Source organism: Bos indicus x Bos taurus, chromosome 6, assembly GCF_003369695.1.
Source record: "Bos indicus x Bos taurus breed Angus x Brahman F1 hybrid chromosome 6, Bos_hybrid_MaternalHap_v2.0, whole genome shotgun sequence".
NCBI lineage: Eukaryota > Metazoa > Chordata > Mammalia > Artiodactyla > Bovidae > Bos > Bos indicus x Bos taurus.
In genome coordinates, this window is record NC_040081.1 from 82,105,721 (window position 1) to 82,249,899 (window position 144,179).

The 144,179-nt window shown below is 37.3% G+C and overlaps 1 pseudogene; it reads left to right on the forward strand.

Moving 5' to 3' along the window:
• Nucleotides 1-110,265: 110,265 nt before the first annotated feature.
• LOC113894632 lies at nucleotides 110,266-114,442 on the forward strand (annotated as a pseudogene).
• The last annotated feature ends 29,737 nt before the right edge of the window (nucleotides 114,443-144,179 follow it).

Consider the following 144,179-nt stretch of genomic DNA (forward strand, 5'->3'; position numbering starts at 1 on the left):
AAGGCTTCTTTTGTCCACATCTTTGCCAGTCAACATTTGTTATTTGTGTTCTTTTTGATAATAGCATTCAGACAAGTGAGATGTGATATCTCACTGTGGTTTTGATTTTCATTTTCCTGATGATTAGATTCATGTGCCTGTTTGTCATTTGTCTTTGGAGAAATATATATTCAGCTCTTCTGTTCATTTTTTGATGGGTTGTTTAGCTATTGATATTGAGTTGTATGAGATGTTTATATATACTGGCTATTAATCTCTTACAGATCATATCATTTGAAAATATTTTCTCCCATTCAGTAGGTTAATTTTTGTTTTATTAATGGATTTATTTGCTGTAAAATCTTTGAAATTTAATCATATCCCCTTTGTTTACTTTTTTCCCCTTTATTTTAGGAGTTGGATCCAAAAATATATATTGCTGCAATTTATCTCAAAGACTGTTATGCCTATATTTTCCCCTAGGAGTTTTATAGTATCCAGTCTTACATTTAAGTATTTAATCCACTTTGAGTTTATTTTGTACAAAGTTTTAGAGAATTTCTAATTTCATTCTTTTACATAGAGCTGTCCAGTTTTCCTACCATCACTTATTGAAGAGACTGTCTTTTCTCCATTGTATATTCTTACCTCTTTTGTTATAGATTAATTGACCATAAATGCATGAGTTTAATTCTGGGTTCTCTATCCTATTCCACTGACTTATGTTCCACTGATCTGTTTTTGTGCCAGTACTGTACATGTTTTGATTACTGTAGCTTTGTAGTATAGTCTGAAGGGAGGATGGTTTACCCAGTTTTGTTTTTCTTTCTCAAGACAGTTTTTGCTATTTGTGATATTCTGCTTCCATACAAATTTAAGAAATTTTTGTTCCAGTTCTATGAAAAATGCCATTGGTAATTTGATAGAGATTGCATTGACTCTGTAGACTACCTTGGGTAGTATAATAAAAGAATTTTAACAATATTGATTCTTTCAATAAGGTATCAATACTATTTTCAATAAATAATACTGAAAAGTTGGCTGTGTATACTTCTAAAAGGGATCTAAATCTTAATACCATACATAAAAGTGAACATGAAAACTCTTATATACATAAAAATAGGTGCTTAAACTATATAAAAATTCTAGAAGAAATCATTCAAAAGTTTGTATTACTTTGGGTTAGGTAAACAGTTCTTAGGTCATGAAAAATGTGAATTAAAATAACCAATAATGATAATTTGGACTCTACCAAAACTGTAAACTCTTTCCTTCAAAAATACTCTTAAAATGAAAATTCAAGACACAAAAAATTGTTCATACAGGATATATTAAGAATTATATAAGTCAAAAATAAAGATACACTCAATACAATTTAAATATATGCAAAAGACTTAGACCTTTTATCAAAGAAGCACATTTAAAGATGCTCATCATCATTTGGCATTAGGGAAATGCAAATTACAATGTCAAAAAGATATCCCTGAATGCACATTGGAATAACTAAAATTAATAAGAACTGAGGATATGAAGTGTTGGCAAGGCTGTGGAGTAAAAGAAAACCTCAGATATTGCTGTTTGAACAACAGTTTGGCAGTGTTTTATAAAGTTAATGTATACTTACAATAGTTATTCAATAATTCCAACCCTACATGTTTAATCATGAGAAATGAAAACATACCCTTATTTAAATATCTGTAACTAAAAATTAAAAGCAACTTTATTCACTGTAACTCAAACCTGAAAATAACTCAGATGTCTCTCAACTGCTGAATGGATGAACAAAATGAGGTATATTTGTACAATGAAGTATTACTCAGCCACAAAAGGAAACAAATCAGCAATAGCGGCAAACTGTGGATGAATTTCAAAAACATTAGGTTAAGTGAAAAAAAAATGGACAGAAAAGATGATGTATTATATTATTTATTTTATATGACAGTCTGCAAAAGGCAAAACTATATAGACAGAAACAGATAGTGGTCCCCAGAGCAGACTGTTGTGGTGGGGATTGACTGTAAAAACATACAAAGGAAATTCTGGAGGATGATGGAAATATTCTGTCATAATTTTGGGTGGTGATGGTCTCAGTACTATAAAGAATTATAAAAACTTTTCAAAGTGTACAACTAAAAAGGGTGAATTTTACTGTATTTAAATTATATCATGATAAAACAGACAAAACAAAAATGAACAACATATTATTAATAGAAAACAATATATAGGGACTATACTCCCCTATAGTCCCTATAGTAAAAAAAAAAATATCATCTCATTTCATTTTAAGGAAACTTACTCTATCATCCTTTAAAAAATAATCTTTTTTACAAGGACCACTAAAAGCTTGATCACCAGTGTTTTTCTGGGAAAACTTCTAAAGTCCTCTTTCATTTATACCCTTTGAGTTTTGTAAATTTCTCTCAGGCAATAGCTCCCTCCTGGAACCTGGCTGCCCAGATTTTCTTTGGATCTCTGCAATCACCCTTCCTAGGCAGCAACCTAGATCCTATTAACCCTGCTCTCCTCAAGTCAGGCTTTCTTAATATTCTTTTTTTTTTTCTTCAACTTTGTTTATTAAACTTAGTGAGATTTTTTATAGACTATGGCTAAAATTATTGAAATATTTTACATGTCTAAAATACTTATTGAGATTAAGCTTGTCTTGTTTTCACTGTATTACTTTTCTTAGATTAAAAATCAATAAATCATTTTTGATAAAGAACAGGAATAATTTAATTCCGAACCAGATTCACACTAAGATACTAATAGTTTTTAATAGCTAAGTGTGTCTCCAAGGGCTATATACTTTCACAAAGTTTATATATTAAGTTACATCATATAATATATTGTTTATAAAAAACTTCCATGAGAATTATCTCATTTAATCTTTATAGCCCTGTCAAATAAATAGCAGACAATATCATTATCTTCATTTCACAAGTGATACAGGAGAGACTTGTAAGATATTGGAAGACTTTTTGCTTTGTAAATATTGTAGTTTACCTAAACTGATGATATTTCAGTGAATATCTAGGACGTTAAGAAGTGGTATTTAGGGGCAACCTGTCAAATGGCTTTAAATCCCATTTTGCAGCCAAACATGAATATTCTCTTCATATACTTAAGCAAGCCTTATTCTCTTATAATTAAGCCAGCCTGAGTAATAGATACATATTTGCTAGTCTAGTCTGATGCCTTAGAAAGCCTCACTACAAACAAAGCTAGTGGAGATGATGGAATTCCAGTTGAACTATTTCAAATCCTGAAAGATGATGCTGAGAAAGTGATGCACTCAATATGCCAGCAAATTTGGAAAACTCAGCAGTGGCCACAGGACTGGAAAAGGTAAGTTTTCATTCCAATCCCAAAGAAAGGCAATGCCAAAAAATGCTCAAACTACCGCACAATTGCACTCATCTCATATGCTAGTAAATAATGCTCAAAATTCTCCAAGCTAGGCTTCAGCAATACGTGAACCGTGAACTTCCAGATGTTCAAGCTGGTTTTAGAAAAGGCAGAGGAACCAGAGACCAAATTGCCAACATCTGCTGGATCATGGAAAAAGCAAGAGAGTTCCAGAAAAAACACCTATTTCTGCTTCATTGACTATGCCAAAGCCTTTGACTTGTAGATCACAATAAACTGGAAAACCCTGAAAGAGATGGGAATACCAGACCACCTGACCTGCCTCTTGAGAAATTTGTATGCAGGTCAGGAAGCAACTGGACATGGAACAACAGACTGGTTCCAAATAGGAAAGGAGTACGTCAAGGCTGTATATTGTCACCCTGTTTATTTAAGTTATATGCAGAGTACATCATGAGAAATGCTGGGCTGGAAGAAGCACGAGCTGGAATCAAGATTGCTGGGAGAAATATGAATAAACTCAGATATGCAGATGACACATCCTTATGGCAGAAAGTGAAGAGGAACTAAAGAGCCTGTTGATGAAAGTGAAAGAGGAGGGTGAAAAAGTTGGCTTAAAACTCAACATTCAGAAAACGAAGATCATGGCATCCAGTCACATCACTTCATGGCAAATAGATGGGGAAACAGTGGAAACAGTGTCAGACTTTATTTTGGGGGGCTCCAAAATCACTGCAGATGGTGACTGCAGCCATGAAATTAAAAGATGCTTACTCCTTGAAAGAAAAGTTATGACCAACCTAGATAGCATATTCAAAAGCAGAGACATTACTTTGCCAACAAAGGTCCATCTAGTCAAGGCTATGGTTTTTCCACTGGTCACATATAGATGTAAGAGTTGGAGTGTGAAGAAAGCTGAGGACCGAAGAATTGATGCTTTTGAACTGTGGTGTTGCAGAAGTCTCTTGAGAGTCCCCTGGACTGCAAGGAGATCCAACCAGTCCATTCTGAAGGAGATCAGCCCTGGGTATTCTTTGGAAGGAATGATGCTAAAGCTGAAACTCCAGTACTTTGGCCACCTCATGCGAAGTGTTGACTCATTGGAGAAGACTCTGATGCTGGGAGAGATTGGGAGCAGGAGGAGAAGGGGACGACAGAGGATGAGATGGCTGGATGGCATCACTGACTCGATGGACGTGAGTCTGAGTGAACTCCGGTAGTTGGTGATGGACAGGGAGGCCTGGCATGCTGCGATTCATGGGGTCGCAAAGAGTCGGACACAACTGAGCGACTGAACTGAACTGAACTGAACTGAAAGTCTAATTTTCAGTATTAATAAAATCTTACAAACAAATAATATATTTGTATTAAAAGCTATTAGGTTATGATTTTTCCCATTTCTTATACACTCACTAACACAACAACAAGAACTCATGAGATGTCTATAAGCTTTAGCAGTTTAGAGAGCTTCATGATATCATTCAAGTCATCAGACTATGCTAATTTTATGACTGTGTTAATTTCCTAAGTGACAGACATTATGAAAGTGCTGAACAGAATAGATTGTGATTAGGACAACAATGATTTTAATGGAAAAAGGTCAGCAGCTGCATAAATAGTGAAATGAAAGTGAAGGGAGTGATGTCAAAAGTGATACACCCTTTGACATGATGATGGCTCTTCTAATGTGGGGCCAGGCAATAGAGAGCAGGATGCTCTGGACCATGACCCTCCACAGACCTTTGTTATTACCACTCTGAAGAAGGCAATATTCAACAGCCGCACCATTTTAGAGCTCAATTATAAAAATAAAGTAATTTATCTGACTACAGGATCAACTCATGCTTAAATCACTCTACAAACTCTAGTCATCCTGCCTCTCCTGAGAGGCACCCCCTAAGGCAGTATTTTCAGGTTTCACTCAATCTGTAACTATGTAAAACAAGTTTTTAAAAAACTGCTTCTCATAACTTCCAGCACTTTTTTATTGTTCTTGTTGTCACCTACACACAATATATAATGTGGCTCATGTTTTATAGGATTGATATTTAAATAGTCAAAGAAAAGAGTTCTGTTCAGACTTTGTTCAACTTCATCTTACATTTCTTACTCACTCACTCCATCATGTCCAACTCTGAGAAACCATGGATTACAGCACACCAGGATTCCCTGTCCTTCACCATCTCCCAGAATTTGCTCAAACTCATGTCCATTGAGTCAGCAGTGCCATCATCCAACCATCCCATGCTCTGTCGATCACTTGTCCTCCTGCCTTCAACTGTTCCCAGCACCAGGGTCTTTTCTAATGAGTCGGCTCTTCCTATGAGGTGATCACAGTATTGGAGTTTCAGCTTCAGCATCAGTTCTTCTAATGAATATTCTGGATTGATTTCCTTTAGGATTGACTGAAATCCAATGACCTTCTCTTTGAACTTATACCTCTCTGGTTCCCCCTTCAATGATCTGGTCACTATTGTTTTTGATTCTTGAAACTCTCTCCTCTCTTGACCTCCAGGATCCTCTTACCTGCTAGCTCTTCTCTTGCATCTTAGGGAGCTGCTGCCTGTCTACTCTGAAGCTTCTGTCTTCTCCATTTCCTAAGATAAAGGTAAACTCAATGAGTCTCTTGCATGTCTTTTATTAATATATTTCATTCCTACCTCTTACCTCTATCAATATTGCCTTTTTCTTTGTTTGTTTTTAGTCGGTAAGTTATGTCTGACTCTTCATGACTCCATGGACTATAGCCTTCCAGGCTCCTCTGTCCATGGGATTTTCCAGGCAAGGATACTGGCATTGGTTGCCTTCTCATACCCATCTGTAAAACTCTTTTCCAAATTTCTGGCTCGAAACCTTAATATGTTCCTCTTTTTAGTTGCTACTTTCAGCAACTTGATAGGGTCTTTCAATCTGATTTCCTGAATATCAGTTGCAATTTTATCATCAATCCATTCTGACAATGTGTACTCTTACTGTAAAATTTTCTCTAATTTTGTTTAGAGTTCTTAAAATCATCTATCTAAAACATAAATATTCTCTTGTCATTTGTTACATAAGTATTTTGTATACTTGACCTATTGCCTACAGGATTCAGAATAAAGCACACATTCTATGCTATGGTCACAGTTTTTGGTCATTTGCTTATACTAGCCAAGTCTTTTGCTCTAAATAAACTTCATTATTCACAGCATTCTTGAATATTTTTTACTTCTCAATTTCTCTGACTTCTTTATTGTTCTCCTTTTCTTTTCCAGAAAACTCTCTACTTACTTTCCCTTCTACACATACCAAATCTTGCTTCTCCCTCACAAGTGTTACCTTCACATTAATGCTTTTTTCTATAATCCTCAGATGGACTTAGTTTCTCATCTTTGACTTAGTCACTCATGCTTAGAATGTTAGTATTCCAAAGCATTTTGTCAATCAATCTCTTTTGATATTAATTCTTTTACAAACCTCATCTACCAGTCAAAGGGTGGTTCATCTTTCAGTGAGTTTAAGCATACAGTCATTTCTACACTATCTTTAAACACAGAAAGAAATAAGATCTCAATAGAAATATCTCATGCTGTTAGAAGAAGAGAGAGTGAAAAGAAAAAAAACTAAACTAATAAAGGTCATTTCCAAGTCAAATCACTTAAAGAAACTACTGGGAGAAGTAACTATACTTCTGTTATCAATTTATAGTCTTTTGTTATATGAACATCTGTCATCTATTAAGCTGGAATAAACAAGCAAACCTAACAAACCGTGTAGCTTCTTACCAAGGAGGGAGATGAACAAGGGACAGCCTGGCCTTTACCCTGTAAATTCCATTAATGCCATTTAAGAGTTCTGAGGATGTGAAGATGATAGTAGATAATGTACTTTGAAAAACTGAGGAAGAGAGATATAGATGAGATTGTCTTGATGGGTAATCTGAGAATAATAGAATGCATGGGGGAAAAGGCAGTAGTAAAACCAGTATCATTTTCTGAGAGAAGTTTTGGAGAGAATTCTAACACAGAATATGTTGGATCCCAACGTTGAAAGGGGAAGTGGAACAAGATCTGTGTGAATAATTGAGGGGTAGCTAAAAAGACATTTTTCTTTTTAGAAAAGAAAAGTGTACCCTTCAGTGTGCCCCCTTTACATTCCATACCTGCAAAAAACTGGCAACTCTGATGCTTTCCTTACAGTAAATTTGAAACAATTCAGAGAATACATTTTTGTTTTACAGATGTCATAATTAAGGAGAGGAGAGGATTTAGATGTATTCCAAAGAAGGTATAAGAATCCTGCATTTTTAGGACTACATCCAAGGCTATTTGAAATTCCAGAAAAATGGAAATCTATCCTAGAAAACCCATTTACACTGTGTAGTAGGTGCTTTTACTCTAATACAGTTTATTTCAGTTGATCAGTCATGTAAAACTCTTTGAGACCCCATGGACTGAAGCACGCCAGGCTTCCCTGTCCATCACCAACTCCCAGAACATGCTCAAACTCATGTCCATCGAGTTGGTCACGGCATTCAACCATCATCCTCTGTCATCACCTTTTCCTCCTATCTTCAATCTTTCCCAACATCAAGGTGTTTCCAGTCAGTCAGTTCTTCAATCAGGTGGCCAAAATACAGGAGTTTCAGCTTCAGCATCCAATGAATATCCAGGACTGATTTCCTTTAGGATTGACTAGTTTGAACTCCTTGCTATCAAAGGGACTATCGACAGTCTTCTCCAACACCATAGTTCAAAAGCATAAATTCCTCGGCACTCAGCTTTGTGTAAGGTCCAACTCTCACATCCATACCTGACTACTGGAAAAAATATAGCTTTGACTAGACAGATCTCTGTTGGCAAAGTAATGTCTTTGTTTTTTTTAATATGCTGCCTAAGGTGGTCATAGCTTTTCTTCCAAGGAGCAAGCGTCTTTTAATCTCATGGCTGTGGTCACCATCTGCAGTGATTTTGGAGCTCAAGAAAAGAAAGTCTGTCACTGTTTCCATTGTTTCCCTCACCTATTTGCTGTGATGTGATAGGACAGGATGCCATGATCTTAGTTTTTTGAATACTGAGTTTTAAGCCAGATTTTTCAGTCTTCGGTTTCACCTTCATCAAGAGGCTCTTTAGTTCCTCTTCGCTTTCTTCCATAAGGGTGGTGTCATCTGCATATCTGATGTTAATTGGCATTTCTCCCACAATCTTGATTCCAGTTTGTGCTGCATTCAGCCTGGCATTTCACGTGATGTACTCTGTATATAAATTAAACAAACAGGGTGACGATACACAGCCTTGACGTATTCCTTTCCCAGTTCGAAATCAGCCCATTGTTTCATGTCCAGTTCTAACTGCTGCTTCTTAACCTGCATATTGATTTCTCAGGAGGCAGGTAAGGTAGTCTGATATTCCCATCTCTGGAAGAATTTTCCAAGCTTGTTGTGATCCACACATTCAAAGGCTTTGGTGTCATCACTAAAACAAAAATAGATGTCTTTCTGGAACTCTTTTGCCTTTTTTATGATTCAACGGATGTTGGCAATTTGATCTCTGGTTCCTCTGCTTTTTCTAAATTAAGCTTGAACATCAGAAAGTCTTGGTTCACATACTGTTGAAGCCTAGCTTGGAGAATCAGGAGCATTATTTTGTTAGTGTGTGAGATAAGTGCAATTGTGTGGTAGTTTGAACATTCTTTGGCATTGCCTTTCTTTGGGATTAGAATGAAAACTGATCTTTTCCAGTCCTGTGGCCACTGCTGAGCTTTCCAAATTTGCTGGCATATTGAGTGCAGCACTTTCACAGCATCATCTTTTAGGATTTGAAATAGCTCAACTGAAATTCCATGACCTCCACTAGCTTTGTTCATAGTGATGCTTCCTAAGGCCCACTTGACTTCACATTCCAGGATGTCTGGCTCTATGTGAGTGACCATACCATTTTGGTTACCTGGGCCATTAAGATCCGTTTTGTATAATTCTTCTGTGTATTTTTGCCACCTCTTCTTAATATCTTCTGCCCCTGTTAGGTCCATTCTATTTCTTTCCTTTATTGTGCCTATCTTTCCATGAAATGTTCCCTTGATATCTCTAATTTTCTTGAAGACACCTCTAGTCTTTCCCATTCTATTGCTTTCATCTGTTTCTTTGCATTGATCACTGAGGAAGGCTTTCTTTTCTCTCCTTGCCATTCTTTGGAACTGTCCATTCAGATAGGTATATATTTCCTTTTCTCCTTTGTCTTTAGCTTCTCTTGTTTTCTCAGCTATTTGTAAGGCCTCATTTTGCCTTTTTACATTTCTTTTTCTTGGGGACGGACTTGATCACACCTCCTGTACAATGCCATGACCTCTATCCATATGTCTTTAGGCACTCTCTTTATCAGATTTAATCCCTTGAATCTATTTGTCACTTCCATTGTATAATTGTAAAGGATTTGATTTAGATCATACCTGAATGGTCTAGTGCTTTTCCCTACTTCAATTCTGAATTTTACAATAAGGAGTTCATGATCTGAGCCACAGTCAGCTCCTGGTATTGTTTTTGCTGACTGTGTAGAGCTTCTCCATCTTTGGCTGCAAAGAATACAATCAGTCTGATTTCAGTATCAACTATCTGATGATGTCCATATGTAGAGTCTTCTCTTTTGTTGTTGGAAGAGGCTGTTTGCTATGACCAATGCATTCTCTTGGTAAAACTCTTTGTTAGCCTTTTCCTTGCTTCTTTTTGTACTCCAAAACTTGCCTGTTACTCCAGGTATCTCTTGGCTTCCTACTTTTCATTCCATCTTGTGATGTAAAGGACATCTTTTTTGGTGTTAATTCTAGAAGGTCTTGTAGATCATCCTAGAACCATTCAAATTCAGCTTCTTCAGTGTTAGTGGTTGGGGCATAGACTTGGATTATTGTGATATTGAATGGTTTGCCTTGGAAACAGAGATCATTCTATCATTTTGTCATTCTGTCATTTTACTCTAATTCCCTAAACCTTACATATGAAAACATTAACAAAATTATGACTCATTCAAAGAAAAAACAATCATGAAAGGAGAGAACTATGTAAAGAACAAAAGAAAATAGAAAAAAATAGGAAAAGTGCAAAGAACAGAAAAGAAAAAAATACATTTGAAAAATAAAATTGACAATGCATTTCAAAAAATGATACAAAAGCAATAAAAATTAATGAAAACCAGAGGATTAATCTAAGCAACTCAACATTTTAATGAGAAGCTCATAAAGAGAAAACAAAATTGTGGGAGAGAAATTGCAACATTATTCCACAAGATTTAAAAATAATATTTTCAATGTTAATAGTATGTGCTGAGTGCTGTTTAATGAATTAAAAAGTCTCATGCTGAGACAGACTATGATGAAATGTGTACCACCGAGGATATATTAAAAAAAGAAAAAAGAAAAAAGAAAAAAAATTGTAAAAATCTTCCAGAGGAGGGAAAAAAATCCAAGTTTCATCAAAATACTGAGAATGAGATGGTATTAGACTCCTGAGCTGCAATAATAATGACTGCCAGAGAGCAAAACATTAATACTGCCAATAGATAATTTTCAAGAAATAATTCTATGCCCAGTCAAAAAAATATGGGGATAAGATAATTATATTTCTAGCATCAGTTCAGTTCAGTTCAGTTGCTCAGTTGTGTCTGACTCTTTGTGACCCCATGAATCGCAGCACACCAGGCTTCCCTGTCCATCACCAACTCCCGGAGTTCACTCAGACTCACGTCCATCCAGTCAGTGATGCCATCCAGCCATCTCATCCTCTGTCGTCCCCTTCTCCTCCTGCCCCCAATTCCTCCCAGCATCAGTCTTTTCCAATGAGTCAACTCTTCACATTAGGTGGCCTAAATACTGGAGTTTCAGCTTTAGCGTCATTCTTTCTAAAGAAATCCCAGGGCTGATCTCCTTCAGATGGCCTGATTGGATCTCCTTGCAGTCCAAGGGACTCTCAAAGGTCTTCTCCAACACCACTGCTGCTGCTGCTGCTAAGTCGCTTCAGTCGTGTCCGACTCTGTGCGACCCCATAGATGGAAGCCCACCAGGCTCCCCCGTCCCTGGGATTCTCCAGGCAAGAACGCTGGAGTGGGTTGCCATTTCCTTCTCCAATGCATGAAAGTGAAAAGTGAAAGTGAAGTCACTCAGTTGTGTCTGACTCTTAAACAACCCCATGCAGAAACAACCCCATGGACTACAGCCTACCAGCCTCCTCCATCCATTGGATTTTCCAGGCAAGAGTACTGAGGTGGGGTGCCATCGCCTTCTCTGCTCCAACACCACAGTTCAAAATAATCAATTCTTCAGCGCTCAGCCTTTTTCACAGTCCAAATGTCACATCCATACATGACCACAGGAAAAACCATAGCCTTGACTACATGGACATTAGTTGGCAAAGTAATGTCTCTGCTTTTGAATACACTATCTAGGTTGGTCATAACTTTCCTTCCAAAGAGTAAGCGTCTTTTAATTTCATGGCTGCAGTCACCATCTGCTGTGATTTTGGAGCTCAAAAAAATAAAGTCAGACACTGTTTCCCCTGTTTCCCCATCTATTTCCCATGAAGTGCTGGGACCAGATGCCATGATCTTCGTTTGCTGAATGTTGTGCTTTAAGCCAACTTTTTCACTCTCCACTTTCACTTTCATCAAGAGGCTTTTTAGTTCCTCTTCACTTTCTGCCATAAGGGTGGTGTCATCTGCATATCTGAGCTTATTGATATTTCTCCCGGCAATCTTGATTCCAGCTTGTGTTTCTTCCAGTCCAGCATTTCTCATGATGTACTCTGCATATAAGTTAAATAAGCTGGGTGACAATATACAACCTTGACGAACTCCTTTTCCTATTTGGAACCAGTCTGTTGTTTCATGTCCAGCTCTAACTGTTGCTTCCTGAACTGCATACAAATTTGTCAAGAGGCAGATCAGGTGGTCTGGTATTCCCATCTCTTCAAGAATTTTCCACAGTTTATTGTGATCCACACAGTCAAAGGCTTTGGCATAGTCAATAAAGCAGAAATAGATGCTTTTCTGGAACTCTCTTGCTTTTTCCATGATCCAGCGGATGTTGGCAATTTGATCTCTGGTTCCTCTGCCTTTTCTAAAACCAGCTTGAACATCAGGACGTTCACGGTTCACAGATTGCTGAAGCCTGGCTTGGAGAATTTTGAGCATTACTTTACTAGTGTGAGATGAGTGCAATTGTGTGGTAGTTTAAGCATTCTTTGGCATTGCCTTTCTTTGGGATTGGAATGAAAACTGACTTTTTCCAGTCCTGTGGCCACTGCTGAGTTTTCCAAATTTGCTGGCATATTGAGTGCAGCACTTTCACAGCATCATCTTTCAAGATTTGGAATAGCTCCACTGGAATTCCATCACCTCCATAGCTTTGTTCATAGTGATGCTTTCTAAGGCCCACTTGATTTCACATTCCAGCATGTCTGGCTCTAGGTCAGTGATCACACCATCGTGATTATCTGGGTCGTGAAGATCTTTTTTGTACAGTTCTTCCACGTATTCTTGCCATCTCTTCTTAATATCTTCTGCTTCTCTTAGATCCATACCATTTCTGTCCTTTATCGAGCCCATCTTTGCATGAAATATTCCCTTGGTATCTCTAATTTTCTTGAAGACCTCTCTCGTCTTTTCCATTTGTTATTTTCCTCTATTTCTTTGCATTGATCACTAAAGAAGGCTTTCTTATCTCTTCTTGCTATTCTTTGGAACTCTGCATTCAGATGCATATATCTTTCCTTTTCTCCTTTGCTTTTCACTTCTCTTCTTTTCACAGCTATTTGTAAGGCCTCCCCAGACAGCCATTTTGCTTTTCTGCATTTCTTTTCCATGGGGATGGTCTTGAACCCTGTCTCCTGTACAATGTCACAAACCTCAGTCCATAGTTCATCAAGAACTCTAACTATCAGATCTAGTCCCTTAAATCTATTTCTCACTTCCACTGCATAATCATAAGGGATTTGATTTAGGTCATACCTGAATCTTCTAGTGGTTTTCCCTACTTTCTTCAATTTAAGTCTGAATTTGGCAATAAGGAGTTCATGATCTGAGCTACAGTCAGCTACTGGTCTTGTTTTTGCTGAGGGTATAGAGCTTCTCCATCTTTGGCTGCAAAGAATATAATCAATCTGATTTCAGTGTTGACCATCTGGTGATGTCCATGTGTAGAGTCTTCTCTTGTGTTTTTGGAAGAGGGTGTTTGCTATGACCAGTGCATTTTCTTGGCAAAACTCTATTAGTCTCTGCCCTGCTTCATTCCGTATTCTAAGGCCAGATTTGCCTGTTACTCCAGGTGTTTCTTGACTTCCTACTTTTGCATTCCAGTCCCCTATAATGAAAAGGCATATTCAAAAGCAGAGACATTACTTTGCCAACAAAGGTTCGTCTAGTCAAGGCTATGGTTTTTCCTGTGGTCATGTATGGATGTGAGAGTTGGACTGTGAAGAAGGCTGAGCACTGAACAATTGATGCTTTTGAACTGTAGTGTTGGAGAAGACTCTTGAGAGTCCCTTGGACTGCAAGGAGATCCAACCGGTCCATTCTGAAGGAGATCAGCCCTGGGATTTCTTTGGAAGGAATGATGCTGAAGCTAAAACTCCAGTACTTTGGCCACCTCATGCGAAGAGTTGACTCATTGGAAAAGACTCTGATGCTGGGAGGGATTGGGCGCAGGAGGAGAAGGGGACGACAGAGGATGAGATGGCTGGATGGCATCACTGACTCGATGGACGTGAGTCTGAGTGAACTCTGGGAGTTGATGATGGACAGGGAGGCATGGCGTGCTGCGATTCATGTGGTTGCAAAGAGTCGGACACGACTGAGTGACTGATCTGATCTGATCTGATAATGAAAAAGACATCTTTTTTGGGTATTAGTTCTAAAAGGTCTTGTAGGTCTTCATAGAACCGATCAACTTCAGCTTCTTCTGCATTACTCGTTGGGCATAGACTTGGATTATTGTGATATTGAAAGGTTTGCCTTGGAAACGAACAGAGATCATTCTTTCGTTTTTGAGATTGCATCCAAGTACTGCATTTCAGACTCTCTTGTTTACCATGATGGCTACTCCATTTCTTCTGAGGGGTTCCTGCCCACAGTAGTACATATAATGGTCATCTGAGTTAAATTCACCCATTCCAGTCCATTTTAGTTCGCTGATTCCTAGAATGTCTACATTCACCCTCCCATCTCTTGTTTGACCACTTCCAATTTGCCTTGATTCATGGACCTAACCTTCCACGTTCCTATGCAATATTGCTCTTTTTAGCATTGGACCTTGCTTCTATCACCAGTCACATCCACAGCTGGGTATTCTTTTTGCGTTGGCTCCATCACTTCATTCTTCCTGGAGTTATTTCTCCACTGATCTCCTGTAGCATATTGGGCACCTACTGACCTGGGGAGTTCCTCTTTCAGTATCCTATCATTTTGCCTTTTCATACTCTTCATGGGGTTCTCAAGGCAAGAATACTGAAGTGGTTTGCCATTCCCTTCTCCAGTGGACCATATTTCTAGCATGGAAGTTCTTAATACTTTTACCATTCCTATACCCGTTATCAAAAGCTAAAACTACATCCTTGTTTTAGTAAGTACAATAATATAAAAAATAAAATGTGGCAGAACATTAGTTGATCAATTAATAACAAAAGCTTGATTATATTTGAAACCCAAAACACTAATTCACACATTCCAGTTGTCTACCGCTTCCTAATGAATCACTCCAAAACTTAGTGGCATAAAGCAACCATTATATTGTTAGGTAGTTAGAATAGGAAAAGAGTCTAAAATGGAGGTGGTTAAAAGAGGAGAGTAAAAAAGTTGGCTTAAAGTTCAACATTCAGAAAATAAGATCATGCCATCTGTTCCATCACTTCATGGCAAATAGATGGAGAAACAGTGTCAGACTTTATTTTTGGGGGCTCCAAAATCACTGAAGATGGTGATTGCAGCCATGAAATTAAAAGACACTTACTCCTTGGAAGGAAAGTTATGACCAACCTAGATAGCATATTCAAAAGCAGAGATATTATCTTGCCAATAAAGGTCCATCTAGTCAAGGCTATGGTTTTTCCAGTGGTCATGTATGGATGTGAGAGTTGGACTGTGAAGAAAGCTGAGGACCGAAGAATTGATGCTTTTGAACTGTGGTGTTGGAGAAGACTCTTGAGAGTCCCTTGGACTTCAAGGAGATCCAACCAGTCCATCATAAAGGAGGTTAGTCCTGGGTGTTCACTGGAAGGACTGATGTTGAAGCTGAAACTCCAATACTTTGGCCACCTCATGCAAAGAGTTGACTCATTGGAAAAGACCCTGATGTTGGGAGGGATTGGGGGCAGGAGGAGAAGGGGACGACAGAGGATGAGATGGCTGGATGGCATCACCGACTCGATGCACATGAGTTTAAGTGAACTCTGGGAGTTGGTGATGGATTGGGAGGCCTGGCATGCTGCGATTCATGGGGTCGCAAAGAGTCAGCCACGACTGAGTGACTGAACTGAACTGAAAAGACAAAGAAGGGAAAAGCCAGTGAAAATAGAACTACGGTAGGTCTGAGGACTGGAGTGAGGACCTCAGGTTAAAAACAAACTGCCCTCCTGGCTAGTCCAATTTACATAGGGCAGGCTCATGGGGGAGGAGACAAAAGTATAAAAGGAGGAAGCTTAAAGGAATTGAGGCTTATCTTCTCTTCCAGTCTTTTGGGTTGGCCTGCCCTGATTCCTCCAGGATATATTTTCCTTTGCTTGCCAATAAAACTGAGCTATAATAGTGGTCTGCCCATCACTTCAAATTTTTGCTGTGGCGACACTGAGGGGGCACTATTCTGTCTCTATTCTGTGCATTCCATCTGGGCCTCAGCTAGGAAGACCCAATAGCTAGACGTTGTTATTATATGTTCAAAGTTTCACTCACATGCTTAATACTGGCTGTCTCTTGAGATGCTAGTAAGATCTATTGCTAGAATACATGCCCTTTCAGCATGTACTGGGCTTCCTCACAGCATGATATCTGGGTTACAAAAACAAATGGACTGAAGACCAGAAACTCATTGTAGTGCATTGGATGAGCTAGGTTTGGAACTTGTACAGTGTGAATTCTGCTATAATCACAAACCTATCCAGATTCAAGAGGAGGAAACATCTGCACTGTTTATTGGTAGTAAGAATAACCAATGATATGAAAGTGAATCATTTCTGTGAAAATTTTGGAAAGTTCTGTTAAATAAAGACAGTTATTAGGCAAAGAACTTTATGTCATTCCTTTTTTCTTCTTCAAGCCTGGAACATGGATATGGTGATTACCATATTACAGCAATAGTAGTTATTTTAGTCAATGAGTCAGCTTGAACATCCATGGGGCATCTGCATTCAGTCATTTAATGACAATAGCAAACATCTAAGTACCCATTCGGTGAAGGCAATGGCACCCCACTCCAGTACTCTTGCCTGGAAAATCCCATGGATGGAAGAGCCTGGTAGGCTGCAGTCCATGGGGTCGCTAAGAGTTGGACACGACTGAGTGACTTCACTTTCACTTTTCACTTTCATGCATTGGAGAAGGAAATGGCAACCCACTCCAGTGTTCTTGCCTGGAGAATCCCAGGGACGGGGGAGCCTGGTGAACTGCGGTCTATGGGGTCGCACAGAGTCGGACACGACTGAAGCGACTTAGCAGCAGCAGCAGCAGCAAGTACCCATTGGAGAAGGAAATGGCAACCCACTCCAGTATTTTGCCTGGAGAATCCCAGGGATGGGGGAGCCTGGTGGACTGCCGTCTATGGGGTCGCACAGAGTCTGACATGACTGAAGCGACTTAGCAGCAGCAGCAGCAAGTACCCATTATGTGCAAAACACTATTCTGGATACCAGAGAAGCAAACATAATTAACCCAAAGAGTGACATGAGATACCTAACTATGTAATTTGTTAACTTGTGTGTAGAGAAGATACTGTGGGAAGGAAACATAGAAGAGTTAGTAGGGAATTGGTAGGTGATGATAGTGTTTTTAACTTGGAGTTGGTAGTAGTGGAGGTAGCAAGAAGTGTTATAATTCTGTGTATAATTCTGAAGACAAAGCAAAGGATATTTAAAGAAAAAAATGAAATGTGGAAGTAGGAAAGTATACAAAGAGTTAAATATCACTTCAAAATTCTTAATTTCAGCAACTAGGAATGATAGGTTTTCCATTTTCTGTGAAGAAGAAAATTTTAGGAGGAGTAGATTTCAGAAGGGAGATTTTCTAACAAGTTTTATATTCAACTTTTAAATTTGAAATACTTGTTAGATTTTTAAGAGAGTTAACAAATATGTACTTGGGACATATTAATCAGGATTTTAATAAAAGCTAGAGCTATAAATAAGAAATTCATACATAAATGTTATTTAAATACTAGAAATAGATTCAGTTATTAAGGGAGTTAATATAGATAGAGAAGGAAAGGATTCCAAGTTATTCCAGTGTTCAGAAGCTGGGGAGATGAGAGGAAACAAGAAAGATTTCAGAGCAGCATTCAGAATAGAAGAAAACTGTTATATACTTGAAGCCAAGAAAAGAATGTGTTTCAAAGAAGAAGCAATAAACTTGTCCAACACTGATGAGCCCTAACAAAAGGGGGGGATGAGAATTTTGCACTGTGTGCATTAATGTAAAAAGATTATTAGAGACATTGACAAAAGTAGTTCCAATGAAGTGATAACACCAAAGATTCATTTGTATAGATTTTTAAATATTGGAGACAAGCATAGCAAAGCTTTTCAAAAGTTTTGCTGTGGGGGGAAAAAAAAAGTGATGTCATGGGGATTTTTCTATAATGAACAATTATAAACATTTATATGCTATGGGAATGATTCCATAGAAAAAATTTATATTAATTATATAGGAGACCTTGTCTAAGTGTTGGCACAGTATGCATAAGTATGTCAGAAGTGATGGAATTCATTTTTAAAAAGGAAAGAGCTCAGCCTTGAGAGCATGAAATGTTCATCTAGGAGGAAGGCAGGGTATAGTATGTAGGAATGTTGGTGAGTAGGTGGTAGTATATTTTGTGGAATTTATCTTTTGATTCTTTTATCTCTCAGGAAAATAGAAGGTAAGGTTACTGAGAGTAAGGAGGAAAAGGAAGTGGGGGATGAATGCAACAGGAAATGCAGTATGCATTATTCCTCTAGGAGAATGAAAGAGAGCATGGAAGAGCAAAATCTGGTAGAACAGTGGCAATGTCACACTCCAACTTGAGGTTCATGATCATGATTTTTAAGTGAGAACAGTCAGAGTGAGTTCATCTCCATCTGCCTACAGCAGCATAGATGCTGTTAAGGAGTTGAATTTAAACAGAACTGGAGCTTTGCATGTGAAAGACAGACTGAGGAGAAAGACAGTGAGTGGAACATTGGAATTGCTATGGTAAATGGGCTTGACAGATGTTTTTATCATCTTCCTTCTTGGGAGCCTAGATGGATTAGGCTGGAAAGTTTAAAACTACATTTTCCAGATGCCCTCAGATCTAGTTTCAGAGGCACAACTGAATCTAGAATAAACCTATCCCTGAGAGAGACAGAGTCTCTTTTCTGGCTTCTTGTGTCTGCTTTCTGCTGGCAAGCAAGGTTGTGAAGTTTGGGTACTGTCAGCAGTCAATAGCTGGTGCTGGGGAGAAGTTTCAGCAGAGATGGTGGCCAGATTGTGTGTTAATACATTCATTGAACAAATTTTCATGTTTGTTGAGAGATATTTGTGACAGCAGAAAGGTTTCCTAATCCTAGATTCCTAAACATGTTCACAACCGCAGATCACCACATCAATGCTTATGTTCTTAAACTGCATTGTTCACTACTGCCCAATTCTTCTTCTTCTTTTTTTTTTACTAATCATATAAGAATTTGAAGCTCTCTAGACAATCAGACTTTCCAATATGAACCACTAGTGTCCCTGCACACTTAGGGTGACTTCAGACACCAGCTGTCCAGAACATCCTAGATTGCAAGCTACCTCTCTATTTATTATTAGCACTTCATTTTATAATCTAAAGTATTCTTATAAAAATGATAAAATTTATAGCTGCTGTATTGATTTTGAAGCCTAGCTTGTGAAAATGGGAATGATGTTTTTTAAATGCTACAAGAAGAAATTGAAGATACATTTTAGATATGAAGAGTTCAATAGAAATTAGATCAAAACTATGTATCTTATAGTTTTATAGATTTTTTATTGAAATTAATTTGTTAATGTCCAGTAAAAAATAATAACTTCATGTTCTACATAGTTTCATTATGTAGAAATAATATAAACAATTGTTTGGTAACAAGCACATTGAAATCTTTTCATATAATTGACCTTTATTTCATTTTAGGAATCTTGGTGAAATATAGAAATCATATCAGAAGTCATACCTTTTCTAGGCTCCCATGTTGCTAGGTTGAGGTGAAAGAACCAGGCTCCACTAATCAGCTGCATTTAACCAAGATATTTGAATCTTAGGTGAGTGCAGTAAGGAAAAAAAAAAAAAAAACTCATGAAATCCATTCCTAAAGAATGACAGCTGCTTCAAAGTTTTCCAGAAGCATTGATGACATTCTGTTGGATTACACTAGCTTTGGGGATTTATTTTTAGCTCTATTGCATATGTCTGTTTATATGTCCATTTTAGAAATATTTAATCTGCTTTCATTAACTTTGGACTTGGTTTTTAGCAACAGAGAAGGGCATCAATTTTATGATAATTATGGCAACCCACTCCAGTGTTCTTGCCTGGAGAATCCCAGGGACGGAGGAGCCTAGTGGGCTGCCGTCTATGCGGTCACACAGAGTAAAACACGACTGAAGCAACTTAACAGCAGCAGTAGCAGCATAATGAATATGCATGGTGATTTTTCTTATTTGTTTCCTAAAAATAAAAAAAGATAAGTTGCAAAATAGACTGACAGAAAAGGGAAACGAAAAGGTAGCCAAGGTTAAATTTGAAATTTGGAAGCAAATTTTTAAAGAAAATAATAAATCATGCAACAGGATCATATGCAGACAGTAAGTTGTAGTTTAGATTGTAAAATCATTTACTCTTGATACCAGTACTTATCAGTTAATCTTCCCAACTACAACATTTGAAGAATAGCATTTGTTTATATCTTGAAGTGCGGGGGCTGTGGCAGACCACACAGAAGCGCGGCTGAGAGGAGCTACCCCATGTCTGAGGTCAGGGGCAGTGGCTAAGAGGAGCAACCCCACATCCAAGGAGCGGCAGCTGCATGGGCACAGGAGGGCCGAGAGGAGCTACTCCATGTTCAAGGTCAGGAGGGCCGACTCTTCCAAGGTAGGGAGCAGCAGATGCTCTTTGCTAGAGCAGCTGTAAAGAGATACCCCATGTCCAAGGTCAGAGAAAACCAAGTAAGATGGTAGCTGTTGCAAGAGGTCATCACAGGGCAGACACACTGAAACCATAATCACAGAAAACTAGTCAATCACATCACATGGACCAAGCTTTGTCTAACTCAATGAAACTAAGCCATGCCGTGTGGGGCCACCCAAGATAGGCAGGTCATGGTGGAGAGGTCTGACAGAATGTGGTCCACTGGAGAAAGAAATGGCAAACCACTTCAATATTCTTGCCTTGAGAACCCCATGAACAGTATGAAAACGCAAAATGATAGGATACTGAAAGAGGAACTCCCCAGGTCAGTAGTGCCCAATATACTACAGGAGATCAGTGGAGAAATGACTCCAGAAAGAATGAAGGGATGAAGCCAAGGCAAAAACAATACCAGGATATAACTGGTGATAGAAGCAAGGTCCGATGCTGTAAATAGCAATATTGCATAGGAACCTGGAAGGTTAGGTCCATGAATCAAGACAAATTAGAAGTGGTCAAACAAGAGATAGCAAGAGTGAACGTCGATATTCTAGGAATCAGTGAGCTAAAATGGACTGGAAAAGGTTAATTTAAATCAGATAATCATTATATATACTACTGTGGGCAGGAACCCCTTAGAAGAAATGGAGTAGCCATCATGGTCAACAAAACAGTCTGAAATGCAGTACTTGGATGCAATCTCAAAAACAATAGAATGATCTCTGTTTGGTGATCCATGACTATGCCCCAGCCAGTAACACTGAAGAAGCTGAAGTTGAATGGTTCTATGAAGACCTACAAGACCTTTTATAACTAACACCCAAAAAAGATGTCCTTTTCATTATAGGGGACTGGAATGCAAAAGTAGGACGTCAAGAAACACCTGGAGTAACAGGCAAATTTGGCCTTGGAGTACGGAATGAAGCAGGACAAAGCCTAATAGAGTTTTGCCAAAAGAACGCATGGGTCATAGCAAACCCCCTCTTCCAACAACACAAAAGAAGACTCTACACATGGACATCACCAGACGGTCAACACCGAAATCAGATTGATTATATTCTTTGCAGCCAAAGATGGAAAAGCTCTATACAGTCAACAAAAACAAGACGGGGAGCTGACTGTGGCTCAGATCATGAACTCCTTATTGCCAAATTCAGACTTAAATTGAAGAGAGTAGGGAAAACTACTAGAAGATTCATGTATGACCTAAATAAAATCCCTTGTGATTATACAAGGGAAGTGAGAAATAGATTTAAGGGACTAGATCTGATAGAGTGCTGATGAACTATGAATGGGAGTTCATGACATTGTACAGGAGGCAGGGAACAATACCATCACAAAGGAAAAGTAATGCAAAAGGGCAAAATAGTTGTCTGAGGAGGCCTTACAAATAGCTGTGAAAAGAAAAGAAGCGAAAAGCAAAGGAGAAAAGGAAAGATATAAGCATCTGAATGCAGAGTTCCAAAGAATAGCAAGGAGAGATAAGAAAGCCTTCCTTAACGGTCAATGCAAAGAAATAGAGGAAAACAACAGAATGGGAAAGACTAGAAATCTCTTCAGGAAAATTAGAGGTACCAAGGGAACATTTCATACAAATGTGGGCTCAGAAAAGGACAGAAATGGTATGGACCTAACAGAAACAGAAGATATTAAGAAGAGGTGGCAAGAATACACAGAAGAACTGCACAACAAAGAGCTTCAAAACCCAGATAATCATTATGGTGTGATCACTGACCGAGAGCCAGACATCCTGGAATGTGAAGCTAAGTGGGTTTTAGAAAGTATAACCACGAACAAAGCTAGTGGAGGTGATGGAATTCCAGTGGAGCTATTTCAAAACCTTGAAGGATGATTCTGTGAAAGTGCTGCACTCAATATGCCAGCAAATTTGGAAAACTCAGCAGTAGCTACAGGCCTGGAAAAGGTCAGTTTTCATTCCAATCCCAAAGAAAGGCAATGCCAAAGAATGCTCAAACTACCACACAGTTGCACTCCCCTCACAAGCTAGTAAAGTAATGTTCAAAATTCTCCAAGCCAGGCTTCAGCAATACGTGAACCGTGAACTTTCAGATGTTCAAGCTGATTTTACAAAAGGCAGAGGAACCAGAGATCAAAATGTCAACATTTGCTGGATCACAGAAAAAACAAGAGAGTTCCAGAAAAACATCTATTTCTACTTTATTGACTATGACAAAGCCTTTGACTTGTGGATCACAATAAACTGTGGAAAAGTCTGAAAGAGATGGAATGACCAGACCACCTGACCTACCTCTTGAGAAATTTGTATGCAGGTCAGGAAGCAACAGTTAGAACTGGACATGGAACAACATACTGGTTCCAAATAGGAAAAGGAATACATCAAGGCTGTATATTGTCACCCTGCTTATTTAACTTGTATGCAGAGTATATCATGAGAAATACTGGGCTGGAAGAAGCACAGCTGGAATCAAGATTGCTGGGAGAAATATCAATCATCTCAGATATGCAGATGACACCACCCTTATGGCAAAAAGTGAAGAGGAACTAAAAAGCCTCTTGATGAAAGTGAAAGTGGAGAGTGAAAAAGTTGGCTTAAAGCTCAACATTCAGAAAATGAAGATCATGGCATCTGGTCCCATCACTTCATGGGAAATAGATGAGGAAAGAGTGGAAAGAGTGTCAGATTTCATTTTGGGGTCTCCAAAATCAATGCAGATGGTGACTGCAGCCATGAAATTAAAAGATGTTTACTCCTTGAAGAAAAATTATGACTAACCTAGATAGCATATTGAAAAGTAGAGACATTACTTTGCCAACAAAGTTCCATCTAGTCAAGGCTATGGTTTTTCCTGTGGTCATGTATGGATGTGAGAGTTGGACCATAAAGAAAGCTAAGTGCTGAAGAATTGATGCTTTTGAACTGTGGTGTTGGAGAAGACTCTTGAGAGTCCCTTGGACTGCAAGGAGATCCAACCAGTCCATCCTAAAGGAGATCAGTCCTGGATGTTCATTGGAAGGACTGATGTTGAAGCTGAAACTCCAATACTTTGGCCACCTATACGAAGAGCTGACTCATTGGAAAGACCCTGATGCTGAGTGGCATTGTGGGCATGAGGAGAAGTGGACAACAGAGGATGAGATGGCTGGATAGCATCCCCAGCTCGATGGACATGAGTTTGTGTAAACTCTGGGAGCTGGTGATGGACAGGGAGGCTCGGCGTGCTGCGATTCATGGGGTCACAAAGAGTCAGACGTGACTGAGCAACTGAACTGAACTGATATCTTGACTGGTTGCCTTTTTATACTGTTCATCGGGTTCTCAAATCAAGAATACTGAAGTGGTTTGCCATTTCCTTCTCCAGTGGAGCACGTTTTGTCAGAACTCTGCACCATGCCCCGTCTGTCTTGAGTGGCCTTACATGGCATGGCTCATAGCTTCATTGAGCTAGACAAGACTGTGGTCCATGTGATCATTTGGTAGTTATCTGTCATTGTGGTTTTCATTCTGTCTGCCCTCTGATGGATAAGGATAAGAGGCTTATGGAAGCTTCTTGATGGGAGAGACTGACTGAGGAGGAAACTGGGTCTAGTTCTGATGGGCAGAGCCATGTCCAGTAAATGTTCAATCCAATTTTCTGTTGACGGGCAAAGCTTTGTTCCCTCCCTGTTGCTTGATCTGAGGCCAACTACAGTGGAGGTAATGAAGATAATGTTGACCTCCTTCAAAAGGTCCCAGGCATACCCTGCTGCACTCAATGCCTCCGACCCTGCAGCAGGCCATTGCCAACTCACGCCACCACTGTAGACTTCTGGACACTCATGGGAATGTCTGGGTCAGTTTCTTGTGGGGTCACAGCTCCTTTCTCCTGGGTCTTGGTGTGCACAAGACTATATGTCCTTCTAGTCAAAGCTATGTTTTTTTTTTTTCCAGTTGTCATGTATGGATGTGAGAGTTGGACTATAAAGAAAGCTGAGCACAGAAGAATTGATGCTTTTGAACTGTGATGTTGGAGAAGACTCTTGAGGGTCCCTTGGACTGCAAGAAGATCCAACCAGTCAATCCCAAAAGAAATCAGTCCTGAATATTCATTGGAAGGACTGATGCTGAAGCTAAAACTCCATTACTTTGGCCACCTGATATGAAGAACCAACTCATTGGAAAAGACCCTGATGCTTGGAAAGATTGAAGGCAGAAGGAGAAGGGGACAACAGAGGATGAGATTGTTGGATGGCATCACCAATGCAATGGACATGAGTTTGAGTAGGCCATGGGAGTTGGTGGTGGACAGCGAACCCTGGCGTGCTGCAGTCCATGGGGTTGCAAAGAGATGGACAGAACTGAGTGACTGAACTGATTGATTGTGTTGACTAAAAAACATGTACGACTTGAGAGTTGTGATTAGGTTTTATTTGGGGCAAAATGAGGACTGCAGCCTGGGAGACAGCATCTCAGATAGCTCTGAAAAACTGCTCCAAAGCGGCACTAGGGGAAAGTCAAAATATAAGGTTTTGGTAGAGAGGGAGTTCAATGCCATAAAGCACTCATTTTACAAGTTTTTTGTTAGTCATGAGGATCTGATGTCACCATGAAGGGATTTAGTGCTCCCTCAGGGATTGTTGAATGTCAACAGCTATAGTAGCATGGGTTTCAGTCTCTGTAGAGGCAGATGGCAAATGCCTTTTCTGTTCAGTCTTTGGCAATGCTCTTGTTAAGTGCCAATTTGTAGTTGACAGTTGCAATGTCTTACAGGACAAAGAATATATTTTAAAATCATGTTTCCAGTTGAAATTTGAAACTCCTCTGTCAACTGGGTTTTTCAAAGAATCTGCCTCTCTTAATTTCTGTTTTATTTTATATTAAGTTTTATAATAGTTCTCACTGAAAAGAGGTAATGAGATTAATTGAGGAACATTTAAATAATCTTGTATAGAATGTCATTTGTTAATTTCCTTTACTCTTTCTTTTCTTCAAAACCAAATTTGAAGCAATTTTAATTTAACAGAAAATCTAAGAGTTACTCTGATTTCATTTAAAATGATAATTAGATAACATATATGAATAATTAACATTATATTAATATTTTATTTGTATGGTAGCATGAGTTATTACCTCCATGATTCAACTTGTCAATGTAAAGGTTATATTTTTGAAATATGTACAATATTTCAATTATATCATTTGCTTGTTTGTTCATTTCTCTTTAATCAAATAATATTTATTGTTGCCACCATTTTTGAAAAAAATTATATTCTACCAAATTTAGTAATAATTAAGCACTACAATATTTGCTTTCTCCAAATCAAATTCCATTTTCTGTTATTAAATTCTGTAATTCTCTTCCAAATTTGACTGGCTCATTTGGGAAACCCAATTCTTTCTTATGTCCAAAATCATAGAATGATTATTTTTCAAACTAACTATTTTTATTCTCAAGTTCCTTTTGCCTTTTATATCTAGGTTGGGAGAATTTATTCCATTTGCTATTAGAATAAAGGAAAACATATCATATTCTTAATGACTGAGATATGTTTAAGAGCTTTATTTCAAGCTCTGCCTATTTCATTATAAATCAATGTCTATATAGATATTATCTTGCATACTAGTAAGTAAAGAGAGTCAATTCAAATGGTTAGAATTTTTCCGGCTGAAACATATTCACTTCAGGAATGTGAAGTAAAACTCATTTTTAATCTGTGCTTATAGTTTAATATATTTGAATTTTTAAATTTCATATAATTTTATTTTATGTAAATAATCTCCATTAACACAAAATGTCCAAATAATCAGAATTCTTTATATGGGAATTAGAAAGCATTGTAAGTGAAAAACTGAGCGTTGTGTTAAAACCACTGTTGTTCAGAGGGTATATGAATAGTTTAAGGATAAATTATCCTGGTTTTGAGAGATTTAAGCCATTGATTTCAGTCACATCACTACCACACGAATCAATGGTGACTAATAGCTGCCTAGGAGAGCTATAAGTGGGATACTGGCAGTATATTCCAAACTGCCTTCAGGAAACAAATCTAGAAGAAGATATCCATCTGGAGAATGATGGAAGATTTGTTTTCAAAAACTATTCAGTAACTCCATAAATTGGATATGACACAGAACATGGACTGATCCATCCCTATAAAACAATTGAGTTATTACCCTTGTTTACACTTGCTTCAAGGATATTTTGGAAGGGATTGCCTATCTCATCTATGGTTGGAAATCTGTATATTCATACTTTGGAAAGCAACACACTATAGAGAAGCTTTTCTCAAATATCAAGACCCTGAGTTAACTTAGAAAAATCGTCGTTTGGCAACTGAAGCATTTATTTCAAAATCTATGCTCTTATTTATCACTTAGGCGAAGTTAAGGAAGTGAGCTATTTTCTGGGTTTGCTCTCTTGTTTCTCTAGATACAAAATGTTAAAGGATGTTGTATGGGTTAAATAACTTAATATGTGTAAAGTTTGACACTCATTACATATCTTTGTCCAACAATTCTTAAAATATTTTCTAAACATTGTGTTTTTTTATAATCCTGGACTATAATCACCTGTCCTGTTTCAGGTGAGCCTGGGGTGAAGTTTAAGAGTCTGCATTTCCAAGCAAGTTTCTAGATGATACTGACATTGCTAATCCATAGGCCGTTCAGTTCACAGACGTTAGAGCAGCAAGCAAGCATAAAAGGAATCAAGGAACACCAATATAAAATAAAATTTAAAAAAGAGTGACTTAATCATGACACTGAACAACAGAAACCAAAATGTGAGACAACCTATAAATACTCTCCTTCTCCCTTTCCAGATTCCCTTTTTCCTGTGTGGATTAACTTGTACATTTCTTACAAGGGAATAGCTATCAATTCACCAGTTTAGATAGGTGGCTCAGACAGTAAAGCTTCTGCCTACAATGCAGGAGACCCGGGTTTGATCCCTGGGTCAGGAAGATCCCCTGGAGAAAGAAATGGCGACCCACTCTAGTACTTTTGCCTGGAAAATCCCATGGACACAGCCCACAGGGTTGCAAAGAGTCGCAGGACTGAACGACTCCTCTTTCACTTTCACCAGTTTGAAGAAGTGAAGTGAAGTCACTCAGTCGTGTCCAACTCTTTGCGACCCCGTGGACTGTAGCCTACCAGGCTTCTCCATCTCTGGTATTCTCCAGGCAGGAATACTGGAGCGGGTTGCCATTCTTACAAGGTGTGTGATAAATCATTAGTTAAGGACAAAAGGAAATTAAAAGTTTTTCTTATGTTAGAGTTATCTTCTATATACAGAAAAATCATCGTTTGGCAACTGAAGCATTTATTTCAAAATCTATTCTCTTATTTATCACTTAGGTGAAGTTAAGGAAGTGAGCTATTTTCTGGGCTTGCTCTCTTGTTTCTCTAGATACAAAATGTTAAAGGATGTTGTATGGGTTAAATAACTTAATATGTGTAAAGTTTGACACTCATTACATATCTTTGTTCAACAATTCTTAAAATATTTTCTAAACATTGTGTTTTTTTATAATCCTGGACAATTTTTGGTCTAGTTCATAAGAATATTTTCCCTTAACTATATTTTCAAATGAATGCAATTTTGGAAAGAAAAGTACTACTTGCTAATTGTTATTTATTTAGCCATGTTGTTTTTAAGCAATGTCTGGTTACTAAGAGTTAGTTATCTGCAATTTTTTTTTTAATCTACTTGCAACTACTATATCCCCCCAAAACAGAAAACAGTTTCAGGACAAAAATCATCTCTAACCTTTAAAGGATTCACTTTTTTTTTTTTTTTTTTTTAATGTATAGAGGAGAGAATCACCTTTAAACAAGTCAATGACTAACATATAATTAGAATTTTTTTAAGGCGCTTATTCAACATCTCTATTTGGAATAATTATCAACTTGGCACCTGATAGCAATATTTTCAAAGCCATCATTTACCAGCTCAACTCTGAATCACACATGTATGGAAAGTTCCTTCTTGTTATCAGTGGGTTCAGACGAGCAGCCCTAGACCTGGCTACTCATTCATATGGGTTTCCCTCATGGCTCAGACAGTAGAGAATCTGTCTGTGATGCAGAAGACCTGGGTTTAATCCTTGGGTCAGGAAGATCCTCTGGAGAAGGGAATAGCAACCTACTCCTGTATTCTTGCCTAGAGAATCCGATGGATGGAGGAACCTGAAAGACTAGAGTCCATGGGGTTGCAAAGAGTTGGACACGACTGAGCAACTAACCCTTTTCACTCATATATACTCCAAAAGTCAGAAGAAAGAAGTCTATATAGATTTACTTTACATTTGAACATATTAACCTCTTTCCTCTTCAACATATTACAAATTGAACACATTACATCAAAAATATAATAAAATAAAATTTTGCATTTCTTTCCTGAAAACCAAGTAAACTACTACTTAATCAATGCATGATGCTATTTTCTTAATTCATAATAGTAATGTATTCTAGATGAACTTATCAAATGCATATGTGTGGATTCCAAATGCATTCATGTAATTTTCAACTAAACTTGTTCATTTTAATTAAAATTATATAAACATCTCAAGGGCTTCTCTTATAATGTGTGTAGAAGATTTTAAATAGGAGAAAATATAAATTGATGACATCATTTTTGGAAAAATTTTTCTGCTCTATTTAAACTACTAAATAAAACAATTCAATGGTTAATAAAGAAAGCAATCAGAATTTTGCAGAAAAATTTTAAGGAAAGCAATTCTTCCCATAGAAATTAATTTTATAAGCCAATTCTAAAAGGTTAATCTTTGGACAATTTAAAAAAAATGGCAGAAATCTCAAGAACCCTGATGCAAGAAATGAGTACACAGGCAACTCTTCCAGCATTAGTAAAATTGAGGCTCACAAAACATGAAAGGATTCTACTTCCAAATTGCTCAGAAACAGATGACTCACGAAGATCACCTAGTCTTTAAGCTTTATAACCAATGTTTGAGTGATAACAAAGTAGAAAGTAAGTAAGTATTTCAATATATCTTCTGATATATATATAATTTATATAATTATGCATAGCAAACTGTATGAAAGTCTAGTTAGATTATAAGTTCACTCACTTTCAACACGACCACTAAAGATTTTACAAAGTCCCTTTAGAGACATCTCCATTTTCTAAATAGGTGTGGAATCATGTAGAAACCTTATGCTACAGATTTCTTAATGCTGTTCATCATTCTAGGATGTGCTGAGATGTTTGCCTATCTACAGGTTTACTGTTTGCAGATCCACTTGGTACTGGGATATACCCATGTTTAAAGTCTATTTAATTGTATAGTAGCTATTATTTGAATATTATGAGAGTTTGCTTCCCTCCTGTAGTCAAAAATTTTTCTCCTGATTTATATCCTATTACATTTCATTTGGATCTTATCTCCTGTAGCTTGGTATCCTGTGTAGTATTCTCCTTCTGAATACTCTGTACAATGGTATGTATGTTTCCATAACAAAGGGCTATTATACCTCTTATATGGACAGAAACAGGAATTTCTCAAATAGGGGCAAAACTAGGAATGAAACTACTAATCTGTAGCATTTCCTTTCTCTCTTATTTCATTATCTTATGACTACAGAATTTGTAGTATAGAGAAAATGCATTCATCTATTACCTTTCTCTGTATGTTTCCTCTTACAAATTGGGGGCAACATTGTATTTCAATGAATTGAATATACTATTATTGTAAGACATCATATGTAACACAGATAAAAAAGCAGCCAATTAAATGATTAGACTACATGTCACTAAAAGTATTGGAAAACATTTTAATCAATCCCCTAAATCTATTATTACTTTGAAATGTCTTTCAAATATTTAAGACATTTGACAGTTTCTTCTGCCTTTAGTAATATTTCTTTGTCCATGATAGAAATCTTTTTTTATGGGTTTTAGGAATAAGAAATTATACAGCCTCAAATCAGTGACTCCCAAATTTTAAGCATTACAAATTACCCAAGGATCTTACTTACTTAAAAAGTAAATTTTGGTTTAATAGATCTGGAATGAAGCTAAGACTGTGTTTCAAACAAATACTTCCAGCTACCCAGGACAACTGAGTAGAAAAGGTGTAATGCACTTGGTCAAGGCTTCCAAGGAAATTAGGATTTGTGTCATTTTTCAAATGGTTAATATTTACTTCACAATTTATTTTTCACAGATTGTTCTTATTGACTAAAAAGATGCACAGTGTGAGAGTTGCAAGTTAAGTTTTATTTGAGGCAAGATGAAGACTGCACCCCAGGAGACAGCACCGCAGATAGCTCTGAGAAACTGTTCTGAAAAGGTAGTGGGGGAAGGTCAATATGTACGATTTTGGTGAAGCAGGAATTCAATGCGCTTACTTCACAAGAGGGTTTCTGCCAGTAACAAGAAGCTGATGTCACCATGAAGGGATTTAGTGGGGTTTTTTTAGGTATGGAGAGATGCAAAGACTGGGATCATGAAATCAGCTCCTGAAAATATCTATCTAAAGACCCATTCCACCAGATTCCCTGGAGCACAGAGTGCCTCATTCTCTACACTGAATTTCCTTTAGGGAGTGTTGAAGGCCAGCAGATGCAGCAGCACAGGTTCAATCTCCACAGAGGTAGATGGCAAATGTACTTGTTGTTGTTGTTCATTTGCTGGCAAATGCTCTTGGCAAGTGCCAATTTTCATTTGACAGGCAGGTGCCAACCTGTAGTTGATTATTCTGTTTCTGTGCCTTTCTAGGAATAAAGTAACTTTCTATTTTGATGTTTGCTGCTAAGTTGCTAAGTCACTTCAGTCGTGTCCAACTCTGTGCGACCCCATGGCCTACAGCCTACCAGGCTTCTCCATCCATGGCATTCTCCAGGCAAGAACACTGGAGTGGGGTGCCATTTCCTTCTCCAGTGCATGAAAGTGGAAAGTGAAAGTGAAGTCACTCAGTCATGTTTACGTCTATGTTATGTTTATCATGTATGAAGGAAATTTAAACAAATATAATACCAACGACCTACCAAGTTCAACTGAAATGATGGCAGTTTGAGAAGCTATGACCAAAGTTGTGCCAGGGAGTAACAATGTTGAATTGCCCCTGAACCTTATGCTCCTTGAAAACAAAAAGAGTTAAGAAATTCCCATACCATTTTGTGTTCTAAGAAACAGGCTAATGTCAAAAGACTACCCTGCCCTCGCATATTCCAACATGGAAATTGCCTCCATTCTTCCCAAGAGCTCCCTGCTTTCCCTACCTCTATAAGACACTAGTCCTTTTTCCTTAACTCTGAGGCTTCCTCAGTAATGAATGTTCTCCCTACTGCAGCTGCCAGAAGGAAATCTGTGTAATTGTTCAGTTCATGTAGTTTTTCACAGCAGGCAATGTCTATTTTCAGAGTATAGCACCATGGGTAAATACATGGACCCTAGAGTAAGATTAATTAGTTTTTAGTTCTGGTTCTTATTATTAGCTGTGTTACATTAGACAAGAGATTAAAATAACTCCCTAAACCTCTAAATCTCCATTTCAACACAACTAAAAGTTTATACAGTTACACCATTGTCCTACTCAAAAACTTGGATGCTCCCATTCTGCTTAATGAAAGCCTAAAACCCATCCGTAGGGCATCATAACCCTTGAAGTGGCTCTCTCCCCTCTTCTTTCCTCTCTACTAGTCTTCCAGTCACTCTGCTCAAGCCACAAAGGCCTTTTTTTTTTTCCCATTTTGGGACTCATGAAGCCATGTCCAATATCTAAACTATTCCTTATGCTGTTCCCTTCTTCTAAGATATCCACAGGTATTATCATGCTCAGTGTCTTCTCACCTTTCAGGTCTCCATTATAAAGTCACCTTCTCAAAAACGTGGAACCTCTTTCCTGAAATCCTATTTGAAACCCCTTTCCCCTCCCCACTATCTATTCCCTTCCCATGTTACAACACTCCCATATCTGTCATTCTAATGCATTTTCTTACTGTTTCCTCATGAGAATGTAAATTCCAAATGGGGGAAGTTAGAGAATTTATGGAGCTCAGGGAAAAATGAAAGTGTGATGCTTCTTGCTCAAACACAATTATAAAAACAAAGTTCTTTTTTGTCTGTGATCTCTTTTTCAACTTATACTGTTTTTATTTGCTACCTAATGTAATTCTAAGTAACTACTTTCCTTTAATGTATTAGCATGGATTTTACAGCTCATTTTTTTTTTTTTTTTTCCATTTTGCAATGACAGATTAAATGAAAAGTAAGAGCATTTAACTCATGGGGAAAAAAAGAAAAAGAACAGCAATAAAGAAACCAAATGATTCACACATACCATTCTACCCCAAATGGTGGAAATACTACACAATTCTACTATTTTTATTTGACTTCTTGATACATGTGCTGCTGCTGCTGCTAAGTCGCTTTAGTCGTGTCTGACTCTGTGCGACCCCATAGACGGCAGCCCACCAGGCTCCGCCATCCCTGGGACTCTCCAGGCAAGAACACTGGAGTGGGTTGCCATTTCCTTCTCCAATGTGAAATGTGAAATATGAAAGGTGAAAGTAAAGTCGTTCAGTCGTGTCTGACTCTTAGCGACCCCATGGACTGCAGCCTACCAGGATCCTCCATCCATGAGATTTTTCAGGCAAGAGTACTGGAGTGGGGTGCCATCGCCTTCTCCTATGTACATTCTACCAATATACTCTGTCTTTGGCCGACTGAAGAGTAAGGAAGGAAAAGGAACTATTGTTTCCAGAATCTTCCCCCTTCCTTCTCTGTCATTGTTTAGTGCATAGGTGGTTAGTGGACTCTATAAATTCTTTTCCTATTACTTGCTTTGAGACCTACTGAATCCTTATGCATCAATGATCCACAAGAATTCTGTGGTCATAGGGCTTCATGAATGGTATGTGTGAATCATGCAGAAAGGAAACATGCATATTGTAGGTACCTCTTTCAAGTATGTTCTTGCTGCATTCTCACATCAACCTTCACACACCAAATAGAAGTTCAATGACAAAACTAACATGGATATGGGGACAGCCAACCTAGCTCCAGTTTCCACCACTCAGAAACTCTTAGATTGGTTTATTTCTGTACTGCTAATGACCAAATACTGCCTGGACATGTAGAAAAGAACTATTTTTGAAATACATGAACATATTGGTGAGGCTTATATCAGAGTACCTAAGTGGTAAGTTAGTTTTAATAGTGCTAATATTAGTAGTAGTATTATAAATACTACATGTTAGATAATTTCTAAGTTACTTCTAGAAAATGAGCAATATGTCTTAAGATCTTTTTGTGCATTCACACTAATCATAGGATTAGTTGTTGTGTATTAAAGGTTGGGATATAAAAATGAATTAATTAGACTTCTTACCAGCTTCTCAAGTGAAAGTTGTGGTGAAATAGGCTGAATTTAGTGGCAAAAATACTTTGGGTTAAATACAATTTAATTACCTACATGTACATTGTACTCAATTACAATAAATGGATGTCATAATACTATATTAGGTTTCTGGAAAACATTAGCACTTAAATTTTACTATATAATTCAAGACTTGGAATAAGCAGTGGTAACATCATTGAGGTCATCTTTCAACTCTGTTCCCAAATATTTTTCTATGAAGAGGTAATCTAAAATCTTCTTTCATGGAAAATTTCCAAGGCTCAAAGCACTAATGCAGTTAATATTAGCATTGGATGGGGAGCAGTTATGCTGACATCTTCCATTTTTAAATAATTGAATAGCCTAGATTCCCTTTATAACCTTGTTTCACAGAATGTATAATTAAATATCCCAATCTTTGTGCTCACATTTTTTTCTAGAATATCAAATTAAGTTGCCAGTAATCAATCTATTAATATCTGCAGAATACCTCTATGGATGTGTCAAGTAATTGGAGTGAGAGTCAAAAAGGCATATGATATTTTACCTGTATTCATGATTTTTTTTTAAAGACTGTAATGAGATATTTCAAAACAGTGTTTGTTTAATAACCAAAGTATAGTATTTAACTTAAGGTCTGGCCATGAATATGTACGAAACAAAAAATACAGCTGCTTACAAATAAGTTTACATTTCTCTCACATGACAGTCTGAGTGTAAGCACCCCAATAATGATGTGGGAGCTGCACAGTATTGGGACTGTAAGGAAAAACAGCTGGTTGTGGGGAACAGTAGAGGGGAAGTGCTCAATAGAAAACTCATGGTCTAAAGTATACCCTTCAAGGTGATTTGATACTGATTCTATGGAGTGTATTTTATAACTCTATTAATTCTAGATAATTGGTGCCAGTGTAAAATGATTCTTCTCTATACGTTGATAAATTAATTAGGTGTCAAGAGACAAACTATACTTTCTTACCTTTGCCCTTATTTTCATATCCTCATAATACTCATATTTATAAATGTCCTATGCTTCAAATTCTTTTTTGAATTGATTATTAACCCTTACCATTTTTTCATTAGTGATTTAAATAAAATGTTAAATACATGTTAATTTTTATACCTTTAAGAGAGTCATAATTTTACATTTAAACATGTTATCTTTTAAAAAAAACTAAAGAGCCTTCTGATGAAGGTGAAAGAGGAGAGTGAAGCAACTTGATTAAACCTCAACATTCAAAAAAATAAAATATGGCATCTGGTCAAATCACTTCATGGCATACAGATGGGGAAACAATGGAAAGAGTGACAGAGTTTACTTTCTTGTACTCCAAAATCACTGCAGATGGTGACTGCAGCCATGAAATTAAAAGACACTTCATGGAAGAAAAGGTATGACCAATCTAGACAGCATATTAAAAAGCAGAGACACTACTTTAGTGACAAAGGTCCATATAGTCAAAGCTGTTGTTTTTCCTGTAGTCATACATGTATGTGAATTTGACCATAAAGAAAGCTGAGCACTGAAGAATTGATGCTTTTGAACTGTGGTATTGGAGAAGACTCTTGAGAATCGCTTGGACAGCAAGGAGATCAAACCAGTCAATCCTAAAGGAAATCAATCCTGAATATTTATTGGAAGGACTGATGCTGAAGCCCAAATACTTTGGCCAACTGATGCAAAAAGTCAAGTCATTGGAAAAGACCTTGATGCTGGAAAAGATTGAAGGAAGGAGGAGAAGGGGACAACAGAGGATGAGATGGTTGGATGGTATCACTGACTCAATGGATATGAGTTTGAGCAAGCTCCAGGAGATGGTGAAGGACAGGGAAGCCTGGTGTGCTGCAGTCCATGGGGTATTAAAGAGTTGGACATGACTGAGCGACTGACCAGCAGCAAATTCCCCTGTCATCTCACTCATTGCCATGTTGCTGCCATCCACAACATACATTTTCCTTGTCAAAATCTAAAATGTGTGTTCCAGCTCCTGCTATCTTGTCTACATTCCTTCCCACAGAACTTAGAGAAGGCAAAGAAGAGGGTAAGCTTCTATTCTCTTTGGGGGTAATATACTTTAGGTCCACTCACTTCTTATTGTCCAAGATTTAGTCAAACAAATTACTTACTAGCAATTGGGCTGGGATATGTTGTGTCTGTCAGCTCAGTTCTGTGCCCAGCATCAAACTTTGAATTCTAATTACTGGAGGAAAAATGGAGCAATGGACATTGGCCAATAACTGTCTGTCTCTGCACAGTGGTTATATAGGGTGACCAAATGACCTTAACTTTCTCTCCAGCTTCACTAACCTTTAGACAGTCTCTCTAGCTCTATGCACCTAATACTGCTTTTCTTAGAGCAATTACTTTAGAAATTGCATAACTGTAAATTCTTTCTCTTTCCCTTTAGATATAAACCTCTTTAAAAGTCTCTTGCTTGATCTACAAGTCAAAAATATCTTTATCAAGAATATAGGAACCATCCTGTTAAAATATAATCTTCAGCAAAGATAGATCCCTAACCTCCAGGCTCTAGGAAAGGATAGAGGCCTTCAATGGGCCAGTGCTGTGAACAAACACAGATAGCCTCATCACAGAGAGAAGCATTTGCAAACCCTGAACTAATTCAATGGGATCCACATGCCCCATTGATCTTTCTAACTCCTATCACTCTCCAGTACTTTTACACTAGCTCAACCTCTGTTGTTTGTCTAGTGGAGTTGAGCTCAGGCTGTATTCTGTTCTATTTATTCCATTGCGGTCATCTTGAATAACGTCTTCCTTCTCTGTATAACACTGTTCAGTCTGATTTTTGCTTTGGTAGGGGATTTGAAGATAGCAGGCATCACAATGTGCCCAAACTAGGAAAATATCTGCATGGAGAAGGGATTGGTTTGTGTCTTAATAGTTTAACAGAACTTTCATAAATGGAAGGGTACAGAGATTAATGTTCCAGATTTATAAACAGTGTGCAATCTAGTGTAGAGAGTTTTTCTTCTGACACAAAGATTCAGCTATATAAGGTTCACATAAACTCAGACACAGGCTATTTAATAAGTGAAGTAGCCTAATGTAAAACAAATCAGGTGATGGGAACTGTGAACTCAATAGCTCATACCCTTTCTGTGAAGTCAACCCTGTTCAGTCCCATCTGCTTGCTGCTACATGGTTAGATTTCTTAATTTTTATAAATAAACTGGAATATAGACTTTTATTTTTCATCTTAGTTTTATCTATATGTAATCATTTCAAAGTGATAAAAACACATAAAGGCTACAATCAACCACTAACCTATACAAATACGCTTTACTTTGTGTCTCTCAAAAAAAAAAAAACAGCTAATATTTGAAGCATTAAGTAATAGAAAGAGAGGTGAGTTTATTTGGGAGGTGAATTACTTCTGAATTTTGTTACTGTGGCAACTTAATCTTTCTGAGTCTTGGTTTATCTTGTTTATCTCCAAAATCCAGATAATTACTATTACATAGGGTTGGTTTGTTGATGTTGAAACAATATACATAAAAATGTTTAAAAAATGGTAAAATGTGACTCTAAATATGAGTAAGAATTTGTAACACAGAAATAAAACATGGAAGCACAGCCACTTGTCCAATGACCTTACAAAACCCATATCTTATCATGTTCATAAAATGAATATAAAAATACTACATCATAGGGCTATGGTAAAGATTAAACAAGATAATTTATAGAAGGTTTTCAGCATGGTTTGTATTAAGTGTGTAACAAAAGCCTTTAAATATCAGTAAGAATAGGAGTAGAGTATAGAATAAATTCTGATCCCCCTTAGGAATATTGGCACCTTCTTGAGAATAGCTAAAGCGGGGAAAAGAGCAAACAAACAAAACAATAATACCACAAAGGTTGCCAATTATCCTGTGGAATATTAATGCTCATTTTATGCTGATTCTGCTATAATGTTAATTGGGAATCCAGAGCCTTCCTTTATGCACATAATGAATATTCTTTCTCATGCTCTACTTATTCATCCCTGACAATTACTAAATTAATTACTTCAAATTAGAGCACATATCAATTTTTAACCCTTTATGTCTGTATTCAACTGAGGAATTTAAATTTGGTTCTCTAAGTATTTCAACTATTCATTTAAGTGTGTAAATAAAATGCCTATAAAATATGATCAAAGGTCTTTTGAACATAATTATGTAGCAGATATAGGAAGATTTGAAAATGCAGTTCCTACAAGCAGCTTAGTTTGATCAAAAGCTGTCAATGCAATTTACTTGCTATTGACATTCTTTGACCACTGTAGTTGTACAGCATGCAGACTTAAAACATAACTTTGAGGAATATGAAACCTATTCATTTGGCTGAAAAATAGTGGAAATCCATGAAGATACAAAATTTAATATGCAAACAAAATTTTTGCATTACTTAGTGACTTTCATCCTGGGTATCAACTGAATAGAGAGAGATAAATATATGAACAAGAACACATCTATTACAACAAAACACCATAGCTTTTGATGGTTAATAATAAAATCAGCAGGAAATTTTCATAATCTTGTACCAAAAAAGTCAAATAATATCTCCCAAATACTATGGTTAATAATAAACACACCACAGTTTTTCACCGCTGGTAATAAAAATCAACAGAAGATTGTAACAAACTTACACCAAAAAAAAAAAAAAAAAAGTCAAATAACATTTCAAAAGTACTTTGGTTAATAATCTTGACTCTTTGAAAATCATTACAACTGCTAACAACTTTTTTTTTTAATTTAAGGGAAAACAAAATGGATAATTTTCAAAAAAAATGTTTTCTTATTTTTGAATCTCACCATTTTTTCTAATCTCACTAGGATGTATATATCCCACCTGGAGAATAGTAAATACTGTCATATTGATTTTCATGACCTTGAAAGCACATCATTCATGCATTAACAACACAGCATCACAAAAGGCTATTTACTACCATAAGCACAAAATAAAAACATAGAGATAGGTTATTTACACAAAGAGCATCCTCCATACAATGAAGTATCTATGATTTTGTCCTAAAAAATGAATAAAGGTCTGACATATGCTACAACACAGATAAATTTTAAGACATTATGTTAAGGGAACTAAGGTAGGTATAAAAGGACAAAAGCTGCATGATTCTGACTCCATGACAAATGTGGTGGTGGTTTAGTCACTAAGTTGCATTCAACTCTTGAAACTCTATGGTAGCCTGCCAGGCTCCTGTGTCCATAGGATTTTTCCAGGCAAGAATACTGGAATGGGTTGCCATTTCCTATTCCAGGGGATCTTTCCAACCCTGGATTGAACCCAGGTCTCCTTCATTGCAGGCAGATTCTTTACCAACTGAGCTACTATGACCTACATAGATTAGTCATATTCATAGAGACAAAATGTGAAATGGTGGTTGCCAGGGGCTGGGAAGAGAAGGAATTACTGTTTAATGGATACAGAGTTTCAGTGTGAGTAGATTAAAAAATTCTGAAAATAATAGATGGTGATAGATACACAGCATGTTGAGTGTCATTGAGGACAAATATAAACACCTCCCAAACAGTTAAAATGATAATTTTTTATGTATATTATTGTTCAGTCACCCAGTCATGTCCGACTCTTTGTGACCCAAGGACTGCAGCACACCAGGCCTTCCTGGACCTCACCATCTCCTGAAGTTTGCCCAAGGTCATGCCCATTGCATCAGTGATGCCATCCATCCATCTCATCCTCTAATGCCCTCTTCTCCTTCTGTCCTTAATCTTTCCAGCATCAGGCCCTTTTCCAATAAGTTGGTTGTTCCCATCAGGTGACCAAAATATTGGAGCTTCAATATCAGCCCTTCCAAAGAGTATTAAGGGTTGACTTCCCTTAAGATTGACTGGTTTGATCTCCAAGGGTTTGCTGTCCAAGGGTCTCTCAGGAGTGTTCTCCAGCACCACATTTTGAAGGCATCAATTCTTTGGAGCTCTGTCTTCATGACAGTCCAGCTCTCACAACCGTATGTGACAACCAGGAAGACCATAGCCTTGACTATACTACTGACTTGACTTGACTATACTATTACTTGTTTGGCAGAGTAATGCCTCTGCCTTTCAACACACTGTCTAGATTTTTCATTCTTTTCCTGCCAAGAAGAAATCTTCCTCTGATTTCATGGCTGCAATCACCGTCCACAGTAATTTTAGAGCTCAAGAAGAAATCTGTCACTACTTCCACCTTTTCGCCCTCTATTTGCCATGAAGTAATGGGGCTGGAGGATGAGATGGCTGGATGGCATCACTGACTCGATGGACATGAGTCTGAATGAACTCCGGGAGTTGGTGATGGACAGGGAGGCCTGGAGTGCTGCGATGCATGGGGTCGCAAAGATTCGGACACGACTGAGCGACTGATCTGATCTAATCTGATCTGAATGGGGCTGGATGCCACAATCCTAGTTTGTTTGTTTTAATATTTAGTCTTAAGCCAGCTCTTTCATTCTCCTCCTTCACCCTCATCAAGAGGTTCTTAAGTTCCTCTTCCCTTTCTGCTATCAGAGTGGTGTCTTCTGCATATCTGAGGTTGGTGATGTTTCTCCTGACTATCTTGATCCCAGCTTGTAACTCATCCAGCCTTTCTCTTGATGTGCTCAGCATAAACAAACAAGGTGACAGCAGACAGCCCTGTCTCCTTTCTCAATCTTGAACCAATCAGTGTTCCATACAGTGTTAGAAATGATCCTTCTTGGCCAGCATACAGGTTTCTCAGGAGACAGGTAAGATGGTCTGGTATTCCTATCTCTTTAAGAGCTTTCCACAGTTAATTATGATCCACAGTCAAACGTTTTGGCTCAGTGGATGAAACAGAGGTAGAATTTTTTTTTTTTTTTTTCCAGCAGGGGGGAGGGCGGGGACTCCCTAGCTTTTCTGTGATCCAGCAAATGTTGGCAATTTGATATCTGGTCCCTCTTCCTTTTCTAAACTCAGCTTGGACATCTAGAAGTTCTTGGTTTGCATAATGCTAAAGACTAGCATGGCTTGGTTTCATTGAGTTAGACAAGGCTGTGATCCGTGTGATTAGACTGACTAGTTTTCTGTGATTATGGTTTGTGTGTTGCCCTCTGATGCCTCTCACAACACCTACCATCTTACCTGGGTTTCTCTTACCTTGAATGTGGGGTATCTCTTCACCACTGCTCCAGTAAAGCGCAGCCACTGCTCCTTAACTTGGATAATGGGTATCTCCACACAGCCGCCCCTCCTGACATTGAACGTAGAGTAGCTCCCCTAGGCCCCCCTGTGCCCGTGACACTAAGCCATGCTGTGTGGGGCCACCCAAGATGGACGGGTCATGGTGGAGAGGTCTGACAGAATGTGGTCCACTGGAGAAGGGGATGGCAAACCACTTCAGTATTCTTGCCTTGAGGACCCCATGAACAGTATGAAAAGACAATATGATAGGATACTGAAAGAGGAACTCCCCAGGTCGGTAGGTGCCCAATATGCTGCTGGATCAGTAGAGAAATAACTCTGAAAGAATGAAGGGATGGAGCCAAAGCAAAAACAATACCTAGTTGGGGATGTAACTGGTGAAAGAAGCAAGGTCCAAAGCTGTAAAGAGCAATATTGCATAGGAACCTGGAATGTCAGGCCCATGAATCAAGGCAAACTGGGAGTGGTCAAATGGGAGATGGCAAGGGTGAACATCGACATGCTAGGAATCAGCGAACTAAAATGGACTGAAATGGGTGAATTTAACTCAGATGACCATTATATCTACTACTGCGGGGAGGAATCCCTTAGAAGAAATGGAGTAGCCATCATGGTCAACAAAAGAGTGCAAAATGCAGTACTTGGATGTTCAATGCACGATACTGGATGCTTGGGGCTAGTGCACTGGGACGACCCAGAAGGATGGTATGGGGAGGGAGGAGGGTTCAGGATGGGGAGTACATGTATACCTGTGATGGATTCATTTTGATATTTGGCAAAACTAATACAATTATGTAAAGTTTAAAAACAAAATAAAATTAAAATATCATAAAAAAAAAATGACAGGATGATCTCTGTTCATTTCCAAGGCAAACCATTTGATATCACAGTAATCCAAGTCTATGCCCCAATCAGTAATGCTGAAGAAGCTGAAGTTGAATGGTTCTATGAAGACCTACAAGACCTTTTAGAACTAACACCAAAAAAAATGTCCCTTTCATTATAGGGGACTGGAATGCAAAAGTAGGAAGTCAAGAAACACCTTAGTAACAGGCAAATTTGGCCTTGGAACACAAAATGAAGCAGGACAAAGACTAATACAGTTTTGCCAAGAGAACACACTGGTCATAGCTAACATCCTCTTTGAACAACACAAGAGAAGACTCTACACATGGACATTAACAGATGGTAAATACTGAAATAAGATTGATTACATTCCTCGCAGTCAAAGATGGAGAAGCTCTATAAAGTCAGCAAAAACAAGACTGGGAGCTGACTGTGTCTCAGATCATGAACTCCTTATTGCCAAATTCAGACTTAAATTGAAGAGAGTAGGGAAAACCACTAGACCATTCAGGTATGACCTAAATCAAATCCCTTATGATTATACAGTGGAAGTGAGAAATAGATTTAAGGGACTAGATCTGATAGAGTGCCTGATGAACTATGGATGGAGGTTCGTGACATTGTACAGGAGACAGGGATGAAGACCATCCCCACGGAAAAGAAATGCAAAAAAGCAAAATGGCTGTCTGAGGAGGCCTTACAAATAGCTGTGAAAAGAAGAGAAGTGAAAAGCAAAGGAGAAAAGGAAAGATATAAGCATCTGAATGCAGAGTTCCAAAGAATAGCAAGAAGAGATAAGAAAGCCTTCCTCAATGATCAGTGCAAAGAAATAGAGGAAAACAACAGAATGGGAAAGACTAGAGATCTCTTCAAGAAAATTAGAGATATAAAGGGAATATTTCATGCAAAGATGGGCTCGACAAAAGACAGAAATGGTATGGACCTAACAGAAGCAGAAGATATTAAGAAGAGGTGGCAGGAGAACTGTACGAAAAAGATCTTCATGACCCAGATAATCATGATGGTGTGATCACTCACCTAGAGCCAGACATCCTGGAATGTGAAGTCAAGTGGGCCTTAGAAAGCATCACTACAAACAAAGCTAGTGGAGGTGATGGAATTCCAGTTGAGCTCTTTCAAATTTTGGAAGATGATGCTGTGAAAGTGCTGCACTCAATATGCCAGCAAATTTGGAAAACTCAACAGTGGCTACAGGACTGGAAAAAATCAGTTTTAATTCCAATCCCAAAGAAAGTCAATGCCAAAGAATGCTCAAACTTCTGCACAATTACACTCATCTCACATGCTAGTAAAGTAATGCTGAAAATTCTCCAAGCCAGGCTTCAGCAATATGGGAACCATTAACTTCCAGTTGTTCATGCTGGTTTTAGAAAAGGCAGAGGAACTAGAGATCAAATTGCCAACACCCGCTGGATCAATCAAAAAGCAAGAGAGTTCCAGAAAAAACATCTATTTCTGCTTTACTGACTACGCCAAAGCCTTTGACTGTGTGCATCACAGAAACTGTGGAAAATTCTGAAAGAGATGGAAATACTAGAGCACCTGACCTGCCTCTTGAGAATCCTGTATGCAGGTCAGAAAGCAACAGTTAGAACTGGACATGGAACAACAGACTGATTCCAAATAGGAAAAGGAGTTCGTCAAGGCTGTATATTGTCACCCTGCTTATTTAACTTATATAAAGAGTACATCATGAGACACACTGGGTTGAAAGAAGCACAAGTTGGAATCAAGATTTCAGGGGGAAATATCAATAGCCTCAGATATGAAAATGAAACCACCCTTTTGGCAGAAAGTGAAGAGGATCTAAAAAGCCTCTTGATGAAAGTGAAAGAGGAGAGTGAAAAAGTTGGCTTAAAGCTCAACATTCAGAAAACGAAGATCATGGCATCCAGTCCCATCACTTCCTGGCAAATAGATGGGGAAACAGTGGACACCGTGTCAGTCTTTATTTTTGAGGGGTCCAAAATCACTGCCGATGGTGATTGCAACCATGAAATTAAAAGATGCTTACTGCTTGGAAGGAAAGTTATGCCAACATAGATAGCATATTAAAAAGCAGAGACATTACTTTGCCCAAAAAGGTCCATTTAGTCAAGGCTATGGTTTTTTCCAGTGGACATGTATGGATGTAAGAATTGGACTGAGCACCGAAGCATTGATGCTTTTGAACTGTGGTTTTGCAGAAGACTCTGAGAGTCCCTTGGACTGCAAGGAGGTCCAACCAGTCTGTTCTAAAGGAGATCAGTCCTGGGTGTTCTTTGGAAGGACTAAGGCTAAAGCTGAAACTCCAATACTTTGGCCACCTCATGCCAGAGTTGACTGAAGAGTTGACTCATTGGAAAAGACTCTGATGCTGGGAGGGATTTGGGGCAGGAGGAGAAGGGGACGACAGAGGATGAGATGGTTGGGTGGCATCACTGACTCAACAGACATGGTTTTGGGTGAACTCCAGGAGTGGTGATGGACAGGGAGGCCTGGTGTGCTGCAATTCATGGGGTTGCAAAGGGTCGGACACAACTGAGCAACTGAACTGAAAGACTAGCATGCAAGATTTTAAGCATGTCCTTACTAGCATGGGAGATGAGTGCAAGACTCTTGAGAGTCCCTTGGACTGCAAGGAGATCCAACCAGTCCATTCTGAAGAAGATCAGCCCTGGGAGTTCTTTGGAAGGAATGATGCTAAAGCTGAAACTCCAATACTTTGGCCACCTCATGCGAAGAGTTGACTCATTGGAAAAGACTCTGATGCTGGGAGGGATTGGGGGCAGGAGGAGAAGGGGACGGCAGAGGATGAGATGGCTGGATGGCATCACTGACTCGATGGACGTGAGTCTGAGTGAACTCCGGGAGTTGGTGATGGACAGGGAGGCCTGGCGTGCTGCGATTCATGGGGTCGCGAAGAGTCGGACACGACTGAGCGACTGATCTGATCTGATCTGATCTGATCCAATGGTTAGCACATTCCTTAGTGCCACCCTTCTTGGGAATTGGGATGTAGATTGACCTTTTCCAGGCCTGTAGCCACTGCTGGGTTTTCCAGATTTGCTGACATATTGAATGCAACGCATTGATGTGAGAGTTAATTCCCAGGTAGGTTGATAAGAAGTTCTGGGTCCCTGGGGAGCAGGAGGAGGAGAAGAAGAAGGGGGTCTGGAGCTCTCAAGGAGATAGGGGTCTGGAGTTCTTAAGGAGGAAGAAAGGACAAACATCTTTTTTTTCTTTACTTTCCTTAGTCTTAGTTACATAAAAGATTTTTTCTTAGGCACAGAACAGATGATTACACAACAAACAATTCAGTTTAAACTCTGTACTAAGGATTATATAACAACAGTGTATCCTGCTTGAGGACAGTTTCTCCTTCCTGAAAACCTTCTGGCTAATCCTGTTATCTTAAAATGTAAATTATGGGAATGGGTCTAGTAAGATCTTTACAACCTTGAGACATTCTTTTGATTTATAAAAAGTATATAACTCCCTCGCCAACACTAGTGAGGGTGGCACTCTCCATACCCCTTCTGTTGTCTATGTCAGAAGCTTTCTCTGTCCCTTTTTATACTTTCTTTAATAAAACTCTGCTATACAAAACCTATTGAGGGATCAAACCAAGTCCCTGGTCCTGAAGTTAAATATTCTTCTTCAGAGATCAGGAATTTGACACCATTCACCATAAGCTACCAATGGCATGTGTTTTTATGAATATTTTACCACAATAAAAAAAGACATATTTCAAATCCCACTGAGATAAATGTAAATTGTCCAAGATCACGGAAAGAAGACACATACTTTGAAATGAGGTTTCAAGCCAAAACATAGGAGTAGTTAAAGCAAAATAAACTTTTTTTTTCATTCTAGGTTCTCTTCAAATTTTTTGATATTGTTTTTGATTACTTTTATTCTGAAGAAATGACTTTTTTAAATGTTTCTCTTTCTCATTCTTCAATACGGACTAAGATGACTATCAGTCAGTTCAGTTGAGTCACTCAGTGGTGTCCGACTCTTTGTGACCCCATGAACTGCAGCACGCCAGGCCTCCCTGTCCATCACCAACTCCTAGAGTTTACTCAGACTCATGTCCATCGAGTCGGTGATGCCATCCAGCTATTTCATCCTCTGTCATCCCCTTCTCCTCCTGCCCCAAATCCCTCCCAGCATCAGAGTCTTTTCCAATGAGTCAACTCTTCGCATGTGGTGGCCAAAATATTGGAGTTTCAGCTTTAGCATCAGTCCTTCCAAAGAACATCCAGGACTGATCTCGTTTAGAATGGACTGGATATGCTATCTAGTTTGGTCATAACTTTCCTTCCAAGCAGTAAGCATCTTTTAATTTCATGGCTGCAATCACCATCAGCAGTGATTTTGGAGCCCCCAGAAAATAAAGTCTGACACGATTTCCACTGTTTCCCCATCTATTTGCCAGGAAGTGATGGGACCAGATGCCATGATCTTCGTTTTCTGAATGTTGAGCTTTAAGCCAACTTTTTCACTCTCCTCTTTCACTTTCATCAAGAGGCTTTTTAGTTTCTCTTCACTTTCTGCCATAAGGGTGGTTTCATTTGCATATCTGAGGCTATTGATATTTCTCCCTGCAATCTTGATTCCAGCTTGTGCTTCACCCAGCCCAGCATTTCTCATGGTGTACTCTGCATATAAGTTAAATAAGCAGGGTGACAATATACAGCCTTGATGTATTCCTTTTCCTATTTGGAACCAGTCTGTTGTTCCATGTCCAGTTCTAGCTGTTGCTAGGATGCATATAATACTTTTTGTATGTTTTAGGAGCAAAAAAAACAAACAAACAAAACTCCCTAGTTTGAAACATTTTTTTTTTAGTGGAAGGAGTAAATAAATGTAAAAGCTAACGCAGAACTCCTGAAGGAAATTTAGTACTCACATGAATTCTATTTAAATGTGGTGAGATTTCAAAAAATAGGAAAACAATTTCTTGCAAATTATCTATTTTAGTTTCCCTTAGATTTCATTAAAAATTTTTAATCAATGTAATAGTTTCCAAAGAGTCAAGGTTATCATCTGAGGTTTGTCTGTATTTTGGTAGAAACACAATTCATTTTCAGAATTACCAGATTCTACAGCATTTATGTACACTAAATCTAGAACAGAAGTATGCCAAATTCTGGTATTTCTCATCTCATTGTCAAATTATATTAATTCAAAAGCCAAATAAATATGACCTACCATCATCCAGAGAGCTTCAGTAATAAACATAAGACTAAAAGAACAATTTTATAATTTCTTGTCCCATGTCTTCCTCATTATAGTAACGAAGCCTGGCATGCTGCAGCCCATGAGGTTGCAAAGAATCTGATGTGACATAGCAACTGAACAACAGTACTATATATGCTGGGAGAAATATCAATAACCTCAGATATGCAGATGACTCTACCCTTATGGCAGAAAGTGAAGAGGAACTAAAGACCTCTTGATGAAAGTGAAAGAGGAGAGTGAAAAAGTAGGCTTAAAGCTCAACATTCAGCAATCTAAGATCATGGCATGTGGTCCCATCACTTCATGGCAAACAGACAGGGAAACAGTGGGAAAAGTGGCCGACTTTATTTTTCTGGGCTCCAAAATCATTGCAGATAGTGATTGCAGCCATGAAATTTAAAGACACTTACTCTTTGGAAGGAAAGTTATGACCAACCTAGACAGCATATTAAAAAGCAGAGACATTACTTTGCCAACAAAGGTCTGTCTAGTCAAGGCTATGGTTTTTCCTGTGGTCATGTATGGATGCGAGAGTTGGACTATAAAGAAAGCTGAGCACCGAAGAATTGATGCTTTTGAACTGTGGTGTTGGAGAAGACTCTTGAGAGTCCCTTGGACTGCAAGGAGATCCAACCAGTCCATTCTAAAGGAGATCAGTCCTGGGTGTTCATTGGAAGGACTGATGTTGAAGCTGAAACTCCAATATTTTGGCCACCTGATGAAAGAGCTGACTCATTGGAAAAGACCCTGATGCTGGGAAAGATTGAGGGCAGGAGGAGAAGGGGATGACAGAGGGTGAGATGGCTGGATGGCATCACTGACTCAATGAACATGAGTTTGGGTGAACTCTGGGATTTGGTGATGGACAGGGAGGCCTGGCATGCTGCAGTTCATTGGGTTACAAAGAGTTGGACACGACTGAGTGACTGAACTGAACTGAAATAAATATGCTCTTAATCAGTTTCTATTACAGATCTATTTAGCAAATATTTATTATATTATCTATTATGATATATAGGTTTCCCTATTAGCCCAGCTGCTAAAGAATCTGCCTGCAATGCAGGAGACCCTGGTTCAATTCCTGGATTGGGAAGATCCCCTGTAGAAGGGATAGGCTACTCACTCCAGTATTCTTGCTTGGAGAATCCCAATAGACAAAGGAGCCTGTTGGGCTATAGTCCATGGGCTACAAACAGTTGGAACATGACTGAGTGACTAAGCACAGCACAGCATTATGAGATATACACTAAAGTAAATACAGGTATTCAATCCCTTATCCACAATCCCATTGCCAGAATCTCTCTGAAAATGTAAAGATTTTTTTCCCCAGTACTTACAATAAACATTTTGATGCCAAATGTTGATATGAAGTGAAAAGAGGTTATTTATAGTCCCACATGGGCTTCCTGGTAGCTCAGCTGGTAAAGAATCCTCCTGCAATGCAGGAAACCCTGGTTCAAGTCCTGGGTCTAGAAGTTCCCCTAGAGAAAGGATAGGCTATTCACTCCAGTATTCATGAGCTTTCCTGGTGGTTCACATGGTAAAGAATTTGCCTGCAGTGCGGGAGACTATCTATCCCTGGTTTGGGAAGATTCCCTGGAGGAGGGCATGGCAAGCCACTTTAGTATTCTTGCCTACAGAATCCCCATGGCCAGAGGTGCCTGGAGGGCTAGAGTCCATGGGATTCCAAAGAGTCAGACATGACTGAGTGACTAAGCACAGCACAGCACATTGTCCCACATATTGTGAATATTCATAACTTCTGCATTAATATGAAAATTATGAAGTGCTGCCCCAGATTGTTATGGACGTGTTACATAATAAATATATACATCATCTTATCTTTGTTAGAAGATGGAATTTTGAAGTACATTTTACTTTATGTGTTTTGAAAGGATTTCAGACATGTACTAAAACTAATTTCTATATATTACTGGCTATCAAAAAATACTCAATTATATTCACAGAATGGGGTCAAACAAGTTGGACTGAGTAGGTAAACTCTGGGCTTCCCAAGTGGTGCAGTGATAAAGAATCCACCTGCCAATTTAGGAAACAGGGTTCCACCTCTGGGTCAGAAAGATCTCTTGGAGTAGGAAATGGCAATCTGCTCCAGTATTCTTGCCTGGGAAATCCCATGGACAGAGGAGCTTGGTGGCTTCCAGTCCATGGTATCACAGTCAGGTATGACTGAGCATGCAAAAACACATGTAAAGTATTTCATTTAGCTTAGAAGTTAAATTTTGTTCCATTTATTGCGTAACAATGCAATGGTTCCAGATTCTTGTCCTGTTTTGGTAGGTATTCATTTTGTTCTTTTATTTTATCATTGTTTTTGGTTTAACGATATATAGGTATTTAGTTTGTTTGTTTTTATTCTTAAATTGTCATCAAACTTAATCCTGATATATACAATACTGCAGAAGTATAGCCCATTTTACATGAAGAAAAATACTTTTTTTTAACTACAATAGATTAAGGATAATAGATTAAAATAAAGTGTTATAAAAATATAGCATGATGTTAACAAAAACTCTAATAGTTCCCATTTCCCAATTGCTTGGATAAGAAAACAGTTGTAACTAAAGTTATTAGGGCCATTATCTGAAAACAACAAAAAGCCTTTTAAAGTACTTTCTCATATTTTATATCTCCCCAAACAACCCTATCCTTATTATGTACCATGAAGAAATTGAAAAGGTAAATAAAAGGAATAATGTGCTCATCTTCACAGAATCATCCTGAGACCTCTTAGAAAATGTACCATTGTGACAGATATCCCTCTTCCGCTATAAAGACTGATCATCAATTCCCTAAAATTGATTAAATTAAAGGAGAATGTTCTCTGTAATAAGTAGTTTTATTTGAGTACTAAAATATAATCAAGCAAAACTCAGAGGATAAACTTATTATGCATTTCCCCCACAATAAACAAACAGTGAAATGGACACTATACTAGAGATAATCTATCCAGACTTAAGGAAATCTATTTTCTCTTATACAAAGCTATTTATCTGCAAGGACAGCACGGGGGTAGAAGGAACAAAGACCAATTGAAATGGATGGGAAATAGGCTTCAGTGTGGATACAAACATTGTCAACAAAAGGATTAACAAACAAGCATACAATTTTCACTCCTCAAAAAAAAAATGTTTGATAGATCAGGAGGCAGAGAATATCCAAGGAGAAGAGGCGATTTTAGGCAGGATCATCTTTGCTATTGTTTTTTGTGAAATACCTTTCAAAAATAAAACAATGTACCAAATAATCAGATTAAAATAAAATAATAGTTATGTAGATGTTGTTTTATACATATATAACTGTATATAAGTATACATATATATATTTAAATTTAGGTCTTCCTAATTGTCTTTATAAGTAAGGAAGGAGTTGGCAGATTTTACACTAAAAATTTGGCTATATACATCATAATTCTTTAAAGAGGTATAATCTGAAAATCCTACTTCAAAGCAGCTAAAACACCAAAAAAATTATTTTCTCCTCTAAAGTTCCCAAATTTAGTATAGACCCTCAGATAATTTGATTAGCAATTCAATAATGTCAAAGATCTAAATCCTTTTCATCTTTAGTTTATAATGTTCTCATCATCAGCTTTTTCCTTTCTAAGATTGTTTTCTCTCAAAAAAAGTGAAAGTGTTAGTCACTCAGTCATGTCTGACTTTTTGTGACCCCATGAAATCGAGCCCACCAGGCTCCTCTGTCCATGGAATTCCCCAGGCAAGACTATTGGAGTGGTAGCCATTCCCTTCTCCAGGGAAGTTTCCATCCCAGGGATCAAACCCAGGTCTCCTGCATTGCAAGAAGATTTTTTACCAATTGAGCCACCTGTCAGTAAGCCCTATTTTTCCTTATGGTTGCCCAATATCTGTCATTATTTGGGGGGTAACATATCAATAACCTCAGATATGCAGATGGCACCACCCTTATGGCAGAAAATGAAAAGGAACTAAAAAGCCTCTTGATGAAAGTGAAAGAGGAAAGTGAAAAAGTTGGCTTAAAGCTCAACATTCAGAAAACGAAGATCATGGCATCTTGTCCCATCACGTCATGGGAAATAGATGGGGAAACAGTGGAAACAGTGTCAGGTTTTATTTTGGGGGGGCTCCAAAATCACTGCAGATGGTGACTGAAGCCATGAAATTAAAAGACGTTTACTCCTTGGAAGGAAAGTTATGACCAACCTAGATAGCATATTAAAAAGCAGAGATATTACTTTGCCAAAAAAGGTCCATCTAGTCAAGGCTACAGTTTTCCAGTGGTCATGTATGGATGTGAGAGTTGGACTCTAAAGAAAACTGAGTGCTGAAGAATTGATGCTTTTGAACTGTGGTGTGGGAGAAGACTTTTGAGAGTCTTGGACTCCTGAGAGTCTTGCAGACCCTTGGACTGCAAGGAGATCCAACCAGTCCATCCTAAAGGAGATCAGCCCTGGGTGTTATTTGGAAGGAGTGATGTTGAAGCTGAAACTCCAATACTTTGGCCACCTCATGTGAAGAGTTGACTCACTGGAAAAGACCCTGATGCTGGAAGGGATTGGGGGCAGGAGGAAAAGGGGATGACAAAGGATGAGATGGCTGGATGGCATCACTGACTTGATGGACATGAGTTTGGGTGAACTCCGGGAATTGGTGATGGACAGGGAGGCCTGGTGTGCTGCAATTCATGGGGTCACAAAGAGTCAGACGTGACTGAGAGACTGAACTGAACTGAACTGAACAGTCAGATATAAATAACCAATATCCTAATGATCAAGAAGCCATCTCTTCCTGTGTTTTTCTATTAGAAATGAGAAAATAGTTTTAGAAACACCTAACATATCTTAATTTATAATTCTTTGAAATAATTAGAGCACATATTTACTCCTATCATAGTCACTGAAGAGAAAAAGGAGGTTTCTTTGACTGGCTATGAAGAGCCATCTGAGATTACATGGATACTGGGGGCAAATCACCATGACTTCTAAGTAAATACTTTATACATAAATGTAATTTTAGATAGTTTTAAAATATTTTACAGCCACTCCAGAGTGTATTATTAGTAATACAAATATCATGATAACTTTGGTGACATATATTTAGCAAGTCTGTAAATTTCAGCAGAAAAGCCTAAGACAACTAAAATAATGCAAGCATTTCTGAATTATATGTAGTTTGAATTATTTTATGCACGTAGAACAGTCATTGACTTTTTTACTTGTCATGGGAAAATTAAAATACTCCAGATCCCCATTTATTTATATCGTCTGAGTGTTCACTCTTATTCTCCTGAACCACTTATTTATTTTTATTTGTTGCTGTTTCAACTTTTATTTAACATATAACTCCATGATAATCACTTTGCTGATACAATAAGCCTTCCTTAGATTTTTGTTTGCCTTTAAAATTCTACAATCCAATTTTACTTTTTCTTTATGTAATCCAAATTTTTCTACTTTTTCCAATCTTGTGGAACAATTTCTATAATATTTTTAAAATCTATATCCCCAACACACAAGCATAGAGTTTGAAAACTAAATTTCTTTAAAAAGCGTTCTGTATGTGTACCAAGAATAATGGGGCCATAAAGAAGTTCAGAAAGTAAAGATTCAGTATTATGTTATTTACCTTAGTTATTCTTTGTTAGATTTATAGTATGTCTGATCTTTTGGAGAAATACAATGTATTGTATCTGCAGATTGAGCTGGTCTCAATGGTTACCAAGAAAAATTGCCTTTCATTATCAATTACCCTTCTTTCTTTCTATGTACATTTAGGGGATCCCCTGATTTTGCATTTGTTTCTAAAAAGTAAATCTCTTGGGACCTCACATAGCATACAGCATATTTACTATGCACTTCATATGCATTTCTGAATAACTCACTAATATTCAGAAAAGTATGTAAAAGTTGTCTTATAAAAAATAGAGAATCTGGGATTAGCATTCAAAAATTCCAGACATTGAGATATATGCTTCTAGGTTTGGTATTTCAGTGATTATTGTGAAGCCAGTCAAGCTGCTATCCAATCTTGCTCTGTCCTTATTTAATGCAAGGCTGATGTAGGAAGAGCTGCTATTAAATTGTAAAGCAGTGTTCTAGTCAAAGATCTATGAATCTCACTGAGGCCTGTCAAAATCGAGCAGCTAATAATCCTGTAGACAGTTTGGAAAGCATAGTGCATGTGAGCTCAGGGTGAGGAGTTTATCTTTATTACCCTTTTTAAAGTATCTCTCTATCTTGTTGAATTGCACAAGTCAGATAACCCTATGGCCACATGATCTATGCTCAGGATAGAGGAAAATAAGTGGGACTTGTAAGACTATTTGTTGATGTTGACAAAGCTAAACTTCCCAACAAGACATCACTTATTTCAGTGTAAAGAGCACAAAAGTAAAAAAATCAAAATACCTGAGTTCTGGGAACTCTTTTCTACTTACTTGCTTTTTGACAGTGGAATGCATACTTATCAAATATTAATTGATAGCAAGGAATTAACATGCTTGCTGATAAGATTAGGTTAATAGGGTGAAAATAAGCTATTAGCATAAACTAGAAGTATCAATGCATCTAAACTATTGGGATTATTCTTTCTCTTAATATTAAATAATATAATTCCAATTTCCTTCCCAAGTCTGTGGGAAGTCCAACTTAGGACTACCCTTAGGACATACAGTTTACTTGGCAAAAAAAAAAAAGAAAGAAAGAAATTGATGGGATTTGTATTCTTTCTTGTCAAATATACTGTTCCTGGATAATTTTACATCCGTCATTAAAAAAAAAAAAAAAGAAGTAGCAATGCTGTTATTCACAGTGGACTGCTCTTTGGAATCTGTTTGTAATGGAACAGTATAGATATTCTTCCCTCTGAAGTACCCTAATTTCATGTATCTCATGCTGATAACATCACTACTGACATTGTTTCCTCCATCATGCCTATCATGAATACTGGCTTCCACTGACGCCCTCAAAGGCTGCTACTGGCCTTCACTGATGACAACCATGCATGCAAGTCTTCCATAGAGTATGGAGAAAAAAATGTAAATAATAATTTATTTTACTGTCATCATAAATTTACAGTTTCAAATTTCATATTGCAAACAGAATAATGTATCTTCAAACTGTGTTTCTCTTGAAATTGAAAAATTTGATACATTTTTTCAGAAGTTTAAGCTCTTATCCTACTATTTAGTTGATTGAGGAAAGCATTTTGGTCTACTATAGATGGTTTAACTTCAAACAACACATAATTTAATCTGCAGAATAAAGATAATAATCTTTTTTTTTTTTTTTTTTTACATTTAGTATGTTCATCACTTGTAAAGAACTACTACAAATTTAAATCTAATGAGGCAAAACTCTATGATACAGGCATTTTATTCCCATTTTGTAAATGAAAAAATGAGGCTTAGAGATGCTTAAGGGAGAAAAACACAGTCTTCAAAATGGAATAACTTTATCTTACAATAATTTATCTGAAAATAATTTCAGGTAAAATATGATACTGAATTTATATAGTATCTATACTATACAGATGTCTTGATCTGTAAGTAAGGAATTAGGCATATTTCATTACATTTATAACAATGAAGTTTATTCAAAAGTAAAAGGTTGTAAGTGGCAATGTTATAAACTGAATTTTTTCTACCCAAAATTCTTATGTTGAAGCCTTAACTCCTACTGTGACTGTATTTGGAGCTAGATCCTTAAAGTCATCATGGTTAAATGAAGTCATAAGAGTAGTGCCTTGATCCAGTAGGAATAGTGTTCATATAAGAAAAGAAAAGGCATTTTACAACACAGCAAAAAGTTGTCATGCATAAACCAGGAAGGGAGATCTCACCAGAAACCAACCCTGCCAGCACACTGGGCTTGGGCTTTGAGGCTCAGAACTTGGAGAAGATAAATTTGTTGTTTAAACTGTCCAATCTGTGGTATTCTGTTATGAGAAACTGAACTAAATCAGTCAATAAAATGACTTTGCAATATTACACATTGTTGTTGTTCAGTCACTAAGTCATGTACCATTCTTTCTGACCACATGGACTGCAGCATGTCAGGCCTCCCTCTTTCTTACTATCTCCTGGAGTTTGCCCAAGCTTATGTCCATTGAATCAATGGTACTATTCAGCCATCTCATCCTCTGCCACCCGCTTCTCCTTTTATCTTCAATCTTTCCCAGAATCAAGGAATATTTCACATATTTTTACGTTTTTATTTTTAAAGTATTTTAAACTCTCTACAGAAATAAATGTAAAGCTTCAAATTTTATTGACACAATACAAATTATTTGTTCTTATTAATGAGTTTAATACTTTTAGTACTGAGGCACTATGTTTCTTTCAAATAAAAATAATGTGAGAAAAAGAAAATTAAAACAATATCCTCAGAATATTTTTATCCTGGTAAAAGCATATTTTCTCTGATTTTATGTTATGTTTTAATAACAGATTTGAAATAGTCTTAGAGATATCCAGCCCATCTGGCCAATATTTTTATAAGAGGACACCAAGGTCCAGAGAAGTTAAATGATTTGTTAAAGGTCAGAGTTAAGTCTTGACAAATAGGAGATTATAACCAGCCAATTTATGTCCAGTACATATTCCTTCCAGCTGCTTTCTTAAACACTTGTATTTCCAGGAAAAATCTGAGTTAAGTTTTAAGTAGATTCAAAAAGATGAAAAAATTATGGCTTGTAGATTTTACAGTGAAACTAATTTGGGAATAGTGTTACATTTTTTTCTTACACTCTGCTCTACTGTATGTAACATATACCCACTCCTCTCCTACAATTTGGAATGGCATCATTTGAATTATATAGCCTTCGAGGTTACCACAGCAGGAAGGAGTTGGAAATATAATACTTCTGCTTTCAGTTTATTGAAAACAACCAGTCAACTTACTCCTAAGGTAGGAGTAAAGGTACCTCTGAAGATGCCCATAGTAGGCTGCTATGAACTAAATCACTGTCCCTCCACAAATTCCTATGTTGAAGGCCTAACTCCCAGTGTAAAGGCATTTGGAGATAGAATCTGTAGGAAGCAATTAAGGTGAAATGCAGTCGTAAGAATGGTGCTTTGATTCAGGAGAATTGGTATCTTTATAAGAAGAGACACAGAGATCTCACTCTCCCCATCTCTATGTCTCTATGTGTATAAAAAGAAGAGAATATGTAGGTACTCAGTGCCATGATGGATGTCTACAAGCCAAGAGAAGAGGCTTCAGAATGAAAACTAGCTTGCCAGCACTTTAACCTCTGACTTTCCAGCCTTTAGAATAATGAGAAATTTCTGTTGTTTAGCCACCCTGTTTGTACTATTGATATTTTATTATGGCAGACCAAACTAATGCGGAGGGATAATGAAAGGTTTGTTATCTCTCTCTTTTTTGTTTTTTGTTACTGTTGTTACTATTATTTTTGTTTACAGTCTCCTTCTGCTGCTGCTAAGTCACTTCAGTCATGTGCAACCCCATAGACGGCAGCCCACCAGGCTCCCCCGTCCCTGGGGTTCTCCAGGCAAGAACACTGGAGTGGGATGCCATTTCCTTCTCCAATGCATGAAAGTGAAAAGTGAAAGAGAAGTCGCTCAGTTGTGCCTGACTCTTAGCGACCCCATGGACTGCAGCTTACCAGGCTCCTCCGTCCATGGGATTTTCCAGGCGAGTACCAGAGTGGGTTGCCATTGCCTTCTCCGACAGTCTCCTTCTACATATGGGAAATCAGATGCAAAGCAGACCATATAGTTTGATTAGAAAGTTCCTTTGTCAAAAACAGATATGTCATAGATGAGTATACTTCTGCATTTGGAGAAATTCTGTGACTGGTTCAGGAGAACCAGTATGGTTTATGGATTAAAGAGATAGACTCTGAGAGCAATCTGTCTGGATTTGAAATCTAGCTCTACCACCTTTTAACAAATGACCTTGGTAAAATCACCTTATCTTTTTGTTTTCTCATTTGCAAAGCATGGATAATAATTCACCTTAGTCATAGTGTTGTTATACAAGTTTTAAATTAATCAGTATGTGAAAAGTGTCTAGAACAATGTCTGACACAGAGTGTTATTTATGTGTTAGTCACTAAATAAAAATAAACAATGGATCTTTTTGAGAAATTTAGAAGTGGAAAACTACTATATAGATTAAAGGTGAAAAATCTCCTCACTTTTAATATTGGCATATCATTAGCTTGATTTTTAATTTTGCATTTCTGAACACTTAAGACACCTTAGAGAAAACTGAAGTCCCATGACATGCTTCACATAAAAAGGTGTTTGACAGTCAAGTAAGTTTGAGGAATTCTGCATGTTAAATCAGATGACAAAGAAGTCATTCGGAAGAGAAACTGTTTAAATTTATTTAGTCAAGCGATTCCCTAACTTATTTTGAATATTAATCCATTTAGCAACACACTGGAGTATCCTGGGTAACTAATGTTTCATGAAACACACTGTGGAAAACACTGTCCTAGAAGGATCCTAGTACTTATTATCAAAAATAAAGTATGCTCTCTTAGCTGAAATGTCATGAAGAGACAAGTTCCTGGGACCTGAAGCTAGACTACCCACTGTGGTTGGAGCACATGTCAAAGCAATAGGGAGGCCTAACTGGTGGAAGAAGCTTGGGAGAAACTCATTCGGTAGCTGATAATGACTTCTGAGGAGTATGGTCAGAAGTCAGACCAGACATAAAGGAGCCTTACTATTGAATTGCAAGGTTGGGTTTTGTATTTTAGATACTTCCTGCCTAAAAGTGAATATTGGTCCTAGAAAAGGGACTAATATGATACACTGAAGCTCTAAGCTCTCACCATTAGAATGTGGTTGGAAAACTTTTTAAAGTATAAGAGAGTAAGTAGTGTTGACTGTAGCTCTTTGTAGCTATATGGCTTTTATCACAAGTGCCCACCCAACATTGCCCTTGTAGTAGTGAAAACAACCACAGATGGTACATAAATGAGTAATCACTGGGTTAAAATATAACTTTTGACCACTGATGTTGAATTTCATGCAGTTTTCACATGCCACAACATATTGTTACTCTTTTGATATTTTTTTTCAAAAATTATAAATAGAAAAGCCATTCTGCACTCATGGAATGTGCAAAAACAGACAACAGGAAGGATTTATCCTATCATTTGCAGATTCCTCTTTTTAAAGTACAAAAGTTGAGTTATGAGAACATCTCAGTACAGTTCAGTACAGTTCAGTCACTCAGTCATGTCCAACTCTTTGTGATTCCATGGACTGCAGCAAGCCAGGCATCCTTGTCCATCACCAACTCCTGGAGTTACTCAAACTCATGTCCATTGAGTCGGTGATGCCATCCAACCATCTCATCCTCTGTCATCCCAATCTCCTCCTGCCTTGTCTTTCCCAGCATCAGGGCCTTTTCCAATGAGTCAGTTCATTGCATCAGGTGGCCAATGTATTGGAGTTTCAGCTTCAACAACAATCCTTCCAATGAATATTCAGGACTGATTTTCTTTAGGATGGACTGGTTGGATCTCCTTGCAGTCCAAGGGACTCTCAAAAGTCTTCTCCAACACCGGAGTTCAAAAGCATCAATTCTTCGGTGCTCAGCTTTCTTTAGAGTCCAACTCTCACATCCATACGTGACCACTGGAAAAACCATAGCCTTGACTAGCAAAGTAATGACTCTGTTTTTTATATGCTGTCTAGGTTGGTCATAACTTTTATTCCAAGAAGTAAAGGTCTTTTAATTTCATGGCTGAAGTCACCATCTGCAGTGATTTTGGAGCCCCCAAAAATAAAGTCAGCCACTGTTTCCACTGTTTCCCCATCTATTTCCATGAAGTGATGGGACCAGATGCCATAATCTTTGTTTTCTGAATGTTGAGCTTTAAGTCAATTTTTTCACTCTCCTCTTTCACTTTCATCAAGAGGCTATTTAGTTCTTCTTCGCTTTCTGCCATAAGGGTGATGTAATCTGCATATTTGAGGTTATTGATATTTCTCCTGGCAATCTTGATTCCAGCTTGTGCTTCACCCACCCCAGCGTTTCTCATGGTGTACTCTGCATTCAAGTTAAATAAGCAGGGTGACAATATAAAGCCTTGACTTACTCCTTCCCCTAGAAGGATTCCCCCTTGGAATCAGTCTGTTGTTCCATGTCCAGTTCTAACTGTTGTTTTCTGACCTGCACACAGATTTCTCAGGTGGGGTCAGGTGGTCTCGTATTCCCATCTCTTTCAGAATTTTCCGCAGTTTGTGGTGATCCATACAGTCAAAGGCTTTGGCATAGTCAATAAAGCAGAAACAGATATTTTTCTGGAATTCTCTTGCTTTTTTGACAATCCAGTGCATGTTTCAATTTGATCTCTGGTTCCTCTTCCTTTTCTAAAAACAGCTTGAACATCTGGAAGTTTACTGTTTACGGCTTGGAGAATTTTGTGCATTACTTTACTAGCATGTGAGATGACTACAATTGTGTGGTAGTCTGAACATTCTTTGTCATTGCCTTTCTTTGATATTGGAATGAAAACTGATCTTTTCCAGTCCTGTGGCCACTGATGAGTTTTCCAAATTTGTTGACATATTGAGTGCAGCACTTTCATAGCATCATCTTTTATGATTTGAAATAGCTCAACTGGAAGTCCATCACCTCCACTAGCTTCATTTGTAGTGATACTTCCTAAGGCCCACTTGACTTCATGTTCCAGGATGTCTGGCTCTAGATAAGTGATCATACCATCGTGATTATCTGGGTTGTGAAGTTCTTTTTTTTTGTATACCTCGTCTGTGCATTCTTGCCACCTCTTCTTAATATCTTCTGCTTCTGTTAGGTCCATACCATTACTGTCTTGTATTGAGCCCATCTTTACATGAACTGTTCCCTCTGTATCTCTAATTTTATTGAAGAGGTCTCTAGTCTTTCCCATTCTATAGTTTTCCTCTATTTCTTTGCACTGATCACTGAGGAAGGCTTTCTTATCTGTCCTTGCTCTTCTTTGGAACTGTGCATTCAGATGGGTATATGTTTCCTTTTCTCCTTTGCTTTTTGCTTCTATTCTTTTCACAGCTATTTGTAAGGCTTCCTTAGACAGCCAGTTTGCTTTTTTGAATTTTTTTTCTTGGGATGGTCTTGATCCCTGTCTCCTGTACAATATCATGAACCTCCATCCATAGTTCATCAGGTACTCTGCCTATCATCTAATCCCTTGGATCTATTTCTCACTTCCACTGTATAATTTAAGGGATTTGATTTAAGTCATACTTGAGTGGTCTACTGGTTTTTCTTACTTTCTTCAATTTAAGTCTGAGTTTGGCAGTAAGGAGTTCATTATCTGATCCATAGTCAGCTCCCAGTCTTGTTTTTGCTGACTATATAGAGTTTCTCCATCTTTGGCTGCAAAGAATATAATCAGTCTGAATTCGGTGTTGACCATCTGGTGATGTCCATGTGTAGAGTCTTCTCTTATGTTGTTGGGAAAGTGTGTTTGCTTTGACCAGTGCATTCTCTTGGCAAAACTCTATTAGCCTTGCCCTGCTTTATTCTGTACTCCAAGGCCAAATTTGCCTGTTACTCCAGGTGTTTCTTGACTTCCTACTTGAGAACATCTAACAGGTATTACATAACAAACTAATTTTAATATTAAAAGACTCTGCTTCAAACAGTGAAACTGACTTAAGATCAGGTTATTGATAATTAACTTCAGAGCACAGACATCAGATATGATTCCATCAGTTTTTAAAGATGAGATAACCCTGTGATTGAAAAGTATATTAACACTCATACATATAATGGCAAAATTAAAAATAAATGTAAGAGGATAATGTAATGAATGGAATATTATTTGGAAAGTACATACTAATTGCTGTATATGTAAAATTTACTGAAATTTTCAGAGTACAGTAGTGGCAACTGGGAGGAACTTATCCCTTAAGAAGTGTTGTTTATGATACGAAAAGTGCTCTTTAGACATCACTTGGGACCACCAAAACACTTCTGTGAAATATACATGTTCATTGTGCATCTTAATGGGCTTAAATGAAGAGTTAAATACATTTAGATCCAGCAGAAGTAATTGAAAAAGTGAGTGATTATGCTAATAATATGTTGAAAGCATTAAATATCAAGAAGTAGTTAACTCTGTGAATACCTTGGGAGACTGTAAGTAATTACAACAATGATTGGTCTTCCTGGGTGGCTCAGATGGTAAAGAGTCTCCCTGCAATGGAGGAGATGTGGGTTTGATTCCTGGATCAGGAAGATCCCCTGCAGGAGGGCACAGCAACCCACTCCAGTACTCTTATCTGGAGAATCCTAAAGACAGAGGAGCCTGGTGAGCTACAGTCCACAGGGTCACAAAAAGTTGGACATGACTGAAGCAGTTGAGCACGCATGCAGAGATGCAAACAGGTTTTCTGAACCTTATTTAAAATGTCATTGTGTATAAAATACATGAAGGAATCATGTGACAAAATCCGTGATTATTTATTTAAATAAAGCTCTAAGTGGAAATGCAAAATAATGAAATTACTCACATTTGATATATTTTATAACATAACCAGAAATGACTTATTACAAAGATATAAACCATATATGACCTATATTCAGAGACTTGTCTAAGCTATAATTATTCCTCATGAAGTTTAAGATTTACCTTTCTAAACTTTCTCTTCTATTTTCTACCATTACAGTCTAAATTAAACACAGTACTCAAAGTAATCTCTCAGGCAGAAGGAGTAAACAATGCCAAAGAATTTTTGTTCTTGGGACAGTCAAACAAAAAAGCACACTTATGTATTTTAACTTAATCCTATTATATAGCATTACCTGACCATGGTGTGATCACTGACCTAGAGCCAGACATCCTGGAATGTGAAGTCAAGTGGGCCTTAGAAAGCATCACTACGAACAAAGCTAGTGGAGGTGATGGAATTCCAATTGAGCTCTTTCAAACCCTGAAGGATGATGCTATGAAAGTGCTGCACTCAATATGCCAGCAAATTTGGAAAACTCAGCAGTGGCCACAGGACTGGAAAAGGTCAATTTTCATTCCAATCCCAAAGAAAGGCAATGCCAAAAAATGCTCAAACTACCACACAATTGCACTCATCTCACACGCTAGTCAAGTAATGCTAAAAATTCTTCAAGCCAGGCTTCAGTAATATGTGAACCGTGAAATTCCTGATGTTCAAGCTGGTTTTAGAAAAGGCAGAGGTACCAGAGATCAAATTGCCAACATCCGCTGGATCATGGAAAAAGCAAGAGAGTTCCAGAAAAACATCTATTTCTGCTTTATTGACTATGACAAAGCCTTTGACTGTGTGGATCACAATAAACTGTGGAAAATTCTTGAAGAGATGGGAATACCAGACCACCTGACCTGCCTCTTGAGAAATTTGTATGCAGGTCAGGAAGCAACAGTTAGAACTGGACATGGAACAACAGACTGGTTCCAAATAGGAAAAGGAGTATGTCAAGGCTGTATATTGTCACCCTGCTTATTTAACTTATGCGCAGGGTACATCATGAGAAACGCTGGACTGGAAGAAGCACAAGCTGGAGTCAAGATTGCCAGGAGAAATATCAATAACAAGATATGCAGATAACACCACCCTTATGGCAGAAAGTGAAGAGGAACTAAAAAGCCTCTTGTTGGAAGTGAAAGAGGAGAGTGAAAAAGTTGGCTTAAAGCTCAACATTCAGAAAACCAAGATCATGGCATCTGGTCCCATCACTTCATGGGAAATAGATGGGGAAACAGTGTCAGACTTTAATTTTTTGGTCTCCAAAATCACTGAAGATGGTGAGTGCAGCCATGAAATTAAAAGGCGCTTACTCCTTGGAAGGAAAGTTATGACTAACCTAGATAACATATTCAAAAGCAGAGACATTACTTTGCCAACAAAGGTTCGTCTAGTCAAGGCTATGGTTTTTCATGTGGTCATGTATGGATGTGAGAGTTGGACTGTGAAGAAGGCTGAGCACCGAAGAATTGATGCTTTTGAACTATGGTGTTGGAGAAGACTCTTGAGAGTCCCTTGGACTGCAAGGAGATCCAACCAGTCCATTCTAAAGGAGATCAGCCCTGGGAGTTCTTTGGAAGGAATGATGCTAAAGCTGAAACTCCAGTACTTTGGCCACCTCATGCGGAGAGTTGACTCATTGGAAAAGACTCTGATGCTGGGAGGGATTGGGGACAGGAGGTGAAGGGGACGACAGAGGATGAGATGGCTGGATAGGATCACTGACTTGATGGACGTGAGTCTGAGTGAACTCCGGGAGTTGGTGATGGACAGGGAGGCCTGGCGTGCTGCGATTCATGGGGTCGCAAACAGTCAGACACGACTGAGCGACTGAACTGAACTGAACTGAACTGATGTTAATGGTGAATAATAAGACATTATGTTATAACTTATGGAAAAATGCTTCTGTGTAACATAAAACACAATGAAAAGAAGAAATCTAAACCAGATTACACAGAAGACAAAAATGGACAACCTTGGAAGAATCCCACTGACCTCCCTCACTTAGAAGACTGTAAACTCTTCTAAAAAGACACAAGTAAATCTCTCTAATTAGGAAATTACATGCACAGGCTCTAAAAAGACATATCCCTGCAAAGGATTTGAGGGTCCCTGAGTATCTTTAGCTGGGCTGATTTTCTTCTCCTGTACAAAGACAGTCTGGAGGGGTAACTTTCTTTCAAATGCATATATCTTAGCAAAAAATAACAAGGTATCTGAAGAGACAGAAAATATGGCCCAATTAAATAATGAAAATAAATCTCCAGAAACTGACCATAAATAAAAGGTGATCTACCTTTTGGAGAATTTGAAATAATAGACATTAAGAGGTTTAGTGTATTACAAGAGAATACAGGCAAATAAACGAAACCAGGAAAATGATATATGAACAAAATTATAATAATAACAATAGATAGAGATTATACCAAGAGAAAAATAGAAATTTTAGAGTTGAAGAATACAATAAATTGAAAAATTTACTACAGGGGTTTGATAGCAGACTTGATAAATCAAAACACACAATAAGGATGTTTAAAGATGGGTCATCTGAAGTTATCCAGTCAGAGAAACAAAAAGAAAAAGAAGAAGAAAAGTGACGAAAGCCTAAGGGACTTATGGTATACCATCAGGAAGTCAAATAGTCACATTATTAGAGTCCAGAAGGAGAATAATGAGAAAAGCTTAGGGAATTTTCCTGAAGAAATAGTGGCCCACAAATTCTCAACGTGAGGAAGAAGATGGACCTTCAAAGCCAGAAATTCAAACAACAACGATAAACCCAAAGGCAATATTGAGACACGTTAAAATCAAACTATCAAAAATGTAAGACAAAGATAGCATTCTGAAACTAGCCAGAAAAAAAAAAAGGGCAACTTATCAGATATAAATGAGTTCTCACAGGACTATTAGTGCTTTTTTCTAAGCAGAAACCTTTCAGACCATAACAGCATGCGGCATTATATTCAAAGTGGTGAAAGAAAAGAAATATTGCCAAACAAGAATTCTGTACCTGGCAAAACTATCCTTAAAAGTGAAGGAGAAATGTATACTTTCCTGGCTTTATAAGAATCATTAAAGACATGCCTACTTCATGTCAAAGGATGCTAGACAGCAAATTGACATATGAAAATATAAGGCTTTCTATTAAAGATAAATAAATAGACAAGTACAGAATCCTATAATATTCTAATTATGATACATAAATCCCTTTCAAATATGGTATAGACTTGAAAATAAAAGCATAAAAATTACTATAAGACTATGTTAACAAATGCAAAATATAAAAATCTAGAATTTTTGACAATGATAATATAAAATCCAGGGGTTGAAGAGTTTTCTTAATGCAATTATAGTTATCTATTTCAAATAAATTGTTACATGAGAACTATATTAGCAAGATAATAGAGTAGGAGACCTCCAGTTTCCATCTCCCTGCACAGAGGACAACAATTATATGTCTATCCACAAGTGGAAAATCACTGTAGGAGAGTTCAGGAATTCACTTATGAAGCTTCATCAGTTTGAGCAAAAATACTTGAGAATAACTGCACAAACAGGGTAGGAAGAACAGTTTCATTTTGTATACATCATCTCACCCCCAGACCAGCACAACTCTGTACCAAAATGCAATTCCTCAGCCCCAGAGTGTTCCTCTCAGTGGGAAAAGCAGTAAGTTAAATGATCAGCCTCCCCCTTCTTTCAGAGTACTGTATAAAGACTCCAATTCAGTTTCACCCCACCCAAAGATTGGGATAGCAAAGATGCATAGTGATGACTAAGAATAAAGAAGAAGGGGAGGGGCTGTAAGCATCAGCCACATGGAAGGAGTGACCAGGGTTCCCAACAGCCTGATCAGCAGAGGACCAAGTAGCACTCACTTCTGAGGACCTCTACAGCCTTTGTGGACATGGCAGAACATCTACAGGTTTTAACACAAAGGATCTTGTCATGGACCTCAGTATACTACTCCAAGAGGACCCCAGCTGCATTTGCCACTGGAGAAATCACTGGCCAGCAAAAGTCCCCCTCTAAATTTTGCCATGAAGAGCCCCACAGACTCCAGCTGTCTGATTGCTCCCCTAACCCACTCCCACTGTAGCAGCCCCATTCAGTGCTGCTGTGAATACCTCAGGCCCCAGGATTCATGGGGGCTACCCCACCTGAAGCCAGCCTCAGGCCCTGTGGCAGTATCTATGAATTACACCAGCCCATTTCTCCACAGCTGGCCTTATTGTCATCTATATGTCCCCAGTTAGCCCCTACAGCATGTGAGTGCACACAAAAAGCTGAGGCTCTAATAGTTGCTTGGGCACCAAGACATGGCCTCAACTCCTGCATTGCTTTACACAACCACAGTCACACACCTGCACTTTGCCAGTTCTGCTGTAACAAGCAACAATCACTACGTGGGAACCTGCAGCCAGTTTCTACAGCCGGATAAGTACATAATTACAGCCTGAGCCCTCATAACTGCCTTATGTACCACAACAGGCCCTGGTCCTGGCCCTTAAAACTATGTGCATACCTGTATAAAATTCATTCCACTAGCAAGGGCAAACCACTAGCTGTAGTCACCACCACCACCTGTCCTCACCACTGCAACTAGCGGCACTGCTGAGGATCTCAATAACCCTGGCAGCCATGATGGACACTACTTGGCTCTCACCATCAAGAATCGCAATGTTGTCAATGTGATGGAGCCAGCTGTCTGAGCTAAGGCACCATGCTCCAACAAATCGGGAGCCATCACACAATCCCTGCAACTGGTGTTCTACACCACTAGACCCAAGGCCACAGAAGCTCCAGTGTATTCCACCACAAGTGAATGTCTCTACTGAAGCTATTCCATAAATCTGGAAGAGGCAACTACTTTCTCAAATGTGTAAATACTCACAGAAGGTTACAGGGATCACAAGAACACAGGAAACATGACACCACTAAAGGAGTATAATAAGCTTCTAGCAGCTGACTCCAAAGAAATGAAGATTCACAAATTTCCTGACAAAAACCTAAAATAATTGTTCTAAGTTAGATCAGAGAACTATAAGGTAGCACAGATAAACAGTTTGACAGAATCAGGAAAATCATTCAATCTTTCTCACCTTTCCAAAAACTTGAATAAGATGGAATGGTTGCAAGGTCCATATTACCCTGATACCAAAGGCAGATAAGAGCACCGCAAGAAAATTATAGACCACTCCCTGTGGATATTGATGCTAAACTCCTCAACAGAATATTAGCAAATTGAATCTAACAACACATTACAATGATTATACACCATGATCAATTGAGATTTATGTCTGGAATGCAAAGATGATTCAACATGTAAAAATCAATCAATGTGGTGTACTACAATAACAGGATAAAAAACAAAACCCACAAGATTATTTGATTCAGAAAGTGCTTTGACAAAATTCAATATACTTTCATGATAAAAAAAGACACTACAAACTAGAGTAAAAGGAAATTATCTCAACATAGTCAAAACATATATGAAAACTCCACAGCTTTTCATGTATGTCCACATGACATTCATCATTGAGAAGCTTTCTTTCTAAGATTAGGAAAAAGGGAAGACTGACCTCTCTCACATTTCTATTCAACATAGTAGTGAAAGTTCTACCCAGAGAAATTGGGCAAGAAAAAAGATACAAAGACATGTGGCCTGGAAAGGAAGAAGTAAAATTTTCTCTGCTCACAGTTGATATAATCTAACGTAGAAAATTCTAAATATTCCACACACAAAAAAAGTTAGGAGGACTAGTCCACAAAGTCAACATAGAAACAGGCTACACATATACACACAAAAGAAGTTGTAAATCTATACATTAACAATGGGCTATCTGAAAAGCAAGTTAAGACTACAATCCCATTTGCAACAGCATCAAAAAAAATAAATAAATAAAACACTTAGGGATAAACTTAATGAAGAGGCATGTTAAGAATTTAAACTACCCCATAAGAGCTTCTCTTTAGCTCAGTTGGTAAAGAATCCACCTGCAATGCCGGAGACCCCAGTTCAATTCCTGAGTGGGGAAGATATGCTGGAGAAAGGATAGGCTACCCACTCCAGTATTCTGGCCTGGAGAATTCCATGGACTGTATAGTCCATGGGGTTGCAAAGAGTCAGACAAGACTGAGCGAACTTCATTTTCGCTATAATATTGTGTTCATTTTGTGAAGCTAAGTAGCCTGCAGGGGGCTTGATATGTCATTTTTCCCCTGTCAAGGACATGCCTTAGATAACATCTCACTGAGTCACAGGTAAATGTAAGTTCCTGATATGATTCCCTCAATGCCCCTTGTAATAAACAGTCTCTTCTTTCTTCCATCTCTTTCCCTTGTGTATCCCTTAAATAATAGCCCCTGGAAGCTTACCAGAACGTTTCTATTCTGTTCTGAACTGACAAATCCAAGCTTAGCCCAGGAACCACAAAGCATTCTATCTGCAAACCCTAATAAAGGAATGTTTCCCAGGTCCTGTGGCTCACCGTCTGCCTATACTTTGCCTGGACCTCCTCATAATGCCCCTCAAGGCATGCTATATAACTTCTTCAGGACCTGTGAATATTAAACCCCTATTTCACCTTCCTTTGTGGTCTTTTTTGAACCATCACTCTCCACTCAAGATTCCAAGACTCTTTTTAACATATGCTAATTTAACCAAAAAAAAAAAAAAAATCACAAGGCAAACGACTTGTAGGCTGAAAATTACAAAATATTGCTAACAGAAATTAAAGAAGACACCAATAAATGGAAAGACATCCAATGTTCATGGATTAGAAAAAATATTGTTAAAATATTCATGCTACCTAAAGTGATCTACAGATTCAAGGGAATCCCTATCAAAGTCTCAATGGAAATTTTTTTTTTTTTTTCGCAGAAATAGAAATACAATTCTAAAGTTGATATAGAATCTCAAAGGATATCAAATTAAAAAAAAAAAAAACAATCGAGAAAGAAAACACAGGTTCATTACACTTTCTGATTTCAAAACCTAGTACAAACCTACATTAATTTAAATATTGTGGTACTGGTATAAAAAAACAGATATACAGACAGATGAAAACGAACAGAAAGCACAGAAAAATGTCATCACTTTCATCACTTCGTAAATGACCTTTGACAAGGTTGCCAAAATGGGCAAAGGATATTGTTTGGAACAAATGGTGTTGGGAAAACTGAATATTCACATGCAATAGACTGAAGGTGAACTCTAGGTTACATCATATATGAGAAGTTACAAATACATTAAAGGCCTAAAACTAAGACTTGAAGCTAAAAGTTCCCTAGAAAAAAACATAGGGGAAAAGCTCTATGACACTGGATTTGGCAAACCTTCCTAGGATATCACAACAAAAGCACAAACAACAAAATCAATAATACACCAGTGGGACTGCATAAATCTTAAAAATTTCTGTGAAGGAAAGAAAAGAATCAACAAAGGCAATCGACGGAATGGCAGAAATTATTTGCAAACCATATATCTGATAAGAATTTAATATCCAGAATATACAAATTTCTATAACTCAAAAACAACAACATAAATGCATAATAAATACATAAACAACAATATAAAGTTCACTGTAGAATGGCCAAAGGAGTTGAATAGACATGCAGAAAAGAATGAATATCCAAAGCACATGAAAGATCTTTAACATAACTAAGTATCTGGGGAATGCAAATTAAAACCACAATGGGGTGTCACCTCATACCTGTTTGATGGCCATTATCACAAAAATTTCTTTTCCATGGGGATGGTCTTGATCCCTGTCTCCTGTACAATATCATGAATCTCCATCCATAGTTCATCAGGCACTCTGTCTATCAGATCTAATACCTTAAATCTATTTCTCACTTCCCCTGTATAATCATAAGGGATTTGATTTAGGTCATACCTGAATGGTCTAGTGGTTTTCCCCACTTTCTTCAATTTAAGTCTGAATTTGGCAGTAAGGAGTTCATGATCTGAGTCACAGTCAGCTCCCAGTCTTGTTTTTGCTGACTGTATAGAGCTTCTCCATCTTTGGCTCCAAAGAATACAATCAATCTGATTTCGGTGTTGACCATCTGGTGATGTCTATGTGTAGAGTCTTCTCTTGTGTTGTTGGAAGAGGGGGTTTGCTATGATCAGTGTGTTCTCTAGGCAAAACTCTATTAGCCTTTGCCCTGCTTCATTCCATACTCCAAGGCCAAATTTGCCTGTTACTCCCGGTGTTTCTTGACTTCCTACTTTTGCATTTCAGTCCCCTATAATGAAAAAGACAGAACCGTTCAACTTCAGCTTCTTCAGTGTTACTGGTTGGGGCATAGGCTTGGATTACCGTGATATTGAATGGTTTGCCTTGGAAACAGAGATCATTCTGTCGTTTTTGAGATTGCACCCAAGTACTGCATTTTGGACTCTGTTGTTGACCACGATAGCTATTCCATTTCTTCTGAGGGATTCCTGACCACGGTAGTAGATATAATGGTCATCTGAGTTCAATTCACCCATTCCAGTCCATTTCAGTTTGCTGATTCCTAGAATGTCGATGTTCACTCTTGTCATCTCCTGTTTGACCACTTCCAATTTGCCTTCATGGGAAATAGATGGGGAAACAGTGGAAACAGTGTCAGACTTTATTTTTTTGGTCTTCAAATCACTGCAGATGGTGACTGCAGCCATGAAATTAAAAGACCCTTACTCTTTGGAAGGAAAGTTATGACCAACGTAGATAACATATTCAAAAGCAAAGACATTATTTTGCCAACAAAGGTCCATCTAGTCAAGGCTATGGTGTTTCCAGTGGTCATGTATGGATGTGAGAGTTGAACTATGAAGAAAGCTGAGCACCAAAGAATTGATGCTTTTGGACTATGGTGTTGGAGAAGACTCTTGAGAGTCCCTTGGACTGCAAGGAGATCCAACCAGTCCATTCTGAAGGAGATCGGCCCTGGGATTTCTTTGGAAGGAATGATGCTAAAGCTGAAACTCCAGTACTTTGGCCACCTCATGCAAAGAGTTGACTCACTGGAAAAGACTCTGATGCTGGGAGGGGTTGGGGGCAGGAGGAGAAGGGGACGACAGAGGATGAGACGGCCGGATGGCATCACTGACTTGATGGACCTGAGTCTGAGTGAACTCTGGGAGTTGGTGATGGACAGGGAGGCCTGGCATGTTGCAATTCATGGGCTTGCAAAGAGTCAGACACGACTGAGCGACTGAACTGAACTAAACTAAACTGAATTTGCCTTGATTCATGGACCTGACTTTCCAGGTTCCTATGCAATATTGTTCTTTACAGCATCGGACCTTGCTTCTATCACCAGTCACATCCACAACTGGGTATTGTTTTTGCTTTGGCTCCATTCCTTCATTCTTTCTGGAGTTATTTCTCCACTGATCTCCAGTAGCATATTGGGTTCCTACCAACCCGGGGAGTTCCCCTTTCAGTATCCTATCATTTTGCCTTTTCATACTGTTAATGGGGTTCTCAAGGCAAGAATACTGAAGTGGTTTGCCATTCCCTTCTCCAGTGGACCACACCTCTCCACCATGACCCTTCCATCTTGGGTGGCCTCACATGGCATGGCTTAGTTTCTTGATTTAGACAAGGCTGTGGTCCATGTGATCAGATTGGCTAGTTTTCTGTGATTATGGTTTCAGTGTGTCTGCCCTGTGATACCCTCTCGCAACACCTACCATCTTACTTGGGTTTCTCTTATCTGGGATGTGGGGTATCTCTTCATGGCTGCTCCAGCAAAGCACAGCCACTGCTCCTTACCTTGGACGAGGGCTATCTCCTCATGGCCACCCCTCCTGACCTTGAACGTGGAGTAGCTCCTCTTGGACCTTCTGCACCCATGCAGCAGCTGCTCCTTGGATGTGGGGTTGCTCCTCTTGCAGGTGTGTGGTAGCTCCTCTCAGCTGCCACCCCTGACCTCAGGCGTGAGGTAGCTCCTCTCGGCCATTCCTGTGCTGATGCAGCCTGACACTATCTTGATGAAAGTGAAAGAGTAGAGTGAAAAAGTTGGCTTAAAGCTCAGCATTCAGAAAACGAAGATCATGGCATCTGGTCCCATCACTTCATGGCAAATAGATGTGGAAATAGTGGAAACAGTGTCAGACTTTATTTTTTTGGGCCCCAATATCACTAAAGATGGTGATTGCAGCCATGAAATTAAAAGACACTTACTCCTTGGAAGGAAAGTTATGACCAAACTAGATAGCATATTAAAAAGCAGAGACATTACTTTGCCAACAAGGGTCTGTCTAGTCAAGGCTATGGTTTTTCCAGTGGTCATGTATAGATGTGAGAGTTGGACTGTGAAGAAAGCTGAGCGCCGAAGAATTGATGCTTTTGAACTGTGGTGTTGCAGAAGACTCTTGAAAGTCCCTTGGACTGCAAGGAGATCCAACCAGTCCATCCTAAAGGAGATTAGTCCTGCGTGTTCATTGGAAGGACTGATACTGAAGCTGAAACTCCAATACTTTGGCCACCTCATGCAAAGGGTTGACTCATTGGAAAAGACTCTGATGCTGGGAGGGATTGGTGGCAGGAGGAGAAGGGGATGACAGAAGTTGAGATGGCTGGATGGCATCACTGACTCGATGAACATGAGTTTGGATGAACTCCGGGAGTTGGTGATGAACAGGGAGGCCTGGTGTGCTGTGATTCATGGGGTCGTGAAGACTCGGACATGACTGAGCAACTGAACTGAACTGAATCACAAAAATAGGAAATATAAGTGTTGGCAGCAATATGAAAAAACTGGAACTGTTGGCTTCAGTTGGTGGGCATGTAAGATGGTGCAGCCACCATGGAAAATGGTCTGGAAGTTTCTGAAAAAATTAAAACTACAGTGTTATCTACCAATCTCACTTCTGGTATATATTCAAGGAAACTGAATTCAGGATCTTAAAGACAAATGTGTGCTCCCACGTTTATTTCAGCATTACTCAGAATAGCCAAGATATGGAAGCAAACTAAATGTTCATTGACTGACGAATGGATAAAGAAAATGTGGTGTTAATACATACATGCAGTACAATATTATTTAGCCTTAAAAAGAAAGGAATCTTGTCATATGATACAACATGGATGAAACTGGACTATATACGGTTAAATGAAATAAGCCAATCACAAAAAGACAAACGCTGCATGATTTCACATATTAGAGGTATCTATAGTTATCTATTCTTAGAAAGTAGAATTGTGGTTGCCATGGGCTGGGCAAAGGGGAGTTGCTGTTCAATGAATACAGAGTTTCTGTCTTGAAAAAAAAAATTCTAGAGATCTGTTGCATGCTTAAAAATACTTAAGATGAAAAAATTTATGTTATGTGTTTTCTACCACAGAAAAGCAAAGGGGAGAGCACTACATGTAGCCATATGAAAAATTTTTCAACATTTATATTTTATGTAAATGTAACGAGGAATAGAACGTGCTACCATTTGAATTAAAGAGGGGAGAAAGATTATACATTTTCTTTGTATGTATATGTATTAAACAAATCTCAGTAAGGATAAAAAATAATTTCTCTAGGTATTAAACAAAATTGCTACCTATTATACTGGAGCTAAAAAATTTCAGTGACGTGAGACTATGACTCTCAAACACTGCATCTGAGAATGTACAAAGAATCAGAAGAAAAGCTTTAACTACAGTTTACATTGGGTAAAGAGAAATAAATATTTACACACAAGCTATAAAGCTCTTTATGCATGAAAAATAGACAGTATTTCTTTCTTTTCTAAAGAAACAGAGAAAAGCAAAAGCTGGATCTAGAGATCACAGAGATTGAGACATTATCAATTATATGACCATAAAATAACAAAGAAGCATCAAAAACACTTGAGATGAGTTATTTTTGTCCCTTTTAAACTGAATTTTTTATCCCCTTCACCTTTTAGTCACATTTCCTGAAGCCATTGATAATGCAGTTGGCAGTCATGACATTGTGGGAAAAAAATGTGTATGAAGGGCACATCAAACATACTTGGTATTCTTTCCTATTTTACTTTTTTTTTCTTCTGTGATTGCATCCTTCAAATATTGCTTTAGATGGAGCACTGAAAGCAACACAAGAATCTAGTTCAGTTAAATATCTGCTTTTAGTTCTAGACAAAAATGGAAAGATCCGGTGGTCATAAATCTGTGAACACAATTTATTGAATACATTTTTCAAGTCATTGTGGTGAGACAGGCCAAATTGAAATGAGTCTATGTGCATGTCTGTTTTATTCCATTTTATGTGAAAAGGGCCCACCCTGGCCTGGGTCCAAATCGACACGAGAGTTTTAGAAGAGTGATAAATTTTAATACATGTTAGCTGATAATGATTAATGGCCATATCACAAACTCTTTAAGAAGTTGGAGATTTAAAGTGGTTCACCACTTCTAGGTAGATTTATCAGAGAGAGTTAACTGATGTTACTACAAGGAAAATTATCTACACTAAAAGGATTCCCAGTTGGAAGTTGATTAGAAACATAACTAGTATAATAAGTATCTTTCATATTATCCAGGCTTTTTGCTTATGGAAAATGCTAGTTTACATTAAATATAATTTTATTAGTTTCACCTAATAACCAAGGTAATGGATATTAATTAAATTTGATTGGCATGATCATTAAAATTATATAATTCAGATTTCTCTTATATAGTGAGGTTATTACAAAAGCATTTTCTTTTTGAAAGTCATCATTGTATTTACAAGGAAAGTTTACATTAGCTTAATCTCCAAAGCAATGGTACATTTGTAGAATAAAATCTCCAGCAGGAAATAAAGGTCTACATATTAATGTCACTTTCACAGAATAATTTAAGCCATTATGTTACATGTTATTCCTTGGTCTGTTTTGTCTTTGTACAGTCAGCACCTGCTAAGTTTTTGTTAAAATAGTCTATAAGTACACAAAAGATTCACTTGTACTCTTTGTTTTTAATTGGAGAAAAACTGCTTTACAATGTTGTATTAGCTTCTGCTGTACAACATGAATCAGCTATAAGCACACATATATCCCTTCCCTCTTAAGCCTTCCTCCCATCCCTCACCCCCATTCCATCTCTCTGTATCTTCACAGAGCACCTCGCTGAGCTTCCTGTGCTATACAGAAGCTTCTCATTAGCTATTTTATACATGGTAGTGTATATATGTCAATGCTACTCTCTCAATCCACCCCCTCCTTGCCTTCTGCCACTCTGTCCACAAGTCCATTCTCTACCTCTGCCTCTCTATTCCTGCAATTCATTTGTATTCTACTTCAAACAAAACATAAAACAACTTTAAAAATGCAAGCTTACTTAACCTACACTTTTGTATGTCCATAGATAATAAACGTAGGCTCACTTGAGTGTAAGAACTTTCCTACATACTAGTTATGATCTTAATCAATCAATATTTTCACCTTGCAAGATTTACTAAGTACTATACAATTCACTGATTACCATTATGTTGATTTTTTTCACTTTCAAATATAACTAGAATGATACGATAATTATTTTTGCTGAAAATGTTCTAATAGCACAATAGTAAATAAGTCTTTGTTTGTAAAATAAAGCCTTAATTCCAATAAAATCTATTTTGGGGGCAGGTCATTGAGAAGACATGACCCATTGGTTGACCTTGAGTTGGACCCTGGCAGTTGGAGGCTTCCCACCTGTTCATCTGTTTTTGGAATATGTGCTTTGTTTGCCTTCCCAGTTCCCAGAAGTTGCTCCAAGGGTACAGCACTGAGATAGAAATGTGGTGCTGAGATCATCTGGATAGTATACATGACTGAACCCAATTATAACTCTATATAAACTTTCAAGGTTTCCAGGCAGGTGCAGAAATCTATACCTCTTGGGGTCTCTCATAAAACAATCCTCATAGGTAAGTTCTGCTGCTTATTAAACCTGACCTCAACCAATCTGTAGGGGTTTGCCTCTTTCCTTGGCTTCTTGCTGCCCTTTGCATATGGGTACCAGTTTTAGATAACACCTAGAAAGTTCCTGAGGTTTGCAAATTACCATCTGTTATTCTCAACTTAATTTGATGTTATCAAATATTGCTGCAAGCCATCTAATACTAATATGTCTACTATTGGGGGGACATATTATTTACTTTCATGTAAAACTATTAAAAGTCCTAGCAAAATCCTTATGAGTATATTCTTATCAACACAATAGATTGAAAATATTTCTCCCAGTGTCTCTTTTCTTCCTCTCTCACTTTTTCTAGTTTCCTTTTTCTTCTCTTCCTTCCCCAAGCCTTGTTGACTTATTCCTTCAAATGTCTCTCTTTCATAACTTTCATTATCTCCTCTCTCCTGATGAATTTGAAGGTAACATTCCATACCAAGATTGATAATTTTTACCGGTTCAGACAAAATCTCAAAGGCAGTTATTTTAGAACATTAAATACAAGTAAAAGTTTAAATGGCCACCTAATATATACATGTATGTACTGAATCAAAATTTGATTTAATAACACTATGTAAATAGGTGCCAAATTGTATTATGCTGCCCTATAGGATTATCTATAATTATATACAATGTTGTGAAGATATCTACATTGTTATTAACATGCTCAATACAGCAATAATATTGTGAAATAATAATATTGTGAAAAATATGTCAAGTAATTTTAGGAAACAAATGGAATTTGGTTATTATTGAAATCTTAGTATGGCTGTCTTAAGATGCAGTCCAACTCTGAGAAATGCTATTATCGTAATGATAGTTCTAACAATATAAAACTGAATTTTAAATTTTCTCTGCATGTTTGTAATTATAAGGCTCTTTTATAAGGGAACAAGAAAGCGTGAAGTAAATTGAGGTTGGAAATAATTTGAAGCAATAGTCCTCAAAGCATAGTCAAAATTTCTTACTTTTTTAAAATGTTTGCCTAGCTCTGTAACTGAAAATAACATATTTGTCACAACACGAGCATGCTTAATTTACCCCATGCGTAGAAAGTAAAGTAAAATAAAGTCCTTGATCATTCTTGCTGTGGGAGAATCATAAATTTAAAGCTCTTAAACTCTAAAGTAAAAATGAAGTGATTATTGCATTTATATGAAGCCTAAGGACGTGAGTTTGATGAACTACGGGAGTTGGTGATGGACAGGGAGGCCTGGCGTGCTGCAATTCATGGGGTCGCAAAGAGTCGGACGTGACTGAGCGACTGAACTGAACTGAACTGAAGAGTGTAATATGGATTTTTATAAACTAGAACAGTGATATTAGAGGTATTACATGCTACAGAGTATTGGGTTTATAAAAATAAATATGAAGCTTGAAATTTTTTAAAAAATTGCATGTTTGGTGTTAAAATGAAAATCTTTCACTTTATTTCATTCATAAATGCCAAAAATTAATTGTAAGAATTTAAAGAAATACATTATATTTTGATATTTAGGAGTAAAATATGACACATTACAAGTTAGCATATTGAAAGAAAAACAATGTCTATTATTTGGTGTTTGTGAGATTGATAGATAGCCAGATAACTGATAAATGTTGGAAAAGTCTAAGCCCAATAATTCAGTTATTCCCTATGGTTATCAGAGAAAGAAATAGAATATAAAGTTGAGCTGCACCTATAACTCAAAAATTCAAATAAAACATTAGTTAAAAAAAGAGGTCTTAGGTTAGCAATTAGTTTTCATGTTCATTCATACTAAATCTTCCACAAACGCAAAATTCATCCATTGCATAGCACTGTAGTTCCCTTTCTACATTTTAAGTTACAGTACTAATGAGCTGTGAACTGAATAGTTAGTAGCAGAGAGAAATAAAGCTTGTGTAACACACCAAATTGGCATAATCAGTTATTAAAATCATTGAGATTTTACATAATAAAGAGTAAGGATAACTATATGATAAGAATATAAGCTTTAGAAACAATGAAAGGGGTTCAAATTTTAGCTTTAAAATCATCTATTATAGATATATATAATCATCCTTTGGTAACATTTCCTTCTGCATTTCAGAGAAGGAAAATGTTAAGAAAGAAATACTAATGTGGATTTCTTTTTAATTAAATGTAACAATCTATGCAATGTTTCTGGCATAGGTTTGGATATACTAGAAAGTATTCAAGAAATATAAGGATTCCCTGGTGGCTCAGACAGTAAAGCATTTGCCTGCAATGTGGGAGACCCAGATTTGATCCCTGGGTCTGGAAGATCCCCTGGAGAAGGAAATGGCAACCCACTTCAGTTCTCTTGCCTAGAAAATTCCATGGATGGAGGAGCCTAGTGGGCTACAGTCCATGGGGTTGCAAAGAGTTGGACAGGACTGAGCGACTTCATTTTCTTTCATAAATATAACAATCTATGCAATGTTTCTGGCATAGGACTGGATATACTAGTAAGTATTCAAGAAAAGGAAATGCTTTTAAATTAGATGTGTACATTATTGTTGCTTTCATAGTTCAAAATCACTAAACTATTTGTAATATAGTATCTTTTTACCACTACATAAAACCTAAAAACTTATTTTGCCTTTCTAGCATTTTCCTCATCTTTTTTGTCTTTCATTGAAAGGTATCTTACTGAGGAAGAGGAATCAACAGTGAAAAGAGGATGAGTCATACTAACAAAATGATTTACTTTGCATTGGATATTTTGATCTAGTGGATATTTCAGTGTTATTTGGGGCTTCCATAGTAGCTCAGTTGGTAAAGAATCTGCCTGCAATGCAGGAGACCCAGGTTCGATGCTTGTGTTGGGAAGATCCCCTTGAGAAGGGAATAGCAACCCACTCCAGTACTCTTGCCTGGAGAATTCCATGAACAGAAGACGTGGCAGGTTACAGGCCATGAGATCACAAAGAGTCAGACATGACTGTGCTATCTTTCCTTTCCTTTCATCAGTGTTGTCAATCACAAAACTTCATAATACTGGATAGACTAATAGCCTTAGCTTACATCACATAAAGTTTGTCATTAAATTTGGAAATTTGCATTATTAAATCAGATCATTGAAGACCATCACCTCACAACAGTCTACTGTTTGAGGAAAACAATTTGAGAAGTACCAGAATATTTACTTTTAAGTTCCCAGCTTGCTCATTCTTTTTCTCATCACACTCAAATAAAAATGCTTTTGTATTTAAATACCAAATGTTTTCAAATGTAAAATAAGAATAATCAGTATAGTGAACAAAAATAATGGCAAAAAAGATAGGGAAAAATAGTCTCAATATTTAGTAAAAATAACTTATTAAAAATTTAGTAAAATATATTTTTAAAGAAAATATACGAAGGGCATTATTTACCATCATTATTTTAAGTGTGAACATTGTATGATATTTAGTCTTCAATTGGCATCACTTATCTCAGCAGTATAACTGTGAATCACAAATAAAATCATAAAGGCAATTCGATCATAAAACTTAATATATAATTTCCCCAAATTTGAATAAAAACTCCTTTTTTACTATGAATTTCCTAGGGAAATAAAGTCCCAAAGGACATAAAGTCTAAACAACATCCTTTAAATCTTCTCCATTAAAGTTAAAAAACAAACAAACAAACCTGGAATTTATCCTCCTCATATGTTACTCTGTTTGTTCAGTCTTAGTTATAGGAGTCTCTTGATGACTCTGAAATTCAGGCCTAACCAGTAAAATAAATAAATCATTTTTAAGGCCACTCTGTGGTTTTTCAGTCCTGCTAGCTTTCCAGTTTTAGCCAAACATGTGTAAGAGAAAGCCACAACCCACTGATGAGGCATTTCTCCCACTTGATTAAAGACCATCATGTGCTATTTGTGATACTTTTCTTTCCCTTCTAGTATACTGGAAATCTCACCTTATATTTGAAAGTAAGTGTATTTCTTTTTTTATTTTTCTGAATCGCTCTTTTTTTTTTTTTTTTTTTGCTGAATTTCATAATGTGGACAGTTTACTCACTAGATTAGTTTCCTAGGGCTACCATAACGAAGTCCCACAAACTGAGTGGTTTAAAACAGAAGTTTATTGTTCCACAGTTCAAGAGGCCAGAAGTCTTGAGAGCAATGTGTTGGCAGAACTGCAGGCTCTCTGAAAGCTCTCGGGAATGATCAGTCCCCTGCCTCTGTCCTAGCTCTTGCAGCACCAGGGGTTCTTGCCTTGCAAATGTAGCCCTCCAACCTTCCAGCTTCACTTGGTATTTACCCTGGGTCTGTACTTTGCCTTTCCTATATGTGTGTCTGTCTCAGTACCCACATGTCTCCTTTTATTAATGACACCAGTCACATGGTAGTGGAGCCCACCATAATGACTGCATTTTAACTTGATTTTCTCTACAAAAATCCCATTTCCAAATAATGTTACATTCTGAGGTACTGAGGTAAGGACTTTAACATATCCTTTTGAAGGGGAAGAAAATTACAGGCAAAACATTCACCCATCACAAGTGAATATTGAAATATCTCATGTAAAATTGAGCCTACCTAGAAGACAACATAAGGCACATACTTCAGGAAGTAGGTTAATTCTCAAAGTAGAAAAGAATAAGAGACTGTGATACTTTCCACCTTCACATGGAATAGTGACAATTAAGGCAAGATGCCAAAAACATTCATGAAAATAAAACTTTTTCTGTGAAATCGAATACAGTGGGGCAGAAACAGTAGCCTAATATGCTTATTATCATTTGAAATGTTATTGACTTTTTAAACCTTTCTAGACTGAGCAACTTCACTTTCACTTTTCACTTTCATGCATTGGAGAAGGAAATGGCAACCCACTCCAGTGTTCTTGCCTGGAGAATCCCAGGGATGGGGGAGCCTGGTGGGCTGCCATCTTTGGGGTTGCACAGAGTTGGACACGACAGAAGCAACTTAGCAGCAGCAGCAGCAACCCACAAAATAACTGCATGTTATCTGTCTTGTTTATTGCTATGCCTCCCGTTTTTAGCACATAACATATACTCAATAAACACTTGTTACTTAGATGAATCTCTATGCCTGGATGATGGGATATTGATTAATTTAAAAATATATATAGATTTTACCTTTTCACTGAAGAAATAATGCACAAATTATGGATTTTTGCAGGTAGAAAAATAGTTTCAAAATATTAAGCCATTAACCCCTTCACCCAAGATATACCATTCTATATTAAATGTTTATTATTCAAATGGCAACAATACCCATCATGTAACTGTGGCTTTCTGTCAAGTGTAATCTTATATAAGGATATCTTAGGATAATTTGTAGGTTCCCAAAGTATTCATTGGAAAAGAGTCTGATGCTGGGAGGGATTAGGGGCAGGAGGAGAAGGGGACGACAGAGGATGAGATGGCTGGATGGCATCACTGACTTGATGGACATGAGTTTGAGTGAACTCTGGGAGATGGTGATGGACAGGGAGGCCTGGCGTGCTGCAATTCATGGGGTTGCAAAGAGTCGGACACGACTGAGCAACTGAACTGAACTGAACTGAAAGTATTCACAAGTATCAAATACAGGGAGAAATTTGCTTCCGCGTTTTTAGGAGAATAGTGTTAAAATGTGCTGATAAAAGAATCAGTTTTGAAGTTAGAAGGATTGTGTCAATTTTGAACTATTTTTATAAACTTTAATAAAGCACTTAATCTTACTAATCTTTTCCTGTGCTATGGAAAACATGATGGCAAGAGTAATAGACAAAGCATAGTTTCCTAAAGGATCAAACATAATGACTTATACAAAAATATCTTATTAGCACTATACAAACAGCAGTTAATATTTCATCAGAGAGCTCTATGTGAAGATTGTTGAAGTTCATGCATTTTTTTTTAATGCAGCGTTGACAGTGGATATTCCTGTAGCTGGAAAGTGACTGTAAATGATACTTCATAAATAGAAAAATATCATCTTTCATTACAAAGAGGTAAAATAAATCTTATTTGTAAAATAAAAGTTAGACTGAAAAATCCAGTCCTCAAATCATACACTTAAAACATCCCAAATATAAAAAATTGCCAAAGATTTCTCCATTATTTTGGGGAGGAGCTTAAAAGAGCCAACGTCATTCAGTCGAATCTATCATAGGAAACAATTCACTTGAATTCTAAAACACTATATATACATTGTCAGTCAATCTTAAAGGAAATCAATCCTGAATATTCATTGGAAGGACTGATGTTGAAACTGAAGGTCTAATTCTTTGGCAACCTGATGCAAAGAGCCTACTTACAAGGAAAGACCGCAATGCTGGGAAAGATTGAAGGCAGAAAAAGAAGTGGATGACAGAAGATAAGATGGTTGGGTGGCATCACCGGCTGAATGGACATGAGTTTGAGCAAGCCCTGGGAGATGGTGAAGGACAGGGAAGCCTGGTGTGCTTGCTATCCATGGAGTCACAAAAAGTCAGACACGACTGAGTGACTGAACAACAACATACATTTTCAAATTAGAGGTTTTAGCCTTCAAATAACAAGAGTTCTATTAGAGTATTTTCAAATTATTCAGGTGTATTTGTCTCATTAAAAAAAAAAAAAATGACTGAGTGTGGGATCGGTATGATAGTTCATCAGGGTACCAGAGATAGCAAGGTGACTTTGAGTTAGCCGAAGAGTAAAAGTAGGCTATTGTCAACAGACCAACCATTATTCAATTCCTGACTTTCCAATAATTTTTCAACAGCAACAAAGGAAGCCTGAGGACAGTGGGAAATATCTTCACAGTACTGAGAACAGAATAATAAGTCCTATCAAGTACACATCCTGAGAAAATATTTCAAGAATAAGAGTAATATTAAAAAAAAAATAAAACGACTTCCAAATATACAAAGCAGTTTGTAAGTAATAAATTGTCTCTAGGAAAATTCCTAAGATAAGTAGAAGAATAACTATCCTAGATGGAAGTTCAGTGGTGCAAGAGGAAATAACAAAACTAGTAAATATATTAAAAATTAGTTGAAGGGAAAAATGAAATAAAAGTAATATCTATTAAAAAGTAGAAAAACAAAGGGAAAAGGGTAAGATAAGTAAAACCAAATAAGGTTTTAAAAACTAATCCAAGTATATCAGTAGTAATGATAAATGAAAATAAGGAATGTAATCCAGTCAAAGAAAATGTTACATTGAATGAAATATTAAATCCAGCTAGATATGGCTTACAAACAACTGAATTAAAATGTAAGTAAACTGAAGGAGTGAAAGAGTGGGAAAAATACCAAGCAATTATAATAGAAAACATGCTGGAATGGTCACATTGATTTCAGACAAAATGTCATACAACATTACCAGAGATAAAGAGGGCAGTTGTCTAATGATAGTGGCTTATTTCATCAGAAGACATGATAATTTCTACAACATAATCCTCAGTAACAAATTTTCCACATACACAGGTCTCTTACAACCACAAGTACAGATAGTAAAATCCACATAATACTGAGAGATTCAAAAATAAATATTTCTTAAAATATGATGGATTAGGCCGAAAAAAATTTATAAGCATAAATAATTCTTAAACAAGCCAATGAATAAACTTCATCTATTAGCCAAACTAGAACACTGTCCTCAGTATCAGTAAGGATTTCAGACAGGGGTACATCAGAGATGGTTTATCTCTGCTCCAATGTGTCTGAGGCCTCACCTGAGAAATCTAAAACCTGGGTAATTAAATGATCTGGATGCTCATTGACCTATAAATCTTAAAGTTGATGTTATCAAGGAGTCTAGCTGTAGCTGTCAGAGAGAAAATACACATGTCATCTCCCTGTGGTTAGAGTTTCCTCAAAACACTGTGACTGGGTTAAAGGTGAATAAAGATCTGTATATCTATACTTATATCATAGATGTGTGTATGTATATGCTCAGGTGCTCAGTCATGTCTGACTCTGCATGGACTGTAGCCCACCAGGTTCCTCTGCTCATGGAATCTTAGAGGCACAAATATTGGAGTGGATTGCCATTTCCTACTCCAGGGGTTCTTCCCTACCCAGGGACTGAATCTGTATCTCTTGTGTCTCTTGCATTGGCAGGTGGATTCTTAACCACTAGTGCTACTAAGAGTTGCATAACATATAGTTATAGATATACTATATAGGATATATATATATATAAACATACATATATGTATATCAATGTGATTGATAGCGAGGAACAACATAAACCAAAAAGGTAGCAAAACCATGTATGCTTTGTTTGACATTTAAGTAAAATAATTCAAAATACATCTTTATGGATTTCAGAACTAATCATTTTGAATATAAGATATTTGTAGCCTTGATTAATAAAATATTGTTATGCATAGCATAACCATTGTAGTAACTACAGGTATATCCTCCCTAGACATACCTCTTTTCATGGCACTCTGATTCAGTTTTCAATGGTTCCTATGCCTAGAAGATGTAAAAACTTTATTTTTTCCTATTTCTTATCAAAATAGGACTTCTATAATTTTGACTTAAACAGTTTTTTTAATATGGTTTCTTTCCCACTCCTCCTTTTTATATGCATTCGATTTATATAGACTTTACAGAGATCCAAAAACACAGGTCAAAATTTGTCTTTATATTTTTAATCACACATTTCTCTATACGGACTATTACTCTCTACCATATGTATCAACTAAGGTCTACCCATTTTGCAAACTCTATCTCAAATTCTGCCTCCTGAAAGAAATTCTCTGTGGTTCCTCCAGCCTTGGGTAAACTATTCTTCCTCTTTTTCACATGAAAAATAATACATAGTTTGAAAACCTTGTTCAATAGCATATATCACTCCCTACCTTATTATTTTTGTTCATCTTTGATGTTTATGTTCCAAGATGAGAGGACATGCATAATTCAACTTATATTTACCATAATGTAAAGCACCTATTGGAAGTCCAGGTATGTAATACATGATCAACTAATATTTGCTTATTTAAATTAATCTTATATTCATATTCAATATGTACTCACAGTACTTATAAATAAGATATTCTTCACAAAGTACAATTCTAACTTCCCCAGCATTAGAATATATAAAGATTAATTTCGTTTGAAGTTTCTTTATTCTTTCCTCTCCCTTTCCCCTCCATCATAAAAAGTTTTTGAAAAACAGCATATTCACTCTTTGTCGTTTCAAGCCATGAAATATGATATAGAAAGCTTACAAGAGCAGTGAAACTGACAGGGGTCAAGTTTAACCAGTTTAATTTCTAACTGGCATCCAAATGACCCACATTTTCACACCTTTCTAAATTCTTTACCTGTTGTAGCTAGATCCCTTCCTCCAACGGCATAAGAAAACACATAGAATTAGTGATAAAGATTGATAAACAATGCAAAAGTTTCAGCTATACTTGTTGAAGCTATTTTTTTTTTTAAGTCTTCTGTTATCCAAATTTCCTCTCTGAAGGAAAGATTTATTTAGTCCTACACAGCCATCACAATGTTTTGCTCTTTGCCCAGTATGTTCTTTCTTGGCAGACAGAAAAGACTAGTGGGGGGGGGGGTTAATTTCAGGAGTTTTCAGTAGATTTACCACAGTAACTGGAAGAAAGAAACCCTTTTGTTTCCTATAGGCATGGTCTAATCCAAGAGCTCTGTGAGGTGAAGCTTCAGAAGATGGTCTAGCAGGCTGAATGGATTTTAGCATTTCATATCTTTTCATACAAATGCAGAGGACTATTATTCCCTCAGGTTATAAACTCTCTTTTTATTTTCATCTTCATTGGTTCAACATTAGTTATGCAAATCAAAAGTAGGATATCTGTCTGCCTCTGCTGTTGAAGTTGTGTATCCTGTTTCCATTATGCTATTAAAAAAATGTTTTTCTGTAGAGTTGCTTCTTTAAGGATATGCAAACATGTAAACTTAATATCTCATATTGGTATTGAACCTATTAGTACAATTATATTATAAAGTATATTATAAAATATGCGTTATTAATTCACAATGCAAACTAATACATTGCACAATTACCATAATTTTTTCAATATCAGTTATTAACTATTAAATGGAACATAGGGAAGAAAGTGGTGACTAGGTCTTTAACTCAGATGATAGAAATGTTCCATTATTCTTCTGACTAACATTTGATTGAAGCAACTATTAATTTATCTATAGGTATGTAAATGTAACCTGGAGAGGAAATGGCAACCCGCTCCAGTACTCTTGCCTGGAGAATCCCATGGATGGAGAAGCCTGGTGGGCTACAGTCCACGGGGTCGCAAAGAATTGGACAGGACTGAGCGGCTGCACCATGTAAATGTAAGGGCATCCCAGGAGCATATTGCAGTGCACAGAAACAACTCCAGTTTTCTTGCCTGGAAAATTCCATGGGCAGAGGAGTCTGGCAGGCTATAGTTCATGGGGTCACAAAGAATCAGACATGACCAAGCAACTAAGCATACACATAAATGTAAATTGTATGTATAAACTGAAGTGCAAAGAATAATCAAAAGCTTATTTTACCAAGTTTCCATTCTAAGTCATATTTACATATCAACTCATTAAAATAAATATTAAAATGTAGAGACTACCATCAAAGTCCCCTTTATCACTTAAAGATGAGGAAATTAAACTACAGAATTGTTAAATAATTTGCCTCAAATCATACATGTGATAAGTGGTAGAACCTGAGGTGCAAATTCAGTCTGTCTCTAGAGCTTGGGATCCCGGACATTGTGTTATGCTGGCTCCTTCTGTCTCTCCCCCTTATGCTGTCATGTAGCTAATAGCTAATGCCTTTCCTAACATTCTCAGTGATGCCTCCACATGAAAAATCATAAACTGATCAATTGCACTGACTTACAGATGGAAATTCTGTAACTTGACTGCATAGATAAAAGAATCATTAGAGTAGGAATCTGTTATATTTTTAAATGTACACATATTTAAGATTGACGCTTTGTAGACTGAGATATTATAACCTTATTCAGAAAATCAAACTATGTTTTAACCACTAATAAAAATAAAAACTTTTGAGTTAGATAGAAATATGTAATTCAAACATACTTGAATCCAATTTTGGATCAATCTTTTTTCCTTCATCTAATTTGAATGAGATTTTTCTATTATTCACAATTATTCGAGTATATATTCATATACATTTGTATGCTCTCTCTCTCTCTCTCTCTCTCTCTATATATATATATATATATATATGTATGTATGTATAATGAAGTTTTTATTGAAACAGATTTCCTTCCATACATTCTTAATTGATGATAGAGTATCAGGAAGGGCAAAAGATAGAAATGGTAAACTCAGTAAATAGGGTTAATCTCCATTTTTTTTTTTTTTTTTTTTTCATTTGTGTTAAGTAAAACTGAGGAAATTACTGTGCAGCAGGAGGCTCTTCTCCTCGTTGCTGGGAAATGTCATTTGCGATTACTTCAAGGCATTGCCACCTGGAGTAGAAAAAGCCTTTCTAAGCCAAGGTGCCAAATTCGACAGATCACATTAGTTTAAGTCCAAACATCTGCAGAAACAAAGTTGAGTATGCTGTGAAGTCCTATTGGCTGCATTTCTAAGAACATGCTTTTCAAAATTTCATGTGCCAATTAGTCCATAAAGTATTTATTGAGTCTCTGATATATTCAACACACTGCAATAGTCACCACGGGCAAACAAAAGTAGTAGATAGTTTACAATCTATTTACCTTTCTAAAGAGTTATTTATAAGCTAAGGCTCAAAATACTTTCAAGCATAAACAGATGTGACCTTATCCCTAAGGAACTTAGAATAGGCGGTTCTGAGTCAGAAGCTCAATGAAACACAGAATCAAAACCTGTCTAGTTAGATTTCACCCAATGCACTGTTCCTTCTGCAGTACATTACTATCTAAATTATGCTTCAGGGTTTCTCTGGTGGCTCAGTGGTAAAGAATCCGCCTGCAAATGCAGGAGACATGGGTTCTGTCACTGGCCTGGGAAGATCCCACATCCCACAACTAAGCCCATGCACCACAACTACTGAGACTGTGCTCTAGAGCCCAGGAGTTGCAACTTCTGAGCCCACAGTGGCAACTACTGAAGTCAGAACTCTCTAGAGCTTGTGCTCATCAACAAGTAAAGCCCACACACCACAACTAGAGTGGACCCTGCTCATGACAACTAGAGAAAAGCCTGCTCAGCACTGAAGACCCAGCACAGCTAAATAAATAAAATTATTTTCAAAAATCCTGTTTAAAAAATTATGTTTGATTAATTCAAGAATATCTATATCTTCCTTAGAGCAAACCATCTCACTCTTGTGAGGAGGTCTAATTATTAAGAATTTTTTACCCCCTTAATTTTATTTGTCCATCAGTAACAAAAAAAGGAGAGGGAACATCTCTTCAAATATCTGAAAACCCCTCCTCTCCAAAAATATCCCCTTTGTTTATTCTCTAAGCTCCATTCTCTGCTTCCTTCACACAGTCTTCTGAAATGACTTTTCAGTACAGCTTTGTTTTCTTTTCATGTAACTCTCTTTTGGTCCTTAGGCGGATTAAAGCTCAACCCATCCAAAACATATCATGTTTATTTTCAAACAATTAACTCTTCGTCTTTCTAATTTTTCATGAAGCAAGATTCAAGGTTCATGAGTCAACTAGGATTCACTTTGCTTTGTTTTGTTTTTTTTCCTGAGATTTATTTTCTTAATGGGGATAATTTATACAGAAAATCTAGAGACACACACAAAGATTTTGTTCAATTTTCACAAAAAAGAATGAGAACCAATAAATAATTTGAGGTCAAATAATTTGCCATGGCAACAAAACTATGGGGTGGAGTAGAGTGGGACTTGAGACAAAAATAGAATTAACAGCACATAATCAATCTCTTGATGGTTTTAGTGAATAACTGTGGCTTTCGATGCTGTTTTAAAGAAGGGTCAAAGACTAGGGTGTGCTGAGAAAGATGTGGTGAAGTTGAAGTGGAAGTCATTCAGTCGTGTCTGACTCTTTGTGACCCCATGTCCATGGAATTCCCTGGCCAGAAAACTGGACTGGGTAGCCTTTCCTTTCTCCAGGGATCTTCCCATCCCAGGGATCAAACCCAGGTCTCCCACACTACAGGCAGATTCTTTACCTGCTGAGTCATAAGGGAAGCTCAAAAATACTGGAGTGGGGAGCCTATCCCTTCTCAAGGGGATCTTCCTGACTCAGGAATTGAACCAGTATCTCCTGCATTGCAGGCAGATTCTTTAGCAACTGAACTATGAGGGAAGCCCAGTGAAGTCAATGAAAATAAAGTAATTCAGTTAATATCAGTTCAGTTCAGTTCAGTTCAGTCGCTCAGTCGTGTCTGACTCTTTGCGACCCCATGAATCACAGCATTCAGGCTATCTGCTACACCTTGCTTTACATATTAAACCTGAGCTCAGTAGGACTGAATGACCACCTCAAATACTGAGAAGGAATAATCTCAAAGAATTAGCCAGTTTGCCTAGAAAGAGTAGGAGGCTATTACTTTCTAAAATGCAATGAACAAGTACAAACAACTCCAGGTGCTCTGATAAGTCACTATCTTAGTGATGAATTGCTTTCTGATGCAGTTTATCACTGCCCTGTAGAGACAAGGTATGGAGAGAAAAGAAAAATGAGAACAAGATTTGTAACTTTCTTTATTTTCTGATGAAATATGTAACATCTATTAGTGTTATTTTCATAAACCTATATATAGGCTTAATATATTTTCAAGTTATTTCTGTTTTATTTAATTCTATTAGCTTCCTACCTTCACATTTAAATATCATATTTTAATTCCTAAGATTGTAAAATATATTTTCTAAAAATTACTATTTCATCATCAAGTCCTAACTTCCAATATATGTTTCCTACTTTTTGTGTGTTTGCTTTTGGCAAGTCTTTTTCCCTACTTTTGAAAAAAATAAAACATTTTATCTTTATACATAGAAATTCATTGAGTTTCTTATAGTCTCATTGTGCTTAAGAATGATAGAAAAACACTGTATGATATAGAAAATGAAGAAAAAATATTTTGATTTGAATCTATATCTGAGTGTCTGATTCTTTTTTTTTTTTTTTATTCTCTCTGAATACCATGGTTTCTTTTCTAGAAAAGAGACTGACAAGCCTACTTAATTTTTTATATTGGCCATGGTGATAACTTCCTATTAAATATTTAATATTGTTGTACTGATAAAGAACATAAAACATTATGCAAAACTTGGCACAAACATGATTCAGGAGAGCATCTGCTGGAAAATAAAACACTTGAGAGCCTGGAACTTAGCACGTGGCAGTGCTCTGGAGAAGATAAGCCAGGCAACTCATGGAATTCAATGACGTTACTATGGGCTTTTGTAATGATTTTCCACTCATGCTTAGAGTGAATCTCGGTGTCTCAGCTGCTGGATGAGCTTAGAGTGATGGGGCAAATCTTCCACAAATTTGTCCTAAGGACTTTGTTCCATTTGTAGCTACTTAATAAATAAATAGTTTCTCTAACTCAGTCTCAGAACATTAAAGCAAAATCAACTTCTAAATGTTTATCAAGTACTTTCACAACAGGTATGCTGCTGCTGCCGCTGCTAAGTCACTTCGGTGGTGTCCAACTCTGTGCGACCCCATGGATGGCAACCCACCAGGCTCCTCTGTCCCTGGGATTCTCCAGGCAAGAACACTGGAGTAGGTTGCCATTTCCTTCTCCAATGCATGAAAGTGAAAAGTGAAAGTGAAATCACTCAGTCGTGTCCGACTCTAGCGACTCCATGGACTATAGCCTACCAGGCTCCTCCGTCCATGGGATTTTCTGGGCAAGAGTACTGGAGTGGGGTGCCATTGCCTTCCCCATAACAACAGTTCTAATACATCATATGTATGTTACAGTGGGCAGTACCTGATTGGGGAAAAAATAATCTTGCTGTACAAATGTGGTTTTTCACCAAAATAAAAATTACCATCTTTAAATGATTTATATATCTGTAAGAGAATCACTACTACCTGGAGATGGAATTACTGCTTGGTAATGATTCTACATCATTTAGAGATGACAAAAGTTAAACATTTAAGTCCTTGTTTTAAAAGTTAGAACATATATTGTAAATCTCCTTTAGTGTACTGTGATGACAAACAGGAATTCTTAGAAGAGACAATTTTTACTGGTTCTCTTTTCTGGGGAAATCATTCACTATAATTAAGGCAAAATGAGATCACTATTTTGGTACAACATCCTCCTTTCTGTAAAATATAAGAAATTTCACTTTCCCTTTAAAGATATTGAGATAAGAAGAGTCTAAATATTTAATATGGTGAGTTTTTCTCATGAAATTAGGAAATCTTACAATAAACAATCCAAAAAACATTGAACACAAGAATATGATAGAAGAATGAGTGTTGTATTAAAAAAAAAAGAAAAGCATGGGAAAAAGTCATTATCAGAATCAGAATTAAAAAAGGATGCTGTGTTGAAATTTAAAATTTAAAAAATGGATCAAATGAAATTGACATATTAAATTTAAGATAGATTTCTAGAGGGAGTATCTATATAAGGGAATTATATTCATTCAAGTATATGCTCAAAATGGTGGGTAAGAAAAAGAGCCATTCCTTTCAAGACACATTTAGTGATCACTTATATACGTGTGCACACACAAAAAGGTTAAGATAAAATTTAGGCTAATTATCTAATGAAAAATAATGATCAGTTAACAAATAGTGTTTCTTTCAAATTCAATAATCTTAAACTTTAGGACACTGAATATATTGTTAGCATCTCCAATGAATTCAAAATTATACTGCAGACCATGTTCTGTGCAATCAAACAGAGCTAAGATCAAATTCAAGCCCTGCCTCTTACTAGGAAGAAGGAAATGGCAACCTACTCCAGTATTGTTTCCTGGAGAATCCTATGGACAGAGGAGCCTGGAGGGCTGCTGTCCATGGGGTTGCACAGAGTCAGACATGACTGAAGCGATTTAGCATGCATGCATGCATACATTGGGGAAGGAAATGGCAACCCACTCCAGTATTCTTGCCTGGAGAATCCCAGGGACAGAGAAGCCTGGTGGGCTGCCATCTATGGGGTTGCACAAAATTGGACATGACTGAAGCGACTGAGCAGCAACAGCCTTTTACTAACAGTGCAACTTCTCCTATTTGGAAGCCAATTACCTTATACAAAAAAAAAAAAAAAAAAGAAAAGATATTGTACAAAAATAACTTACTTGACAGACTTTTTTTTTTTCCCCAAAGCACACTATATGGTGCAGAAGTAGGTGGCTATAAATGATAATCACTAAAATTTGTGAGCTTTATAGTGTTTTACATACTTCAACATATTCTTCTGGTTATCAACTTAGTCTCATATATAAAAATAATGAAATTATATATGATATATAAACTCAGTATTCTTTCTGTGTATTTCTACATAAGTATGTACAGATGTAATATAATTTTCCACAGGCAAAGTTAAAACACTCATTCATAGTAATTTAGCAGAATGTTAAAATGTATTAACTCCACACACACCTTCATGAAATGCATTCCACAGCCTAATATCTTATAAATAGATAAAATTTACTTTAATAAGAAAAGATATATACTATATAAGCATTTTTTATAGGGTCAGGTGATTTAAATTGGAAACCTCAAGATTTACCAAACCAAGTCAACTAAACCCAGTGTTAGCCCTTAATAAATATTGGGCTAAGTAAATCTTGACTTTAGTAATCTTATAATTTAAAGTATGCATGTAGATACACATCTACACATAAATTTTAATATATCTTGAGCTCACTATAAATTTTAATAAAGCATATCTATTTTAATCACTCAAACTGTGTCAGTAATTTAGCCTCAAAAGTATGGCTGGTCTTATCTATAGAGACATAAAGAGGACTAGGACCTTATTATGTGAAAGACAAATTGTGTTGTTAGTTTAGATTCAGTAAAGTCTCAGTGAAATTATTATGAACCCAGAGGCTAAGAAAGAAATTGATGAAGATTATGCCTATAACAGTTTGTTCTAGGAATTAGATTTGTATAAATAATCAGTTTATTGAAAAAAAGTTTTAATATGGTCAGAAAACAAAAGAGATATGCATTCTGCTGATGATATAAAGCAAAAATTTCCCTGATTGATAATTTGAGGCTCTCCCAGTGATGGATGTGAAGGGAGTATGAAGACATAAACTGACCAACTACACTTCTATGTGGGATCAGATGATGAGAAGATATTTCAGTTATTTCTGTGTTAGAGAGGAGGACTAGAGCTAAATTAAATCTTACAGAAGAAGAAAACAAAGGTCTCAGAAACAAAAGGAATTTCCATGAAAAAAACCCACATATAAGAAATGATATTTGGCAAAACTAATACAATTATGTAAAGTTTAAAAATAAAATAAAATTAGGGGAAAAAAAAGGAAAAAAAAAAAAAAAGAAACAAGTCAGATCCCTTCTCTTAAAATTGAAGATAGACAGTCAGTAAGACATTTTGGAAAGTGTTAGTTGCTCAGTCATACCCAGCCCTTTGCAACCCCATGGTGTATAGCTTACCAGGCTCCTCTGCCCATAGAATTCTCCAGGCAAGAATACTGGAGTAGGTTGCCATTCCCTTCTCCTGGGGATCATATCAAACCCAGCTCTCCTGCATTGCAGGTGAATTCTTTACTGCCTGAGCCACCAGGGAAGTCCCAGACATTTTGGAACTACTACCTATAGACAAGGACAATTGTATTTCATTAATTATAGTTAGGTTTGAGGATAATGGAGTGAAGAGACTAAAAGGAGAGAAACAGTTCATTTGAAGCCTTAGCAGAAGAGTTTTAATATGACAGTGAAGTTGGAGGTGTTTCAGGTTATTGCCTGTGAAGTAAATGTTCATGATATGTAATACTGTAAATCAGTGTCGCTGAGGGAGTGTTCAAAGAAAGTAAGATACACTCAGTGTTACTAGACAGGGGAACAATATGGTTGGTTGATCCCTGGACAAAGTGGAGGTTGGGGCACCGACTCTTCATGTGGTAGAAAATCCACTTAACAGATTGTAGTCAGTCCTCCTTTTACACTGTTTCTCTGTAACCACGGTTCTGCTTCTGCAGATTCAGCCAGCTACCAACTGTATAGTAATTTAGTACTTGCTGTTGAAAGCTATCCACCTACAAGTGGACCCAAGTGGTTTCCACCTATGTTGTTCAAGGGTCAACTGTATATAGATGAAGTTCAAAGATAGGTAGATATTGGATCCATCAAAGGTTACATACCAGCTGGCAGGACCCAAAACTGGGTGCACTGGGATGGCAAATGCTTGCCTGCCAAAAAAGAAGAAATTTGCTCTGTATTGCTTCCTATAAGGACCTCTGCAAGACAGTATCCAAATCAGACATTAGAAGATAAAATGTTTAGTTCAAAAACCAAAGAAAAAGGAAATTAAATACTGTTTCTCTGGAACTGCAAATAATGGCATCCCCTGTCATACTGAAACAGGAAAGGAGCTACATACAAAACAGCTTAACTTTTTAAAACTTGCCTAAACTTGTCTAACAGTGTATCAAAAACTGGAGGTACTTTGCTGACAAAGGTCTGCATCATCAAAGCTATGGCTTTTCCAGTAGTCATGTATGGATGTGAGAGCGGGAACACAGAGCTGAGTTACCGAAGAATCGATGCTTTTGAACTGTGGTGCTGGAGAAGACTCTTCACAGTCCCCTGGATAACAAGGAGATCAAACCAGTCAATCCTAAAGGAAATCAACCCTGAATATTCATTGGAAGGGTGGATACTGAAGCTGAAACTCCAATAATTTGGCCATCTGAAGTGAAGAACTGACTCATTGGAGACCCTGATGCTGAGAAAGATAGAAGGGAAAAGAAGGAGGGGTCGGCAGAGGATGAGATGGTTCAATGGCATCACTGACTCAATGAACATCAATTTGAGCAAACTCTGGGAGATAGTGGATGACAGAGGAGCCTGGTGTGCTGCAGTGCATGGGGTGGCAAAGAGTCAGACATGATTTAGTGAGTGAAGAACAACTACAAAACTTGCCTAAAGACAAAAGGAAACAACAAAGAAAAATGAAGCACCCTTATTAAGAAAAACATATAACAGGAATAAATATTTCTGCTGTCATTAAATTAACTTAAGTCCCTCAAAGTCTGGGACATTGAAATTTCTGGAAAGGTATGAGTGAAGTTGGGAGATCCCCATGCTGTAACACCATTGCTTAGATACCAGGCATTGTAAACATCAAAGCTCAAAGCAGCTTCAAGTCAAGTAGAAACCTGCTAGTAAAGAATCTCCATTGGAGACAAGTTTGGGACTTAAAAAAAAAAAAAAAAAGCCCTTCCACTGGATGTAGAGATTTTAGAGCAAAAGAATGCAGTCAGTCCCAGTCTTCATGGTGTAGTGCTAAGACATTAGAAGATTTCACTGAAAACTGAAAAAGTCATATAGACTAGGAAAAAAAGCAAGGGTGGAGCTGTGAATGAACACATTTAATTTGAGGGATACCTGCTTTAATTGTAGGATAACTGTTAACAAAAGATCATGGTTGTATCATCATTTAGGAAGAAAATTCTCACAAGTAAAATAAATTAAAAGTAAAAGGAATATTAAAATACCAAGATAAGAAAACCTCCAGAATTAGCTATGCCTGAAACACCAGACCGATTATCTGGTTATGTATTTATTCAAGTTATACTCTCAGAAATATTTATCTTCACCCTGTCTGAGAAGGCAGTATGATAAGGGTGTTCAGCTCTTACCTCCTCTACGTGTGCTTTCACCATAAACTTATTCAGAGATTCCTCCTAACTACATTTAAGTGTGTAGGTTGAGGACACTGGAAAACTGGGTTAGATTGGCATCGTATTGACACCGACAGCATTGACTTATTCAATAAATATTTGCTGATGTCTTTTAAGCCACTTATTCATTCAGTAAATGAGTTTTGAATGGCTCCTATTTGCTGACTCTGTTCAGGCATTAATGATTCAACTGTGAGCAAGATGGTATTCAACTTCATAAATCACACACTGGAGTGTGAGACAAACAAATTATCCTTTATGTGAGCAGCTGAGGAAGGACAAAGGGCAAGATCTTTGTAGGAGAGGATCTGATCATGAAATTGAGAGCATGTGATATTAGACATATCATCATTCAGATACTGAAATCAATAAAATTGGGTCACGAGCAGTGTTAAAGTGACAGTGATGCCAATACTATATACATGGAAGGCAAGAATGCTTTAAAGGACTGGGAAATGTCTGTAGCAAGGAATGGTGTAGGTGGTAGACTCTGATATCAGACATGCTGTTCAGAATGAGTGCAGTTATAGTGGAGAAAGGGAGACTAAGCTGAGATTGAAAGAAGTCATACCCAGACTCACTCCAGGCCAAGTGGTTCTGAAGGATGGGAAAGAAAACAACCATCTCCTGAAAGAAATGTAAGAGGAGTAGAAAATAATCAGATTTCAGTTAAAGGAAGAAGGTGAAAGGAATCTTAAAGACTTTGAGAAGAGAGAGGAAATGGCTGATGACTAACTATGTATTCCAGAGGACAAAGTGGGAGAGTTATAGAAAGTGGGATGGAGTTTGTCAGTTACTATTCTTGACATAGATTGTGTCTGAAGATTAGGGTATGTGCAATAAGAAGTGACTTGGGAGACTGCTATATCTTGGGGTGACCAATGTCAGTGCTCAAGTGGTCAGTTGTGTCCAACTCTTTGTGACTCCATGTAGCCTGCCAGGCTCCTCTGCCCATGGAATTTTCCAAGCAAGAATACTGGGGTGTCATTTCCTACTTCAGGGGTTCTTCTCAACCCAGGGATCAAACCTGCCTCTCTTGCATCTCCTACATTGACAGGCAGATTTTTTACCACTAGCACCACCTGTGAAGCCCTAAGAGAAGAAAAGATCCTGTGCATTCATGGCCTTTGATCAGTTTTGGACTTAATGGCCTGCATATTGAATGCTTTCTTCTCACTTCCTTGTGATGGCAAGCACAGTATATCACATTTGTGCCCTATGTGGGTATCCATCTCTCAGTTGCTTCAAACTTTGGGAAGAGGGATAATCAGTTGGCTTTCTGTCAATTGCACATCCCAATTCAAGGATCTTACTCAGGTTTTAGAAAAACAAAGATGGTAGATTATAGAACTTAAAGTTTGAATTATTATTATTTTTTCATTTCAAATCCAGTGTTCTTTCCACTGCACTGCTGTACTTTTAGCAGTGAAAAAGAACTGATTACACAGTATAGGATAGGGAAGCCTGACGTGCTGCAGTCCATGGAGTTGCCATGAGTTGGACATGACTGAACAACTGAACAATAACAACACACAGTATATACTGCATTAAGTAACTGTTAATATCCTTCAAAGTGATACCTGTGAATCATCCCAGAAGTAGAGCAGATACAGAAGCAGTCTGTCATCCATTTCCATCAAAACCAACACAATTTTCCTAAAAATATTTAAGTAAAAGTTTAGGTGATCACTTTTCTGCAGATCCAGTTATTCCCATGAGATAAGATCTAATATAAATTATTAGACAGGTTTTTACTTGTACCCCTGCCAGGGTTCACTTCTCTCCACATGAAGTCTCAAGGAACTTTATGTCTTATGAATAAACTCTGAAACCAAACTGGATTAAAATCCCAGACTGACCAAGATTTAGCTGTATAACCTTTAGCAAGTTTCTTAATCTCTCTATCCCTCAATTTTTTCATGTGAAACAATACAAATAATGATATTATCTACCTCAAAGGGTTGTTGTGAAGACTCAATGAATGAGTATATGTAAAATGTTTAGAGGATTCCCTGGGCACAGAGAAAGTACTACAGAAGTACTGTTATTATCACTTTCTTTCTTTTGACTTTACCTGAAGTTTCTTTGGATATCCACATATTGGATTTCTCTTACAAGTTTACACAGAGGACCTTTGTTGTTTGTGATTTTAGCTTTCCTGGTTTAGACTGACTTTATCATCTTGTTAAGATCCCATTAATGCTAATGAATTTGTTAATTCAACAAGTATTCGTTGAGTGCCTCTTATGTATCACAATTTGTGACATTACTGGTGAACAAGACAGTGTCTACCTTCAAGGAGTTTATGTTCAAGTAAAATAAGATGGTTAGTAATCTGCAAGTTTGGGGAAATAGAAATTTAAATACCATATATTATGAGATAGGTGAAGAAAGGCTTAATTAGGAGTCAAATGTCTGGCATCATTATTTAAATTTTATCTTTTAAAATGTGGCCTGTGGTGGATTCATATTGATGTATGGCAAAACCAATACAATACTGTAAAGTAATTAACCTCCAATTAAAATAAATAAATTTAAAAAATAAATAAATAAAAAATAAAATGTGGCATTCAGCATTGCCTATATTTTATTTAAAATTATTAGATATGGTGATCGTTCCTAATTTAGATTTTCTTTAATTTTTTTTTAAAATTTAACAAGGATGTACTCTATTGGATTCTCTCCTTGTTCTCTGATCCTTTCTTTGGTTCCAAAATCATCACTGGTCAGTAAACACATGTTGAATGAATGGTTATTTTGCCTGTCTTATTAGCATTGTAGAGCCTACATTGAAAACAGCAATTAGCTTGATTCACAGTGTTACAATGAATCTTACTAAACCAATTTTGTCCACTGCAATTATAGGTCCCAGAGCACAGGACACTCCTATGGCAGATACCATATTCTGAAGAGCAAGTAGTATTCACTTTTTCTTTGCTGCTTTGATGGTCATAAGCAATTTACAAGTGGTAGAGAAAACCAAAGCTACAGAAACAATTTTCTGAAATGGTCCTTGTGTGATGAGCACAGAGAAACTGTACTTAGTTATAAAAGTATTAACTACATTTACAGTATTACAATAAAGTATTAAAGCTACACAGTTAAGTAGCAACATACTGCTTAATTTAATATAATTAGGACTATGTAAATCTATAATGCATATGTCATATCTTTTTCTAGAATGTCCCACTGATATTTTTTGAAAATTGACTGAGGAAGCATCAAGTAAAAAAAGAGCTCTGAATGTGCAAAATTAATAATGCTAAGTTCAGTGAGGGCTCCTGGTTTGGGAACTGAAGTTGGAGAGCTTTTGAAGTCTACATAATAAATGAAACAGCACCCCACTCCAGTACTCTTGCCTGGAAAACCCCATGGATGGAGGAGCCTGGTAGGCTGCAGTCCGTGGGGTCGCTAAGTCGGACACGACTGAGCAACTTCACTTTCACTTTTCACTTCATGCTTTGGAGAAGGAAATGGCAACCCACTCCAGTGTTCTTGCCTGGAGAATCCCAGGGACGGGGGAGCCTGGTGGGCTGCCGTCTATGGGGTCGCACAGAGTCGGACACAACTGAAGTGACTTAGCAGCAGCAGCAAGAGCTTATTCAGCCATCTGGAAGCTGAACTGGATGTATCTTGGATCTCATGACTTCTGTGAAGAAGGTGATTTTTTTCAGGCATGACTCAAAGGAACTGCTGCTGCTGCTGCTACTAAGTCACTTCAGTCGTGTCTGACTCTGTGTGACCCCATAGATGGCAGGCCAGCAGGCTCTTCTGTCCCTGGGATTCTCCAGGCAAGAATATTGGAGTGGGTTGCCGTTCCCTTCTCCAGGGGATCTTCCCAAACCAGGGACTGAACCTGGGTCTCAGGCATTGCAATCAGATTCTTTTTTGACTGAGCCATCTGTTGGTAAGCAATCAATTGTAAACTGAATGAACATTTCCAAAACTTGATGACAAAGCTCAGAGACAAAGATAAGTTTCTTTTGATAGAGCAAGTACGAGTGAGCCAGGCAGGGGACACACTGAAGTGATGTATAAATCTCTAGAACTACAATAATAAAGGATTTAATTTGCAAGTGTTTGTATATTTCAATCACTTATTCTATGGGCACCATCATAATAAAAAATTGAGTTATAAATACATGCATTTTCAAAAGTATAAGACAAATATTCCTTACAATACAAAGTCTTTAAGTTTTATCAGATCAGTTCAGTCACTCAGTCGTGTCCAACTCTTTGCAACCCCATGAACTGCAGCATACCAGGCCTCCCTGTCCATCACCAACTCCCAGAGTCCACCCAAACTCATGTCCATTGAGTCAGTGATGGCATCCAACCATCTCATCCTCTGTCATCCCCTTCTCCTCCTTCCCTCAATCTTTCCCAGCATCAGGATCTTTTCAAATGAGTCAGCTCTTCGCATCAGGTGGCCAAAGTATTGGAGTTTCAGCTTGAACATCAGTCCTTCCAATGAACATCCAGGACTGATCTTTAGGATGGACTGGTTGGCTCTCCTTGCAGTCCAAAGGACTCTCAAGAGTCTTCTCCAATACCACAGTTCAAAAACATCAATTATTCGGTGCTCAGCTTTCTTTATAGTCCAACTCTCACATCCATACATGACTACCATAGCCTTGACTAGATGGACCTTTTATAATGAGCTACAAATACTTTAAATACATCAACAATGAAGCATCTGACATTTTATCATTTCCAAATGAGTATCTATTGGTTTTTAAAGTTTTCTGTTTGTTAAAGAAACCACACAAACTTTACATTTTATTTTCAGTTTATTTCATTGTTAATTAAAACATACATAGAAGTTGGCCATAAAAAAAAAATGGAAGACAGCCTTTGTCAAAAGCTATTTATGGTTTCTATTACTAGGAATGAATCAGCATTGCTCTATATACTTTAACTACAAAATAGCTTCCTGAATCTACTTTTATACCATTATGTACTATGCCAAGGTTTACTGCAGGGTTTGTGGCTGAGCAAAAGAGATCCACAGAAAAAAGAATAATTTACTGTATGTAGCTAATATATGATTTTATAAATCCTGTATATAGTGTATAAAAACTACTCTTGCAAATGCATGATTAGAAATTGTTCAAAGATGCCAGTTACACATGACTGTATTTTCTTAAATTAAGAAATCCTTTTATAACCAGAATTTCCTTTTTGTCTTCAAGTTACTTATTCCTTAATCATAATATATATTACTGATTTTATTATTTACTGGAGTAGATTGAAATATTCATCTCAATTCTAACTCCTCACATCCATGCCATGACCCTATCATGAGAAAGTATACTTCCATACCTACTTCTTGACTTTAGCCTAACCATGTGACCTGCTTGACTAATGGGATGTTAGTAGACATGATATAAACAGAGAATTGAATTGAGATTATGTTACTGAGTTTAACTTCTTGAAGTCCGGGAATCCTATGTATATACTGCAGAAACAGAGAGTTTTACAAAGGGTGAAGTACTTAGTCAACAGAAAACAAACAAAATGTTTGTTGGCCTGTTTCTGAATAGTTACTGAAGTTATATTCATCCATTAGCATAGTAGACTAAGTTATTTGGATTCATTTTGAGTAAATTGATAATTGGTCAGATAACTCCACTTCAGAAGCAGTTTGAGCCTCCAATCCCCCTAACATTACTTATCCCTGCTTCTAACCAAGAGATATTTTTAAGTAACAGTTTCACAGTAATTATAAAAATTTAGACACAACTTGAGTTACTAATCCCATTGCATGGGACCACTTAGAGTTTTTATTTATGTGCAAAGTTGTTAAGGTTAAAGAAAACTTTTAAGGGTAAGTATTTTGCTTTACAAAGGTAAGTTTGAGTTTTAATATAAACTATCTCACTGAATTTCAATATTATACAATTTGATGTGTAGGAAAAATAATGATAATTACTGGTGAATACATGATTATTTCATATTATTGCTAAAAATATTGTAATTTAAGTTAAGAAGTATATTAATAAAGGATCCTTTGGGGATGTCAAACATGGTAGTTCAAATTCCTAAGGACAAGAATTACCTACACAGAGTTCCCTGAGCCTATGCCCCAGAATGAGGCATCTATAGAATTGACCATGTGTGTGTGCTTAGTCACTCAGTCATGTCTGACTCTTTAAAACATCATGGACTGTAATCCACCAGGCTCCTCTGTCCACGGGGATCCTCCAGGCAAGAATACTGGAGTGGCTTTCCATGCCTTCTTTCAGGGGATATTCTCAACCCAGGGATCAATCCCAGGTCTCCCTCATTGCAGGCAGATTCTTTACCATCTGAACCATCAGTGAAGCCCTGACCACAGCTGGAACAAATCTGGACCAGAAAACAGCCTCAGTACAGTCAATCAACACTCAGTGAAGGTGAGAATAGACACTTAACTTTCATGAGCCCTGAGTGCTGTGATAGCATGCTATTAAGGCTTATTGTGTCATTAGTATACCAAGACACCTACTATCTTTTAAGACTTTGGCTTATTTACTGTTCAAATTGTTTTATAAACCATTTCATCTCACACAATGTCTCAATCACAGTAAATCTGTTGACTGATGGATATTCAGCTTTAAACTGAAGGAATTTACAATCTTACTGAAGATTTAAAAGTCTATATGAAAAATTATAATAATGCAGGGCACAATATGATTGGACAAATGTTTTTTGTGTGATGGATGTTACAGGAGTTCAGTTTGGTTCAGTCACTCAGTCGTGTCTGACTCTTCGCAACCCCATGAATCGCAGCATGCCAGGCCTCTCTGTCCATCACAAATTCCCGGAGTTTACTCAGACTCACATCCATCAAGTTGGTGATGCCATCCAGCCATTCCATCCTCTGTTGTCCCCTTCTCCTCCTGCCCCCAATCCCTCCCAGCATCAGAGTCTTTTCCAATGAGTCAACTCTTCGCATGAGGTGGCCAAAATATTGGAATTTCAGCTTCAACATCAGTCCTTCCAATGAATACCCAGGACTGATCTCCTTTACAATGGACTGGTTGGATCTCCTTGCAGCCCAAGGAACTCTCACGAGTCTTCTCCAACACCATCTACAGTTGAAAAGCTCAATTTTTTGGTGCTCAGCTTTCTTCACAGTCCAACTCTCACATCCATACATGACCACTGGAAAAACCATAACCTTGACTAGATGGACCTTTGTTGGCAAAGTAATGTCTCTGCTTTGTAATATGCTATCTAGGTTGGTCATGGCTTTCCTTCCAAGGAATAAGTGTCTTTTAATTTCATGGCTGCAATCACCATCTACAGTGATTTTGGAGCCCCCCAAAATAAAATCTGAGACTGTTTCCACTGTTTCCCCATCTATTTCCCATGAAGTAAAGGGACCAGATGCCATGATCTTCATTTTCTGAATGTTGAGCTTTAAGCCAACTTTTTCACTCTCCTCTTTCACTTTCATCAAGAGGCTCTTTAATTCTTCTTCACTTCTGCCATAAGGGTGATGTCACCTGCATATCTGAGGTTATTGATATTTCTCCTGGCAATCTTGATTCCAGTTTGTTCTTCATCCAGCCCAGCATTTCTCATGATGTACTCTGCATATAAGTTAAATAAGCAGAGAGTTAGAAAGAGGAAATAAAATGTAGAAGATTGGTGACTCTTTGAAAGCTAATGTAGGGGAATCGATGAAGTCTCTTGAAGGAACAATTTTGGGCTGTATTTGAAGGACTGATTGAATATAGAATATTTAGAGGATAGGGAAATGCATTTGAGAAAATAAAATATAGAACAAGGGCACGATTGAACTCAGGGACAGGTATGTAATTGAGGGGGTATCTTTGGAAACAGACTGTATTGGGTTCAAGTTTTACCTCCTGTCCACTTAAGCAACTGAGGGAATATTACTTAACATTTCGAGGCCTTTGTTCTCTTCTCCAGACATGAGCTACTTTCTTAGTGAGATTATTCTGAGATCAAGTGAAGTAGGTTACAAACTTACAGGCATATTTCATACATTAATGAAAGAAACTATTAATTTCTATTCCTCATTTGATTTTTTCTCATTCTCCATATACTTATTTTGGCTTTACAGTCTTATTTCCATTTCTGTGATCAATACCTATCTACTTTTTTAATACTCATTTTAAGTCTGGGAGTTTGAAGCTAAGAGAAAAAGAGCCATAATACTGGGAGATGAATAAACAGAATGAGATTCTAGTATTCTTTTTTCAGTTAACCAATGTATCCAATAACTGTCTTCTAAACAGTGATACCAAAAGAGTTATGAATTTCCATGTATTCTGGGGTATGAATAATTAGGAAGGGGAATCACAAGTGAGAAATGAAAAATAATTTTTTTTCTTTTCCAGGAGTTAATAAACAGGAGCAAACAGAGGGTAGCAATAGAGAGAGATTAGGCAAGAGGCATGTGTGCACACATACTGTTACACTCACACACAGCATCTTATCACAAGGTTTTCTGAGGTTTAAAGTGCCAGCACTGAGACATGTTCAATGTTTCACTGAAAAAAATTCTGTTGCATAAAACGTGTCTTTAGATGCAAACAAACTTCTGCATTATTTCTAGGTCAAGAACACATGTTTTGAATGAAGATGCTTTCTGCTTTCGTATTTATATTTGCTATGATGTTGTCCTTGTTGTTTTGCATCTCTACAAAACATTGCATTTATAACACTGTTTATAAATAAATAAAAATGATTTTCAAAAGAGCAAACTAACTTGTATTTGACAGAAGCACCAATTTTTTTTGGAGGACCCTCAATTCAGAAATAATTTTGTTAATCAACACAGTTCAAAATGTAAAAGCATGCACTTATTTACAATGTGTTAAATAGAACTAAAATACCTAATAAAAATTACTTTGTTGAGATTATGCTTCACACTTTTTAAGGCAGACTTGTGGTGGAATTGGGGAAACTCAGTTCTGAGGTGCAATAGAGATAGTAAAGTTCAAAAAAACAAATGGAGAGGCCAGAGAGAACAGAAGTTGTAGGGTGTCCTCCCTCTGAGTTATAATTGTTCCATGAGCTCTAAGGTTTCAAAGGGAAAGAGCAACTTGGGCTTAAACTTGGTCATCATAACAAGAAAACTCAGAGACATTTTCGGATGTGACAGAGCAGCACACGTCCAGATATCAAGCAACAGTGAAAGCTCAATGCAGAATTATTATATTTTCAGAATAGAAAACAGTATTCAATTTCTACTGGGGAAGCTGGAATGAGTAGGAAAAGTGTCAGCATGTGGTTGGAAAGGGGTATTAGAGCAATTTTTAAACAATATGTTTTTGTATTGGAAAAACTGTTGTGATTTAGTGAGAGCCAAGGTAGATCAAGGAATAAAGTTGGTGAGGAATAAAGTTGCTCTCCCCACCTACAGCTGAGCATCACCTCAGTGATACCAGTCAAGTAACCTGAGACTGAAGTCACTGTAGCAGGGAATTATACCTTGAATGAGAGAAAAAGCACAGTGAACGTAGTGGAGACTAGAGGATGCCTAAAGCATGATGCTCACACACAATAGGGCTTGCCTCAGGGACACTGGATCATTCAGTAGCAGAAACATTCCAGGCTTCATCTAAACAGCAGAGATTTGTAATATAGAGTAGGCTTGGTTCTTTTATTGGTCCAAAATGAGCACATGGATAAAAGGATGAACAGGGCTGGACAAACAACATGTTAGATGGAAAATTAATTCAAGATAAAATAAAAACTTTAAGTAGAAATCAATGTATTTATCATATGTTATTCCTGTTAACTCTGATGGAACAAAATATTCTCAATGCTGAATATTTTTAGGCTTTGATTATTTTATTTAAGAAATTTATGAATTTAATTAAATTTATTTAAATCTTATCTCATAGATTCTCACCTATTATATTGATGAGATACATAATATACTCATCTGAGCCTACTTGGTACCCTTCAAAGATCTTTTCACAACTATTGGTGAGGCTGTAAGCATAAGACAAGACTCCAGTGTTATGTTCTAGCTTCTTAAAAGTTTTTGGCCTAGACTGTCTTCTACCCTATACCAAATTTGTTCTGTTCTGGTTTCTATTTTTTTTTTTTTTTTCCCCTGTTGCTTTGTTCTCATTGTTTTTTTTTTTTTTTTTCCTCATATGGGATTTCCCTTAGATTTTTTGTTTAGCTTTGATTTGTATGACCTTGCCTTTGAGTTTTTCTCGAGGATATTCAAACTGAGGATTTTTAAATCCTGCCCAAGTAACAGATCCAATGTTTTCAGTTCCCCTACTCCCATTCAGATCATTGGCTTCCAGGTACTCATTTGTCTAGGAGGGCATTTCAAACACAAAATTCACCATATGCTGCTGTTAAGTCGCTTCAGTCAAGTCCGACTCTGTGCAACCCCAAAGACGGCAACCCACCAGGCTCCTCCGTGCCTGGGATCCTCCAGGCAAGAACACTGGAGTGGGTTGCCATTTCCTTCTCCAATGCATGAAAGTGAAAAGTGAAAGTGAAGTCGCTCAATCGTGTCTGACTCTTAGCGACCCCATAGACTGCAGCCTACCAGGCTCCTCCGTCCATGGGATTTTCTAGGCAAGAGTACTGGAGTGGGTTGCCATTACCTTCTCTTAGTCACATTAGTTGAATTCTGGTAAAACACTAAAGTTCATTGCTGAAATATGAAATAAAAACTTTTTTCACCCCGTTTGTTGGAAAGCTTTCTTAAGGCAAGGACTTTGATTTTTTCGCCAGCACCTAACACAAAGCCCAGTCCACAGCTACACACATGCAGCATTTAGCAAGTAGTAGACTCATCAACTGACCTACTGACCCACGTAAATGAATGTTCAGTTCAGTTCAGTCGCTCAGTCATGTCCGACTCTTTGCGACCCCATGAATCACAACACACCAGGCCTCCCTGTCTATCACCAACTCCCAGAGTCCACCAAAACCCACGTCAATCGAGTCAGTGATACCATCCAACCATCTTATCCTCTGTCGTCCCTTTCTCCTCCTGCCCTCAATCTTTTCCAGCATCAAGGTCTTTTCAAATGAGTCAGCTCTTTGCATCAGGTGGCCAAGGTATTGGAGTTTCAGTTTCAACATCAGTCCTTCCAATGAATATTCAGGATTGATTTCATTCAGGATGGACTGGATGTATCTCCTTGCAGTCCAAGGGACCCTCAAGAGTCTTTTCCAACACCACAGTTCAAATGCATCAATTCTTCAGCACTCAGCTTTCTTTACAGTCCAACTCTCACATCCATACATGACCACTGGAAAAACAATAACCTTGACTAGATGGATCTTTGTTGGCAAAGTAATATCTCTGCTTTTTAATATGCTGTCTAGGTTGGCCATAACTTTCCTTCCAAGGAGTAAGCGTCTCTTAATTTCATGGCTGCGGTCACAATCTGCTGTGATTTTGGAGCCCAAAAAAATAAAGTCTGACACTGTTTCCACTGTTTCCCTATGTCATTGCCATGAAATGATGGGTCCAGATACCATGATCTTAGTTTTCTGAATGTTGAGTTTTAAGCCAACTTTTTCACTCTCCTCTTTCACTTTCATCAAGAGGCTCTTTAATTCCTCTTCACTTTCTGCCATAAGGGTTGTATCATCTGCATATCTGAGGTTATTGGTAATTCTCCTGGCAATCTTGATTCCAGTTTGTGCTTCCTCCAGCCCAGTGTTTCTCATGATGTACTCTGCATATAAATGAATAAATGAAACCAAATACCCTCTAGGGGATCATAAACCTACTTTAGGAGGAGATTGGGCTATATAAGTTTGGTAACTGTAATACATGTGCCATTAAATTTCTCTAGAGGAAGTTCAAAATGCATTTTTAATATTTTGAGCTATAAATATGACATATTAGTTCAGGTGTAAAATACAGTGATTCTATATATGTGTACACATGCATTATATGGAAGTCCAGTTACCAGTTGCCACCACACAGTTTTTACAATATTATTGACTATAATTCCTATGTGTACATTATTTCCCTATGACCTGTTTATTTTATAGCTGGAATTATGTTCCTCTTAATCCCCTTCACATATGTCATCCATTTCCCATGCTCATCCTAATTCTCTTCAATATTTATCTTTCTTTTTGTAATCAACCTCCACAGGTATGTGAAGAATAAATGAAAACAGATATTGATCTATATCCTCTGGTATCACCTAAATCTTAACTTTGCATTTCTGACATAAAGTTACATTTTAAAACTCAGCAGTCTGACAGCTAGTTTCTAGTAGCTGATAGTGCTAAGTTTTCCAATCTGTTTTCCTCCCCAAAATTCTAACCATGACATAAGCAACATTAATTTATCACTGACATCATCATTTATTACAAGCCTTCATCCTAACAATCCATTGCCTTTTAGTGTCCTTTCTTTTTACTTATTTATTTTGATGGCCTGCCCAGCTTTGAGTTTTCCTCGCATTCCCAATTTGCCTTTCAGCCAAGTGGCTAGTGCTGACTGAGGAGCCATCACCATCCATCACCATCAGCAGGCTGCACATTATTCATTGCATTTCAAATGGATGGTGCACTTCAGTTTTCACCTCTTCAGTGCCTTTGGCCTCTGCCAATAATTCTTCCACTTTAATATTTACAAGGCACCCAAAAGTTTGGATGTTTGAATGTCTGGCTTTGCAAACAAGCAGGGTGCAGCAGAACAAAGTCTGTCTAACTTTGTGTCTCTTCTTTTGGTTTATGAGTGCAAAGATAGGCTGGAAATTCTTTGTACTTTAGTGTTGAATCACCAACCCTGTAATCATATTAATCTCTTTGGTGTGGAAAATTGTATTTTTTATAAAGGCACAGTTTTAAATCTTTCAGATGAATAGAGTTTTAAAAGTCCAATGAATTACTTTGTTTGTTTATATAAAACACTTACTTCCAATAATTGAAGTGCAAGTTATTCTTACAATGTGATCGTAATTTATATCTAGAATAGAGCTCAGATTGTAAAATAAATATTGGTTATTTTAAACATATGGTGCTTTCTGTTTTATTTTTATTTTTGCTACAAAGACCTGAATCTTGGTTTGCTGTTGCATACTTTGTTGATATAGACAAATTCAGAGAGAATATAGTAATAGCTTTTGTATTTGGTGGCCTAGAAAGCTTATAAATAAAACTGTATTAAGCTGAAGAGGATGTGCATTGAATATTGGGAGGTTTAATTTTAATTAGACAAAAATTACCATGAAATCTTTTTTTTCTAATAGTTTTACATCTTAAATATTAGATCCCAACAGAACATTTTAAATACATTTTAGATACCACTTTTAAAACTTCTTTTTATATGTATTCAATAAATAGGGTAATAGCATAATTTATTGTACAAACGCTTCAGATAGTGGTGTTAAAATCAAACACAAATGGAAACTAGACTTGAAAATTCCCTAAGACAAAACTAGTTTAGTCATACAAGCAAAGCTTAATTTAGTTTATTTTGAAAGACAAGTAAGGCTAAGTTGACCTAGGTGACTTCTTGCTTATGACTCTGAAAATTATAAGTGAAACTTAAATTATCCCTCAAGGTTGATATGAGATAACCACTAACCAATGTCCTTTCATTTAAGGAAATTCTAGCATGATATGCAATCACTGTGAAGAATAGTCACTGCTTCCATACTACATAAACTGCTGTATAACAAAATATCTCTGGGCTTCATTCCATGTTTGGTTTGAGTGCTTTGGTTTGCAAAACTATTTTTGATGTGTTCACAATAAACTTGTAGTTGCTATTTCAGTGGTTCATTGGTTTGACTTATTTTTTCCCTGAACTTTTAACAGAAAGAAGAGCAATAAAAAGACCAAAAATTGCATCCATTTTCTAAATATCTATTTACTTGATTAATTGATTATATTGATAATCTCTGAAATAGCACTATTCAAAATCTAATTTCAAAATTAAAATTCCTTCTAAAGATAAGTCCATGCACATGAAAAAAAATGTCTAAAATCTTTTTTACAAATTTTAGAACATTTAAAAATAATATAGACCCAAAATATTATGGTTACATAGTCACATACTGCAATCAGTTTCTTAGTCACAGTTGTCACTAATATCATGTCAGTTTCAGAAAAAAAAATATGTTTCTGAAAAATATACGAGGTTTTTATACGAGACCATAAATATGTTTTTATGGTCTTTTTCAAAACATATATGCCTACAATCTACTTCAAAGTTGCAATTTAATGGGTAACCCAAAGTTCATGTCTTCAATTAACACTTCTCTGTAGATCACAACATTTTTAATTGAAAAATATTGCTTTTCTAAGAGCTAACATACCAGATAAGCTCAAAGCAAACTAAGTTAAATGAAGGATTTTTCTAAGTCTAATTAAATTTAAGCAAATATATTAAAATATTTAATCTCATATATTAATGCACGTACTGTATTCTGTCTCCACTCAAAGTACATTCCTTTGATATATAATTTTATGAATGAAAATCTCCAAAAACTTATCTTTGTTTATGGTACAGTTAGTATTAAATCATCATTAGGTGCTGCAAAATCACAGGTCATCTTAATTCATAAGATGTTGGTTTAATAAAAGCTATTTAATAATACCCCTGTAAAAAGTATGTTTTCATATCATTGGATAAATTATTTTTATTTAGATTGTAAATGTCTCAATTAATTTCACATATTTTTATTTCAAATGATATAGTAAGTGTTAATTTAGTGACTCCATTAGCAGATAAAAAACATCATAGATTTTTACATGATACCAGTTCTACATCAGTTGATCAGAACCTTGAAATACAAATTTAGTTAGTAACTGTTCAATTTTTTTCCCCATCTAATACACAAATTCCAAGTGGAGCTCTGGGAAGTTAGTTCCCATCCCCTTGTGTCTTCTTATTCCACCAAAGAGATGGAGGGAAACACTACTGATGGTCACAGCCAAGGTATATAAGCCCAAGAAAACACTGAGATTTAATCAGAAGAATATAGAACACTATCTTCTTTATACTTCACCAACATACCAATAAGACTAGTAACAGTTAAGGTTACAGCTGAAAGAGTAGCAAGACAAAAATGCTCCCTGAAAAGGAGTATTTAAGCATGCCTATATCTATTTTAAAAACAGAAACAATAGTTAATAACTTAAAAAAAAAAAAAAAAAAGAGCCTGTATGGTTTTGCTGGTGATTTCTACCAAACTTAAAAAAATAAAAAAAATTTAAAAATCCAATTCTGCAGTTTTTTCCTAGAAACAGAAGCAAAAGAAAAACTTCCTAACTTTTTTATGAAGCATTACCCCAGTATCAAAATCAGATAAATATGGGACTTCCCTGGTGGTCCAGTGGTTAAGACTCTGTGTTCCCAATGCAGGGGGCCTGAGTTCCATCCCTGGTCAGGAACTAGATCCCACATGCCACAACTAAGAGTTCACATAACACAACTAAAACCTGGTGTAGCCAAAAAGATAAATTAATTAAAATAACCATTTTAAAAGTCAGATAAATATGTTACAGGAAAGAAAAACTACAGACTGATAATTCTCGTGAACACAGAAGTAAAAATCCTCAACAAATATTAGCAAGGCAAATCAAGCAATGTGTAAAAGGAATTATATACACTATGATCAAGTACCAAGTGAGATTTTCCCAAGTAAACAAGTCTGATTCAATATTCAAAAACAAATTAATGCAACAAAACCTTGCCAACGGGGTAAAGAATAAAAACAAAAAAAATACACGATCACATCAACTGATAGAGTAAAAAGCATTTAACAGCACTCTCCTTTTTATGATAAAAAATTCATCAAACCAGAAATTAAAGAGTACTTTCTCAACTTGCTAAAGAATGCCATCACAAGATCTTCAGATAAAGTCATACTTAATAATGATAGACTCAGGGACTTCCCTGGTGGCCCAGTATTTAAGAATCTAGCTGCAATGCAGGGGGCACCAGTTTAATCCCCAGTCTCTGATAGGGCAACTAAACCCAATTCATAACTACCGAGCCCAAGCATCACAACTGGAGAGAAGCCTGTGTGCCATAACTAAGACCTGACACAGCAAATAAATTAATAAACATAAAACCAAAATGACTATTTTAAAAAAATAATGAGACTCACTTTTTCTCTTGGATTGAGAACAAGCCAAGGATGTCCTCTCCCACTACTTTCTTTCAACATCATATCAGAAGTCCTTTCATACTGCAACAAGGAAAGAAAGTGAATGCTATATAAATTGGAAAGAAAAAAATAATACTGTCTTATTTGTAAATTACATGATGATCTATGTAAAAAACCTTAAAAATTCTAGAAAACTTTGCAGTGGAAAAATCTGGTATCAGGTCTTTCATGATCATGATTAATTTTAAAGAGAAGAATCATGTTGATAGTACACACTTTTGGTATGTTATGAAAATGGCACTTTATAGTCTTCTTCTCACAAACCCATGTGCCCAACCTAATCACGAGAAAAAGTCATACAATTCCTACTTAAGGAACGTAATACAGAGTATCATTAATCCAGGGGTAAAGAATCTGCCTGCCAATACAGGAGATACAAGAAATGAGGGTTTGATCCCTGAGTTGGGAAGATCCCCTGGAGTAGGTAATGGCAACCCACTCCAGTATTCTTGCCTGGAAAATTCCATGGATAGAGGAGCCTGGTGGGCTATGGTTCATAGGGTCCCAAAGAGTCAGACATGACTGAGCACACACATGCACTCCTGTAAAACTTACTAGACCATCAACAGAGAAAGTATCTTAGAAAATGTCCCAGCTAAGGAAAGTCTAAGAAGATAAGATGATTAAATGTATTATGGTATGTTGGGGGCAAGAGTGAGGCACTCCGCCCATGGCAAAGGTCATGAGGAAGGAGGCTCGACATACGCAAAGGCGGGATCGAGCCTCAGGTGTCCCCCTGGAAATCCTCGAGCATCTACCCCCATAACCAGAGCCTGCCTGCTTACTACAATTGTCTCAGCCCCTTGGATACCAGACTCCACGGCTGCCGCGACCTCGCAAGAGGAAGGGGCCCCCTCTGCCTCCGCTTCCCCCGCCAATACAGGAGACACCACGGACATCGAGACAATTGACTTCAGGGACCTCGGATGAGCAAGGAACAGATCCACCCACCAAACAGATGTCTCAGCCTCACATACGGGACACTACTCCCCCTGATTCCCTGCGCCGCAGAAAATCTCAGGCCGCCTAACTCAGGCGACCTGGAATGCCCCCATACCCACTTGGGACAAATAAAAACTCTGTCACCAGGCACGAGGAATGACTTCCTCGCAGGGATCTCCAGCTTCTCCTGAGAAAATGTTTATTGCCATGCTTGCCTTTCTTTCCTGCCAGGTAAGTGCCTCTCCTATTCCAGCTAAGTATTGGGCATATCTCCCAGATGCTTCAACTTTCCAGGTTGTTTCCTGGAATAATGAACCTATACAGGTCAACCCAGACCAACCTCAGCTTTTGGGAGGATTCTATACTTCTTCCACTAAAGATAAATATCCTATTAATTTTAATTATACCTTCAGGGGATTAATAGATGATCTTCCTGTTTGCTTTAACTTCCCCAATAATCCAAAGAGTTTTATTACACCCACTAAAGAAGGGTGCATTGGGGCCTCTACAAAAATAATTATAACAGATTCCTCAAAAATAGATTCCCAGTCTTTACGTCATCGGGTAGTTTGGGTATTAGTGGCCCGCTTGCCCAGGATCCATGACCCTTATGTGACCCTGCGCTTTACACCCCCTCCCGGTTATCCAAAGTGTTATAAGGTTGCTCCTTCAGATGAAGTGTGGAAGACCATAGATGGCCGTACTAGGTATCCGACTTGGACAACTTGTACTTATAGTTCAAGGATTGATTATAGGATACCAGGCGGTGGGAATTATACTATTCAGGACTGGAGCAACCCGAATCTGGGTGAGGATCCATTGGTCAAGATAACATTTAAAGGCAGATTTGAGAATTGGAATAGGATTCCTCTTCCTTGGCCTACGCAAGCCACTAAATGGCATATTAACCAATTTGTTCCTTCTATGCTGTCTTATATAGCTAAAAGCAAAACCTATTGGCAACCTGAGATTTGGAGAGCCCTTGCTGCTACTGCCCCCGTTTCTGTATCTCGCCCAGATAACGATTCCACTTATTCTGTTTTAGCTTGTTTACCCTCGCCTTATGTTTTCCTTTTTACTAATGATTCCAACAAACTTAATGTATGCATGAATTATTCAGGTGGACCTAACGTGGTAACTTGTGAACAATGTATGCTTTCATCCTGTTTGACCCCTCAATATAATGTTTGCTCTTTTGTGGTGTTGTGACGCCCACACTATCTCCTGATACCCGTGATGGTGACCTCCCACTCGTATGACAATTATGGTCTTGCTGTGTTACAACAACTACAGGATTTAATGTGATCATGACGGTTTGTGGGCTTACTTATTTTAGGAATATCAGCTTTAATAGCAGCAATTAGTTCTGTTACTGCGGCAGCAATATCATTGACTCAACAAGTGCATACTGCCCAATATGTTGATACCATGTCTAAAAATGTTTCTTTAACTCTAGCAACTCAGGAAGCTATAGATAGGAAATTAGAGATGAGAGTAGATGCCTTAGAAGAAGCAATTATGCATACTGGGACTGAGTTACAGACTTTAAAGATGAAGATGGATTTGACATGCCACGCTGATTACAGGTGGATATGCGTGACATCTTTGAAGGTAAACGAGACAGATTATGAATGGGAAAAGATTAAAAATCATATCTCAGGTGTTTGGAATAGTTCTGATATTGGCCTGGACTTAGGGAAACTTCATAATCAAATACAGACCTTGGAACACTCTCGACTGGATTTTACCGCCACTGGAGCAGCTAATAACTTTTTTCATACCTTCTCTAACTTTATTTCTGGAAAAAATATTCTAATATCCCTAGCTATGCTGTCGTTGGTGCTCTAATCCTACTTCTCATAATCATACTTCTTTGTATTATCAGGATTCTTCGGCAGAGCATTCGGAAGCTCATGACTGAGCTGCATCTGGTTGTTTTAAGAAATAAAAAAGGGGGAGATGTTGGGGGCCAGAGTGAGGCACTCCGCCAGTGGCAAAGGTCATGAGGAAGGAGGCTCAACATACACAAAGGTGGGATCGAGCCTCAGGAGTCCCCCTGGAAATCCTCAAGCATCTACCCCCATAACCAGAGCCTGCCTGCTTTACTACTTTGTGCTCCCACCTACACCTCTGACTTTACGGGGGGCTGTCCCCCACCACCTCTTTCAGAGAAGGAGTTAACCTAGAGCTCCAGTTAATAAAAACTCCTGGGCATGACAAGAGTGTTTTAACCTACAAACTCCTCTGAAGGTTCTCTAGCCTGCCTGACAGGCTTGTCCGGCCACATGTGATTGCTCACAGCCTCCCAACCATGAGAGGCACGAGATGCTTTAAACCTTCTAAAAACAGGTTCCTTAGAAAAGTTAGAAAACTATTAGTATAAGCATAATGGGCTGATTAGAAATTGTATTGGTGAAGGGTTTTTCATTTGTTGAGCCGATGTTTGTTGCTAAGTCTCCATATCCCCTGCCCTTACACACATTAATGAATATATAGAAGAAATAAGTATTAACCGTTGATATTAATCACGTTAGACCTTAGGCTAAGTAAAGTCTTTCCTTAATTAAAACCCACTACACCCTCACCCTATAGGAATGTAACTTTATTTGGGTGGCGTCTGTTTCAAAAATAATCACCCCTGGAGAAATAAGTGTCCTGGTTGACTGACTACTGTCACAAGGAGAGGGTCATAAATTGTCAGCAGGCCCCCTGGCCAGAAGATGATGTAACACCCCTAAGACTTCTGTATATATTTGTATGAAGCACCTGACTTTGATAAAAGTCAGGACTGCTGACCCCGCGTGACTTTTGTATAACATCTCAGTGTATAAAAGTCAACCATGGAAAATAAAGAATTGGAATCAGTTTCTTGAAATACTGGTCTCCCCATGTCGCTCTCTCTCTCACTCTGGCTGAGTCTCCATCTGTAGCGCAGAACCCGCCATGCTTACTAATTATGCCTGGGCTTCTAAGATCCGACCGGGGAGGCCTCAGTGTCTCCTCTCCTTCGGGAGAATGGAAGGACACCTGTGGCCTACATAAATGGTGCAAACTTCTTGTCTTGAAGTTTTATTGGTCTCCCGCATAAACCAAGCTACTCAGCCTCTTTTCTCCACTGAATTTTCCTACTGAGCTATCCTCATTCTATTATTCTTTACATCTCTAATTAATATCTAATTGAAGCTATTGTATCCTGATCCTCGCCGACGCCATCCCCACTTCAAATACCCTGGATCAGCCAGGGCTGGACGCCGGCAATGGTATCCTTGATAGAATCTTGGAACAGAAAAAAACAACATCATTTTAAAACTAAGAAAACCTGAAAGTATGGATATTAGCCAAAAATAATGTCAATATTGGCTCATCAATTGTGACAAATGTCTCCTATGAATGTAAGATGAAGATGTTAATAATAGTGCTAATAGAGGGAATCAGGTTTGTGCATCTGCAAACTATCTAAACTACATTTGTAAGTTTTTTGTAGACCTAAATCTACCCTAAAGTAAAGTCAAAAATTAAAATAAAATCAACAATATAGTACCATCAAACAAGAAAGTGGACAGAATTGAGATTTTCACCACATAAAAATTGGTAAAAGCACTGTAACAAAAGCATTCAGAATCTACATTCTGAGGCAAGACTGCTTAACCTCTATTTCACTGACATATTTTATACACCTAATACAGTTGTCTGTGTTTCCACTGACCCTGCCAAGAAGTAGCCAAATGGCTTGTGTATCTTGCAGGCCTTAGATAACACAGCCAGTTTTTACTTTAAGAGGCTGACAGGGGATGTGATGTCCTACTGCTAGCCAATACCAGCCACATTAACCAGAAAGTGCTTATTTTAAAGGTGAGCCCCTGCACTGTTTGTCTTGACAGAGAGACAATTACCTCAATTGGTACCTTCAATTACCTTGCCTCTGGGACTCTTGGGTGAAAAGATTATTGTTGGTCCTCTTTCATGTTTATCCATGTGATAAAAGTAAAATCTTTGTACAGAGCACAGGCATCACACATGCTACCAGATGAGACCATGGCAGATGCTGTAATGGAGATCTACCACAGCCATTCTGACTTCTCTCTTACCAATATATCTCATTAAAACAAACCCAGGTAAAATGCTAAACCATAGGGAACACCAGGAGAGAAGTACTAGTGAGGATTTATTAAAAAAGAGAGAGAGAGAGAGAGAATGGAATATGTGGTCATTTAATTTTATATATTTCCACAGAATTTTCAGTTGCTAGGGTTTTTGACTTGCAGCTTTTTTCATGTGTTACAATTTAGGTTTTTATGAGTATAGTTCCCTATTTTATATAAGAGATCTTCCTTGTTCATCTATTTCATATACAGCAGTGTGTATATTCAATGTCTTATAATAACAAAATGGAAAGAATCTAAAAATCATACATGCATATATGTATGTATAACATGTAAAGAGAATCACTTTGCTGTATACATGAAAATAACAAGATATTGTAAATCAAATATGCTTCAATAAAAATATAAAATTCCAATGTTTTTGGTACTTTTTACTCATAACGTTTTTGGTCCTTTACTCAATAAAGGACAGAAATGGTATGGACCTAAGAAGCAGAATATATTAAGAAGAGGTGGCAAGAATAAACAGAAACTGTACAAAACAGATCTTCATGATCCAGATAATCATGATGATCTGATCACTCACCTAAGCCAGAAATCCTAGAATGTGAAGCCAAGTGGGCCTTAGGAAGCATCACTATGAACAAAGCTAGTGGAGATCATGGAATTCCAGTTGAGCTATTTCACATCCTAAAAGATGATGTTGTGAAAGTGTTGCACTCAATATGCCAGCAAATTTGGAAAACTCGGCAGTGGCCACAGGACTGGGAAAGGGCAGTTTTAATTCTAATCCCTGAGAAAGGCAATGCTAAAGAATGCTCAAACTTCCACACAATTGCACTCATCTCACACACTAGCAAAGTAATACTCAAAATTCTCCAAGCCAGGCTTCAGCAATATGTGACCCATGAACTTCCAGATGTTCAAGCTGGGTTTAGAAAAGGCAGAGGAACCAGAAATCAAATTGCCAACATCCACTGGATCACCGAAAAAGCAGAAGAGTTCCAGAAAAACATCAATTTCTGCTTTATTGACTGTGTGGATCACCATAAACTGTGGAAAATTCTGAAAGGGATGGGAATACCAGACCACCTGACCTGCCACTTGAGAAAGCTGTTGCAGGTCAGGAAGCAACAGTTAGAACTGGACATGGAACAATAGACTGGTTCCAAAGAGGAAAAGAGTACATCAAGGCTGTATATTGTCACCCTGCTTATTTAACTTATATGCAGAGTATATCATGAGAAATGTTGGGCTGGATAAAGCAAGCACAAGCTGGAGTCAAAATTTCTGGGGGAAATATCAATAACCTCAGATATGCAGATGACACCACCCTTATGGCAGAAAGATATGAAGAACTAGAGAGTCTCTTGATGAAAGTGAAAGAGGAGAGTGAAAAAGTTGTCTTAAAACTCAACATTCAGAAAACTAAGATCATGGCATTTGGTCCCATCACTTTATGTCAAATATAGAAACAGTGCAAACAGTGGCAGAATTTATTTTTGGGGGGCTCCAAAATCACTGCAGATGGTAACTGCAGCCATGAAATAAAGACACTTACCCCTTGGAAGAAAAGCTATGACCAACCTAGATAGTATATTAAAAAGCAGAGACATTACTTTGTCAACAAAAGTCCATTGAATCAAGGCTATGGTGTTTCCAGTAGTCATGCATGGATGTGAGAGTTGGACTATAAAGAAAGCTGAGTGCCTAAGAATTGATGCTTTTGAATTGTGGTGTTGGATAAGACTCTTGAGAGTCCCTTGGACTACAAGGAGATCCAACGAGTCCGTCATAAATGAAATCAGTCCTGAATGTTCATTGGAAGGACTGATGTTGAAGCTGAAACTCCAATACTTTGGCCACCTGATGCAAAGAGCTGCCTGATTTGAAAGGACCCTGATGCTGGGAAAGATTGAAGGTGAGAGGCGAAGGGGACAAAAGAGGATGAGATGGTTGGATGGCATCACCGACTCAGTGGACATGAGTTTGGGTGAACTCTGGGAGTTGGTGATGGGACAGGGAGGCCTGGTGTGCTGCAGTCCAGGGGGTTGCAAACAGTCAGACAGAACTGAGTAACTGAACTGAACTCATAATTAAAATTGCCAACTTAAAACATGAAAAGACTTTAGGCAGGTGGCCTCATGCACTGTCATAATTGTACTAAAGAAGAAACACAAACCAAGAGACGGTTAGTGACCTGGTGAAGTTCACAAAGATCACTTATGTCAGAGCCATAATCATAATCTCAGTGTTCAGACCCCATGCTTTCTCTTTGATTTCATTACCCTGAGAGATTATGCTGAAATTGTATTTTTCTTTATCTTAGTAATGAGGTCCATTGGTGCCTTGTTTCAGAGGAGCCTGAATGATATTTATGGAAATAAAGATGTATATGGAATGATTTTAAATATTTTTGTAATGTTTAATCTGCACTTTTACAAAACTAACAAATTTAATAAGAACTCAAAGATACTATCCAATTTGGTCAACCTCCTTCTTATGAGATGTTTCCTATGAGACACTTGACACAATCACATTTCTTTAGAAAACATCTATTTATAAGCTACTATGTCAGGTACCAGAATGAAGGGATGGGAGTGAGACAGAGGACAAAATGTACAATCAGCTCATATAGTATAGAAGATTCACAGGTGGATGTAACTCAGGACAAGAGATATTATAATATACTATAATAAGAAATATCCTATTGGGGTAATACTAATTCTGATTGGGAGACTGGGTAAATAATCATGAAAATTGAGCATTCAAGTTAAAGTTATGAATAATAGGAAAAAGGAAAGTTTAAGGAGTATATTGTCACCCTGCTTATTTAACTTATATGCAGAGTACATCATGAGAAATGCTGGACTGGAAGAAACACAAGCTGGAATCAAGATTGCTGGGAGAAATATCAATAAGCTCAGATATGCAGATGACACCACCCTTATGGCAGAAAGTGAAGAGGAACTAAAAAGCCTCTTGATGAAAGTGAAAGTGGAGAGTGAAAAAGTTGGCTTAAAGCTCAACATTCAGAAAACGAAGATCATGGCATCTGGTCCCATCACTTCATGGGAAATAGTTGAGAAACAGTGGAAACAGTGTCAGACTTTATTTTTCTGGGCTCCAAAATCACTGCATATGAAGACTGCAGCCATGAAATTAAAAGACGCTTACTCCTTGGAAGGAAAGTTATGACCAACCTAGATAGCATATTGAAAAGCAGAGACATTACTTTGCCAACAAAGGTCCGTCTAGTCAAGGCTATGGTTTTTCCTGTGGTCATGTATGGATGTGAGAGTTGGACTGTGAAGAAGGCTGAGCGCCGAAGAATTGATGCTTTTGAACTGTGGTGTTGGAGAAGACTCTTGAGAGTCCCTTGGACTGCAAGGAGATCCAACCAGGCCATTCTGAAGGAGATCAGCCCTGGGAGTTCTTTGGAAGGAATGATCCTAAAGCTGAAACTCCAGTACTTTGGCCACCTCATGCAAAAATTTGACTCATTGGAAAAGACTCTGATGCTGAGAGGGATTGGGGGCAGGAGGAGAAGGGGACGACAGAGGATGAGATGGCTGGATGGCATCACTGACTCAATGGACGTGAGTCTGAGTGAACTCCGGGAGTTGGTGATGGACAGGGAGGCCTGGCGTGCTGCGATTCATGGGGTTCCAAAGAGTCGGACATGACTGAGCGACTGATCTGATCTGATCTGATCTGAATATAACTACAGATTGTCAGCTGTCTTTATTGTTTGTTGTTTAGATGCTTCTTTAAGGCAATTCAGTTCAGTTCAGTTCAGTCTCTCAGTTGTGTCCGACTCTTTGTGACCCCATGGACTGCAGCACACCAGACCTTCCTGTCCATCACCAACTCCCAGAGTTCACCCAAACTCTTAGTGAGGATTTAATAGAAAGGTCTGTTGGAGCCCCATCATACAGTTATTCCAAAGTCATCTAAAAGGGGACTTATATTTATTGAACACCACTTAAATAATCTAACAAATATTATAATTGCAAAAATATCATCTCAGAAATGAAAAATATTTCTTAACTTTTACCCATATTCATTTCAGTTCAGTCAGTTGCTCAGTTGTGCCTGACTCTTTGTGACCCCATGGACTGCAGCAGGCCAGGCTTCATGTCTATCATCAATTCCTGGAGCTTGCTCAAACTCATGTCCATCAAGTCAGCGATGCCATCCAAGCATCTTATCCTCTGTTGCCCCTTTCTCCTCCTGCCTTCTTTCTTTCCTAGGATCAGGGTCTTTTCCAATGAGTCAGCTCTTCCTATCAGTTGGCCAAATTATTAGAGCTTCAGCATCAGACTTTCTGATGAATATTCAGGACTGATTTCCTTTAGGATTGACTGGTTTGGTTTCCTTGCAGTCCAAGGGACTCTCAAGAGTCTTCTCCAGCATCACAGTTCATAAGCATCAATTCTTTGGCTCTCAGCTTTCTTTATGATCCCACTCTCGCATCTCTACATGATGACTGGAAAAATCATGGCTTTGACTAAATGGACTATGTTGGTAAGTAATGCCTCTCCTTTTTAATTTGCTGTCTAGGTTGGTCATAGCTTTTCTTCCAAGGAGCAAGAAGTTTTTAATGTCATGGCTGCAGTCACTATCTGCAGTGATTCTGGAGCCCCCTCCAAAATAAAGTCTGTTTCCACTTCCACAAAATAAAACTGTTTCCACTGTTTCCCCATTATTTGCCATGAAATGATGGGACCAGATGACATGATCTTAGTTTTGAATGTTGAGTTTGAAGCCAGCTTTTTCACTCTCCTCTTTCACTTTCATTAAGAGGCTCTTTAGTCCCTCTTCACTTTCTGCCATAGGGTGGTGTCATCTGCATGTCTGAGATTATTGATATTTCTCCTGGTAATCTTAATTCCAGCATGTGCTTCATCCAGCCCAGCATTTCACATGATGTATTCTGCATATAAATTAAATAGGCAAGGTGACAATATACAGCCTTGACTTACTCCTTTTCCCAATTTGAAACCAGTCCATTGTTCCACTTCTGGTTCTAACTGTTGCTTCTTGACCTGCATACAGACTTCTCAGGAGGCAGGTAAGGTGGTCTGGTATTTCCATCTCTTGAATAATTTTCCACAGTTTTTTGTGATCCACACAGTCAAAGGCTTTAGCATAGTCAATGAAGTAGGAGTAGATGTTTTTCTGGTAGTCTCTTACTTTTTCCATGAAGCTACAGATGTTGAAAATCTGATCTCTGGTTCCTCTGCCTTTTCTAAATCCAGCTTGAACATCTGGAAGTTTTCAGTTTGTGCACTATTGAAGCCTCACTTGGAGAATTTTGAGTATTTCTTTGCTAGTGTGTGAGATGAGTGCAATTGAGCAGTAGTTTGAACATTCTTTGGCATTGCCTTTCTTTGGGATTGGAATGAAAACTGACCTTTTCCAGTCTTGTGGCTACTGCTGAGCTTGCCAAATTTGCTGGCATATTGAATGCAGCACTATTAATAGCACTTTTACCTCATCCATCAGAGGCTGCAAAGATACCATCTTAGAAATGAGATATTAACTTTTATCTATGTTACTCTCCAATAAAGTGCTTCCCTTGTGGCTCAGATGGTAAAGCGTCTGCCTATAATGTGCAAGACCTGGGTTCGATCCATGGGTGGGGAAGATCCTCTGGAGAAGGCAATGGCAACCCACTCCAGTACTCTTGCCTGGAAACTCCCATGGATGGAGGAGCCCGGTAGGCTACAGTCCATGGGGTCACAAAGAGTCAGATACAACTGAGCAACTTCACTTCACTTCACTCTCCATCAAAGCATTATACGTCAGTACTTTAAAACCCAAAACCCAAAAGAAAAAATGCCAGCATGATCACAAAAAGCTGTACGACACTATGAGTAAGCAATGGTGAGCATTGGGAAAGGTTCCACCTGGTGAAAGGAAAGTGACAACGTTAGCTGCTCAGTTGTATTTGATTCTTTGCAGCCCCATGGAATGTATAGCCCACCAGGCTCCTGTTCATGGGATTCTGCAGGCAAGAATACTAGAGTGGGTGCCGTTTTCTTCTCCAAGGGATCTTTCCCAACCCAGGGATTGAACCTTGGTCTCCTGCATTGCAGGCAGATTCTTTACCATCTGCAGATTAGTATGTTAAAGGAGCAACAGTAAGCATATCCTGTGATATGAAGAGACCTTTCAGTGCTGGGACTTCTCTGGTAGCTTAGCTTTGCCACTTGGGGGAGATTGTGGGATTCTGCCTCCTCAAGGACAATGAATTGCATCTTATAGAGGGTCTTGATTAATTGACTTATTAGGTATACATTCAGAATAAAATACCTTAAGGAGACTAGAATTTCATATCTGTTTTTTGTTGTTAGTCACTAAGTTATGTCCTACTCTTTTGTGATCCCATGGATTGTAGCCTGCCAGGCTCCTCTGTCCATGGGATTTCCCAGGCAAGAACACTGGAGTGGGTTGCCATTTCCTCCTCCATGCTATCTTCCAGACCCAGGGATCGAACCTCTATTTCCTGAATTGGTAGGTGGATTCTTTATCACTGAGCCACCAGGGAAGCCCTTTTATTACTTGTGACATATATGGGAAATCTATTTCAAGGATAACAACTTGCTATATATTACAAGTTTACAGTAAAGCCTTAGGAGTTAGGTGACAAAGAAGAGCATTACAAAATCATGTGAGATTCCTGCAAAGATTCATTTAATATATATTATCTTAATTTTACATATTAATGGTAATACAGGGTGCATATAGATTTTTAAACTTTGCTAATTTTCTAGAAATTGCAAGAAATATTGATTTTATTCACTCAGCTATGCTCTTCAATATTCTGTTTTAAGGAGAATAACTGTACAGAGGATAATTTCATTTCTTATAGATGCAAAAAACCAATAATATAATATTTTTATTATTCAGTGATGGTAGTAAATTCTTGGAGCAAATCAGCCAAATAAAATTGGAATTTAAAAGTAATTATAAGGCATATAAACAATGTATTTGTTTATATTGTAGAAAATATAAACACTTGAATTATTTCTGTAAATTAAATGTAAACTTTCCTGAAATTATTTACCTTAAAAATTATTAAACTGTCTATACACATATATAATATATAAACAAATAAGCAACTTTATATACATGTACTAATATGATTGTCAATCTAATATTATACAGTATATAATTTATAATGTATTATAACTGGAATATTCTACATGTACCAATTCTGAGAGCATATGTAACAGAATATACATAGTGTTTTATTATTTTTGAGAGAACACAATTAGTGTCCACAATTAGAGAAAAATTAGAACACAATTAGAGAAAAATTTTAGTTGCAACTGAACCTTGACTAAGTGCTAGGAGTGTTTCAATAGAACTTATATTTCCAGACATATCCCAAGAATTAACTGCAATGTCCAAGCAGGTATGAACTTTTTAGAATTTTACATATTGAAGGCAACTCAAACTGCAGGGAATAAATAAGAAACTTACATCCTACCCCCAGGGCAGATATTGTTTCTTACTATCCATGTGGTTCATTGATTATGGATCAGATGAACAGTCAAGGAAACATAAACATGTTTCAATGCTGCTATGGCTTCTAAAAAATCAAGACACATAAAACCAGTAAAACAAACAAAAATAACTGTATAAAGAATTTGCATGTGCAATACACCCAGGAAAAAATAAAAATACAATAGAAGCTTCCATAACAAACATTCTTACAGTGAAAAAGCCGGTCTCATTACAGCTGGCGCACAAACACACTGCACAGCAAAATCTCAGTTCTCAACAGGTCTCATGGCTCCAAAACTTGTGAGCAGAGCCCTTTAGACTGATTGCTGCACAACAAAGGAAATAACCAGACTACTCTGGAAATTATCCGATAGCAGAGATTTTATTGCTCTGAAATTGCAGGAGGGAGGCAACCAGCAGGTAAAACCCGGGAACAGATGCTCTGCCTCTAGTTTTCTTCTAACTTGGTCCTGAAATTAATTGATATTACAATATTTTGCAACAAAGATGCCTTCTAAAGTTAAAGAGAAAAAAAAAAATGCTGTAGCTTTTCTAGCTGAATTGTTAATTTCTACAGTTTTTTTTTTTTCTTTCCCCAAATCAGAATCGTTTCTTTCAAGTGGCTTATGTTTTCGAAGTGACTGAATCTATAAAACATGGGGCCTTCCCTTGGTGGCTCAGCAGTAAAAAAATCCATCTGCAATGCAGGTGAGGTGGGTCAATCCTTGGGTCTGAGGGTAAGATCCCCTGGAGAAGAAATGGCAACTCACTCCAGTATTCTTGCCTGGAGAACCCCATTGACAAAGGAGCCTCACAGGTTTCTGTCCATGGGGTTGCAAAGAGTTGGACACGACTTGGCAACTAAACCACCACCACTAATGTACTTTTTTGTTTTGCTCTCTCCCCCCTCAAAAAGCATTTTTTTAATTTAAATTTATTTATTTTAATTAGAGGCTAATTACTTTACAATATTGTATTGGTTTTTCCATACATTAACATGAATCTGCCACAGGTGTACACATGTTCCCAATCCTGAACCCCACTCCCACCTTCCTCCCCATACCATCCCTCTGGGTCATCCCAGTGCACCAGCCCCAAGCTTCCTGTATCCTGCATCAAACCTGGACTGGCGATTCATTTCTTATATGATATTATACATATACATATTATATCATGTATATGATATTATACCATATAAGAAACGAATCATGTTTGTTTTTTGGAAGTCAAATCTCCTAAGTAATTTTACTTATTTTATTTTCCACTATAATTAGCAAATTATATGTATACATCTGCCAGTATAATGCAAAATAAATGTAGTCATAGATATATGAGACCAAACACTTCCCTTATAAATGTTGATGATTTTTTTTTCAGGTTTCCATAAAGGGGCTCCCTTTTCTGTTAATTTCCTGCTGTCACTTGACATACTGTACATCACTCTCTTCTCATCTATTTACTCTAATTTATTTCCAAAAAATTTTCAAGATTCTCAAACATATTAGTTTGAGAAATGTAGTTCTCAGCAAGCAGAAAGTTGCGTGTATCATTCTATGGACATTTTGGATAAGTTATTGCCAAAAGATATATAAATTCTAAGCCATAATATTTGCTCCTGTCACTTAAATTTTCCCGGATTCTGCTTTGTTCTGCTAAAATAAATATAAAAATAAAAGCATGCACATATATGCTTATATAATCTGCTATGCATATTTTCTATCCACTTAAACTATAATTTTAAATACTTATATTTATCATATATTATTTTGTTGAATAATAAGATGTATGTGACAATGTGGAAAGAATTTATAAATTCATTTTTAACACTAGAAATGTAGAAAGTGGTATAAGAATCTATATTTTTAATGATAAATTTAAAGATCATAAAAAAGGAAACATTTGGGCAATATTAGAATCTAGTTATTTTATTTCTATTTAAATTGTTTTCTCATTGATATATTACAAAAACTCTAGATTTAAGTAATTACTGCATTAGTAAGCTGTTTTTAAACAAATATTTGAGTTTTTAAAATTTATAGTGGTAAATTAGCATTTAATTTGTACTGATAGACATAATGTCAATGTTTAATTTTTAAAGCAGAGAGATTAGCAAAGATGGTCTTAATTCTAGATTGAACTCTATTATTATCTATCAAAACTGAGAATTTTCTGTCACAAATATGCTAAAATACCTTTAAGCCACCTTTCCAGTTCTGAGATATGATATTATTATATTATGTTTTAATATTTTAATTATAAAATTACAATTGATATAAATATATAGATCTCAATATAAGAAAAAGAGCAAAAATTGCCAATGACACTAAAACTTTCTTGACTACTAAACTCTTTCCTCCTGAAGTTTATCTTCAATAATACTTTGTATTCCTCCAAATATGTTGTGTATTTATGTATATAAACACAATCAACATGGAATTTTATAGTACCTTGTCTTAATATTCAAATCTTATTCAACTTTATACACTTGAAAAATTTAAAAAGGTTTAACATCAAAATAAAACAGTAATAACCATTTTATGTCAAACACCCATGGAAATTGGGGAAACAGCATTGATGCCTCTAAATTAATATATTTTGTATCCACTTTCTTCTCAAGCCTGGGCTCTGGCAGTTTTTCTGGGAATTGGCCTCTCAGAGAAGGTTACATTGGTGTCAGAGGTGATAACGTCACAGTTGATGCCATGCAATTCAGTGCACTATTCTTCACTTTGTGAGTGACTCAGAGTTTTGTGATCAGTATAATTTTAAATCACCTCCTGAAACATATATATCATATATGCTTTTAAACATCAATACAGAAATGAACCTACAACCTGTGATGTGACTCTAGAATATTGTTAAGCCAAAGGCTCATACTTGGAATTTTTTTTTTTTTTAAAGTCCAGAGACTCCTCCCGAACACTTTTTCATTGTCTATTTCAATGATAAACTAAGGTCAGTTTCTACCTTGAATCTCAAAAATGTTTAAATAAGCAAAGATTTCCAGTGAATCCAAAGAACAGAAAGTCTTTTATTTCCCAATATTGGCTGTACTTTCATCTAAGAGACACTAAAAAAACACAGCATAAAATTATACAAACCCTAGTTCCAGCACTTTATCTAGCTGACCAGAGACAGAGTCAGGGGTCAATATGATATTAAGTTCAAGATCAAACTAAAGATATGAGGAGTAGTAGTTGAAATTTATCTAGAATCAGTAAACTTGGTCAATTTATTTTTAAAACAGGCTGCAATATTTTTATCCACTTTTCCTGTACTTAGAGAGGTATTGAAAATCAATTTTGGTGAGATGTGCAATCTAATATTTGGAGGCTGTAGTAAAATCACTTTCTATCTCTACATGTTGTTATGTTTTAAGTGGGTTTAAAATGTAATATTCTAGGAAGAAATGTTATTTTTATTCTGCTTCTAAGCTTATATGAGGTCTAGGCCATGTAAACTAATCAGTAAAAATTTTATTCTGCTTACATAGGAAATAAAACCGGGGTTAAGAGGTAAAGAAAAAAAAAAACAGCATGTATTATTGGAAAACAATTTAGTGGATTTCTTTTTCTCATGAAAAGAAGGCACTCACATATGTGTTCATTCTCAATATCTCTTTGGTTCAAAAAGTCAGATTCTTGATCACAAAGTCTTGCTGAAAAGATGGAGACTGGGGGCACTAAGCAAATGGGCTAGTGAGAGACAACAAAATAAGGAAAGAAAAAAGGGAAAAGGAGGGAAGGAGAGAGGAGGGAGGAGAGGGAAAAAGGAAGGCATGAGAAGGGGATGAGTGGGGGAGGTTACCAGGAGAAGGGAGGAAGAGAAGAGAAAAAGACACCTCAGAAAACAAAAGCCTTTATGTGGACTGCAGGGCTCTATTTGTTGAGCCTATTCAAGGGCAGAAATCATGCACAAAAGTCTTTTAACATCAAAGAAGAATGATACACATTGTATGAGTTTTGTTTGTTTGGGCACAACCTGTGTTTGTTCATCTTTTCATTAACTGACTCAACTATTTCAAAGTATTTATTTAGAATCTTCCATGTTTTAAATCATTTGGTAGGCCCTAAGGATATTTTGGATAGGATAAAAATGTTTCCTCCTTTCCTGGAATTGTACAGTCTGTCAAGGTTAGTAATCTAGGATTTTATTAATTCCCAAATGAGAATAGTCCATGCTTAAATCATAATATTTTTCTATATTACCATATACTCCTAATAAGGGCAACTAAGTGTAACTATAAAATATCTTAAGTTTCATGTGCCATAAAAACTGAAGTTTCAAACTTCAGAATCTAAGATTTGATCAATCACTTTCTTTAGATACTTAAGGCATTATGTTCTTACAAAGTACTTTCTAAAATATACGTGGCTTATGAAGATGCTAAGGATTAGATTTCACTGTGAATATAAGATTTCTAGAAGGGACTGACCCAGACAAAATTAATGAGGAATCTGTCACTTAATGATAAATTTGGAGACAGTCCAACCAGGGCTGCTGAGGTCTCAGTTCAGTTCAGTCGCTCAATCGTGTCCGACTCTTTGTGACCCCATGAATTGCAGGGTCTAGTAACCCCCCAATATCTTTTTGCCTTTCTACTCTGCCATCCTCAGGGAAAACCAGGCAATCACACAGTGACAGCCATGAGTGTGGAAGGAAGTAGAAATACAAGTAGCCAATAGTCAAAGTGGTCAGGTGTGTGTGTGTGTGTGTGTGTGTGTGTGTGTGTGTGTGTGTATATGTGTGTGTGTTTTAAGTACTTCCCCAGAAGCCCCAGTGACAGGTTATAAGGTAAGGTCAAATAGTAACCTTAACTACAAAGGAGGACAGCAGATGTATTTTTTGAGCTTGGTAGATTTCCTCTTTGTTCCAATAATATATGATTTATCTGAGCAAAGAATGAGAACTACAAGTAATGGGTAAGAAATGAGTGATTTCCCCATCACACAGTGATACATCTTAATTGGTTACACCTGAGTGTTGACAGTTGCCTGAAGGCAAAGAAACTATTTGCTGAAACATGGGAATCTAAAAAAAGTGCAATTCCTCCCAGTTTTTTCTGGGACTCTGTAGGGACACACACACACACACTAATATCCATCCATTACATAATTACCTGTCTCCTAAGGAGTCTGTAAAAATGCTACAGTGAATATAATAGGTGATCCATTAATATCTCGACAGCAGAAAAGAAAAAGTCAAATACTTCTAAACCAATAGGATTTATGACTTTAAGCTATACTTAACTTATTTTTTGTTAACAAATCAAGTGGCAAAAGAAAAAGAGTTAAAAGAATAGAAAAAAAAATATGGAGTGTGATTACTGTCTGACATGGTTGACAATGATGAAGATTCATTATGGCTAATGCTTTGAACATCTTTACTGAGCAACGGATTACTCATAAATAATCAAACAGATAGTGTAATATCGGTTACCATCATTTTAGTTAAAATGCTTATTAGATAACAATCTGTTTCTTGGCTTTTGCAGGCTAGAGTCCCTTGAGACAACACATAACACTTGATCTTAGTCAAAGGCCAAGAGGAAACAGTCATGATACATTTGAAAACATATTATGGATCTATGGCACATACTCAATTATGAGTAGATAGAGCAGCAAAAAATGTAAACATATGCTACTATAAATTATTTTGATATTTTTAGGAGAACAAAGACCACTAAGCTTATACTTCATTTCTGAACTTTGTGTTTTCCAATGACCTTATTGTTTACTATAGAGTTCAATAAATAATATCTCATTTCTCTCACATGTTACCATTGTAATGAATAAACTTAGATATTTCTAGTAAAATCTGATTTCTAATTCATAATTAATCTGTTTTTTAAAGGTCTACAATATTCAAAAGCTCTACAGTTGGGAACAGAGTATTAGGTCTTTTTTCTAGAAACAAAATTTATGAATTTTAAATTGTAGATTTTAAACTCTGAAGAGGATATATGAATCATCCAAATACCAAAAAAAAAGCTATTTTAGTTATTATGATGTTTAAACTATAATTGTACTTTCTATACCTTGAAGATTTTTAGCTGTGATTGTTCAAGTGACTTCTTTCTCACTTATAAAAATACATGGACATTCCTTTATTTTGGTGAAGCTGCTTGGTGCTATATAAAACTGCTACCCTTGAAGATTTGGGAGAACAAAAACAACATAAGAGTTGGAACTGAACATTTCATGAAGAATACATTGTCTTCTCCAGCTTCCAATGCAATGGGCATTTGCTTTGTCTCATTAAAAGTACAACCAGTTCCTTAGTATACATTTTCTATTTCACTTTTATAATTTCCATCTAAAGAAGAAAACAATATTATACCTACTCATACAAGTCTGGCATGCATATTTAGCAACATTTGGCCTTTGTTGACAATCAATTTAAAAAAGTGCAACCATGGAGAGATTAAGGAAAAACTCCTATGTAACAGGTACTGTTCTAAGCCCTTTATAACTACTTCTCTTATTTCAATCCTTCAGCAAACTGACAAGGTAGGTAGATTTATTGCTTAATTATTATCATCATGTCACAGATAGGAAACTGAGGCATCAACTATTAAGTGACTTTTCTTTAGTAACACAAGAGATATCATTGATATCATTGAAGGCAAACCATTTAATATCACAGTAATCCAAGTCAATGCCCCAATCAGAAATGTTAAAGAAGCTGAAATTGAACAGTTTGATGAAGACCTCCTAGAAAAAACACCAAAAAAAAAAAAAAAAAAAAGATGTCCTTTACATCATAGGGGACTGGAAAGCAAAAGTAGGAAGTCAAGAGATAACTGAAGTAACAGGAAAATTTGACCTTGGAGTACAAAATGAAGAAGGGCAAAGGCTAACAGAGTTTGGCAAGAGAACACACCAGTCATAACCTACACCCTCTTCCAACAACACAAGAGAAGATTCTACACATGGACATCACCAGATAGTCAATACTGAAATCAGATGGATTATATTCTTTGCAGCCAAAAATGAAGAAGCTCCATACAGTCAGAAAAAACAAACAAAAAAAATTACCAGGAGCAGACTGTGGCTCAGATCATGAACTCCTTATTGCAAAATTCAGACTTAAATTGAAAAATAAGGAAAACCACTAGACCATTCAGGTATGACCTAACTTAAATCCCTTATGAGTATACAGTGGAAGTGACAAATAGATTCAAGGGATTAGATCTGATAGACAGAGTGCCTGATGAACTATAGACGGAGATTTGTGACATTGTACAGGAGGCAGGGATCAAGACCATATCCAAGAAAAAGAAATGCAAAGAGGCCAAATGGTTCTCTGAGGAAGCCTTACAAATAGGTGAGAAAAGAAGAGAAGCTAAAGACAAAGGAGAAAAGGAAACATACTCATTTGAATTCAGAGTTCCAAAGAACAGCAAGGAGAGAGAAGAAAGTCTTCCTCAGTGATCAGTGCAAAGAAAAGAGGAAAACAATAGAATGGGAAAGACTAGAGATCTCTTCAAGAAAATTAGAGATTACCAAGGGAATATTTCATGCAAAGGTGAGCACAATAAAGGACAGAAATGGTATGGAACCAACAGAAGCAAAATATTTATGAAGAAGTAGCAAGAATACACAGAAGAACTATACAAAAAAGACCTTCATGACCCAGATAACCATGATGGTGTGATCACTCACCTAGAGTGAAACATCCTGGAATGCGAAGTCATGTGGGCCTTAGGAAGCATCACTATGAACAAAGTTAGTGGAGGTAATGGAATCCCAGTTGAGCTATTTAAAATCCTAAAGTAAAATAATAATAATAATAATAAAATAAATAAAATAAAAAATAAATAAAATAATATCCTAAAAGATGATGCTGTGAAAGTGCTGCACTCATATGTCAGCACACTTAGAAAACTCAGCAGTGGCCACAGGACTGGAAAAGGTCAGTTTTCATTCCAATCCCAAAGAAGGGAAACACCAAAGAATGTTCAAACTATCACAAAATTGTGCTCACCTCACACATTAGCAAAGCAACGTTCAAAATTCTCCAAGCCAGGCTTCAACAGCACATGAACCGTGAACTTTCAGATGTTCAAGCCAGATTTAGAAAAGGTAGAGGAATCAGAGATCAGATTGCCAACATCTGTTGGATCCTAGAAAAAGAAAGAGAATTCCAGAAAAACATCTACTTCTGCTTTATTGATTACACCAAAGCCTTTAACTATATGCATCAAAACTGTGGAAAATTCTTCAAGAGATGGAAATACCAGACCACCTGACTTGCCTTCTGAGAAATCAGTATGCAGGTCAAGAAGCAACAGTTAGAACCGGACGTGGAACAACAGACTGGTTGCAAATTGGGAAAGCAGTATATCAAGACTGTATATTGTCACCCTGCTTATTTAACTTATATGCAGAGTACATCATGCAAAATGCCAGGCTGGATGAAGCACAAGCTGGAATCAAGATTGCGGGAGAAATATCAATAACCTCAGATATGCAGATGATACCACCCTTATGGCAGAAAGTGAAGAGAAACTAAAGAGCCTTTGATGAAAGCAAAACAGGAGAGTGAAAAAGCTGGCTTAAAACTTAACATTCAAAAAACTAAGATCATGGAACCTGGTCCCATCATTTCATGGCAAATAGATGGGGAAACAATGGAAACAGTGACAGACTTTATTTTCTTGAACTCCAAAATCACTTCAGATGCTGACTGCAGCTGTGAAATTAAAAGATGCTTGCTCCTTGGAAGAAAAGCTATGACCAAATTAGACAGCATATTAAAAGCAGAGACGTTACTTTGCTGACAAATGTCCATTTAGTCAAAGCTATGGTTTTTACAGTAGTCATGTGTGGATGTGAGAGTTGGATTATAAAGCAAGCTGAGTGCCGAAGAATTGATGCTTTTGAACTGTGGTGTTGGAGAAAACTCTTGAGAGTACCTTGGACTGCATGGAGACCAAACCAGTCAATCCTATAGGAAATCAGTCCTGAATATTCATTGGAAGGACTAATGAAGCTGAAACTCCAATACTTTGGCCACCTCATGCGAAGAGTTGACTCACTGGAAAAGACCCTGATGCTGGGAAGGATTGGGGGCGGGAGGAAAAGGGACAACAGAGGATGAGATGGCTGGATGGTATCACCGACTCAATGGACATGAGTTTGGTTAGGCTCCAGGAGTTGGTGACGGACAGGGAGGGCCTGGTGTGCTGCGATTCATGGGGTCACTAAGAGTCGGACACAACTGAGCGACTGAACTGAACTGAAGGTAAAATATAAAAGGAGAAATGAGATAAGTGATAAAGTACATTGCAGCCACCTATAGGAGAAATATCATGAAGAATGTTCAGGTATACTAATATTACTAGGAACAAATTTAGAGTAATGGAGTTAGCTTTTTTTTTTGTTGTTGTTAATACGTACTCTAAAGACAGGAGTTAAAATTCCACCTCTGCCACTCATTGGTGATTTTTGGAATATTATTTATCCTCCCTGAATTTCAGTTTCTTGTGAGATTTAGAAACTGAACATATATTAGAGAGTAAAACAAAGATTAAGTGTTTAAGGCATGAATATTTTATGCTATGAAATGTATTATAGTAAAAGTATAAAATTTCAAGCTTTTTTCATCTATTATTTCACTTTCCACTATAATGTGTATTATCTCTGTTTTACATATGACAACGTTGAATCTGAAAGTATTGAGTGATATAAAGTTAAGACTCAAATGTCTTTTTAATACCAAATTTCAAAATTTATTCACTAGCCAGAAAAGTCACAATCGGCACTAGCTATATCCCCTATACTTTCACATTTGAAAAAAATCATTCTCATTTTCTCTAGTTTTAAGGAGACAATTATAGTTGTATAGAAAAACTGATTTTTCCTATCTATAATTATGTCAATGAAACAGCTACTCATGTGATCTATAAACAAATTTATTTTCCTCTCTCTTTTAAAAACTGGTTTATTCATTAAAATACTATGCCTTATTTGAGAATACCGAAGTTTGGCTCTGCTACTATTTTTATGAACACTTTCCTTTTAAATTTTGTTATTAAAGAAGAGTTTTTATGAATCAAAGATCCAAATCTTTCCTTGTAGACAAAATTATAACATCCTACCAATTACAAAATTCTGGAGTGTGGAATGATCATATCATGCAGCCACTGCTGATAAATCAGCTGCATTTTCTACTATTGCTAAATAAAGCAACTTGATTGAACGACCATAAATACCAAATCATCTCTAGCCTCAGTGGGGAATTTTGGTCTTGTGCTCCCAGTTGATGAGACTTGAATGGCATTACAACAACGCTTAAACAAGATTTTACTCTAAAAAATTAAAAATTTGTCAGGATTGTTGTTTCATTAAGCAGCATGCAAACATCAGATGCCTTAGCAATTTTAGACACAGTATTTAAGTCCCTGATCAGACAGATGCCAATCTGATTATTTCCATAGTCATGCCTCTTTAATTGCCTCAAATAACAAGTACAGTTTTCTATTTGATTTACCTGTTCATGACTTCCTATGACTAACAATACAAAGAGTCAACTAATTGGAAAACACCCTGCTACTGGAAAAGACTGAAGGCAGGAGAAGAAGTGGATGACAGATAACGAGATGGTTGAATGGCATCACCAACTCGATGGATGTGAGTTTGAGCAAGCTTCAGGAGATGGTGAAGGACAGGGAAGCCTGGCATCTGTAGCCCATGGGGTTGCAGAGAGTTAGACACAACTGAGCAACTGAAAAACAACAAACTGTTAAAATGACAAGGAAATTTTACACCAGGGCTCAATAATCTGAAATCTGTAACAAATTTTATTTTCCCTGTCTTTTTCTTCCCTCCCTCTCTGTAGCATTGTATTTTACAAACACATTTAATGCAAATGTTTATTTTTTGCAGATATCTAAATTATAATCTCACTTCTATTTGGAAGAAGGCCTAGGTATAATATGATAGGTTTGATGTTTCTTCAGTTCACTCAAATTAAATTCTGTTTCTATGATTGGACACAATTTCCTCCTTCTTTATAGTCAGAGTTTTGAGAATCTCTGTGTGTTTAGAAATATTGTCATCTTGGGCCATCTCTTAGGAAAAAGATGGCATAGCAATCAAAATTTGTCTTTTGTATTGCCATATTTCTCATATTACTTTCTTTCCCATTTGTGATTTCTCTTCTGCTATTTAAAGCATACAGCCTACAGTGTCTTTGCTTAATCTAGGTAAATCTCATTTGTAATTGTTTTCCATTCCCATAAGTTACAAACCCATTCTACTGATATATTTTGAAAACATATCTGGTTCACCAATATGCACAAATGTCATTCCTCCCAGTCCTCATTCTTACAACCTAAAAACCCTAAAACAAAGAAGCATATGAACACTCTGAAAGATGGAAAGAAGAAAGAATACTGCCTAGAGACTTCACAGACGTAATGATGAGTCCCCTGTGTTTCCTTTGCTTCATATGTCCCAGACAAGGCACTGAAGAGACCACCACCTAGATCAACAGGCACACAACAGAAAAGTTCAAAGAAAAGTCTATTATCCCTATGAAAAATCCCCACATAAAGTAAAAAACAACCAAAAAAAAAAAAAACAAAGCACATACAAACAAACCAAAAAAAGATCATAGAAAAGCCTATTTTATTAAAAAAAAACACACAAAAAAACACACAAAAAAACTAAACAACAACAACACATACAAACAAATAAACAGAATTGGGCAATCTAACAACAGAACATGTTTGTTAATACTTACCCTATTTCAACCAAACACCAACAGAAAAATCATATTATAGTATTTCAAGATGTTAGAATTGGGAGTAACCAGGAAAAGGGTACTTGGAATCTATGTTATTTCTTAGAACTACATGGAAGTCTACATTTTCTCCATATAAAATTATAATTAAAAATGAGAATTTTGTTTCAAGTTCTGTGCTACCTGCAGATTAACATGTCTAAGTGTTTTTTGCATTTCAACAGATATCTAAGCTTGAGAATAGAAGTTTAAAGTGCTCATAGAAGTTCTACCTTCAAGCAACAGGACAGGGAAGGCCCTTTCTCACAGAGCCAAGTTACTTCCGAAATCTTGTATATTATTTGTTTGCTCAGTGAAATTTTATGATGATTTATTATTTGCCGAGCTGCAAGATTATAAAGGTAACTATATGATGGTTCTTATATACTAACCATGCATAACTTTGTGGTAAATACATAATAAATTACAATTATATTGTCGAGTGATAAATACAAATGTATATAAGGATAACACACCTAGGAGACAGAGAACAGGGAAGGGATAACATAGGTGGCAGCCAATTCCAGATAGAGGTAGCTGACTCTACTTTGGCAAAAAAGTATGCAGCAATAATAGTTGACCTGATGATGTTTGCAAAGTTCTTCCACTAAGTTTACACCACACTCTAAATATCCATTCAACAGGAGTCTATCAGTGTCTGGTGCCATCTTAAATAGAGCAGATATTACTCATGGCATGCTTTAGCAGTTTATAGCCATATTCTTGTTTAATCTAACAAACATGTTATTAAAGTGTGTCATGTTGTTGTTCAGTTGCTAAGTCATGTCTGACTCTGTAACTCCATGGACTGCAGCATGCCAGGCTTCCCTGACCTTCACCATCTCCTAGAGTTTGCTCAAACTCATGTCCTTTGAGTTGGTGATGCCATTCAACCATTTCATCCTCTGTCTCCCCCTTCTCTTGTCACCCTCAATCTTTCACAGCATCAGTGTTTTTTCCAATGAATTTTTCTTCACATCACTTAGTCAGAGTATTGGAGTTTCAGCTTCAGCATCAGTCCTTCCAATGAATATTCAGGATTGATCTCCTTTAGGATTTATTGATTTAATCTTCTTGCTGTCCAAGGGACTCTCAAGAATCTCCTCAGCACCACAGTTAGAAAGCATTGATTCTTCAGTGCTTAGCCTTCTTTATCATCCAATTCTCACATCTGTACATGACTACTAGAAAAACCGAAACTTTGACTATACAGATCTTTGTTGGCAGAGTTATGTTTTGTAATATGTTAATTTTGTCATAGGCTTTCTTCCAAGGAGCAAGAGTCTTTGAATTTCATGGCTGAAGTCAGTGCCAGTAATGATTTTTGAGCCCAAGAAAATAAATTCTGCCTCTGTTTCCACTTTTTACCCATCTATTTGCCATGAAGTGATGGGACCAGATGCCATGAACTTAGTTTTGTGAATGATGAGTTTTAAGCCAACATTCTTTGTCTCCTCTTTCACCCTCATCAAGAGGTTCTTTAGTTCCTCTTTGCTACTTTGCCATTAGAGTGGTATCATCTGCATATTTGCAGTTATTGATATTTCTCCTGGCAGTCTTGATTCCAGCTTGTGATTCATCCAGCCTGGCATTTAATATGATATACACTGTGTGTAAGTTACCTAAGCAGGGTGACAATATACAGCCTTGACATACTCCTTTGCCAATTTGGAAGGAGTCCATTATTCCATGCCTGGTTCTAACTGTTGCTTCTTGACTTGCATACAGCTTTCTCAGGTGAGCCTGGAAGTATTTAAACTAAATCTGTTATTAATCTTATTTTAAAGCTGTAGAAATAATTTGGAAAGTACTGAAGATACATATGGGAAAAATACATTTGGAAGATAAATTGAACACCTAGAACTTAAGTCTTGGAAAATATTTGAATCATAGGTATTTGAGTAAAAATTATATGTTAGAAAACCAACATAAAAGACATTCTTTCAAACTTTTGGAGCATTCATGTGTTTTCAGTTTTCATTGAGTGTGTATACCTACTTATAGTCAATCAGATTTTCCTCTCTTAACCTTGAGAGCATTTTATACTCTTTGCCCATATTATTCAGCTCTTTATATCTCTTGTAATTTTCACTGAATGATAAATATTGTGAATAATATAATCTATATTTTGCTTTGTTTGCTTTAAAACACTTTTATTCTTACCAGCAATTATTTTATCTGAGAACCATCTTGATCTATAATTAGTGATGGTTTCACCTTTGTTATGTCAGGTCTGGTAAAAACAACAACAAAAAATTATTCTAGGGCTATTGTCATGCTCTATCTAAGGAAGAAACTTTCTGGGTTTCACCTGACTGGCTTGAGTACTCACTGACATCTCTTCATTCTGGGTGGTTGGAATTCTAACATCTTTCAACCTGTTTGAGTTCCTCAAGTTTTTGAGATTCTATTTCCCCAGTAGTTGTTGGTTGCCTGTCCTTACAGATTGCACACTTTTACAGCCAAAAAGCTCCAGGCACTCTAAGCAGCTCCCTCTTATCCAGTACTGTTTCTTGAAAATTTTAGCTTCCTCAGCATCCCCAAACTCACTGCTGTTTCCTCACATCAATAAGACTCATATATCTTCTTTTTATTTCTCTTTGATGCACTGTGTTCTGGAAATTTCCTCCATATCAAGATCCTGTGCAAACATAAGGCTCATTTGTTTCTTTTTTCATAAGAACCACATTTCTAAGACTCCTGTTTTCCAACATCTAAAAAATAATTATAGATTTATCCAGTTTCTCAGTGTTTTATTTTTTTTCAAAGGGAAGGCTAATCCTAGTCCAGTATCCTGTCATGGTCAGAAACAAAAGTCTCTGGATTCATTTTAAAAGGAGAGTTTACATGATTTGTTCATGAATTGGATATAAGAGATGAAGACAAGGCAAAAATTACTATAGGACTTTTTCCTTGTTTACTTAGAATGATAAAGGTGCCATAATCGCTAAAGGAGAAACAAGCTTTTATCTGTTTCTGTGATGAGAATGAATGCAAATACCGAAAGAAAGTTCATACATTTTGGGTTTGAAGTATATGTTAAAATATATATAGACACACTATCTAGGGAGTTAGACATAACTATCCTAAATTTCAGAGAAGAGAAGGATAATGTTTTCGTTCGGTAGTTCTCAGTGTGTAGAAAATGCAAAAGTCTTGAGACTACCAAATATTCCCCTAAGGGTCACATATACTTAGAAAAACACATGATAATTAGACCTAAGACTTTAGATCTGCTTCAACACTTTTTAATAGAAAATGAGCTGTTATTTGAATCATTTTTAAATAAAATTATTTTATTTTACTTTACTTTTCTACTGGCTCAGTGGTAAAGAATCTCCCTGCCAATGCAGGAGATGCAGGTTTGATTCCTGGGTCAGAAAGATCTCCTGGAGAAGGAAATGGCAAGACACTTCAGTATTCTTGCCTGGAAAAACCCACAGACAGAGGACCCTAGTCGGCTATAATCCATGGGGTCTTAGCAAGAGTCAGATGTGACTTAGCAACTAAATAACAGTGACTTTTCTACAATTTTGATAGTACATTAGTGGTAGAACTTTTTTGTTTGTTTGTTTTTCTCTGAAGTTGGTGCCCAAGGACACAGTAAGAGGGAGGCAGAAATTAAGAGGGAAAAGATTAGAGACAATTAAAAACATTAAAATAGATGTTATTGAGATAGTGAGCTCAGATTTATTATGTACTCTTTTGCCATGCTATATTATCCATACATGACCACTGGAAAAACCATAGCCTTGACTAGACGAACATTTGTTGGCAAAGTAATGTCTCTGTTTTTCAATATACTGTCTAGATTGGTCATAACTTTCCTTCCAAGAACTAAGCGTCTTTTAATTTCATGGCTGCAGTTACCATCTGCAGTGATTTTGGAGCCCAGAAAAATAAAGTCTGACACTGTTTCCACTGTTTCCCCATCTATTTCCATGAAGTGATGGGACCAGACGCCATGATCTTAGTTTTCTGAATGTTAACCTTTAAGCTAACTTTTCCACTCTCCTCTTTCACTTTCATCAAGAGGCTCTTTAGTTTTTCTTCACTTTCTGCCATGAGAATGGTGTCATCTGCATATCTGAGGTTATTGATATTTCTCCCAGCAATCTTGATTCCAGCTTGTGCTCCCTCTAGACCAGCATTTTTCATGATGTACTCTGCATATAAGTTAAATAAGCAGGGTGACAATATACAGCCTTGACGTACTCCTTTTCCTATTTGGAACTGGTCTGTTGTTCCATGTCCAGTTCTAACTGTTGCTTCCTGACCTGCATACAAATTTCTCAAGAGGCAGGTCAGGTGGTCGGGTATTCCCATCTCTTTCAGAATTTTCCACAGTTTATTGTCATCCACACAGTCAAAGGCTTTCGCATAGTCAATAAAGCAGAAATAAATGTTTTTCTGGAACTCTCTTGCTTTTTCTATGATCCAGCGGAAGTTGGGAATTTGATCTCTGGTTCCTCTGCATTTTCTAAAACCAGCTTACACACCTGGAAGTTCATGGTTCATGTATTGCTGAAGCTTGGCTTGGAGAATTTTGAGCATTACTTTACTAGCATGTGAGATGAGTGTAATTGTGCTGTAGTTTGAGCATTCTTTGGCATTGTCTCTCTTTGGGATAGGAATGAAAACTGACCTTTTCCAGTCCTGTGGCCACTACTGAGTTTTCCAAATTTGCTGGCATATTGAGTGCAGCACTTTCATAGCATCATCTTTCAGGATTTGAAGTAACTCAACTGGAATTCCATTGATCTCCACTAGCTTTGTTCGTAGTGATGCTTCCTAAGGCCCACTTGACTTCACATTCCAAGATGGCAGTCTCTAGGTGAGTGCTCACAGCATCATGATTATCTGGGTCATAAAGATCTTTTTTGTACAGTTTTTCTGTGTATTTTTGCCGCCTCTTCTTGATATCTTATGCTTCTGGTAGGTCCCTACCATTTCTGTTCTTTATTTTGCCCATCTTTGCATGAAATGTTCCCTTGGTATCTCTAATTTTTTTAAGAGATCTCTAGTCTTTCCCATTCTGTTGTTTTCCTCCTTTTCTTTGCATTGATTGCTGAGGAAGGCTTTCTTATCTCTCCTTGCTATTCTTTGGAACTATAAAGCTGAGTGCAGAAGAACTGATGCTTTTGAACTGTGATGTTGGAGAAGACTCTTGAGAGTCCCTTGGACTGCAAGGAGATCCAACCAGTCCATCCTAAAGGAAATCAGTCCTGGGTGTTCATTGTAAGGACTGATGTTGAAGCTGAAACTCCAATAGTTTGGCCACCTGATGTGAAGAGCTGACTCATCTGAAAATATCCTGATGCTGGGAAAGATTGAAGACAGGAGAAAAGGGGACTACACAGGATGAGATGGTTGGATGGCATCACCGACTCAATGGACATGGGTTTGGGTGGACTCCAGGAGTTGGTAATGGACAGGAAAGCCTGGCATACTGCTATTCATGGGGTCGCAAAGAGTCGGGCATGACTGAGCAACTGAACTGATGCTATATTATCGGCCCTCAGGGGCAAGATCATTTTGCTTTATTTGTTTTTTCTTGCTCTGTGATTAGTAGTACACAGCAAACAAGAGCCAACTTTTACATGTGCACAGCTAAGTGCACATGCTAAATGCTTTATTAAACTATGTTTCACACTAAAAGAACACTTATTATAATATGCACCATTATTAGTGAACCACTAAGAAAGAAACATCTGAATGCAGAGTTCCAAAGGATAGCAAGAAGAGATAAGAAAGCCTTCTTAAGCAATCAGTGCAAAGAAATAGAGGAAAACAACAGAATGGGAAAGACTAGAGATCTCTTCAAGAAAACTAGAGATACCAAGGGAACATTTCATGCAAAGATGGGCTCGATAAAGGACAGAAATGGTATGGACCTAACAGAAGCAGAAGATATTAAGAAGAGGTGGCAAGAATACACAGAAGAACTATACAAAAAAGATCTTCAGGACCCAGATAATCACGATCGTCTGATCACTGACCTAGGCCAGACATCCTGGAATATGAAGTCAAGTGAGGCCTTAGAAAGCATCACTATGAACAAAGCTAGCACTCATCTCAGACGCTAGTAAAGTGATGCTTAAAATTCTCCAAGCCAGGCTTCAGCAGTATGTGAACCATGAACTTCCTGATGTTCAAGCTGGTTTTAGAAAATGCAGAGGAACCAGAGATCAAATTGCCAACATCTGCTGGATCATGGAAAAAGCAAGAGAGTTCCAGAAAAACATCTATTTCTGCTTTATTGACTATGCGAAAGCCTTTGACTGTGTGGGTCACAATAAACTGTGGAAAATTCTGAAAGAGATGGGAATACCAGATCACCTGACCTGCCTCTTGAGAAATTTGTATGCAGGTCAGGAAGCAACAGTTAGAATTGGACATGGAACAACAGACTGGTTCCAAATAGGAAAGGAGTACCTCAAGGCTGTATATTGTCACCCTGCTTATTTAACTTATATGCAGAGTACATCATGAGAAACGCTGGGCTGGAAGATGCACAAGCTGGAATCAAGATTGCTGGGAGAAGTATCCATAACCTCAGATATGCAGATGACACCACCCTTATGGCAGAAATTGAAGAGGAACTAAAAAGCCTCTTGATGAAAGTGAAAGAGGAGAGTGAAAAAGTTGCTTTAAGCTCAACATTCAGAAAATGAAGATCATGTATCTGGTCCCATCACTTCATGGGAAATAGATGGGGAAACAGTGGAAACAGTGTCAGACTTTATATTTCTGGGCTCCCAAATCACTGCAGATGGTGACTGCAGCCATGAAATTAAAAGACGCTTACTCCTTGGAAGGAAAGTTATGACCAACCTAGGTAGCATATTGAAAAGCAGAGACATTACTTTGTCAACAAAGTTTCGTCTAGTCAAGGCTATGGTTTTTCCTGTGGTCATGTATGGATGTGAGAGTTGGACTGTGAAGAAGGCTGAGCACCGAAGGATTGATGCTTTTGAACTGTGGTGTTGGAGAAGACTTTTGAGAGTCCCTTGGACTGCAAGGAGATCCAACCAGTCCATTCTGAAGGAGATCAGCCCTGGGATTTCTTTGGAAGGAATGATGCTAAAGCTGAAACTCCAGTACTTTGGCCACCTGATGCGAAGAGTTGACTCATTGTAAAAGACTCTGATGCTGGGCGGGATTGGGGGCAGGAGGAGAAGGGGACGACAGAGGATGAGATGGCTGGATGGCATCACTGACTCGATGGATATGAGTCTCAGTGAACTCCGGGAGTTGGTGATGGACAGGGAGGCCTGGCGTGCTGCAATTCATAGGGTCGCCAAGTGTCGGACACGACTGAGCGACTGAACTGAACTGAACTGAAGAAAGAAACAGTGGCACCCCACTCCAGTACTCTTGCCTGGAAACTCCCATGGACAGAGGAGCCTGGTAGGCTGCAGTACATGGGGTCGTGAAGAGTTAGACACGACTGAGCTACTTCACTTTCACTTTTCACTTTCATGCATTGGAGAAGGAAATGGCAACCCACTCCAGCGTTCTTGCCTGGAGAATCCCAAGGATGGAGGAGCCTGGTAGGCAGCCGTCTACAGGGTTGCACAGAGTCAGACATGACGGAAGCGACTTAGCAGCAGCAAGAAAGAAACATCAAGAAACCTCTAAGCTTTGACTTATCATCAACTCTATTGTGCATCTGAATTAGGATACATTAACGTGAAAAAATGCACCTTAGCATTTTTGTATAATTACATATTTTTTAAACCTCTGTTCACTTTATGGAGGAAAAACACAAAAAGATGGAAGGAAACACATATAAAAAGGCAAATTATACATATGTTTGAAGAGTGTAAGAGGTCTTCAAAAAAAATAGAAGTGAACAAATGCTTCATCCTCTCATTTTTGAGATAAAAGCTTACAAGAGGAGTCTTCGTGGAAAAGTCCCAGGTGAGACTATTTTAGTTTTGAATTTAATAAAATATAGCTCTTGGAATACATCAAGAAAAATAAAGTTATTCAATATCATTGCATTTGGCTTCATAATGGTTTCAAGTTACTTCACACTGTGGGCAATGTTACTTTTTAAGCCATGGACAAAAGTGATTTTCTGTTTGGTTCCATACCAAACTAATGTTAGCATTTTAATAATTGAATTTGAAATTGCTTTCTTTTGTTTACTGAAGCAGTAGAAGTTCCATCACAGGACCGTAAATCACTTAGGCAGTAATAAAGATGCTTCTACAGTAAGACCTACAGTAATGTCTGTGTGTTTTATGAAAACAAAATCCATTTAAAATTTTATTCATAATATTTTATATGTAAT